We start from the raw sequence: 144,179 nt of genomic DNA, 5'->3' as shown, positions 1-144,179 counted from the left end.
TACCCACCTATTACAGAAATTATAAACTTATGATTTTAGTACATCTTTCGTAGTTAGAGATTTTTTTGTATATAACTAAGTCTATTATAATTATTTTAAACGTTATGAGTAGGCCTACATCATTCTTCATATGCATTTTAGGTGTATAAGTTAGTATTGTATGTAAATCAGGTACGAATATGCTAAATAGATTAGTCAAATAGGAAGATTATATTTTTGTCCAATCACATGGGAAATGATAAGTCTTGCAAACATTTAAAGCACAAATGATACGTCAATTAACACTAATAATAATATATTTACACTTATACTGTTTCCTCACAAGACGGTAACTACATACATCTTTTATATGTATTATACTGATGTAAGGGAAATATTAATTAAATTTAAATTATTTTAATTCACAGAATATATAATGTACATATAATCATGATCAATGGCTAACTAGTTTGACTGTTATTACACTTCACCTTGTTGGCAGAACTGGAGAACAGCTGTAAATTAACTAAAGTCATTTTTGTAATGAGCTGTTTCTTCAAATCTTTCTTAGTTGGCTGATTCCCTTAAAAATTGTACAAACTCGTGAAAATGTAAGTAGAAAACATTTTAAATATAAGAAAATTGATTTATGTGGTATTGTATTGTTAATAATCTTGTTTACCATGTTTTTACCTATGCTTATATATATTCTTTTGATTGTCTGTCAGTTAATAACTTTGTAAATGTCAAATATTAAATACTCAACTTTCATGTTACATTTGGATGAAAAAGCACATGTTCTGAGAATATTTTATAAATTGTAAAATCATTTAAATTAATTCTGTTTGCCTCAATTATGTGAAACTAGTATTACTTTAGTTTACCTGTTATTATTTCTTTTGAAATTGTTACAGACGAGTTCAAGCATTAGGCCTACTGTACTTGAAACAGTCATAGTCCGTAGGAACTGGGAATCACAGCCTATTTAAGACAGTCAAATCGTAGGAATTTTACCAAGTAAGACTGTTGCCATTTAATTACTGATATAGTAATATTAGATATAATTTATAAGGAAGATTATAAAGGATTTTCGTTTATTTAGAAGAATTAAATTATAATTTGTTATTACCATGCATTGGAGTAATTTGTGCAGCATCCTAACATCTGAGGGAAATCACCTAATGATAGGTTATCACAGCAAACCTCATCTTAGCTGTTAGCTTGGTGTTGAAGAATAATAAGTCCAAATTAAATCTAGCCTACCTACTCTCCGGTGATTGGCCATACAGGGGTACTGGGTAGCGTATAGAAGTGCGCAACTCTGCTAATTTATTATTAATTTCAACCCTTGCGCTTATTTAAAACCTAGACATTGTGGTGAACTTTGCTAACCTCAAGATAACTTTGCTAGCCTACAAGAAAATTTTAAGAAGTGACATAACTTCTGCCATAAAATTAGATTGTTTCAGCAAGTGATTCATATAAACTGCCAAAATTATTCTGTGTATGAATAGGTCTAGTAATTCCCGACAATGGAAAAATTCAATTTAAATTATTTAAGTAAAGATGAACTTAAGTATGAAATTTTAAGTAGAGGAGAAGATTCTACCTTTGACAACGTAGAAGCACTCAGGAAACAGCTCAGATCTATTTTACAGGTTCAACCAGATGTGAACAATCTTATTGGGAAATTAGCTTTAAGTACTGAATTTCAAACCGTAGAAATTAAGGTAGATCGATTTCAACTACTTATAGAACAGTGTGATACCCAACCAAGCAACCTGTACATAGCAAGAATGTCAGCTCTATGTACTCATCTGCACCTTAGAATAAGTAATATAAGCGCATGTATGTTAGGTCCAAACTGCTTCGGTAAGTTGGACAAATTGAAGGTCAATTTACAAGAACTGCAAAGCAAATTTGATGAAATCAAAAACCAAGTATCTTTACCTGAATTGAACCAATATGAAGAGGATTTAAATAAGTCAATCGTCGAGGAAGAAAACTTAGTTGAACAGTTAACTAGCCCGACAAAACCAAATAGGCCTAACCTAAATCATACTTCTACACCGGAAGGGACGAATCAAGAAACTACAATTAAACCTATAGAGCCTACTGAAACTAACCTAAATGAAAACCCTAACATGCAAAATAATATGTTAAATATGCCTACAAATCCTAATCACACGCAAATACACACCATGCCTATATACAAGTTACCTAACCCTGTTGAAGGTTATCTCAGTGAGATCACAGAATGCAATGGACTCGAATTGACCCCCTTGTTTTCATTTTTACGAAATGCAATAATAAGCAAAAATGAAGCTAACATCACTGATCAACATTTGTATGGCATCTGGCCCAATCACACAAAACGGCCCTTGAGCACAAAAATCGTGGAGTGTAAAACTGTTGGATTCACAATGAATAAGGTAGGCCTACTTGAATCAATCGTAGAAACCTATGTTCCTGTGACGTTAAAGGAAGAAGATGTACCAGATCAAAAGGAAAAAGAACTCGATTTACAAGTCAGCCTAACTGCCATCAATGCATCGACCAAAACATCCAACTTCAAATTGATGTTTGACCATGAGCCCAGCTGTGCGCTAACCAACCTGTGGGACAGTAAGAGTCTGATATGCAGCGACCTAACGATGGAAGAAATGAAGCAAAGCCTGAACCAAAGCATGAGAAATTCAAGAAACTGTGTGAAATTCGACAGACATTGGTGGAGATTATCGCCTAAGAGAGCAAAACATCCATTTAAGTTAAAGTCTCATGTACTTATTCGTACACATTACTTAAGCAATGAGGCCAAGAAGTTTCGTAAGAAAGGTTAAGTAAATGTTTAGTTCAATGCAACCCATGAGTGTAGGCCTAGTTTGTTTGTTATTTCAGGTCATAATTCAGGTCACGGGTCTTATCTTGAAACCAAAGTTTCAACTTGTAAATACATGAATGGAATGATGCCAGGGATGCAACTTTAGTTGAAAAGGAAAAGTTATGTTATTATTAAGATTGATGTATAATTAATTAAGATCGTAGGGACAGAAATTTTTGTTATTTTAATATTGTTAAGTTAGGCCTAGTGATTTGAAATGAAAATTTTATGGAGTTCGCTAATAAGTTATTGCACCATAGTATGAATGCGTGGAGTATATGTTTGTATAAATCCGTGAATGTTTGTGACACGAATGGTTTGTATGTTTGTATGATTTGAATGGTAAGTTACTTTTAGATTTAAGGAACACTTTAACTACACTAGACACTTTCACACACAAAATAAACACAAAACTATAAATTTAAAGTAAAACATCACACGACACACAAAACACAACACACTGCTAAGCTATTCAAAACTGAAATGGCGATTTCTTTTTAAAACAAATCACTTGATGCTATTTTCCAGGTTGGCCAACACAGAGTTTTTTATTTGAGATTTTGAATGTTGATAAAACAAATGAAAAATGAGTTCTATGATCTTAATGTTATACAATTTCTTAATTGTCAGGGTATATGACTTAAATGTATCTGTAAATAGTTTGTTAGGATAAGAAACATGAACATTTTGAATTATTTAAAAAGATGATTATTGATTATCAATAAAGATATTGCTTTGAATGTTGGTAGCACCGTAGCACGCATGTTGAAGGAATTGATTATCTTGTTTAGTGCTGCCGTCTAGTAGCCTCTGTTGGAACTATGTTGGATAATAATAATGTGTCTGTTCTGTATAGCTATCTCGCGGTGAATTTTGGTACTAAATACTCATCGCAAAGAACACCGCATAGTTATAGAAAAGTTCACAGATGGGAAATATATATATTTTTTTTTCATTTTGAGTTTGAATTGTGTAGAGATAAGTGAAAATTTTGTTGCGAAGATTAGTATGTTTATTTCTTTGATTTGTATAAAGAGATTTTAGTTGGATTTTAAAATAATTCAAATTTAAAAAGAGGTAGAGGGATATTTTATACTGATGTAAGGGAAATATTAATTAAATTTAAATTATTTTAATTCACAGAATATATAATGTACATATAATCATGATCAATGGCTAACTAGTTTGACTGTTATTACACTTCACCTTGTTGGCAGAACTGGAGAACAGCTGTAAATTAACTAAAGTCATTTTTGTAATGAGCTGTTTCTTCAAATCTTTCTTAGTTGGCTGATTCCCTTAAAAATTGTACAAACTCGTGAAAATGTAAGTAGAAAACATTTTAAATATAAGAAAATTGATTTATGTGGTATTGTATTGTTAATAATCTTGTTTACCATGTTTTTACCTATGCTTATATATATTCTTTTGATTGTCTGTCAGTTAATAACTTTGTAAATGTCAAATATTAAATACTCAACTTTCATGTTACATTTGGATGAAAAAGCACATGTTCTGAGAATATTTTATAAATTGTAAAATCATTTAAATTAATTCTGTTTGCCTCAATTATGTGAAACTAGTATTACTTTAGTTTACCTGTTATTATTTCTTTTGAAATTGTTACAGACGAGTTCAAGCATTAGGCCTACTGTACTTGAAACAGTCATAGTCCGTAGGAACTGGGAATCACAGCCTATTTAAGACAGTCAAATCGTAGGAATTTTACCAAGTAAGACTGTTGCCATTTAATTACTGATATAGTAATATTAGATATCATTTATAAGGAAGATTATAAAGGATTTTCGTTTATTTAGAAGAATTAAATTATAATTTGTTATTACCATGCATTGGAGTAATTTGTGCAGCATCCTAACATCTGAGGGAAATCACCTAATGATAGGTTATCACAGCAAACCTCATCTTAGCTGTTAGCTTGGTGTTGAAGAATAATAAGTCCAAATTAAATCTAGCCTACCTACTCTCCGGTGATTGGCCATACAGGGGTACTGGGTAGCGTATAGTATTTACTATCTAGTGAGTAAACAGTATAAGTGTTAATATTAAATATTATTATAAGTGTTATTTGACGTATATTTTGTGCTTAAGGTAAATTAATAACACGTATGATGCTGATTAAGAAGTTATTTTGTAAATATTGTAACTCGTACCTAAAAAAAGTACTGACAGAAATGTAGTACCTATTCCTTAATACGTAGTTTTCAGTTATGAGGTGGACACTTCATTTTGACTATTTTTATTTGCTAAAAAGGTTCTATGAAAGAATATGTAATATGCATGGTAAGCAATTAATTTTGCCAAGGCCAAGGATCAATGCAGGTTCAACATTTTATACAAAGGTGTAGGTCATAAAGGGTGGTAGGGAGTGAAATTGCATGCAAGGACACTGTTGAACGCTTAGAATAATATTAGCATACACAACCCATTAGTTAAGGGCAACCGCTAAACAATTTGATTTTACATTACTATAACAAACTTTCATACCAAATCACGTTTAGAAATCAGTTGACAAACTACCCTCTAAAAGGGTTTATACCCATTTCATGAATCTTAACGGTATGTTTGCCTTTCTTTCTACTCGAATTAAAAATTTTGTTATATTATTTATTTATTTCCAAAAATACAAATTTACAAAACACAAATTTAGCTATAAAAGCCATTTATGGCTTGTCTGCAGCAATTATTTTAATTTTTGTTATTTCACAGTGTTTTTTTATTCAATCAGTCTTTTGTTAGTCAATCAGTCTGTTGTTTCCCTTGTTTTTTCATTAAGTAAACTGTACCATGACACAGAATTCAATAATATACCAAACCAATCATAGAATTTATAGTAGTCAGATTTTAGCTATTATTGATAAGCAATTAAAAAAGTAATAGTAATAAACGGATTTAACAATTAATAAACTATTAAAAAAGTAACAATAATACACATTTGGATCAGTGAACAACAATGATAAAGTAAAATGAAACACAGTTCTTTTCAACTCAGATCTAGATATAAATCCTTTAACTTCATCTTTAAAACTTTACAGTAACATATATTCCTCCGCTGTACCGGTAAACTATTCAACAAGAATGGAACTAAATATTCCCTTGTTCTTTTAGAATATTTATTTGTTGTTCAAGGCACAATAAAGAAAATTTGCCTTGAGTTGTAACTATGTACATTAAGGTTTTTGAACTCATCTGAAAAATAATAAACTACAAGTATGTTCCTATATGAACTACAAACACAATCTATGTAATTGACATTATTATTATCATTAACTGAAGAATGGGAAAACAGTCTATGTGCGTATTTTAACCCAAATATGATTAAAGGGTGAGTAGAGAATTGAGTGCGATGCCTTATGTAGCTTTGTAACTGACTAAGACCAGCTGTTTCATTAGTCAGGAAATTCAAATGATTAATAACAGCTGGGAATTGAATAGAAAAAGGAACCCATAAATTACGGAAAATAGTCAAAAGACGGCAATTAAGTTGATGAACAATTGAACATTAATTTCGATTCTATAAAACATCTAATCATTAAATAACTTCTTGATCAGCATTGTACGTGTTATTAAATTTACGGAAAGTAAATAAAAGAAACGTCTTATAACACTTAAAACATATATTTACGCTTATACTGTTACTCACAAGACGGTAAATATACAAAAAAGGTGGTAAGTGGTGATCCACCTTTATATGTACAGCTTTACATACACCTTTATATGTATAGCTGTTTTGTAGATTCGCCTATTGGGTCTGATGATGATTGGAGTGTCCAATCGAAATCGATCACCACCACCTTTTTTGTATATTTACCGTCTTGTGAATTACAGTATAAGCGTAAATATATGTTTTAAGTGTTATAAGACGTTTCTTTTATTTACTTTCCGTATCTAATCATTTTATCGAATTTATTGACAGGTATTTTTTTTTAATACTTAGATGGCAATACTATTAATGCTTATAGTTGTAAATCTATATATCCTAGTTTGTTAGTGGTAAAGAAATTATTAATGTTTCATGTATTATGAATCCAATTTACTGAGAAATTGGATGAACTGTATTTACCAGTTGGGTCTCTTAAGCTTTTTCGTTTTATCATATTATTAGCGAAAACTTATATTTTGTTTGTATTACATATTAACTTGATTTTGATAAAATGTTATTCTATCTGTCACATTAGTATTTGTTCAACCCCTATTCTGGGATCCCTTATCAGTCTTACCACATGCTTTTTTGCCAATAAGAGATTACGCTAAGTTTTTTATAAATAAATTTGAATATACAAAGTTAACAGAATAGTAACGAACCATAAAAACTTTTTCAGCTGTACACTTCTACCATGTATGCATGTCGCAAGGACTATTTGGCCTATAACGGTTATGATATTTAATGTAATAAAATTATAATACAAACAAATGGAGGGAACGTAAAAATGGTTGCAAAAAATAAAGTCTTAAATCCCTTGACTTACTTTCTCCCAATAGTCGCGATTGGTAGTCGTTCTCTTAAGTCTCAGCAGACTGCAGCACAGTACACCGTGTATCAGGTGAGTTCTGTGTATCTTGTTTGGACAAATACTTGACGAAACGCTCGCTGGGTTGCAGCACCTGAATAGCAAATAACACCAAAACTAAAACATTATCTTTCTTGTTGTAATGCAACTATATTTTGCATTGCAAAATTTTAATAAATATAGTGCTGAACAATTTAATAGCTTGTTAAACTTGAAATTATTAATATCAGGATATTATCAAATTAAGATGACAAGAACCACTATCCTTCGTTTAGAGAATTACATAGAGTGTAGGACATAACACTTTCTATACTGAAACATATTTTATTTACCATTCGACTAAGCTCATACAAATCAGTACGACACATTTTCACTCTACCGCTCCTTTCACACTATACGTTTTCGCTCGTACGAGTGTTAATCGTGCGGGCAGACGGTCGTGGGTCTGTTGCTTTCACACTATACGATTTGTAATCGTACGAGTAATAAATCGAAAACCCCCACTCCACCAGTACAGAGTTCATTTCATTGATACTTCAGTGGAAAGTTTTGTGGAGTATGGATCGGGAGCAAATTATTGATGCGCTAATTATTTACAGACGCAGGAAAAGAAATAAACGCGGCCGTCTGCACTGGGTACATCCCATAAATGTAAAACGTGAGGAAGTGAGTGTGTTCAATACATTATTCAAAGATTTGAGGAACGATGAAGCCAAGTTTTTTTTAACTATTTTCGTATGTCGAAAGAATCGTTCGACGAATTGCAAAATCTGGATTCAATGCGAAGCACACTTCTTCCCAGGCTTTTCTTGTAGCAATTCTATCTTTGTAAACGTCCAATGTTTTGTCACATAAAACAAATTTTGATTCAACAAGTGAAATTAAAACTTCAGGGTCTATTGCATCCATTTGAACTATATTAAGACAACTGAAAATAATTACAACAACTGAATAATACTATACAGTGCGCACAGGTAATTAAACTCAATAACCAAACAATTAAACTAAAAAACGAAATAAAAACTATATAGCAAAAACGCTGCGAACTGCACTCGGGGAGGGCTCCCGCACGACTAACAACCGTGTAGTGTGAAAAGGGCCATATGGTCACATGGTCCACTAGCAGTAGACACGACTATTACTCGTGCGGGAGTCGGATACCAACCGTGTGCACCTACGGTCGCTACGCGGGTGAAAATCGTACACGGTTGGTTCTCGTATAATGTGAAAGGGGCTATAAGCTCAGTGCGGAAGAGAATAATTTGGTACGTAGCTATGTTGTATGAAATAGTAACGCATCCATAGTATATTCTAGAAAAAACGTATTGTTTACTACTTAGTTTGATAAAATCATTTCTTTTTTATTTAGGGAAGGTGTTTACATTATTCTTAGCCGACCTAGTACTGCGTATAAGTGGCATTCATTTATTTTGTATTGGCTCTATTACTACGACACATGAGCTCAATTAGTTCAGTTTTTTATGTGCTGAAACATGTAAAGTATTCACAAACATCCATACATTAAAATTTATAGTTTAAAAAAATTCAACAAGATAAATTAAAAAGTTTTTTCCTCTCCGTGTATGTGTCTATTTGGTCTAGGTGAACGAAAAATCTACTGAACCAACTGGGTTTAATTTACACCAGGGTAGGTAATAAACCCGGCTTACATAAACGCCACTTTTAGCGTTAAAAATTATCCAAGCCTTGTCTCATAGGATTCTTTAGTCTTTGAAGTAGTCTTTAAAATGTATAACCTAAAAAAACCGGCTATATATTGCATCTTTTGTTTACATACATACATACATACATGATACATGATCTCTCCGTCCGTAGTCCTTTGCCTTAAGGAATTGGACAGGTCAGGGTTAATACAAAGAATAACCAGCTTAATACTAATTTTTGTCACCGTCTAGGTAACTGTCTATGTCCTCTAAACTTAACTCTACTAGATATTTTTTTAATTCTGATTTGAATTTTGTTAAGCTCTGAATTTCAAGTAATTTTTTCGGTAGGGCCTGGTACAATTTCATTCCCATGTAATCTGGTTTGTGTTCAAATTTTGTGAGTTTATGTTGGACTGCATGTGTGCCCTTTGTTCGTGTGTTGTAAGTGTGATTTGTAAAAGTTGGTTTAATGTTCTGTGATTTTATATAGCAAACTGATTCATAGATATAAAGTGAAGGGACTGTGAGAAAGCCAAGTTCTTTATAAACATTTTTGCAGCTGGTCCGAGGCGGCATGCCCAAGATTGCTATTACTGCCATATTCTGCCAAACAAAGATCTGGTCAATATTCTTCTTAACAGCTCCCCATAGAATGATTGAATACAAAATGTGCTGTTCTATTAGGCCAAAATACACAAGTTTAGAGAGAGCCAGGTTTCCGAAGGTTCTTATTCTTCGAAGTACAAAGACCCCTCGAGCCATAGACCCCTCCAGTTTTTTTATTTGTGCATCCCAGCTCAATTTATCGTCCAATCTCACCCCCAAAAAGTCGGCAGTTTTTGAAATTTGAATTTGATCCTCTCCAATTAATAGGTTCGGAGTCCTATTATTTTTTAAATTTTGTCTTTTTGCAGTTTGGATACACATGTATCCTGTTTTTTGTGAATTTAATTTGAGTTTGTTTGAGGAAAAAAAGTCAGCCAAATCATTTGCTCTTTGATTAGATTCTGCCTCCAGGGCCGCGTCGTCAGTTCCCCTTACGAACAACGTTGTATCATCCGCAAAGAGGTAGACGCTGTCCTGCGGAACAGTATCTGTGATGTTGTTGATGTAGACCAAGAAAAGGAGAGGTCCAAGGACAGATCCCTGGGGGACGCCATTGGAGATCAATTTTTTTGTTGATGAAATTCTTTCAGTTTTTGAATTTGAGTTTTTTTGAATCTCAGTGACTTGGAATCGGTTGCTCATATAGGATGTGAGCCACTTCAGCGAAAGTCCTGAGATTCCAATTGATGCCAATTTTTCCAATAGAATCGCAGGTTCGACACAATCGAAGGCTTTGGAGAGATCAGCAAAACAACCAACTACCGTCTTTCCAGCCTCCATTGCGTCTATACTGCTGTTGATGAAATCAATGAGTGCCAATTTTGTTGATTTGTTGCGTCTAAAACCATATTGTCTGTCACACAATATGTTATTTTTTTCCAAGAAGTTGCTAAGTTGCTCCGAAACAACTTTCTCAATCAATTTTGAAACGACTGGTAGGAGAGAGATTGGGCGATAATTCCCCGGATCAGTTCTGTCTGACTTTTTAAAAATTGGTTTTATTTTTGCAATTTTGCAATTCTGAGGGAAAATTCCAGATGTCAGTGAAAAATTGACAATGTGGGTAAGAGGAACTGCCACTTCCTCCCTACAATATTTTAGGACATGCATTAGAGTGTTTAGATGGTAGCTTTGAGAACAAATCCAGAAGGTAAGCAGATGTAATCAAATGAAATTGTCCAAGTTCAGCAGTGCCATTCCTCCTAAAACCAGATAAGGCATGGGTTTCCTGATCCTTGTTAACAAGCTTCGAAACATTAACGAAATAGTCATTTAGGGTTTCACACACTTCTATAGGATTTTCTATTTTGTTACCGTCAATATTCAGTATAATATTATTACAGTCTGAATTTTCTTTTGGCCTAATGCTGTTTATAATCTTCCAAGAGTCTCTAGATTTATTTTTTTGAGCTGGATATGCAATCGTGTGCCCATTTTATTTTACTTTCCTGTATTTTGTGTTTATATTTATCTTTAAGCTTTAGGTATAATTCTTTGTCAGATATCATTCCTGTCAGCCTCCATACAGAGTATTGTTGGAACATTTTTTCCTTAGCAGCTATTATCTCATTGTTCATCCATTTGTTTTTTCCTTTGCAACTAAGATTAAGTTTTGTTTTTTTATTCGGGCAGCTGATATCAAAATAATATTTGAATGTTTCTATAAAGCTATCATATTTGGTATTAATATCAGGAGCATCATATACTGAGTTCCAGTCCTCTGACTGTAGCCTTATTTTAAGTTCATGAAGATTTTCATCAGTAATTATTCTTTTTTCTAAGGTTTTACTTTGGTTTGAGATACTATTTTGGTTTGAGATAATTTCAGGTAGGCCTATTTCTATTGAGATAGCACAGTAGTCTGAAATATGGGGTTCTTTTACTGCTGCTGATAATATTTCAAAGTTGGTTAAAAAATTGTCTATGCATGTGCTGGTTGTGTCTGTAATTCTAGTTGGTTCAAAAATATTTGGTTTCATATCAAAAGTGTTGTCATCCTTGATCAAGTCGATATTGAAATCTGAGCCTATTACTATATATTTATTCTTAATGTCCAGTTTAAGTAGATATTCATTTAATTTGCTAAAGTATTCATCAAGGTTGCTGCTGTATGGAGACCTGTACATGGAAGCTACTACAAACTGTTTATTTCTCACAGAAAAACTTATTTCAGCACACTCAAAAATTGTTTCTTTTGAAAAGGTTGTTCCTATGTCTGTGGACTTAAGGCTATCGAGTTTTATGGAATTTTTATTTTTGAAAATTGCTACACCACCCATATTTTTATACTCTCTGCCATAACCAGCAATAAATTCAAAGTTTTCTATTCTAAATTCTGATAGGCTATTTTGGTCTAGACCATGTTCATTAATAAGAAATAAATCTGGGTTTTCTGATTCTAAAAAATGTTCGATTTGTTCAATTTTATTTGTGATTCCCCTTACATTCAAATGAGTTATCTTAAAATTGTTTTTCTGTGTGAACCTTATTCTGTTCTTACGATCTAAGTGTTTTCTGTTTCGGTTGCCGGTTGCAAGTTTTTTGTTATGTTTTTAGAGGTTTCGATTGCCGATTGTGAGATTTTTTTAATTTCAGAAGTGTTGGCTGTCAATTGCAAGTCATTTGTGATTGGAGAGGTTTCAGTGGTAGATTGTAAGTTTTTTGTAGTTTCAGAAGGCTTAGGTAAATCAAGCTTCCTCATTAGAGTTTTTGATTTCAAATTCAAATCAATTGAAGTCAGGTAGGCTAGTATTATACTGCACATAGTTTCTTTCCCAAGCTTGTTTAGGTGCATTCCGCTTTTTGTGTAGCAATTGCGATCAATCATTGAGTTTAGGCTTAGGTAGGCTACCTTGTTCCTGACACAAAATTCTCTAATCAGGGTATTTTGTTTCTTTATATTTTCATTTGGGACAGTTTTTGATATCAAGGTGGGCGTTTCAACGAGGATCAGGTTTTTTGGTTGGATTAGAGTTTGTTCTATTTCAGCAAGCACCTGTTTTACATTATTAGTGGACTGAGCCGTTACATTGTTAGTTCCACCAACCACAACACAGGTGTCCTTCGGTGTCATATCCTTAAGCTCCTTTTTAGCTGTAACCAACACCGTGGCCATGGGTGCTCCGGGCAGCACGATAGCCTGAGCTTGACTACCGCACCCCCCCCTTTGCAGCCCATGTGTCTCAACTCTTCCCCACAGTGTCTCGCATGGCTGTCTCCAACAATTACTAACCGTGGCTTTTTTTGCCTACTAAGTTTAATAGGCTTCTTAACTAGGGCCATGGGTTTTTTAGGCCTAACACTAGTTGGAGACTTTTTGTTGTGTGCTCCTGCAGCCGTCTGCAACCCCTCCCCGCCCATCTCCGCCAACACCTCAAATGAATTTGGGGTAGTCAGAGAGGGACCAGGAGCAGCCACAGCCGGTTCCCTACATCCCTTCCTCCTACTCACCACATCCGACCAGCTATTTTCACTTGGTTTAGTATTCAGAAGATTTTCACTGAGCTCAATTAATTTAGTTTCTTTCAGATTTAGCTGTTCCTCAAGTTCCCTCTTTTCCTTCAAGAGTGACTCAGCCAAGTCACGAGCTTTCTCATACTCATTTTTTATTACCTCATAAGGAAGTGGATTGTTACCTTTCTTGTGTAACCTAATACAGACTGGACACACATAGGAATCTTTGCTAGAAATTAGCCTAAAAATAGATTTTTTCAAACGGCTACAAGCTATGTCAGAATGTACCCAAGCATCACAAATGTCGCAAGCTATGGAGCTACTTTTGTCATCTAAAATTATTTTGTTGCAGACTTTGCAGGAATCCTGCTTAGACTTGTTTGGAGTTGGTGTTTTAGGAGGTATTTTAGGTGTTTTAGAAGTTGGTGTTTTTGGAGAATTTAGTGATATCTTTCTTTGGGGTGTTGGCATTTTCCAAAGTTGTGTTTTTTGTGGTTTAGTTCAAATGTAAGTATGATTGCAGTCCTAGGGCTGCCAAGAGAGTACCAAAGGCCTTGAGGAAAAAAATTACTTAATCTAAGTTGTCTTACCTGTAGTTCAATCGGAAGTTAGTTAACAGATTATTCTTTGTTGTTATTTTGGTAGGTGAGTTAAAAGGTAATTTTAGTTGGTAAGCAGTGGATATTACAGCGTGATGAGAAAAACGGGATTTACGGCTTGACGAGGCTTCCTCCAAGATGGCGAGCGTTGCTTCCTCCTCGCTGCCAGCAGTCAATTCTTCATATTACGCTGTTATACTTGATTCCCAATTAGAACTTTTGTCATCATCACAATTAATTGCAGGCTTTTCAAATTTCCCGGAGACGAGGGTCGGAATCGGAGGGTCACTGTCACTATCATCAGCTTGGCTGACTGAGTGACTGGCCTCAGTGTTTATTCTCTATGTTTGGATCCGATACAGTTATTTCTACCACAAATCTGATTGGATCGAACCAAAGATGGTTCTGTAAACCTAAGGCAGTATGTATAATATTATAAAGTCTTGAAAACTCAATGGTAAGTATATTATGAAATAGGTCTAAAGGACTACTTTTTTATCGTCCTCCTACCTCTTTCCCCTTAGAGCACAGTTAAAACCATTATTTTAACATTGATCGATTTAACAAATTTATTTAGAACAAAAACTGTTAGATAGCCCTAAAACTATGCTTTACTTTTCAACTGAAATCTGGTTCAGTAGTAGTGAATGAAAATTAAACGCCTTTTTACAAAGTCAGCGGTGTTTCAAAACACTCAAACCACTCTTACAGCCTATAGAGAAGCTAATGTGTTTTCATTGCTTCCTCATCTTCAACTCCAACCCTTTTAAATCATTATCGTAACAAGGAAGAGGTCTCTAATTGCTCGGCTCTCTTTTGCTTCCGACTGTTGAAGAAATACTACTAAAACAAGAGCAATTTGTGCTTACACATTCTTGGGGTCTCAGAAAAGGATCCGCAATTTAAATGAAGTTTTTTTACCACTTATATTGGTACCTATATTATTATCGTAGAAATATTTTGTAGCCTATAAAATATTTGTTATGAAATAAATTAAATTTTTTTAAAGCAATACATTGGGTGTTTAATTGCATTATGGGCGTACACAAGTTTTGTCTTTTTACAGAAATCATTTTGATTATTGTGAAATTTTAGGGTCATTGGACGTTGGATTCTTCAATCAAGGTTATTGGAAGAATCGAAGCTATTACATTTTCATATGCTGGATATAGAAGGGAAATATTAAATTAATATAATTGAATATAATTCATAAATAAAGTATTCTACTTCTTCCAAAATCAAGAGAGAAAAAGAGTGTTTTTCTAATAAGTCTGAAATATTAACAAGATGACAAAAATAAAACTGTAATTAGTATGTTTTGATTCAATTTATAATGTCAATAAAAAGTAAGGGGTTTGGTATTTGTACCTAAAATTTTAATATTTTCTTCATCGAAGTCTTGAAGTCACACAGAAACTAGCACTGAATTTCACAAGAAGTGTTTGATCGAGTGAGTATTATTTATTTAATTACTATTAGAAATGGAAATACTACTTAAAGAACACTTTTACTTGGACCTGTCAAATAATAACAAAGTCAATATTTTTAAATTGACATGCATGTATTTTTCATTCTCTATGCTAACAATAATTATTATTATGTATTATTTGAATTATTGAAGTGAGAGCTTTAATTTAAGCCTCTCATTGACTAGGCACCTTATTTTTTATTCAAAATTAAAATGTAACGGTACATTTTACTGACATCACAGCTTTTATGTATTTAATTTTTGCCCTTATCAAGAGTAAAATTTATCAACTTTTGAAAACAAAACCTAGCATTAAACCTCTCAATAGTATCTTAATAAAAAAAAAAAATATTTTCAGTAATTTATCAGTCAGTGTACACACCGTGTCAACCACTTTGTGTAGGTAGGGCGAGGATATTTTGTAACTTCTAGTAATATACTGGTACATGAAACAGTAAAAAGGTATTCACAAACTAGTTTTAAAAAGTTTTTTTTATGTTTTCACAATTTTTCATGACAATACTACTTTTTCACTTGAGACTTGCAATATGTATACATTTTTGCAAGTTAATGTTTTTACATTGATATTACCACAGAATAAACAGTAGACACTTTATATTACTGCACTTTATGTTTACTCTTTATTTTGTGCTATCACTGCACCAATTATAACTGTTTCACACTTTTCTTGGTCAAGTGGAGTTGAGCATAATCGTATTTTTAACTTATACTCCTAAAATATGATTGAGCCACTAATGTGTTGTACTTTTGATTCATTTTTTGACAATCCTACAGCTGTTTTATTTCTACAAAGTCAATAGCCGTTTCAAGTACTGTATCTTCTTGTATCTTTGAAGGACCAATTCCACTAACGTGCTTTCTATACCCATACAGATCCAACTGTCTTTCAATCACTAAAAGGCAAATCCAAGTGTTGCTTACAACCCTCAACCCTTTCACACCGTTGACAATGCGACCTCAAAGACGTTTAAGTCAACCTCCTCCACTCACAAGCCCCATTACCCTCTCAAGCACGCAGTTAGCGCGTGTAGTGACAACAACTGCCAATTACACGCATTTTGATATCATCCGCGGTCAATTACTGCCCAAAGAGCGCGCTAAGCGGCCCAGGACCACGCTTTTGGAGGGAGTCCTCGCCTTTTTGGAGGGAGAGATCAATAAACGCACGCCTGCTCGCAACAACGCCCCGATGATACGAGCACGCACGCTGCGACAGGTGAGTCTGTTTTGATTGTTTCTGATAAGATTATTTAATTTTCGGGTATGTTGAGGTGTCACGAGGTGAGAAATATGGGTAGGGGTTAAGAATATATGGATTATTTTGGGTAGAGTGTTATTATGGTGTAGGTATTAAGGTAGGTTTGTTTAGGTTGTTGAAATGCTTATTCACTGGTTTAACGTTGTTACTGTTCAGTAATACTGTAGTCATGTACAGAAAAACGTCAATATACTGTTAATATGTGGGCTGTAATACAACTGAACCATGTAGACTTTGATTTTGTGTGTAGTAAGGATTTGCTATCAAAAGCAATTCTAATATGTGTATTTTGCAGTGAGTGATTTTATTATACTATTATTGAAATGCAAATATTTCCGTCCAAGCATTGAAATCTCTATCGGTTTGAAATTTGAAAACTCCTATTTATTTATCGTTTTGGATCATGCAGTATTTTAAACTGATAAAATAGCTCTAAATTTCACAACATGCTTTTTACAGAAAAATGAAGTATAATATGCATTTAAATAAACCGAATATTCAAAAATAATGTAATATCCACAAATTACTCGTGACATGACACTCTATTAGTTTGGAGATCATTTGTAGTTTAGAAAAATCTTAAATATATTATTAAAAAATTACTCTAATTTATCATTTATGTACGAGACTTTGATGTAAAATCGTTGGATAGAACCCCATTGAAGCGGAGAGAAATTGTTTATCAGCCATTGAATCTGAGAGGCAGGTAGCCATTAACGATTCAATATGGCGTCACAATCCAAGAGGGGAGCTTCTTTTATCTTTCCCTTTTAAATTTTACTTCATGTTGTATCTTTTAAGGTAAAATAATTCAAGCAATGGTCAAATAAAATAGGAAATACATGCACGTTTAAGAAGTACAAACCTATTTTTTACAATTTAATTGTTTTATGGTATGACAATTTTTTCAAAATAATCATTGTACATTTTTTTGTTAAATTTTTTAAATCAATTACAGTACTTGAAAGTAGTTCAATTGGATTTGATGAGAAAATGTACACAATCATACGTAATAAAAAGGTCGTATACATTCAAAATTACATTGTGATATTGTAGTAGGAAAAATTTATCAAATATCTTTGTAATTAACGTTTTAACCTTCCAGGAACAAGCTACTGCGATTTAAAAAAAATTATATTTTCAAATGGTTGTTAAGTAATACAATTCTCAATGAAACCATTTACAATTTATTAAAACATCTCGATTACTGAGCTATTTTACTCTACCATTGTAGTACCATAGATGACAAACCATATTTCTAGAAACAACATTTATTATTTTATTTATGCCTCATTAAACACCCAGCTACAATAATATAGACATAGACACCACCTCATTTTATTTTATTGCCCAACTGCATAGCCACTTTACAGTGAAAGTACATTTTAATTTAACAAGGAATTTACTGGAGTAAATAAATCGTACTAATGATTTCCACGAAGTGAATAATTTATAATTGCTTAAATAATAATTCCTTTAACAAATCAGTGCAAAGAAGTTTTAACCTAACAGCCAGTGATAATATCTCACACCTCTATTAAGTAGGACGAAAAGCAAACTACACGTATGGTATCACACTACAGTACATAAACCCTAACACCTTAGCCGTGAAGAAGCCTTGAAAATGCTTGCATGTGAGCGTGTGTGCGTGTATGCTTGTGTGCGTAAGGCCAAAGGTGTTCAACCATGACAGAAACACATGTCCGAAGCCCCAAAGCCACCCTAGAGAGGAAGGGGGGTTAAATACTCGCCCATTGTTCCCTCATAATTACTCCAAATCCGAAATCCAGTGTCTGACAAGTGCATGTATTAAACTCCACCCCCATAGCCCTGGGACAGAGGGGACATAAGAATGTTAATGTTTGCATTCGTTGTCTACAAGAGGGTGTGTGATGAGTCGAAATCGCTTTTAAAGGGGTTTTACTTTGTGTTAAAATGGTTTGTTTTCCCTATGTTGTGCGTGTTTTGAAGGTATTTAAACTGTTTTTGCAAAGGGTTGTTTTCACTTTTAGTTGGGTGTGTTTTGTGACTGTGATTAGTTTTTGAGTAGACGGATGACGATGGACTTCGATAATGACCGTAGGATGGTCGAAATTCACTTTTATTGTAAACTTTGTAATATATTGTAGTATTTCAAATTATGATATACTTAATTACTAAGTCTACTTAGTAATTAAGTATATCATAATTTGAAATACTCCATCGTCAAGAAAAGTCATCCGTCATCTACATGGATCGACAATTGTTGGAAGTATATTTTACTCACTCAACTTATTTTATAATCTACCATCATAGTACGGAAAGCTATGAGATTAAAATATAACTATAATATACTCTATAAGTGGCTCATTTACTTTCTTATAGTGTGAAACAGTGATTTAGCTAGCTCATTAAGATATTTAATCTAGTATACAGAATCTATGGTCATACAGTATCTAGCCTATTGTGATAGAAACGCAATATTAGTCTAAAACTTGGCTTTCACCAGATACGTTGAGGTCTAAAATATTGAAAAAGTGTCAACAGCAATATCACTTACCGTTGCCACCCGGGCAAGGTCACATGAAAGCTAGATATTCAATATTCTGTACCAGCTGGCGATGCTTCCCACCTGTCTTAGAATTCTGCATATTGCTTACAGGGTAGTATTAAAATTGTTCATTTATACCAAAAAGTAGGAATACATTAAGTGTTCACGTTTCTTCACATGTTTTAAAGTAATACAGTTTGTGATCCGGTAAATTATATACAATTTAGCTCAAACCGGAACGTATTACATGTGCTTAATACTTGCTAATACACCAACCCACAGTCATGTCTATACAGATAGGCTAGGACGTGTCACCCAATTACATAATACTAAGGCTTTTGCTATCAGTAAGTTAAACCGAATCGTAGTGATCCCAACTATATTTCAGTAAGTTAGTTGTATATCAGTAAGCTGGATTGCATTTCAGCAAGTTAAACCAAATTTCAGTAGGATTTATATGCATTCATTTCTTCTAGTGATTGGAACACCGAATACTTATAAAGGGTATATGTAAAAATATCACCACACACTTTTGACTTGAGGCTACATGATAATGACCTAGAGGTGCAAAGACATGTAACGCCGTAGTTCAACCTACCTGAAAAAACTTAATGAAAGATGACTTAGACGAAAATACCTGTAATTGAAACACCACCCACAAAATATTTTTGGAAATTTATATTTTAACACCTTTAATAACAATTTGCACTTTTCAGATATGAGCGGCATGGATCTGTTGCCGTTTTTGAACGTCACATGTACGGAATGTCAAGACCTGGGACCTCCTCCAAACTCAATTTTGGCCATCCCCCCACCACCACTTCCAGGGTTCCTCCTACGACCCCCTACCCCTGACAATCACACCCCCTCATGTGGCGCCCTCTGTGACTGGAACCCTGGACATGCAGAGTTTGTCGAACTGTTAGTCCCAGGTAAGAGGAACATGCATGGGATTTAGTAAATATTAGTTTTATGGATTTATGAAATGCTTAAGTAGTTTTGGGTTACATAACTTTGACGCATGCTCGTTAGTTAGTTGGTAATAACTTAGTTTTACGAAATGAGCTAACAAAGTCAAGTACTCGAATGGACAGTTCTTCAATTAGTATGTTTCACTGGAAGTACTAATGGAATGTATTCTTTTGAACGAATAAATGAATTTTTCAATGCTCTTCAATCCAATTTTGGAGTTTGTGCGATGCTCTACTATGAGAATGCTGGAAATTATATTTATCCCTTTCATCGTTGATACGATCGTTATGCCCTCGGTAGAAATATGATTGATTCCTGTAACTTATTTATTGTGTTCAGTAAAGATTGACATACATTCTAATGTTTAAATAAGTCTGTCGATGTCTCTAAAAAGTAATGTTGAAATGGTGGTTCTACTGTAAAGATCTCTAAGAAAGCAGGCAGTTTACTTTTCTACCAATAAGTAACTTGATCAGCTATTTTTTACAAAATAATTTTGGTTCCCTGTGATTAGCCTCATAATGAATTGAGAAAACGTTTAACTGGTCTTAATCATGATCCATTTATATTCTTACAAAAAAAAAGATAAACAGTTTTACACTATCCAACACAACTATGTTAAAAAATCTAGATTTATTAATAGTATTTGTACCGACAAAGCAACCTATCCAAGAGCTACCTTGCTAGTAACTGTCATTCTTGCATGTAATCTTGTCTTGTCTTAACTTGGTTTTAGAAATGTAGGCTATGCTTTAGACTCTAGCTGCATTTACTGTCCAAGAACTCCCTTCCGTCTTTACAATCTGTCTACTCTTCTGATTCTCACACCCCCACACTCTGTACATACACTACCGTCGCACCTGGCGCGGTAAGGTCCGCGTAGGATCTCCTGAGACTTTTTGTTGTTTCTAGAAGCTGCTGACTCCTCGGAGACCCATGAACCGCCCTCTGGCACCCAGCTTGGTGAGTCAGCATGCATAGAGGTGGGTTAGACTTGAGATTGTGACATAGTTGCAGTTTTGTTTCACTTTCATGATCAGCTGACTGCAACTATATCTAACCCACCTTTTTACTCAATACATCTTCTCGGTGAGTAAATGTGTGGCTGTCGGTGTAGTGCTGGACAAACTGGGAAGACAGACAATGTTAAAGCAAATAAAGAAATATTTATCATAATTTATTTCATTGATCCTGAAGAAGGCAGGCATCATAACTATATGGACTAGCTCTGAGGTCATTAAAAAGTAAATAAAGCCGTAGTTTAAGGAGCCTCTAGCAGAGTAACACTTTTAACTCCGTAACCTTTTATGCTACAAACAAACATCGCCTCAATATAAAATATTGTTTATTATTTAAGCTATAGATGATAGCGGTAATAAGAATTGGACATTTCCATATTTTAACTGTATAAAGTTTAAAAATCAATTTTTTTAAATTTGTAAAACCTCTTAGCACCTCACTTCTATCACCTGATCTTGTTGGTTAGCGAACTAAAAAAATCATTTATCCAGCTGTACACATATAACTATTTATCAAAATGGGACCAAAATTACTCAAATGTTCATGTTTACGGACACATATTTAGACAGATATAAAACATACAACATTAACGAATAGTGATTTCGTCTTTGCGGACATCAAAATGGAAAAGTCAATCGGTCCAGGGCCTATGGTAGTAGCTTCTTCCCTGGATGGAAATTTTCTAAAACACACTAAATTTTACAATAAGCTGTATTTTCAATTTTATTGGTTGTAAACTTGGTGTATTCGTGTCAAACTTGTTATTGATATTAGTGCACTATTTCAGAAACTGTCAGATATCATTAGTCAAAATTTTCAATATACAAAGAAGTAGACTTCTTATTTCTATATTAAACTTATACACAGATGTATAATAGTAGTTGAAACAAAGTTAAATTGAATCATCGATAAAGCGTTCTGATGTCAATTCTGTTGTTTCTCTAAAGTGTCACTCAGTTCAAATTAAAAATAATCCTGACTTACACCACAGGATCATTTTTGTCACTAAAGTATCGAGGACTAAGAAAGAAAATAGGATTCTTTCATTACCATTGAAATAAACGAAATTAACATTGCTCTTATGGAAAATCCAAGATAGCCGTTAGCTTCCATGAACTTTCTTGGAAAACAATTCAATACTACATAGAAAATTTATCTTATAGTGTACTAGATATTTAAATTATAATTATTTTGGCGTTCGAACAAATATTTGTCGATGATAAATACCTCTTCAGCAGCTGTTTGAAATCATCCCAGATGGCCGCTATTCTCCCAGGACTTTTAATGAACAGGAGCATGTATTGATAAATGATTCATCACATTATTAATTAAGATCGCTGAGTTCAATTGTTGAGATAGTGATAATTGACCCTAAAACCAAATATTTTAAATGTTAGATTAAGTAATGAAGCCGCATTGGACCATTATTGTTAGATAAATTAAAAATATAAATTGTCAGTCCCAGTTTGTTCTAGCAAGACTCGAGGCTGCAGCTTTGAAAAAAGTGTCTCTTCAAACTGCAAGGTACTTCTAATAGTTGTTCGATGTTTTGGAAAACCTAGTCCACATTTTAAATAAATACAATCTAAGCCATACAATACGATTTCGTGCTAACTAATTTAAATTTGTACTGAAAAACGTAAAAAAACATTACAATTTACCAAATTGGTGAGATGAATTGGACCATATAACTTGTATCTTAGATCAAACAAGAGAAAAATAAAACAGATAAGTAAAACCATACCCTGCGACTAAATTTAAATTGAAGAAACCCACCTATCAATTGTATAATATACAGGTACATTTAATTATATGTCATTAGTTTAATTAAACCTCAATATGAACTTTGAAAGTCACTAAATATAATTTTATAAATACATGATATTTCAATACAAATATTATTTTAAGATTTTTTGTTTTTTTTTTTTTGTTCTTATTTCCTTCCGTCTATTGGTTTCACCATTTAGCAGTAAAGCATGCCTTTTTGTTGTGTAGTTTAGTTACTTAGTGTGTTCAAATATACTTAACTTCTTTATTTTTGGACATAATTTTTGTGTTATTACAATACAAGTCTTAAATTCAACTGCAAAAAAAATATACATATATATATTTATATATGTATATATTATATAGATATAAAAAAAATATATGTAGTTTGGAAATAAACAATCAAATTCTAAAATTGTAAGTAGTTACAAACTGTGATTTCTGTTTTCGGAAGTTTATTTTTACAATTTATTTTTAGTTTTATGCACTGACTTTAAAATGTATGAGTAGCTAGTTTTGCTCGCCTATTAGTCATAGTTTACAACAGCTGACGATGTCTACCAGTTCGATCCCGAGAAATGTCAGTAGTGTCGATATTTCAAAACGAGACCAAGCTGTCCTATTTTATATATCGAATGACAAAAAGATGAACTATGCAAAGAAACAAATGCCATAAGTCAGTGAAAAAATGTTATCAGATACGTAATTTACTCCATGCCAGACTCAAGATCAATTCATGTTCAGATTAAATTGTAAACGAAAAGGACTTTCCTGCCTAGGCGAAGTGATAATACAAACAATTCTATATCTTTCCATGAGAAATATTTATGCTAGCCAAAAAAAGAATATAAGTATAAAATACATTATATCTTAACAAATGTTAAGTTTAATGAACATTTAAAAGATAATATAAACTTATATGCGAGTGTTATTTAATAGCTACAAAGAACAATAGGGTGTAAACAAGTTTAATGAAGAACATCAAAGGCTATAATTTCTTGGGTGGGATAGACTATCTAAATTGGAGCACACTAAACGTGTTTTTGTACTAGATTGCATTATATTTAACCTACTTTACAGTGACTAAAAATGAACTTTTCTTATCTTTATTATTTTTCTCCTTTATATCTAGTTGTTTTTAGTTAAAACACCAATATTATAGGGAAATATCAACATTAGCCCTTGTTTCTGTACTTTATTTTATGTTTTATCTGCTTTGTGACTTAGTTTAGAAACTCAATTTCAAATACCTTGACCTTGATCATGCCTGAACTCCTGAACTGCTGCTAAAAGTTCTTTGTTTCATACTTAAAGAAACGCCCAAGCTTCAACAATGGTCCACACCAACACCAACAACAACATTCGCAACAGCAAATAACTCCAACAACAATGACGAGACTAATAAAATTACCAAAACTATCTTCTTTTCTTTCACCAACGCATCGAATTCTACCACTCAATACCATTGTCAGGGCAGGCATCACTATATCAATTATCTTAGCCAATGTGTTTTGATTAGAACATAGTTGAACTAACCACTTAGAGACTTATTTTTGGAATAGTACAAGCATAATTGGATTTTCTCTTAATATATGCCATCAAAATAATCAATAGCCTCTGTAAAAGTTGCAGTAGGCCTAGTTTACAAAAACAATACTAACATACCTTGCAGTTTAGCCTGATTTACATGTTGGTATATTCAACACATAATACACCATATACAAAATACATTATACAACATAAACTACTACATAGTCGACAGTGGCCCAATTTGATGAATAACTTTTTATTATAAAACTGGTTGTATCTTGGGAACATGATTGTTGCAAATGGACTGTGTATAGATGATTTTTATATTAATTAATTCATCGGATGTTTTTGTTTACATTTGCAATTAGTGTTTTCTTTTTGATTGATTGTTATACTTGGTCTTGAATAGTTATGTCTGATTAAAATTGAAGTTCTTTTTGTACTATGTTTTTTTTGAGTTTATTTTAAAAGTATATCCCTTTTAGAAGAGTCGATCTCGCGTTTTAACAATGGGAATGAACAACCATTGGTTCCCAATGTGTATGTCCCATGTTTACCTCGTTCCATGTGTTGTTGAAGGTAAAACACAGCTTCTCTTTAGTATAATAATTATCTCTTAGCTACAGAACCATAATCATAGAGAAGGTATTTGGGACCCAGTGTTCAATCCTACGTCACCTGATTCAAACCAAAACAATTTGTTTCATCATAGAAGTAGTTGCTTTATAATTAAGATATTAGTTTTAAAAAATCTTACTACACCTAACACTCACCTGTCTTTTTTATATTGCGTTGTAAGACTATAGCATATAAACTGAAAATATTTTACAAACATATCTGGTCTGAAAAGAATGATCTCCTAAAGAACCACTACTTTGCCTTTACATACAAACATATCCTTGGTTGGTTCCATTTTAGATTGCAAAACAACTACAAGTACACAATTGGTTTAATACAGAGAATATTCAAATATCCCTCATAATTTTGTTTGTTTTGCTAAATGGTATTTTCTTTGTGTCATCTTTCAAATATGAAAATTCTGCTCGTTTAATCTTGTTGTTTTTTTTATATATCTTATTTGCCTCAGTTTCCTTATTATTTACTAACATATTTTTACATAATTATTGTGTAATGGTTGATATGACTATTACTGACTGATAATTTCATTAAACATATCATAGAATCGAGGGATAGTTTTTTTTTCAGTCAAGAAGTTATCCATACTCTTGTTATTCACCGAAGAAAAGTGGCAGTTTTCAATCATTGCTTTGCGGGACGAGAATCGTGCTTCACCTAAGGAACCACATTTTGACCGAAGAAAAGAGTCCCGTTTCATAGATATTGTTATTAAATATCTTTGTTTTATCACCATGTCACATTAAACATTTCTCCACAAGATATGCCTCTCAATCGAAATTTAGACTGGTTTATATGTAAATAAATTTCAGTAGAGTTTGAATATTTTTATTCCGTTAGGGGAGTAATAATTTTGCGTCTACGTAACGGTAACTAACAGTTTGTATATTGTAGACAACAATTTTTTGAACTAATTTAAAAAGGTAAACAACGTACAAAATTTACACTGTGTAAGTTAGTTAGCAGATGAATCAGTATGACGAAAAATAAAGTTCATCAAATGGACTGATGTATCTTTGACCCTAGCTCGTTTCTAACCTTAGCGACGTCCCGATTGACAATAACACAAACTTTGGGTCCTGTTGAATATTTTTACATTATATTTTACCGTTTTTCAACATTTCACTAAAAAAGTGTCAGCCATTCTACTATATCTCGAAGACGTATTTTATATCATGTGTTTAATAGCACATGAAAATGCTAATTAACAGGTTATTCTATGACATTACTGCATACTATAGCGAATAGCGATGGGTCTGATGGCCGTGGTCACTATGAAATCGATTGTGGCTGTAACATAATGTATTTATGTATTTCGCAACTTTTCCCCTTCATGACATCTTTGATATAAAATTGTGTTTATTTGACCTGCTCTCCACTACGTTTCTTACATTCTCCGTGTTCCCTTGTTCCAGGAGCCCCCACAGACGACACATGGTTCCTGGTCCTGGTGACGTCATGTGTAGGAGTCCTGGTGCTCAGCTTTCTCCTAACTTTGTTCCTTCTGAGGCTTAAACAGTGAGTAAATCCTAATTTATACTTATAATAGAAGTACTCATAGTAAGTACTCAAAAGAATGTCAATAATATATTCAAAAGGGAAAGACGTATTTTTTAGTAACATTGTGATATTGGTCACTCTTTTTACCAGTAAGACAAAAAAGGTGGATTCAATTGGGCTATAGTTATTTGTGCAACTAGTGAGAAAAGTGAGTAATTGACTCACTCGAGAGAAATCCTTACTCACGAGCCGTAGGCGAGTGAGGAATGGTTTCTCGAGTGAGGCAATTGTACTTTGAACTCGAGTTGCACATTATACTTTTCCTACAGTTACCATAAAACAAATAAATTGGTGAAGGAACATAACCTATTTTTACACAGAAGTGAACTTTTAATTTAACATTTAATGTGAAGTGACAAATACAACAGTACAACAGCTGACCAGCTGATTTACAGCCAGTGCTGCCAACGTATTTCCTGCGCATACGACCTTGTCTGCATGTTACGCGCTCACTATTTCGTGCCTTCACGTTGCAAATCTGGAGTGAGACAAAGTAATTAGAGTGAGACAAAGTAATTAGAGTGAGACAATGTTAACATTGTCTCACCGATGAGCGAATTGGCCACTTTGCTTTCTCAAATCAGCGAGAGAACATATACATTGTTAGGCAACTGTAGGAAAAAGTATTATTATGATTGAGATTTTTTACAATACTACTTACAATAAAAGATAAATTTATGCCACCCATCTTACCTTTCCTCGTTTTACTTTCATCGCCAGACTGTAGGTATAAGTATAAAATTAGGTTAAATCTCTATGATACATCTATCGCTTCATATCATGCTCCACTTTAAAGGGTTCGTCCAGCTCACTGAAGATCCTAATGCTATTATAAAATAAAATTACTTTCAAAGAAAGTTGTAGCTGAATATTGATACGTATTCTGAGTTCCCCTCTGCTTGACCTCTACCTTTAAATTAATAGCTCAACAGCTGATAAAGCAACATACATTAAATACCAAAAAGTTGTGGGGGGACCAGACCTCAAACCACCTGAATATTGTGAACGAAATATATACTCTACTCTAAATATTAATAATCTATAACGAATCAACAGTTTGGTGAGTATATTTTCTTTCGTTGATAGTGTTTCATTCGCTGGATTTCCAATACGTTTCATTATGTGCTCGTAATCAAACTAAATATTGCTTTGCTTTTTATTGTAAAATCTAACAGGCCTTAAACAATTATGTATCCTTATGATAAGAAATCAAACGGGAGACGATTAAGTCGCATTCTTAGAACGAGTTTATAACTTTTTAAGATTCATCTTTTTCTTCGTGATGTTCCAGTTCAGTAAGCTTATACTCGTCAGGGGGGGCACCCACTAGAAGACGAACAAAATTCATAAACATAAGCATATGTATGCACATCAACTTAAAAGCTTAAATTCCGCAAATTTGAGCTCAAAAGAACAACTGAGTAAAAAATTGTAGCTGTTCAAAGATTTAAAATAGCAGATATATTGAATCTTTAAACGGCTTCCATTATTGACTCCGTTGTCAATTTTTAGTCCAGTTTGCGGCAGTGTTTTTAGATCAACAATACCTTAAATTTGATGTACATATAAAATGCTTACCTGCTTATGCTGCTAAACTTACCTTTAAGATTTTCAACTTACTCCTATGGGCCCCATAGGTGACATCAGATCATAAAGTACAAAAAAAGTAGCTTACTATTACCAGTAATGACATGCGAAATTTAGATGTGATATCTCTTGTAGTTTTAAAGTCAGTTACAAGGTCGTCCTAAGACTTAATTTTCACCCTGTATGTACTGTATATTCTATACCACCTTGTAACCGCACTATAGTTATTTCAGAGACCGCAGCAGCAAAGTGTCCCTCTCACTAGACCCCGGTGTGAAGAGCTGTGAGGCCGTGTTGTACCCTGGAAGTGTCGGTGACTCCAGAGTTCTATGGACTACTCTGACTCCCCGGGGACCCGCCACCACCCTCGCTCCCACCCAAGGAACAACCACTCCCTCCAGGAGCTTCGACAACTCCGGCTACATCGACCCCGACGACTACCTCAGGCTACGGCCCAGAGTGTCGTCCCCCACTAGGATAGAACATCCGAACCTTCCACCTCTTAACCTCCACCGGGCCCTGCGTCGAGAGTCCTCGGACACCGCCCCCATCGTGTAATAGTTCCTGGAGTTCCCTGTTGTCGAAGGGAAATAGTATTTAGGGTAAAGGACACGATTTGTTAAAGAAAGGTACTGCGAGGAGTTTTTTTTTTTTCAAATAAGAAACTAGTTTTTTTATTTCCTTTTAATCCCTGGTCGCCAACAATTGTCTAGTAGGCCATTGTTAGTAGTACTCACCTTCAAATCTGAAGGTCGCTGGGTCGATTTCAAGTTACAGATCGATTCCGAACACACATGCCTTTATCTTTGGGCTATAGTGTATGATCAAAAAAGGCTAGACAATAACATTGCCAAAAGCATTAGCAAATAAGTCAACTTGGTTAACTTATAAGGATTATGTTTTTGAACGATTGTTCGTACGAATTTATTAATCGTTTTCTTTGGGAGTTCTATTGAGTTGTTGTATGTTGATTTGTTAAACTAACGTAAAATGTTTTGCAAAACATTAAAAATTAATAATTATCTAAAACATAAATTAAAGCTAAACTAGTTAACCGTTCTTAAAATGTCACCTTAATCAAAAACAGTTCCATGGCACATAGTTGTAGTTGAGAATGATTAAGTCAGATTCAGACTACGAAGTGTAAGAAAAGTTTAAGCTAAAACAATCAAAGAAAATTGCTATGTATATGCTGGAAGCTTAGAAAAGAAAATTGCTTCAGAATCGCAAAACAACGCGTTCAGCTCAGATACAAGTATGTGTAATACAGTTAGGCAAAAGATAAATGCTCAATATTAAACTGAAGATTAAGTTTAAATATATGGAAAATATCATCGATTAGGAAAATATTAGGAAAAGTTTAGATGCTCGTTTAACATCTTGCAGGGATTAACTTCTTGCAGTGACAGAGTTATTTTCAGCAATACTTTATACAAAATTAAGTTATCGATGCTTTCGCTACATATTTTCTATAATATGTAGCCTACATTTTTTGGATAGAAATGAGAATGTTTAACGAAGGATGGCTGGTGCTTGATTCATACTCGCTTGTTGTGAATTGTGTATATTTTTATGATCAATATTGTACCTAGATGTATGTACCTACAAAATCTAGTCATTGTAAACTCAAAATGTAGTTCTTTTTCAATAAACTTCATTGAAAAATTAAATTTCTGATTGGCTTTCCCTTGCTTTTATGAGTAATAAAGATAACACAATGTCCTATTTTACAACCAAAGATAATTGAAAAGGTATAAGCTTTGACTATTGGAAGTTAGTCGAAGTTTCACTAACAGTAAGTTACTAACATCATAACTTATCTTTACTTTAATTAAATAAAATTGTTTAAGTTTTACTATGCCAAAACAAGGCTGTAATTAAAGGAAAAGAAGCTTTTTATATCAGTTTTAAACAAAAGAAGTTTGTTTGTAAGTTCATAAACCTATTAATTAGAAGGGCCATAAACGATGTAAACTACAATATAATACATAGGCTATAAATAAAAATAGATCCCTTTTCAAATTCCATTACGTTTTAAGAGTTAAGGTTCGGATTGCATCATAAATAAATGATTAAACGTAGTGAGGATAATATTCCGCAAAAATATACCAATAAAATCTTCATATTCTTTGTTGTTATTATGATTTTGAACATAAAATGGAATCACAAAAGAATAACAATATAGCGCTGTTCACTGAAACACATTGTAACAAATAACAACTTATTCTAGAGCAAAATATTGCTACTATATCTTTGTGGACAGCTGCCAGCAGTAAATATATTTCATTTGAGTGTAATGTATTTATTTGATAAAGTGCTGCATGAGAATCTTATTATAATTTGGAAACATATTTCGGTTAATTTAAATAGTATATGTGGTATTGTGGTTTATCGTTCATGTACAGTACTAAATACATTACATGTACGATATATTTAATTTAATATGCGTCTATTAAAACCAATGACTGTAAATCCTTAGTAACGATTTACAGTCAACGATTGAGACTGCGTAAAAAAACTATTGAACTCAAAACATATCAACAATTACAATTAATTGTTGATATGTTTTGAGCTCGGTAGTTGTCAATTAGTGATTTAAAATAATAATTTTATCCGTACAATTCTTTGGCTAGCGTATTAAAAGTCTTAACTTAATTCTGTCTTTTAATCTCTGTGTTTGTGTGCACGTCTGTTAGTAACGCGTTAGTGCCCTTAATTCTCAGCCTTTCACGGAAAAGACTAGAGCATCATTTTTAATGGAAACTTCTATAAAATGCGCATTAGTGAGGAAGTATATAACTACTTTTAAGCAGCGTGGTAGTTAAATTTTACATCAAGGCTATGTCTCAAAGATCTGTTGAGCCTCTGTTTTAGTTAAATAATCGGATATCAAATATAGACTAAAATATATCCAAGTGATATCCATAGATTTGACATAACTTTTTTTGTCTTATAACCACCTATTAGATACCAGTATTATGTTTGATACGGTTGTGTATATTAGTTTGCCTGCACATCCATAATGCAAATTTGATGTACAAAAAATGTTGTCCTGAATTTAATTAGGTTGCAACTGGCTACAAGATCCCCGTACGTAGAACAGACACACTGCTAGTCTATGTCTATACTATTATTTTTTACACATCTAATGGTGTCTGCCATTACACACATTAATGGTGTCTGGTAATTGCACATGTAATGCCGTCTGCGCTACAATTTTACAAAAATATAGCTACTCGACCAAGGATCCGTTTAGGACTATTCACGTCCCTATACTGACCGAGGACTTTGCTTGGCTTTTAAAGTTTTGAATCGAGATCTTTAAAAGCAAATATTGATTTGTCCCCATGGCTGCAATGAGAACACTGACAATGTTTACATTTGTCCATGACATTTCAATGAAAACAAGCAGAACTATCAAATTAAATTCAAATCACAATTCCTCACATCTGGTGTAAAGTTTAAATAGAGATATGATATTCTGTAGAACCATGTTGCAGGTTTATTTATTCTTATATTTTAATATTTCATTGATTATTGATTATAGGAGAGGAGTAAGATTTTATAGCAGTTGTTTCATAGCTTCCTACCCTAAATATGCATTTTGATTATAGCTAATGTAAATGATTTTATTTGAAGATTTTTGTAGACAAAATAATAAAATTATATTTATTTTATAAGTATTCTTTTAATTATTTTGATATATTTTTGTTAAAAATTTGAATTATACCTAACATTTTTTTGGATCAGGGCACACACCTAAACAAAAAAAGCGTTTTTCAAAACAAAGAGATAATTGCATATTTTTGCAAATTTAAGCGATGATCAGACCATTAGCTTTTTTATAAATGTTTAAATAATAGTTTTAGATCTCAACCCCTAATCATGAAGCTTTCTAATCCAGAGTTAGTAGCTACCAATCTCTATCATTAACTTTAGATACTCCATAAAGGTTTCACATTATATTCTAATAATGAATAAAATGTTATGAGCATATACGGTCTTTACTTGTACGGTTATTTTCAATGAGCTTCCTCTTAACCTTGCTGTTGGCATAAACGTTGTTTACATTTCGTAAAATTTAGTAGCTTTAAGCTGATACAAAATATTTTAATAAAAACACATTTTTAAAATAATACCATGTTGGCGCCTTTGGTATCTATAAATATTAGGCTTGTTTAATGTGTAACTGTTTTTCATAACCCCCGGACGAAAGACTGGTACTTTGTAGTATATTTTAAGTATCTAACTATACCGAAGACGATTTAACTATTATTCTGTAATGAAGTAAAATTCCTTACACATACAACCATATAATGATAGTATAATATGATGAACTTAATGCATTAATCTATATTTGGTCTAAAAAGCTAAATGACAAAACAATTTATACTGACAATAACTTTTTACTCCCGAGTAATCAAACTAGGAGTATGTATTAGTCAAATTTAATATTGATAGCAAGAAATATTAAGATGCTTAGCTTAGATTGTATACACACTATATGATACTAGTCACTAAATTCCTATACAGTGAAAGACCGGTTGAGCGTAACGCAAAATGCGTACCAAAGTACGGCATAAGTCTCACAAGATAACTATTTGGAGTTTTTCTGTTTGGATATCAAGTTAATATAAGTAAAGAAATAGTTTATTTAAGTGTCACAAAACAATCTGTGTTTAAGATTGTAGGCCCCCTAATTCCTGGTTTTATAATTCAAATGATATTCCTAAATAAGTTGGACTGTTATGATACAAGAAACTGGGTAGACTTTCCATAACAGTATAATTGTCAGTATGATTCTACTGCGATTTCAAATTTGTAAATTTAAGCAGTATTCGAAGCCCATCACAAAGTTCATGTTGAGTAGAGGAAGCAGGATTTTACTTTCATAAAAAAGTTTAGTAAAAAGTAAGAACGTATAAATATTTACTATAGCTTGCATACAAAACATAGTCATATTTTTCAGTGATTATTATAAAAACTGACTTAATGAGAGCTTTTAAAAATTAAAATAACAAATGTAAACATTTTCCTTCAGACCCTTTTTAGACCAGTTAAATTAAACTAATTGGGTGAAATAATTCCCGGAGAGTTGGAATTTTTTTTAAACGTTCCTTTTGTTCATTAGATTGAAGAAAATAAAAAGTCCTGATGGGTGGGGGGTCGAGCTTGACTAAGGGAAGGGCTCTGAATATAATTTTTTTTAGTGTTTTGCTTACATATTGGAATCTGTAAGTCATATTGAAAAGTGTTAAATACAAAAGTTGCAGCTGACAAAATTCCCTACAAAAATGACTGTATGCATTTTTTTGTAGGACTTAACCATTTAAAGCTGGAGGTTAAAAAAATAACAGTAAATTAAAATGGTGTTTTATTTGCGTGGAAGATGAAACAGGCTCGAAAAGACAAAGTCTTATCATTGGCCTCAATGAGCAGCACTAGCAAAATTAATAGATAACGTGGTGCAATTTCAACGAGTTGCAATTTGAAAGAAAAACGACAAGGATCTAGAGGTACCTTCTGTGCTACGAGCTGCGCCTTTCCCCTTATAGCTCTGTTTGATGAATTGATAATTGATAATTAATTGATAATTGATGAAAGATATATGAGAAAGACATAAGTCTTCTTTATATGATTTTTCCATGTTCATTAGTTAACTCCAGACCTTAAGCTCTAAATTTATGTTATTGATGGTGGCTTTTTGTTACATTACGTTAAGTGGATCGTAGTCCTAACTTTCTTAAGTTGTAATCAGGGCACTTTCCTGTTAAAGGGAACATTCATTATTATCGATGATTTTTTTCTCGATATATCGATATTAACAAATTGAAACATATCAGCTGACAATTACGATAAATATTGTTCAGTATCAACAAACAATAATGAAATGAAACTGTTCTAAAAAAATAACCTAACATAACTAACCAAACTTGCTGTGTAACATTCCATGTTTTTTATCTTGCCTTTTCTGTTATCAAAAGGAATTTTTAAATAGTACAGCAAGTTTGGTTGGTTATGTTAGGTTAGCTTAGAACAGTTTCAATTCTTAATCCATATAATAGACTATTTTATCCTAAATAAGATCAGTTGTCAATATGTAATGGATCGGCAAACAAAAATATCGATATATCGAAAAAATCATCGATAATAATGAATGTTCCCTTTAACAGGAAAGTACCGTAATCAACCAATATATGACGTACATAAAGAAACACTATGTACACTGCTTTCTCATAAAATGATCTCTTAGGGTATAGAAGTCAGACGTTCTGAGGATGATGCTGATACAACAATTGTGCGTTGTGCAGTGAAAAAAGCAGCATTCAGTGGTCATGTTGCTATCGTTTTTACTTACTTACTCTTACTCTTACTCCTTTAGAGGATATAAATTTGCTGGTCTTGCTGATTGCATTAGCTTCACTTGAGCAAGAAATTATCTTCTTCGAACCAGAAAAAATGTAGCCTAAAGTTAAAGTTATTCCTACGTTGGATTACAGAAATTTGACGATGAATTGAATGAAACTTTGCATTTGCCAGAAGCATATTCTTCATTCACGGGTTTAGTGGGTGTGATACCTTCTCGTCCTTTTACAGAAAAGGCAAGTCATTAATTTTGAAAATAGTCTCGATACCATCACCAACGTATTTTACCAACTTCGGCCCAAAAGGAAGTCTCGATAGCCGGCGAGTGGATGATCCTAGTGATGTTCAAATCCCGAGCAAAATATCTGGGCAGACACCGATACATCGCATTCATCAAATCCATCACTAGGCTGAAGGCAGACCTCCCGTCTCTGCCACCAATGGAAGGCTCTGCCCAGCAGAATTCGTATAGAATATATTTGCAAGTGCAAGAATGACTGGGAGATAAACTACCACTAACTGATTCGGGTTGGACAACGGGCACCGAAGGACAACTACAACCCCTTACTACCCTAGATCCTTATACTCCGGCCGCCATCCTCACAATAATCTTTTGCAAAAGGTTGTGGAACACTTTGTGGGTGCCGTAAAGCGAGGATCCACTGCTCAACAATGTGTGGAACTGTAAGGGAGCGTGCACCAAAGGCCCTCTGGTAGACGACGATTCCTTGAATGTGGATGATACTGAAGAAACCCTGAATATCATAGTTTAAACGATATGACCCATGTTTGTAATCATTAAAATTATGTTTAGTAATATTAACTTTAAGAACGGAAATGCAAATAAAACAACGATTTTATTATACTGTTATTTTCTTTAACCTTTAGCATTAAACGGTTAAGTCCTACGAAAAAATACATACAGTCATTTTTGTAGGGAATTTTATCAGCTACATCTTTTGTACTTAACACTTTTCAATATGACTTTCAGATTCCGATATATAAGCGAAAAACTACAAAAAAACATTCAGAGCCCTTCCCTTAGTCAAGCTCGACCCCCACCCATCAGGACTTTTTATTTTATTAAATCCAATGAACAAAAGGAACGTTTAAACAAACTCCCAACTCTCCGGGATTTTTTTCAGCCCAATGGCAATTTTTTGTTTTATTTGACTGGGCTATTTTAATATATCTAGCAGCTTAAAATATCCCAAAAATATAAGGAAATTAACAAAGACCTTTTTTAAGTAGTTAGAAAAAGATAACGTTTACAAAACAACTGAAAATAACTATTATTCCAGAGACTTTTCCAAACTAACTGTTATAATATGGTGCAAATCTTCAAACTAGAAATTACCAAGAATGTTCATTCCTGCAATTACCGACAAAAACTAGTGCCTTTCCAACTCTAACAGTGATAATAAGCTTACCTTGCTATTGTTGATATTCTTTGTCTCAAGAATAACAACTCCTATATAAAACTAGTCCCAACCCATGATTTATATTTTTTTAGCTTTTAACAAACACACAACATTTAGTAATAATTTCACTTTAATGCATTACTTAAGATGATGCAATAAATAGATTGACTATAATCATAACTTTTTATTATTTACCCATTCAAAACATTCGCCTTTGGCAGCCCAGGTATAAAATATTTATTACAATTGTACCACCATATTTTGGACTGATTAAAGTTTTCCTTTGATACACACCAACTTGGTTGTAATGTCATACTGAAAAGGAAACGTATTAAAACCTTGTGATGCTCCCATAAAATATAACAATGTGTATTAAAAACTGAAAGATATATTAAAACTAAATCGTAGCACACTAGATAATCAGGCTCGTTGATTATGCTCTCTTTGAAAAAAAAAACTTGCTGAACTTTGTGTGCTTTTCTGGATTTATAAAATCAATTGATAAATAGAGAATATAATACACAAAATAATTATCAAAACCAAATATTGATTTTGAGATAAGGAATTGGATTACAAAATAATCTTCTCTAAAGTTTTGTTCAAACATGATTCATATACTTAATTATTGTCAATTTTGTATATTTTAAATTTAACATATACTCTTTACCATTATTTTGAATGGTATATTTATTTTTCAAAACAGTTCTGCAGCCTCTGGATTACTGTACAGCAACAAAAGCTTACTTGCGCAGTTATTTAAACCATTTTAGGTACATTATTGTTACTGATATAACATTATCATCAGTAAATTTATTTCAGGCACTATAATTACGACTTAAGTCCTCAATGGTAAAATCTTTTTCCCAAATTTTTATCACCCTATTACCTTCAAACTTAACTATCCAAAATATTTAATCATTTCACATGTATTTTTCCTAAGGAAAATACAGATAGTTTCCTTGGTATTTACGGTACTTTAATTGGCCTTGTGCCTGCATGTACAGTCGAGTCACTTCGACAAGTCTTGTGGGACCTATAGTGGTGAACACCAGACTGTACCGACCGTTCGGTCACTGTCAACGACAAGTAAATATTTAAACCTCTATTGAACGCTGGCCGTCTATTTTACCGGCCATTTTGGTTTATTTCCTACTTCGTTGCTTAAACCACACTCCTCTTGAATATAATTTTAAAGTTTTTATTTCCTAAACTACTTACATTTCTAGGTTAAAGCTTGTAGAAATACTATGTTTATTGCATTTACTGTACTTTTGGACAAAATGAGATTTGGTTGTCGTGTAACAGTCATATATTGTATATTGGACGTCGTGAGACAGCTCTAGAATTATATTTTGGACGTCATGACACTGACTAATATCATTGGATGTCGCGACACTTGGACGTCGTGCAATACATCTTCAATTAAGTCAATGGTTACACTTTTCTAACTTTTATTAGTGAATAGCCTGGTTTTCATAATATGGAAAGAATTACTTCAAAAGGCTATAAGCTTGTGTATTACTTAGCTTCTCGAAGGAGTGTTTTAGACTTTATCCGAAGACAAGTTATCTCCAGAACATTGTAGAATAAAGGGTTTTACAAGTAAAATTATGTCATTTGAATTACTATAAAATTCATGAAGATTTTCAACAGAAATAAATCAAATCTGCAGTGTATTTTAATTGTGGGTCACTTAAGTAATGTTTATTAATTCTAGGGAAAATAAACATTTCAGTAATCCTTACCTTTACTATGCTTTAATAATAATCCTAGAAACACGCAAAGTGAAACAAAAGCTGTTGATTGCGGCTACGTGTGTGGTTAAATTTATTAAACTTAAATAGATGCAAGTATTATGGTCATTAATTCCAATTGCAAATCAAGTTTAAATATAATGATTACCACTAGTAGTTTGTTGTAAAGGCTTTAAACAAAAACATTGACAACATACAAAAGTATAACTCTACAGATTGATACAGTTCGGCTTCTCCTAAAACAATTACTCCTGTAAATAACTGTACTTATTACTTGAAGTGTTATTTTTACCGTAGAGGAAAATTATCAAAGCTATACAAAGGTCATACATTTTATTACTGTAATAATTTACGTGAATTTATGTTTTTCCCGAATCAGGGGAGAAAACATCCAATATTAATTGGTATAATCACCGTATACCATTAAATGAGGTATAGTAACGTCTTTGGTGCGGAAAAAAACGGATTTCCCATCTACAAACATTTGAGGTGTGTGGTTTATTTTCCAACAGTTTAAACTCTTTAAATAAATAAAAATGCCTGTAACACTGAAAAAATGGATATGTCAATAAGTGTCCTACAAATAAAATGATAATAATAATCACTAACATAATTGTGGTTAAAATCCCACTAAAATGTATCTCGGTTATTATAGTTAAACCAAAATTAACATTAAAACTATGCACTTTTTTTGAACGCCCTCCTATCCCTCCGGACACAGTTGTCCCTGTTCTGGGGGTCACGATCAGTAGAACTAAGGTCACGGGGGATGCGGTATGAATGAGTCTTGTTACCTCGTGTTTGAGGGGGGGTTAGGGGATGAATTTTGGGGTGGGGGAGGGGGTTGCAGCACATTGCACCAAACCTCCCTTAGTCGCATATCTCCGTCTCTCTCCAGTCGTCATGTGCCTAGTGCTACGCTACCATCTACACGCCACTGCGATTGCATGACTACTCAGTTATGTGAGTATATATTTCATGTTTTAATAATAGATTAATATATTTTAAGTATTTTTAAAAAATATTATAAGTTTTCTACAAAATATTTTTTTGCACAATTTTCTGAGTAGTTGACCTGGTATTTAAAATATTTAAATTATTAAAAATATAATTTAATTTTTTCTCCCATGTAATTTATCAATGTTACATTTTCAATTTTGTTTAGTGTGTTTGTCAACTTTTGTTTTTTTAGAAATGCCATATTAATATTTTTACCTGTAATTTCCCTTTGATAGCATAGGATAATTAACTCATTTTTTAGATATTTTTTTACAAATGAAGTAAATCTTGTACATAATTATGTACTAGCTAAATTACTATTATGGTTATCATTTCAAATGTTCTTAAGTAATGTGTATCTGGTAAATAAAAAAATATATTAATGTTTAAAACTGTATGATTAACATTTTAGGACTCATCAAACATTTATGTAATTGTATTTATTCCTACACAATATTTAGGATACCTAAAACATTAAATTTTGATACGCATTAAAATTGGCAACATGTTCGAAATTGTAACCTTGATTAGTAAAACATGATTAAACCGTTTGTAATTCTATTCTTTTTTGTAAGTCTTTGTTTGTACTGGTAGACTTTCTGACAAAAAAAATATATTTTAATAGATACAAATTTAGCAATACAGCAAAAGAAAAAAAACAGGGAAAGAAATATTTCTAAATTGATTAGCCTTAACTATTGCTTGATATTCTTTTTAATATGAATTAAAATAAAAAGGACGTAAATGTAAAATTAAAAATATAACTACCATCATCCACTCTAAAATTACATTTAAAATTTCTGAATTCGGAAACTTTTAATAGGTATGTTTGTTAATTTTTATTACTTTCGATTAATTAATTTTAAGCTATGAAAACACTTGTTCATCATGAAACCTTTTTAATTATATAATTATTACGGGGTAAATGTTGTGTGGAATAAGCATTGATATGGGTAAATGATTTTCTGGAAGCATAAAAACCATACAAACATCTTTTAGAAATATGTAGTCGTATTTATGTGTGTAAAAGATTTTTTTTTATTCCTAATACATTAAAATATACATCACCATATATTGAGCTTCAGTAACCTCCGTTCTATCAGGAAACAGCTGGTATTATTGAATATATTCAAATTTGTAGACTTCATAATCAAGTGTTTTTATCTTGTGTCCGGCTTTTCTTTTTACAGTACTGAAAAAAATTACGGGAAACATCAATAAGCCTATTTATTTTTTTTTTCAATTCAACAATAAAATTGATTGAAACCTTACGTATATCTTATCAATAAATGATTTTTCCTTATATCGTTAAATCACTAAATAATTTAGGTTATAGTAAAAAGAGATTTTTTAAGAACCCATTTGAACCTATTTATAAATTATAAATAAATAAAATATAAATGATTTTTAATGGGTCCTTAAGAAATCTTTTCTTATTAAAACCTAAATTATTTTGCGAGTTAACGATATAAGAAAAAATTGATTAATTGATTGATTGGTATAGGTAAAAATTGATAAGAGATACGTAAGGTTTATATCGATAATATATTATGGAATTGAAGAAAACAAAAAATATCATAACATTATTGGACTAATAATAAGATTATCCATTTATATACTTAACCTGGCAATGAATGCTTTGTCATAAAACATGTATCGTTTCCAAAAATGTAGAATATTTCTTAAATTATTGAAAATAATTTTAATGTAAAATCATAAATAAATAAAACACTCTGAATTCCAGAGCATCATTTAGGTACATTCAGGTAATTAAAATAAACATTGATCATATATAATATATTTATTATTTTTGACACTAACGACTAAAATATTGCACAGCTAACTGTTAAATTAAACAGTTATGGACTTATTTAATGGACTTGGGAGTTCACAATAAGGGAAAGCTGAACTCCTCAAATCTATAAATTCAATACGTTGTCAATATATGGATTTCTACTTCAAGACATTTATTGACAGCTAATATATATTACACTGTAATTTATTAAGCTTTCGCAAGGACTTGAGAATCTTTTGTGTCTAATCCACTCGATCGAACTTTTCTAATATAGTAGCAGAAGGTGACATCTTATGAAGTCAATATAGAAGTTACGAAAGTAAGTTATTTGGTAACACATATAATGCAATTTAAAGTTTAAATGTAAAGTTTTATAAAAATCTAAATATTTTTTTGCTGAACTATTAATGTATTACAATTATGTAGGCATGATGTGAAAGCAACTGATCATATTTTAAACCTAAAGTTAATAAAAAATATTAGCGGGATAATTGAGATGTTTTTTATAGCTTTGTCATTAAGACCGGGGTTTCCTTTATAAAATGCTATTTGATAAAACCACAATAACCAATGACTGCAGATCCCAACGTTGAACAGTCAAAATTTTATGTTTGTCAGATGAACCTGATAGTTTCCAGTTCCTAGAGTTTGATATCTTCTTTTAGGCATTTATAGTTAAATCCACACCTATTGTGAAATACATCGTTGGGTCAATGGGAAAACACATAAAAATTTAATGGAAAGTTTTTACCACTGTCATAAATTTATGAGTACACAGACAAATATAATGGAAAATTGTATGTATCCTCTGAAATGATTTTTTGGATGAGAAAGGTAATACGTTTACCACCATTTGGTTTGAATGATAAAATACGTTATCCTCACGTACGTGTCTAGCTAAATATTGAAGGGTTGGTTTTCAATTTTACCGTATGAATAAATAGGAGGCACGTTGTTAAATAGATTGATTGAATTCAAGCCTATAATAAGTAACTACTGTTCTACCAAAAACATCTCATGAATTTAAATCTGTGTTAGAGAAATAAATTCTTAAGCATTCAAAAGTTATTTTGTTAAAAGTGTATCATGATCCTGAAAATTGTGATTAATATACAGTTATTCTGGTGGAACAGTGAAGTAAAAATTAACAATTTTTGAAACCAGACTTGTCAACCGTTTTTTACCAAAACAACCTCAAGAGTTTAACTACGCTTAGTAAAACAATCGTAAAAAATATTGCAAGTTTAACTAACCAATTACGAAGCACTGCTTTAGTTTTCCCAAAGGCGTATATAGAGTCCTTTCCTTAACAGCAAACTGCAGAACTACAATAGCTGATCTAAAAAAGCAAGAAAGTTAGTAAAATTAGAAATGATTTAAAGTAGTTAGAAATGAAGCGTATAATCATGTAATATTATTTCAGATAGCTTACAATAATAATAAAGGGAATACATTTACTTAGAAAAATATATCCGTTATAAAACTTATAAGAAGGAACACATTGTTGGAATGGCTGATTTTGTGGAATAAACAGAGATCGGGCGATACTTTAGATATCACAGCTGGCTTTTATAGCTTCTTTGGCAATATTTGTTTTATTTCATTTAGATATTTAGATATTTTATTAATTATTTAATATCCATTTAATTATAATAGTTATACTGCAGGCCATAATTTAAATGTTTATCAATCTTTTACTTAATTACCCTAAGCGTACGATATAATAATTGCAAATTGTGCACTATTTTCAATAAAAAATTCTTTCAAAATTTAAAACAATAACAAAAAGTATTTGATTTGTAAAATGTGTTATAACAAAAACATTTGATATTAGTTTTATAATGTGTTTACGTAATTTATGGCCCGGTGATTGAGTATTTTATATAGTGATGTAATTACAATACTCTTTATTACAAAAATGTTACTGTACTTAGTTTTCATCATACTCCAACTAAACCAGTATTATAATTATAATAGGTTATTTATACAATGAATTATAAAACTGGATCTTGGACTGTTATGATTTGTAATTTTAATGCTATTTTTATTATATTATTTTAAATCAAATGTTCTTAACGTGCTATAAAATTCGTGACACATGCGAGTTAAGATTAATAGCTTGAACATAATCAAGTCATTTAAATGCATGATTTTACAAATTCTTTCATAACTTAATATTACTCATATGAAACATGTTTCTGGAAAGTTAATTGAACTCAAAGTAAAAGTGTTATTAACGTTTTCCAAATAATTTTTGGCGTTAAACTTTATTACCTTACTGTAGTACTTTTACTTTATTGCAAAAAAGTGAATCCTCTGTTCATTTATTGAAATCTTTGCAAGAAAAACCGTTCAGGTTACTTTCAACCCCATGCCTAATTGTTAAATCCTTTAAACACAAAAACCTATAAAAACAGTTTTCGCACAAGGCTAGTTCAAAGAAATCGTTTCAATATGTATTCTACATTTTCAAAATTTCGCTGGTAGGTTTAGACTTTAATACTGAATTTTATAAAGCTCGGGAATACATCAAAATAAACAAATAAAAAGGACTTATGTTAAACAGATTGTTTAATAAATACTTAGTTATATTTCCTTTGAAAATATTCCCTGAAGTGTATATAAATACATTTCGTTGTATTGTTACTTAATTTTTCCATTAAAAATGGTTTGTGAAGAAGTACAAAAGAGTAGTGAACGGTTTAATCTAATCAAAGTTTTATAGACTGTTCAACAACGAATTGGAGCTTGTTTACCCGTGTACGTACTGAAGGAAAACCCATTTTTAAGATTACTTAAGATCCAGCTCCTTTATATTTATTTAATAGGGTTTACGTACAGTTCATTGGTTGTTTTAAATTTTTTGTTTTGAGTGTTTTGACACCATTATCAGTTTTCCATTTTTCTCTTTGGAAGCAGTTGAAACCCCTAGTCTTGTTAAAATCAAAAGACGATCTTTTGTTTGGTTAGATCATACATTTACGGTCCAATGACAACTAAATGGTATCTAAAGTTATTTAAGTTCTAAAGAGTTTATTTACATTATTATCGCCTTCATGAAATAGTTGAAGGCAAGTAAGGTATGGCCTAAACGCTACATACACAAGGTAGCTCAAGTATATTATACTTAAAATATTTGTCACTAAAACATAACGTGATCGAGCAAATATATACTTTGTTAAATGTATAGTCTAACTGAGAAAATTGGGATTTTTTAAGTTTCAGGTCTTTACTACAGGGGGCTTAACACAAAGAAAGTAAACTAAAAGATATTAAGTTATATCTATCTATACTATTATAAATAAGAGGTGGTGCCTGTCTGAATGTGTGTTTGTATGAGATAAACTCAACAACTACTGATCCGAATGGGCTCAAATTGGATAAAGATAAAGCTACAGCCCCGAGTATACATATAGAACTATTCCCGCTTCAATATTGACCTAGGGCTCTGTCCCACGGGCTTCCAAGGCTCTAAAAATGAGCGTTTAAATAGTAAATGTTGAATGGTCTCCATGGTAACAAAGAACAAAACCACAAAGTTTAAATGCAAGCAAGCAGAAATGTCAAATGGATTTTGATTTTACATTTCTATACAGCTGGTTCAAACATATAAAATACTGCATGAATATGAGAACAGAAAGGATGGATCATAAGATAAAAATATTAAAATTCTATAATCATTGCCGTATAAACTTAGACTCTTATCCTAAGTTTTATGAGAATTATTTTGAAATATATTTTTGTGTAAACGGTAATATAAACCTCTGCCACAGCAAACCTGCAGACTATGCAAATTTATATTTTCCTTATTATAATTTCACTAAAATTACACTACAGACAAGTTTGGAACTATTGTGAGATCATCTATCATTGATTTTGTATCCTATAACCTAAATACGTGTTCACAGTCTGAGTTAACAAAAACATACTATTATCAAGTTAAGTAATACATTTCAATTTAGTTTCTTAAAGGTTTATTGCGGACATTTTCTATCACGAATGTAAAAAACAATACACAACGTTTCGGGATCTTGAATCTGGGATCCGCAATAAACCTTGAACAACATTAACTCACCATCACCAACAATGAACTTCAAACAAATAATTAGTTTTTTAGTTAAATGGTACGCAGGAAACCACATTTAAGGCATTTTCAAAGAACCAACACTGTCTCTTTTGCATACTGACCCTGTTGCAAGGCACGGGTATAGCTGCTAGTTATGAATAAACAACATAATATAAATCTTTGAAGTGAAATGAGGAGGAATACTTGTTTTTTAAGCCTCTCAATATCTTAAACTACTTATGTATTGCACGTTTTTGTATTAAATTTAATACAACATTACGGATATAAATTTTATTAAAACTTATATTAACAGTACAGTTAGTTGGAGAATAAAGCGAATTAACTGCAAAGAATTATTAATCAAAGCAAATCCCTGCATAACATTATCTGCATCAGTCATACACATCACTCTACAATGAATATTACAAAGCTAAACTGTCCGTTTGCATGCAAATTCTACATTTGTCACAAATGAACATTTTATTCTTCCCTACTGTTTGTCAGAATTGTATATCAGTGTCATATTAGGGTTTTATTTAAATATTTTACTTTATTCAACTTTTTGCATACAAATTGTTTAATTACGTGACATACGGTGTTAAGTGTTGAATCAGATTTTAGTTTCATACTTTTGTTAAAACATCACATAGTAACAAATTGTTAGAAAACATTTTGAATACGAGCATTTTTTTATATTTTGTATTATTCTTGAAATTAATTGAAGAAAATATTTCTCTTGTTGTCAAAGTCTCAAATAAGATTCCCTAGATATCTTCAACATGTCTATACATACACTTCGGTATGTTGTTTAATACATAATCGTAAAAATAGATATGTATATACCGTATACGTATGTATATCATATTAAGTTATATACAGGGTGCACCACGTGAGGTGTCTCAAATTGATTACGAAAAAACTGCTTAACATACAAGTATGAAATAAAATTTTTTTCAACTAAATCAACCCCAAGTAATAACATACCTTTTTCCTGGAGGCTCAACAGTTAGTAGGACTAGCTGTCAGTGGACACGGTCATACCGATGATGACGGAGGGTGAGGACAATTGGACCTGTGTGTCACATTACATCCAGGGTATTCTCCGCGCCCAGAAGCTCGACCTTGACCGGGATGCGGTGTAGGCCATAAAGTATCTAAATGCAAAAATTGTGAGAGCCCTGAGGGCTTTGGTCACATGTTGGCCTGACTTGAATTAATGTGACAAACAATTCCAGGTCTGTGTCCAACAGAGTAGAGGGGGTTTTTAGTGAGTAGTCTGTTATAGATTCAGGAGTCTCACACTACAGGCTGGCTACCTGTGTGCGTAAAATCATTTTCCCTCCTCTCCCTAAAAAAAGGAATAACGTAAAAATATTACTAACTTTTTTCCGATACAGGGTGTGCCAAAAACTGAGGGTCACTAGTTCGAATCTCGGAATTTTCAAATGTAAACACATGTCATGTTATACACCATTTCAAAGATATTTATTAAACAAACATTTTGGCTAAAACAGAAATTAATTATCTTTTTCCGTTTCAAAATGGCAGCAGTTTTTTTTTTTTTATAAATAAATATTTTTTAATACTCTGTATTTCCTATATCAATGTACTTAACCCTTCTCCGGTTGAATTTCCTTACTTGTTACGAAATTAGCTTTGCTCTGATATGCTACAAGTAAAGGTTTTTTGAAATGATAAAATTTCACAAAAAATTATTTTTGAAAATTTGCAAATGCCCATTGTTCAAAATTTTCAAATAGAAACATATGTAAAAAGGCACATCATTTTATAGGTTTTGTAATTCTGAACAACTTTGTAATATACACTTACTTCATATCTATGCATTGCTATCACATATATTCTTGATCTACACATAAAACTATACAAGAAAAACATCGTCTGCATTTGCCACCCCAGGTGGTACCAATTAAGGTCATTTTTAGGTTTGGCTCATGGACTATTAAGCCGTTTTTCCGTAATCAATTTGAGACACCTCTCGTGGGACACCCTGTATAAAACGTTCTGAGTGTCGTGTACATAATTTTAACTCGTAATACTCTCATTAGTTACTTTATTATATTTCAGTTTGTTCTTGTTGAAGGAACGGTAAATGCTTACAAAGTCTACTACGCTTGGATTATAAATGCACTCTTATTAAAAAGTCAAATTAAATTGAATCAAATGATTTTTGGTTCTGAGACTAAGTATATACCAATTAATTGGTTTATACAAATGCATGTATACAATCAACACGTATCTAAACAGGAACCATTTTATGTAGTACAGTTATTGGACAGTTGCCCTGCAATACCTAGGTCGAACCGGTGGTGTAATGTTGTCTACATACACCAACCTAATGGTTTTGTCTGTATTATATTTAACGATTCCGATATATTAATTAATAACGATAAATTATTAAACTAAACGTATGAAGTATTGAGTTGATGTAAAATAATAATCTGTGTAAAATCCTGTATGTTTAGCTACGCAATTGTTTTTATGCATTCTTTTACGATTTAATGCGTAATAACTTCAATAGGCTACTCTTAGAACCTGTTGGTTCTCCCCTTTGAAAACGTAGGTCGAGTATATAGTTTAGGGTTTTAATTTAGGAAACCCAAAGATACTAACCTTCGTTAGTTAATTAATAATTTTTTTGGGGGGGGGAGAAAACAAAGAGAAATTTGGAACAAAATATATGTTTACTGTAACATAAATATATTCAATAGTCTAAATACTAATAGAACCTCCTATTCCACCTAATCACTTACATACAGCGCTTCATATGCATTTACATACAGTAATTGTAAATTAAAAATATACCCGCCGTTGGAAACCTGCAGACTAAGCGAATTTCCTTTTAAATATTATTAGATTTAACAAGTACTTAGGTTTGCTGCTACAGCCGCTACTGGGAAGAAGAATTATGTTTGATTAAATGATAATAGTTTATGAAGAAATAAACTTAGTTGTCGAATTTTTTCATCAAAATGCAACCCTTAACAAGCAAACTATAACTGTTTATTTATTCCCCATAAGACTGACATGCTGACATTAACATTAAATTTAATGTTTCTCCGGGATGATTAGGTGTGCAACAACGCTTTAATAAACTAATTTCTTTTAGCTCAACCAAATTGATTAGAAATAAATTGCATTTTTATTGGGGGGGGGGGGGTTGCATAGAGAACCCCGCTCCCATAGTCGGATCATGCTGGCTCGCGCACTTATTCCAATAAATGAGTGTTTACACGTTATTACTGAATTTCAGCAAAATCCTAAGTTTTTTACTCTGGTTATCGTATTAAAAACATACATTGTGTGAATTGGAAAGTTTTGTGTTTTTGGCCTCTGCGGAAATGAGGACATCAAAAAGATAAAGTAAATTTGTCTCAGGCATACCCCTTTGCTCTGTGGGCATACCACGAGACGGCAATAGCTTATTCCCTGACATGGTAAATACGGAAAAACATTTCGTATGATCTTTTCATGGAGAAATGTTGGTTCTCTATTACAGGAGTAGTGTTCATTTTTACTAAGGTGGGCCCAAATCACTTGGAAACTGGATTATTACTTTCTTAGTTAAAGTAATTACAGAAACACAAAACACAGCCAAGCTCACGAAATGGTTTTCTTTTCGGTTAACATTTTTATATCAACTAGCTCTGACTGGTTTTTTTACTAATCTTGTTACAGTTTAGGTACAGTTTTAGGTATCTAGTTCTAGGTCCAAAAGCACCGTGAGCGACTTCTTTTAAATTGTAATGATATTAAATTGCCTTGCTTAGCAAAAATATTTTCAATACAAAATCGTGATAAATTCTACAAGGAAATTATAGTTACACTAAAAACTACTTCGAAATAATATTTTTCACAACTCCAAAGGTAAAAAGTCATTAAAAAAAGAATATATGAAAGCCCAGTGATTTTGAGCTTAAAACACAGAATACTTGATTTCACGCGAATCCTAAAGGCTTATGTTAACATGCGCTGCACAGCTGAATTCCAAACATCCATCTCCTTAAAAGTACAAATCGCATTTTTAATATTTTAGAATAGTGTTAAAAAATTTTTATCTAGGATGCATTGTTAGGATTAAGTCAGAATTCATGTAAATTCTCTAATATTTCTTGTTTACACAAAAGTTCAAGCGAAATACATAACGAAGTTGATACTTCTTTATTGCCAAAATATGGTAATGCTAACTAATGTTGGCTTCCACTGCATAAAATTTCAACAACTCTTGCATTCGGAGGGAAATGCTTTGAATAAGCTTTATACATATTATTACCCCAAAAAATATAAGAAAGTTATTTTTAGGATTAAACTTTCTCAGAGTTCATTTTCCTACTGCTGGATATTGAAAATTTTAATAATAAAATAAACAGTTACCTTGTTCAATATCCTTTGGTGCTGTTTGATGACGACCGGTTTCGTGACGACAATCACATCATCGGGTCAATCCTCGTAGAACGATTCGTTAATACATAAAGTTTTTACGGAACACAAGACGAAAACACATTGTATTTACAAGATATTTACACACAGAAGCCATCGCGATGCGTGCACGCTTATGTCGAGCCGGCCGCGACTGGAGTTCCGTCGAAGGTCAAGGTGACGTCATCTGCAATCAGCTGATCGGTGGTTTCTGGTTTCCTTTCTCTGTCTAATTTGATGATAGTGTCAAACAACTCGTTCGCCTGACTATTGATTTTGTCATTTAAAATATGTTTTGTTTCTAATTTAAAGGCCTTATATATTTCAAAATTTTCGAGAGCTGTTGTTTTGGCTTTATTGTTGCATGTGTGAATTACTGTCAAATTTTCTTCGATCTTTGAATAGTTGTGGTTGCTACTGACTAGGTGTTCGGCGTAATTAGACTTTTGATTTGGGGTGTTTTTTGGTAAATGCTCTTTATATCGGGTTTTAAATGATCGCCTAGTTTGGCCGATGTAAAATTTGGGGCAATCTGTGCAGGTCATCTTGTAAATTCCAGTTGAGTTAAATTTATCTGTATTGGAAAGTCTATTGGATAGCAAACTATCTATTTTATTGGTGGTCCTGTATGCTACTTTGTAATCTCTTTTCTTCAATATGTTCGCGAACTTGTTACTTAGGTGGTTTCCGTAGGTGACTGTGACATATTTGTTGTGTCTATTTTTTGTGGTCAGGGGGTTTTTCTTCTTATTTAAAATTCGGTCAACTATTTTTGGGTTGTATCCATTATCGGCTGCGATGAACTTGATTATGTTTAATTCTCTCTGGTAGTTGTCAGGGCTCATTGGAATGCTATTGAGGCGGTGTACAAATGAATGGAATGCTGCCATTTTGTGCGGAATAGGATGGTGTGAAGTCGAGTGTATTACTTGACTTGATTGAGTGGGTTTGTGGTAAACGCTGTAGCTGATTTTGTTGTTATGGCGATATATGGTTAGATCTAGGTAGTTTAATTTCATGTCTTGTTCTATTTCATTTTTGAATTTAATTTTTGGGTGTTTATCGTTGAGATAATTTGTGAAGATGTCAATTTGCCTACCATTCCCCTTAAAAACACATATTGCGTCGTCTGCATATCTTTGGTAAAATATGATTTTGTCTTTGTACTTGGAATCCTCTGCCATGATGTGTTTGACTTCAAAATCGTTCAGAAATAACTCAGCTAATATGCTAGATAATGGCGAGCCCATTGCTAAACCTTCTTTTTGAATATAGTGTTTGCCATTAAATTCAAAATAGTTTTGTTTCACTATAATTTTGACTAAGTTGATTAGTTCGCATATTTGGTTTTCATTCAATGTGTTATGTTTAATTAACTGTTTTTCCAGAATTGTAATTGCTTCATCAGTGGGGATGTTTGTGTACATATTTTCCACGTCTAATGACATCAGATTGTGACTAGGTTGGGTTTGGATTTCGTTCAGTTTACTACATAACTCTATGCTATTTTTTAGGCTATAATTAGGGTTTAGATCTATGTTACCCCTAATTATTCTGTCTATTTTCTTGGCTATTCTATATGCTGGTGCTGACGTGTAATTTACAAGGGGTCTGATGGGAATGTTTGGCTTGTGAACTTTTGGTAAACCTTTGAATTTAGGTGCATAAGGGGCTGTAACTTTGAGTTGTCTTTTTATTTTGTCACAAAGTAGGTGTTTCGATCTGTTAATGTTCAAATTTATTTCTTTAAGAAATTTGGGGGTGGGGTCATTTTTCACTAATTCAATATTGTTTTCGTCTATGAACTGGTTTATTTTCTTATCGTAATCACTTTCATACATTATGACAGTCGTGTTTCCCTTGTCAGCTTTGGTTACTATTGCGTGGTTCTCAGTTATTTTTTCTTTAATATTTTTAGCTATTAGATGGTCTTGGTTTTTATGACGATTTACATTTTGTCTGATTTTGGGGACTATGTTTCTGGTTAATTTGTCATTTACTAAAACTCTAATGCACTATTTACACATTTACTATTTACTATTTACATATTTACTATTTGCACATTTACTAAAACAGCCCCTTATGCACCTAAATTCAAAGGTTTACCAAAAGTTCACAAGCCAAACATTCCCATCAGACCCCTTGTAAATTACACGTCAGCACCAGCATATAGAATAGCCAAGAAAATAGACAGAATAATTAGGGGTAACATAGATCTAAACCCTAATTATAGCCTAAAAAATAGCATAGAGTTATGTAGTAAACTGAACGAAATCCAAACCCAACCTAGTCACAACCTGATGTCATTAGACGTGGAAAATATGTACACAAACATCCCCACTGATGAAGCAATTACAATTCTGGAAAAACAGTTAATTAAACATAACACATTGAATGAAAACCAAATATGCGAACTAATCAACTTAGTCAAAATTATAGTGAAACAAAACTATTTTGAATTTAATGGCAAACACTATATTCAAAAAGAAGGTTTAGCAATGGGCTCGCCATTATCTAGCATATTAGCTGAGTTATTTCTGAACGATTTTGAAGTCAAACACATCATGGCAGAGGATTCCAAGTACAAAGACAAAATCATATTTTACCAAAGATATGCAGACGACGCAATATGTGTTTTTAAGGGGAATGGTAGGCAAATTGACATCTTCACAAATTATCTCAACGATAAACACCCAAAAATTAAATTCAAAAATGAAATAGAACAAGACATGAAATTAAACTACCTAGATCTAACCATATATCGCCATAACAACAAAATCAGCTACAGCGTTTACCACAAACCCACTCAATCAAGTCAAGTAATACACTCGACTTCACACCATCCTATTCCGCACAAAATGGCAGCATTCCATTCATTTGTACACCGCCTCAATAGCATTCCAATGAGCCCTGACAACTACCAGAGAGAATTAAACATAATCAAGTTCATCGCAGCCGATAATGGATACAACCCAAAAATAGTTGACCGAATTTTAAATAAGAAGAAAAACCCCCTGACCACAAAAAATAGACACAACAAATATGTCACAGTCACCTACGGAAACCACCTAAGTAACAAGTTCGCGAACATATTGAAGAAAAGAGATTACAAAGTAGCATACAGGACCACCAATAAAATAGATAGTTTGCTATCCAATAGACTTTCCAATACAGATAAATTTAACTCAACTGGAATTTACAAGATGACCTGCACAGATTGCCCCAAATTTTACATCGGCCAAACTAGGCGATCATTTAAAACCCGATATAAAGAGCATTTACCAAAAAACACCCCAAATCAAAAGTCTAATTACGCCGAACACCTAGTCAGTAGCAACCACAACTATTCAAAGATCGAAGAAAATTTGACAGTAATTCACACATGCAACAATAAAGCCAAAACAACAGCTCTCGAAAATTTTGAAATATATAAGGCCTTTAAATTAGAAACAAAACATATTTTAAATGACAAAATCAATAGTCAGGCGAACGAGTTGTTTGACACTATCATCAAATTAGACAGAGAAAGGAAACCAGAAACCACCGATCAGCTGATTGCAGATGACGTCACCTTGACCTTCGACGGAACTCCAGTCGCGGCCGGCTCGACATAAGCGTGCACGCATCGCGATGGCTTCTGTGTGTAAATATCTTGTAAATACAATGTGTTTTCGTCTTGTGTTCCGTAAAAACTTTATGTATTAACGAATCGTTCTACGAGGATTGACCCGATGATGTGATTGTCGTCACGAAACCGGTCGTCATCAAACAGCACCAAAGGATATTGAACAAGGTAACTGTTTATTTTATTATTAAACTTTCTAAAGCTTTTGTGCTAACAGCAATTAAGTTCTTTAAAACCAATATTTATATTTTTTTAGTACTCTTAAAACAGATAATTTGTAAACTGTTTTCACAATTTTAATGGTTTAACACTATTGTGAAGTTTAGTATTTGTTTTTCTTTCTCCCCTTATACATGTATATGGAGAAATTATTGCTTTCGTCACAATTGTTGGGTTTAAGTTTTGAGTGGATGGATCCGTTTCGGACCCCCTAAACCCAAAAAGTGGTTTTTGAAGTTATGATTGTCCGTGTGTGTGTGTGTGTGTGTGTGTGTGTGTGCATTATGAATGTGTAAAGAGCTTCAGACAACACCTGTAGTCACATTATGATTAAAATTAGTATGTAGGTACTAATCCATAGTATCTCAATTCATCTTTTAATTTTTTTGAAATTTTGATTCTTAATACTGTAGTAATTACCCAACAACAAGAAACATAAACTAACGAATGAATCCAATGTTTTCAAAAACAGCACGAACGATGTTTATATAAAGTTAGGATGTTTTAGTCCTTTAAATTCTGGTCAAAACTGTTCAACCCCAGTTCCTGTAAACATTATGGTTCAAAAGTTATTGTGACTTATGTTATTTTCCCATAAATTAAAAAAAAATCTGATTTTTTAAAATAAAACTTTTTTCTTAAAATTAGTATGTTATGATCCTCATAATCCTAAACAAAATAGTGCAACACCCCATTTATGTAAAAATGACGGTTCAAAAGCTATTGCAACTTTTGTGATTTTCTCTATAAATATCATGGTTACTCCCATCGCATACTCATGATCCGTTCATCATGATTAAGGTTGTAGACATGCATATGGGAGAAAGTTTGTGTCAGATTGCTGATACCGGTTATTTAGTTTTTCTACGTACAGCATTGATTACGTAATGATACTACTACGTAATGATTGACATTTTTACTACTAAACGTCCTTACTACTAGAGAGGTTGGGGAAAATATACCTAAAATCCTTCTTATTACTAATGTAATCTCGTCATCCAGGAGCACACTTATTGATGAATACTTAAAATTAATCCCAGCGGAAATATATTTTAAACAATATGTTTGGACCCTGGGTGTCTTGCCATTTGTATTATTCCACAAAACATTATAATATTATTGTAATTATTCACTCACATCGTTATAATCTATGTAGGCTACTCTAATTTTTGCATGGATTTAATTCAATGATGAATTTAAAAGGTTGAACACAACAGATGAATTATACGACCTGTGTGAAACGGTAGAGTCCGTAGTGTACCTAGTGATTCGCAAGTCTCTTTATGCATTTATACGTCTTTGTCTTACACAGAGATTAGGCATGTGTAAAGCCGCGTTCGTTGTTGATTCAGGTTTAAAACTTCTGACGTAAAAGCAAAAACAAATATTTTCTAGCTTTGTAAAAATAAATGACTGTATACTATGTGCATTTCCATTTGTCTAATCAGATATTTTCCTAAACTTGTCAGATTTTCTCCTCTTTTAAATAACAGTAGATTTTACAGGTACCTAGGTTTGCTGCTACAGGGAGGAGAAAGAGGATTTTGGTAATGATGTTAAACTGTATCCATGAACAAGCAAACTCCAACAGTTTACTTTTCCCCATGAAAATAAAGTTAGAATTTGATATGCACATTCCCCCCTCCCGTATTCCTACAATAACGCTTCAAAATAAAAATATTATTTGTTTTCATCCCTGCATGATGGATTCAATAAAAATTGGTTATCCTCATAAATAGGAACATAATATACATTATTGAAAGAATTCAAAACTCTTACGGCTGTACGAAGTTTTATAACGACAACAGACTTTCGTGTTCTGAAGCTTAGTGGAACATTTCTCGTTTGTTACTGTTTTTATTGTATCCACCTTTTCCGTGTAACTTCCTTCAACCTTCTTGTTCCCAGTTTAGAAAGACCCGAATTAATTAGGCCCAACGAGTACAGAATTTATATAAGTTTATTAAAACAAATTACATTTTTACCTTTTTCTAGCTTAACTGGCAAGTTGTGTCATACTTTTAGATAACGTATAGCATAAGATGTAGAAAAGTCACATACAAATTACATACATGATAACATTGTTAAAATAGCCATTCAAGTAGAAGTATAATGATGTAAATAAAATAACTGATATTCCAGGAATTTGAAAGTTAATCTAGTCTGAAAGAGATGATATTTAATTCTCATGCTTTAGTGGCCGGACGATGAGTGTATGGATATAACAAATCTCTCCTACTTCACAGACGTTAAATTCAATTCAACGAAAAAAATTTAATTTATTTTACAGCATAGTTATAATGGCATAAAACAAACTGTACTAAACGGTATGCATAGTAACTTACTCAATTTATAAGAAATATTAAATAAATACGATTCACTCATTCACTCGTCTACAATTATTTTATTAAATGTCCAACGCTATTTTCGTTTTGTTTTACAAATATTTTGTACATCATAACAAGTAAAAACATTAAGGATTTTAAAAGAAACTGATCTTCGGTATTTAATCGACCTCTTATCTATATGCCAGGCCATATTATTTACATATCGCTTTTCGGTTCCGTTTTTTTTCAAACATTTTACTTAATCTTTTCTTGATAAAACATATCTTTGAATTTATTTTGATGAATTGAGTAAAGTTGAATGAATACTATACATTAAACATCGATGATACTTAGGTTACATTATTAACGAATTCAACACAATTTGCCTTTACCTTCATTTTTATTTCAAATTAATACAAAATTACTATAAACCAAAAAGCACAATAAACAAAACCACCCAAACAGAAGGTATTTAAACTATTATTGATACCATAAGGTAGTTAACAGTAAAATAATGATACATTTCAAGTAATTGTTCAGATTTTACACATTTTAGGTTTTATTTATATTTTTGAAACAATTAACTAATAATAACACCACTCTTTAAAATTAAATCCAGATTGGTGAATTTAAAGTATTTTTTCCTCCCCATTAAGAAACATTATAAATGCTAATACCTAAGCAAACAATACTGTTCCATTATCCGTTACAAGTTATGGTTCATAACCAAGGCAGTGGAAGGATATTAATTAAACGTAGCAGTTGCAGGCACGTCTCCAATAAATCATCTTGCAATGTAATCTGTAGTAAGAACAATCTTCATAACGGTTACAGCTTCTTTGTCGCAGTTGTCAAACGGTATGTTGCAGCTGCTGTTAATTAAAGAAGCAGTTTCTGGAAAGTCTCTATTACATTACATTACAAGTTATCCTCTAGCAGAACTGTTACAACTTCCTTTTTGTACCAGATGTCACAAGTTCTGTTGTAACTTTTATCAATCAAATGTATCAGTTCCAGCTTAACTTCACATATAACAGTTTACCTTGCAGAGCTAATCAAGAACATTCATAGCTCTTATAGCTCATTTATTTGTAGCAATCATTACAGGTTGTGTTACAACAGTTATTAATTACGTGTAGCAGTTGGAGCTACATCCCCATGGAAAAACGCTTTTCGTAACTGTAAGGGTCACAATTTTTATGATACTAATAGATATAAATTAATCAGATTATTAATCAGTTACTTGATTATTTACTCTTGTTAATAACCAATTAAAGCATTTAAGTAGCATTTTTTATGAAGAGAGATATAAGTGTTGCCCCTAAAAATTAAGCACTAAACTTCTTTCAAATTAATTTCTTAAACATGACTGAAAAGAAAAGTTAAATATGAAGATTCTAGGATAATTAAGCTAAATAGATTTGCATTTTACGAATGTTCAGCAATAACATAAATAACTTCTCAATAACGGCTCAAAACATTTTTATTTTTGAAAATGGAAGAAAGATTAGTTTTGTAGAAATGCTATCAAGCGCACTCTATAACAACCAACGCACTAAATATTAGTAACGTATTAAGACGTATCTACGATGTTTTAATAAACACAATCTCACGTACAAATTCAAAGATGTATTTAATTTCTTAATAGGGACATTTGAGGTGTAAGATTGGGAAGACTAAGAAGAACCCGCTCTCCTAATGTCAAATTCTTGGCAGGAAATACATTGAATCGTTTAGGAACGAGAAGACCTAGTTTATTGTAGGGAATTCTACTGTTACAAATTTGATTTTTCTCATTTATTACGATTTGCGTAATTAAATTGACCAAGCCATGAATCCCTTGGACTCGTATTTTGACTTTTCTAAATTTGATCATTGAAAGGCTAAAATACAATCACCAGTTGTGTATATTTTGTCTAATTTTTGCGTATTTTAGTTTTATTTTCAAGGTTTACATGTATTATATATTTATAAAAATATATTACATAGTTTTAAGGTTTATTATCTTCAAGCATGTATCGTTAATCAGAAATTCGACAAAATAAGAAAATTACTTTCATAACGATTCATAAAGTCTTTAAGTAAAGTTAACCTAGTTGATAACATCGGCATAAAATTTAATATTTCTTATCATCCTGTTTAAACCTCGATAGTACTTCACCAGATGGATACAATTATAAAAGAGTAAAACGTTTTCAATTTCCTAGATAAATGCTCTACTGAAGAAAGAGAAAGATTTTTTTTAAGTTTTGACTTTAAATTTAAGATTTACAGAACCGATTGCCACGTTGGCTTAAAATACCTACTTTGTATGGTTGTAATTTCAATGAAAAGTATTATAAGAGGTTTTAAGTCAAAGCCTATTTCAATCAACCTTAATCACTCAAAATTAACCTTAGACTTGCATTGTTAATTTGTATTACTGTTAGTTATTAACGGTGTATTATTTTGTTTGTAAAATGCACAGTATTCTAAAAACTACATGTTCTATAGGCAAGTCTATAATGGATTACAAAGTAAACTATTAAATAATTTTCAATTATTTATAAAAGCTTTAAACATAAGTGCTAGTACCGTCAGACTCTTAAACACACTTATAAAGATATTCTTTGGCAAAATAAGGTCATAATAACTAATAGGTAAAATATCATTTTTACAGAAAATAAAATATACCATACAGTTAATGTAATTTTAATTTTAAGTACTTCAATTTGAGTTAGAATTAAGATTAAGTTTTCTGTTTAGGAATTATAAACATTAAAGGAAGGTGTCAATTCTTGGACCTTCATAGGCATGCTGAATATTTATCTCATCCATCTCACACCAAAGTACAATACACTAAATACTATGCTATATAGCAGCACGCCTGACCCGTATAGAAAATGTAAAAATAAGGTATATTTTGATCAGTCACACAGGTAATAATGTAAGTTTAAATCAAAACTGAATCCCCCATCTTGGCAGAGCAAAACCTTTATACACACGTAAAATACAATGAGTTTTCCGCTCGTTGAAATGTATGTTGGCAACTACTACTGTGATTATTCTTCCTGAGTTTTGCACTGCATGTAATCTTTGCTTCACGCAAAAAGCATAGAATGAATCTGAAGTGGTTGCAATAATGTATTGCAATATAAATTAGAACGCCAGATGTTACCTGAACAAGAACCAAGCTCAGTTACAGTCACAGTTTCAGTTACGCCTTTTTTTTTTTGGACCAGTTGTGTCGTCTGGTTGTTGTTTCTTGTAATGGTTTGTGAGGTCTTCTTATATAACAGTTACCTGTCTCTTATTTAAATGATACAGATATATTTCAATGATTACTTTATTTTGTGTGCCTGTTGATATCAATATTGTACTGTATGCAAAAGTACAATTTCGGATATGTCCACACGTGTATAATCAAATATAAAATATAAATCAAATGTTTTATTATATTAACAATAACAAATAGGTAAGTTTTATTTCACAGGAACTAAGGAATAGAGACAAGGAAAGTAAATATAAAATAGTGAGTCGGTGGCTCAGTCGGTAGCGTCGCGGACTTCGGGCCCAAGGCAGCGATGTCGTGGGTTCGGATCCTGGTCACTGCCGATAACATTTTATCAGTACAGTTCACCTTTGTACTGTACCGGCTCACTCCTTGCTTTGCTGTAAACGATCCTCGCACGGGCGCTTAGTCTATGTGGCCGGGCAAATGCAAGGTAAAAGAGGCCGCCAACCTCTTGAAAAAAAAAAAAAAAAAAATCATAAGGAAGTGAGTTTAATAATATAAACAGTAATAAATTTGCACATTACTTGCCTAACTATTTAGTTGGCTAACTGTTAACAATTGAATTATGTTGACCATTACTATTACTTGTTCTTGCATTGTTATATATTTACGCATTAATTCAATGCAGTAGCCAGTAGTTGATACATTTTTAATATTGCTGTTCTTGCCAATAAAAAGTGGGTTTTGCCAAAAAATAAGGCTGTAGAGGTATGTCTTTATGTTTATTATTATATTTCACACAGTAATCTGGGTTCAGCCCAAATTCCACGTCTCTATCTGAACCTGGACAAACCTATGATTTACAAAACTACACTATCTATTGCCTTGAATTATAGAACCATTAAGCAAACAATCAATTTCGTCCTACAACCCATCCCCACATACTAAGTGGTCTATGTTTACTTAGGCACAAGGGTCATGTATAGGAGTATCGACTAAGATGTGGACAATAAACAAGCTTGCTACCTCATCCACTTAAGGGGGGCCGAGGGGGCTGGTTGTTTAGGGGGGGGTGTAAATTCTTAACATGTAGCTGCCCAACCTGACCCTCTTTATGTATGCATTGGTACTGTAACTTACCCTTGTTTTCCTAGCAGTATAACCACAGACAATAAGGGCTTAAAAGTATAAAGGATGTTGTAAAGTATCGTTTTGCTTTCTTAATTATCATAGTTATGTGATGGTACTCAGATACTCCTACGTCAAGATTATGAGCATGTTTTTTTTCTTGCAATTTTATAGTGTAGAAAATATATAAATAGTCAATTTTTTATATAAAAAAAAACTTATTTTAATAGGTTTGTGAATAATAGGTACGTATTTTGAGATCAGGCCCAATAATGGAAGTTTATAGTTTGTCAAGCTTCTGAACATATAATTAATCGTTTAGGAACAGTTTTGTCAGAGCTGTAATCGTAATCAGAGATACACAACATGTTGATATTGTGTTGCCTACTGAGAAAATACATACATTGGAAACATGAATAGGCTTACTTGAGATTGGCTTGGCTAATTTTAGAATCAAATTATCCAGTATTATGGTACATATTATTTCATGGATTCATGTAAAGTATTAGGAAAAAATTTAAACTTTATTAACTTTGAACACCTCTTTGGCAAAACTAAAATTTTACTGTAATGTCAAAACCAGTATTAGCAGCAAATGGAGTAACATAAAGTGTTTTAATAGAAGTAACATTAGGTGCAAGCATTCCAACCGTGCCACCATAAAACAGTTAAAGCTTGAAAACAATAAACATCAAAATAAATTAGGAATACAAATGACTCACAAATAAGCCCAGTTACCAAATGAATTCACCCCGAAAAAGAATAAGACGAAACAGAATAAAAAATAGAATTTTAACAAGACATCAAATAACATAAGTAACAAAAGACAAGCTGGCATCGCTTGCGGAAGTTTCCTGGTTCGTTGTCAGCTTGAGAAATGATCCTTATTGTCATGGATGTTTCTTTGTCTGCCTCGACGAATCTAATAATACTCAAGTGACGCAATTCTCTGCACTTCTTCATTTTCATTTGTTAGTACACTGTTTACTAGAAAAAGGTGTTTGCTAACATGAATGTTAGAAATATATTAGAGATTTTTTTTATTATTTCAATCAGAAGTGTTAAGTGTTAAGTAACAGGTTTAGTGTTCTTTTTTCATACAACTAAATTAAGTAAAATAGTTTATTAACCGTCGTTTTATACGTCTTTATAATATCCTGCAAAACACAAAGGCCAGCGGGTTTGTTATGTTTGTTTGGATAAACATTTTACCTAACCAAGTCGGTCCTCCTAAGACGGACAATCGCAACCAAAATTAAGTTGGCCATACCAAGCCGGTATTTTATAGAGAACCCAGTGAATTGAAGCAGAGCAATTGAGTAAATGTCATTGTTGACTCTACTACTTGTTGTCTATTACCTTCGATCAACATTTAAGCTCATCTTGTTACTGACTTAGCTTGTACATATAAAATAGTTAAGGATTTTCTTTCCCAAATAAAATCCTCTGTTCTTGTGCTGAGTACAAACTGACCATTAGATGGAGGCTATTTCTACAATTATTTTAGCGCTATTTATTGTACATAAATGAACCAGCTGATCAGTCACTAACAAAGCTACACAAGACAATTCACATTCAATTTCACACCATTGTACACTCATATTTTGGATAAAATACGCATCCAGGTGGCGTCCCCATCTCAATAGATGATAATTGATAGCACATGATACTTCAGTACACTGATACAGTTTGACCTTGCAGGTGACAGAGGTCACTAGAGCCACGATGGAGTCGTGTCAGTCGCTGCTCCAATTCGCCAGGATCCTGCCCAGGGAGGACTACGCGCCAGAATATGCCTTCGAAGAATGCAGCCTTTGTCAAGCAATGCAACTCGAGCTCACTGGACCTCCCAAGCTCGCCCTCAGAGCTCGGGTGAGTTTTTTAAGTGAAAAGTGAAATAATGATTTTAAAGTCATATCAAATGTGCCAAAGTGAAATTAGGTTGTGCGACGTGGTCAAAGGTGATTTAGGTTTGGGAAAGACGTGGTGAGAAGTGAGGTTGAGTTAGGACACTTAATTAAATCGAGATTAGGTTTGGGTCCTTGATTAAATTGAGGTTACATTTAGAGTCGTGGTTAAATTGAGTCTTTAGTCGATCACCCGATTAAATTGAGGTTAGGAACAACATCTGATTAAATGGAGGGTAGATTAAGGTCACAGAGCAAAATTTAAGTTAAGTTTCGGAAGTAGTTTAGGTTAGGTTTAGACGTTAGGTAAACATTGAGGTAATCTTACAAAATAAATAGGCATGATCTAATGTTAAATAAATTATTTCTGGGCTTAAAATTTGCGCATCTCGTTATTTTAGCCACCAATGGCATTGTCTTGCCAACAAAAGGGATATTATCCGCTGCCAATATTAAATGTTTGCAATAGTTCGAATATAGCATTTATTTATTTATTTATTTATCATTTCAACGGCTGCCGCCAATACATAGATGATTGATAGAGATAATTTAAAGGAACTAACAAGATGCAATGTGATACAATTCAGAACAGTAACAAGCTACGAGAAAACAATAAATACAACAATAAATAAAAAACAACAATAAATAACAACCATACATTGTTAGAAGAACATGATTCTGATGTGGGACAGAGAAAATAATAGCTAAGCGAGAACATGAGACTGCTAGTCTCATAAAGTATATATTTTATGGTCTAAAGGAAAAATAAAATCACTTTGTTACTTTTAAATATTAAAGCCACTTTAGTGCAAAAGGTCCAATATACTATGCACAAATCGACTATGATTGAAAGCCTTTTTTAAACACTAATAAAATAACATCTAATCATACCAACTGTTTTTCAAAAGCCATTGTAAAAGGAGAGTCTGTAGTAGAGTTAGAGGAAAAAATGTCATTATTAAGAACATAACACTATAATCGCATGTAATCACCACAATGATGACATATTTTAGTTGTTAAAGTAGTTAGCCTACATCCTAGGAGCTAAAAACGTTTCATGGATGGCCTTTTAGCATTTTTTATGGTGAGAACTAGTGGAAACTGTGTTGTCTGTTCGTGCTAAGAAAACTTTATGCAAAATTAGGTTTTTACTTTGTATCGTAAAACCACTGACTGAAAATACTTGGTGGCGTACTACGAGGAAAATTCTAGAAACATAAACATCATATTTCATACTTCGTTTATACTGTATATTAAAAAGTGTTGAATTCATTTTTATTTCGCAAATATTAAAGAATTGAAGCAAATACGTAGTTGGCTAAGTAACTAAATATCTAATCTAAATCTTAATGTATCTAAATATCTCAATCGTTACTTCGAAAACTGTGAAAGTTTTAGCCTTTAAAATGTTTTCCTTATACACAGATTTTTTACGTCAAATATTTTGAGTGCAGAGTGGAGTTAATTACGATTCTCTAACACTGGCTCTTATCCAAGAAACGACAAAGACTTATTGTTTTATTCAAGGATCACTTAGCATTGCGGTGGGTAATGAGTCATTATACACATTATCGTTTCAGGAATATTCGTTGGTCGATTTTACTTGGATTGACAATCAAGATGGTGAAATAATCATTAACTTTGGAAAATACAAGTTTACTTATTCTATTGTAAAATCTAATATTTGCATGTTTTGATGTTTGTTTTACGTCTGATTGCGTATATATATTTTTAAGGCTAGAGGGTTGCGGCCTTTTAGGATAGGAAAAACCCATTTGTGTTTGGAGTAATTTGAACCTGGGGTCTAGGGAACCGAAACCTCGCGCTCTACATTATGTGACTACAATTAAAGTGACTACATTATGTGCGTTAGTTATGTGACTACTATAAATGTTAAGTTATAAGTTATGGTCTACCATATCTAGATCATCTAACACATGCCAGAAGACAACAAGTGGTTTATAATTAATTTGTTTTTGTTAGGACAGTACATATTATAGTTATTACAACACCCTGAAAATATAGAAAAGACAAGATCCAAAATAGTGAATGATACCGGATATAAGTATTCAAAACTCTTGGAATCTACATACCTATATAATGTATATATGCATATGATATTTCAAAATAATATATTTTCTCTTGAGCTTATACAGTTACTGATATGCAATGGGAGTATATTTTACCCATGGTGTGGTGTGATGCTTCCCAGCGTAAATTAAGGCACATTAACCTTAGCCTGAGTAGCTTGGTGGCAATAGTAATCGCCTTCAATATGAAGGTCTTTGGTTCGATTCCAAGCGGAATCATTTGTGGATCCAAATGCCTTTTGCAATTTGATAATCATCAAGAAAAGCGATTTAACAAAGTGTTGAAGTTGGATTGTAACAAGACTAGAGTTTTGACAGTTCCCTTAAGAAAAAAAACGAAAAGAAATGTCAGTGATGTTAAAAAAAATAATTAAACTTTTTGCACTTTAAAAGATTAAAGTATGATTTTACTATAAGCTTACTAATGCAAATAATACAGCAATAACATCTAGCTTAATTATCTTACTAAATAACATAATTCATTTAGATACAATATTCCTTACCTTTATCAAAGTGTTTTATGTCTGGAATCGAGGTGGTCTAGAAGTAGAGCACGAGGCTTCGGTCACATAGTCCCGAGTTTGAATCCCGCTAATTACCAATCATTCATATTCTTCATCATTCTTATTGTTATCTTTTCTAAGTTAGTCTTATGTGCCATTTTGTTGTATAAATTTTCTTAACTTAAACTTTAATGTTTATTTATTAAATTATGTATTTATTTATAGTTTTTCTTAGTTCTTTCAATGTCCAAGTCTTCGCATGTACACACTTATTCTTATTTTATTGCTTCTTGTTACTCTAGTTATTTTCAGTATTTATTCTCGACTATGTCCATTACATAGGCTATTTAGTCATAATGAGCTTCTTACAATGTTACTCAACTGTAAACATTTGTGAAATCCGTTGGCAATAAATAAATAAATAATGAATGTTTTATAAACAGCTAATTAATTATCCTTTGCATAATTTCCTACTGCCAAAATGGCCACTCGTTATGTTCAGGCTTTATCCCATGCTTTCTGTCTGCTCGCTTTAAATTTAAACGGTCCACAAAAACCAACCCTCATTTAGACTTAACGGATCATATGGCTCCAAGAATGACCTTCGTTCTACAGTATTACAGTGTTAGAGGGTTATTAGTGCGTTAGTACGGTACTTCTGCTTTGCTTAAAAAATTGACATGCCATGTTAAAGAATACGTCAACCTTATTGATTGGTTTTTGCAAGTTTTAACTAACGTAGTTTTTAGATTTCAGGGAACACAGCCATGTCTGGTTCTAATTAAATTTTTGGGTGATTAAAACGATATGATAGAGACCAGTGTATAGTTCAAAAACGCGTTTTATTTACGTAAGATTGTAATTTTATGAGAATTTAACTTATGAATTGTCACTGGACTGGTTAACACATGGTTTAATTTAACTCATAAAAACTTATTTACTTTTAACCGTTGAATATGTTTACTAGTTTACGATATTTTTCTCTACTAACCAGAAGTATGTTACCTATGTATTACTATTTACCTGCTTATCCGTTTCTTGTATCGTAACGTAGGCTTATTAATGACTAAATAACTGGTTAACACATGGTTTAATTTAACTCATAAAAACTTATTTACTTTTAACCGTTGAATATGTTTACTAGTTTACGATATTTTTCTCTACTAACCAGAAGTATGTTACCTATGTATTACTATTTACCTGCTTATCCGTTTCTTGTATCGTAACGTAGGCTTATTAATGACTAAATAACTGAATAATGAAGATGGTGTTTTTATTAAATTTTTTCGTCCACAATTATTATTTTTATGGCTTTTGTGTAATATTTTCTAGTAAAATTTCGTAATATCCTAAAAGGAGGATGTATGTAAGACTGAAGACTTTTTCACAGCTAAGGCAATTATTTTATTTCTATTTAAAAATCCATAAGCCTTGTTTTAATTTTTGGGCTTTAAATGAGTTTAGCATTTCTTAATGCGAGTTTACTGAGGTAATTGTTTTCACCAATCCATTGTTCTGCCCTAAAACAGTATATCATCAATATTTCACATATGGAAAAATTCCTCATGCTAAATTACTAGAAGATACATTTTGCAAGCATATGTATATCGTGCAACTGTCGTAATTGCATTACTCTATTGAACTGTACAAATGTAACATGTGCTGCTAATACATACTTTGATTGTGATTTAACGTAAACTAAGTCAACAGGATGCATCATTTCTATTTCAATCGGGAATAACACGTTAACATTAAACAAAACATAACAGAGAGGCTTTTCTCGACGATTTACTTTTTTACATCTGGTAAAGGCCAACATTAATTTTGAAGAAAACATGTATTTTCAAAAGACAGAACATTTTAAAGGTGAATTAAACGTGGGAAGCACGTTTACATTATACGTATAAATGGCGGTGTGGTTTTCCACACAGTTTAAACCTGCAATGATAGATACAATTAATCTCTCCATTCAGCTTACTTTAATTAAAGTAGTCCTCCCTTCTTTTCTACACTCTTAGTCCACCCATGTACCATTCTTGTGCTAAATTTTGCCATAAAAACACCAGCGTGTTGATTGGGATTTTGTTAATTTTCATAAAAAAAAAATTTTAAGCCAACCATTTTTTTAACTTTGATATCAAATTTCACGTTTAATAAGTAATAAGTAAGCCATTATGATATTACTGTATTTCTGAAATGACGTACATTCAAGCCAAAAGTACCCAAAAATAACTAAAACTTATTTAACAATTAAGTACATTCTCGAATTGGACTCGGAACTTTGGATATCACGCTACTGGACTTGAGGGCAATATCCGGTCACGTGATCTAGCAGTTCTGACCTCCGGTTCCGCAATGTCCATCAAACCGGAAATGCCATTACTTAGAACTATCTCTTTGGAATTGGACAGATATCAAACGCATACAGTACTTGTGATGTGAATAGTAGGGCTAGTAGTTATGAATAGTAAATCTAGTAGTAGGGATGTGAAATGTGTTTGATTTTTATTTCAAGACTTGGTAGTTAAGCTTTGCTCAGAGTAAACCATGCTGCCTCAAAAATTTGGAATCTCTAAACCATTCGCTTATTAACATAGATTATAAAGTTTTGGTAAAATATACTGTTTTGCACACGCATCTCATTGTAGCCATCAAATCCCTTGATAACCGTTCCCATATTGTGGCAGCGCTAAAAAATATGTATTTTGAACGTATGGCCATGGTTGGTTTGTCCTAGGGGCTTGTACGCGTGGTTGGTCACTGAAAGATGTGCTTGGTGTGTGGGTGTGTGTGTGTGTATGTGTGTGAGAGAGAGAGAGGGAGAGAGAAAGATTATTTTTGTACAGTTTAAAATTTAAGTTATTTTCTTTTGTTAAAGTTTCTGTATCCATGATTTAGATTTTGTTTTTGTTGTATATTAATGTAATTGTTAAAATATATGTGTTATATTTATGACAGGTTAAGTGTAAGAAAGGGCCATGTGGCCCTAACTTTTGCCTGTATAAATAAATAATATTTCATTTCATTTCATTGTAAAAAAAATCATAAACCTATATGTGTTGAATGACACTTAACTTTGTATTGTTAGCTTTCCAAAAAGGATTTCTAAAAATCCTCTCTGTCCGGTCTGTCTAAAGATTTAGGTTCTGTTGTATTACACGTATGAAAAATATATATTAATGTTGATACTTTTTTATTGGAAGAAATCTTGTCATTAAATGAATTGGAATATTTTTAAAGAGAAAAATATTAAAAAAGTAAGATTTCTCTCATGATTTTAATAGTTTTTAAATGTATTATTTTGTTGGGGAGTGTGTGCTTGGCAAAATCTATAGTCATAAAAATCAATAATTTTATTTATCACTTGAATAAATACCGTTTTACAGATATTTATGATTTCATATTGTGTTTAATTATGGAGCATGTACAAGACATGTTTAGGTCATCATTATTCAATGATTTAGGTCTACTGAAAATCTGTACTTTCATATGCTAGTAAACTTAACAAGGAATAATGAAACAGGCTGGTTAATGATATCATTACCCTTAAAGCATTAAACGAGATGCATCATTAACAGTGTAATCAAGATCCTAGAAGATAAAAAGTTTGTTTGCTACCAGCTAATTAAGACATGATTAATGTAAAGATGTTTATACCCAATTAAATGTAAGTGTCAGTAAAAGAGGAATAAGTACTTAATGATATGCAATCAATGAAAGAGTTAGGAGGGTGTAGTAAGAGTCCATAGTTTCAGACTGCGCCCACTGGGTAGGTAGGCCCTACGGTCTCGTAGTTTTTAATAATGAACTAAATTAATAATGTAAACAAGAGGTAAAATTTACTGTTTTCATTTTATTTTTAAAGAATAACAGAATTGTATGAATTGAGAGTTTTTCTTCAGAATTTTCTTATGTTGTCCATTTGTTTGAATCTATAATAAGACATTGGAAATATCAGAAAAAGCTATACTGTGTGTTCGATTTACTTTTCAAATCTACATGCACCAAAAGCAATGCCAATTAATTCTATGGAGCTTCTGGGGGTTTTTATTAATATTAATATGCTCTTAAACAGTAACAGAGCAAAGAATAGATTATTATCATAAAAAATCTTTGTGGGGTAGTTTTCATAAAGGTTTATGATATAAATATCTTTTAGATGGTTCAATTAATCGGTAATCGTTTCCTTTTCTTGATTAGTTGATTAGTTGGTGGTCTAAATTGTTGATTAATTAATTTATTGATTGAATAGTTGGTCGATTGATTAACTGGCTGTAGAAAGACAAAGACATTGTTTTGCATGAATATCCCATATTTCGGGACAATAAGTAAGGTAGTTAGACGTTTTTTGCTCAAACTAAAACTGTAGGTTTGCGTGTTACGACAGATCTATAACAGAAGGCTTCCTCAACTTGTATCGACCAAGTGACAACTCGTAAATACTATTACTAGTGAGGTACACAATATGTTGTTTAGGGTGTGTTGAACAACGGGTTTAACCGAATACGACTTTATCAGATAATTAGGAAACCATGTAAATCATTTGCATCGAGATAAAAAAATAACATTGAACTCATTCATCAAATAAAGTTTGAAAACATATGTTGCAAATAAAGAAACCAAATTAATTTCCTTAAAAATATAAATTAATTAGCCTAACTAAATTTAATAGAGAAATATCGTATCGGTTTTTGGTATGGCTTAAACACAAACAAACTAATTATTGAAATTTGGAAAAAATATGTGACAATAAAAAGCGAATACTATTTCTTTTATGTACTGTTAAGCTAATGTAAGCTAATCTGAAGAGTTTTTTTTCTGCACGTAAAGCCCCAAAGAATACGTTTTCCCTTGTGCCGCATAATCACACGTGGACTTGAGAAGCGATCTTTGGGGAAATCAGGATGAAATCCAAGACAGAAGTGGCTGTTACGGACCCTGCAAACCAATGGAAAGTGAATATAGGCTAAACAAAAGTATTTTTTATATTTTTTTCGAAAATACATTTAGAATTTTGTGATATTAAATTGATTGTCTCACTATGGGGTTTGAGTGTAAATATGTAGCCTAGTTTAGTAAGAAGGAAAAGACAACTTGTAATGACTTTACAAATTAGAAGACTCATTTGCAACAATGTCCGTGCTGTTCAAAGTATTATCGTAGATTTTTCCAAAGAGTAGGTTTGAGCAGTTGTAAATCACTTAAATGGTTATCAAACGCAACCAAAGTATCTACGATTGCCTTAATGTAATTTGTTTATTTTTTTGGGGAGTTTTTTTAGCCCAATAATCTGAATGTGCTGGATCGATCTGTAAAACATCAGTAGTTTTTTGATGGCAAGGGGGCTAGCCTAGCTAAAAACGCACGTTTATAGAAAACATTTTGCTGTGAATACACTTTTTGACCTAGGATTTTGAATTTTTCAGGGAATTTTAAGCACAAATTTGGGCATATAATCATGTAACATATTTTGAAAAATGTTGATGAGTTTGGGAGTTATGATAAAAAAAGTTAATTTTATATTTGTAAAAACCTAGGTAACCATTTTACACATTGTGTTTTTTTGTATTTAATTTACACAAATAAATATGGTATGGTTCTTTTTCTTATGCCTAGGGCTATAGCCTGAACTAAAAATATGTTAATATAATTGAAATTGGTTAATTGGCTTAACATTTTAGATTATAAAAAATATTTTATTTTATTTTTTGTTAAAATTTATATATTTTGTTACTTAAACCATACCTACTGTTATAATTCTAGTTCAGGTCATAGGTACTGATGGTATAAACATCCTGTAAAAATTTGGTGATGATATCTCAACTGGCTTAGAAGATATCATGTAAATAGTAAGAAAAAAACACTAGTTTCGGACACTTGCCCCAAGTCGCGGACAAGTATCGGATAATTAACAATGAAAAGGCATGTGCACTGATAAATGTTTTTGGTCATATATCTACTAAAACAATAGAATAATTCTGGTGCCAAACTGTTCAGAAAGAACTAAAAAAATAAAAAAATATATTTTTAAAAAATTGAAAAATTTGAAATTTTTTGCTGGGCTAGCCCCCTTGACTAGAACTAGCTCTCCTTGAGTTTTTTTGGGTGCAATTAGATACAAATAAACAGGAATTGACTCCCCTTCCATTTATATTTGGGTTGAAATATGTCTCGGTAGGATTCTAATCTTCTAGTTTTATCTTGTGTATATTTAGTTAGTTCAGTGTATCTGTCAATTCATAAGATACTTAAAGTTACCTTTGTGCCCTCATTTATCTTGTTTATACTATAGTAGTTGGAAAATGTGCACTAGATATAGATTAGCTCTATCAAACAAATAACCATAATATAAAATTTACATTAGGCCTACACTATAATATTTGACACTTTTATCTTCGGTTGAAAAATCTTTAATCCAACAATCGACACAGTAGAAACAGAAACACCTGGTCCTGGAATGATTTCAATTACCAACCCGCTGTGAAATAAAACATGAGCAGTAAACAGTTGCCAACAAGTTGTCTATTGTCCCTATTGGCTATTGGCAGCATTGCATCCGCTCTGGCAGTGCTGGTGGTTCTATTTCCGGTCATATCCACAGCATCTGAGGCGATTTGGCGCACAATCAGCTCCCTTTAAGCCTAAAACTGTCGAAGTCGGAGTCACTAAAAATAAAATAGAGCCGTCAGTTCTCATGCACAGGTCCACGGTTTATACCAGGTTTCAGGTGTGTATTCAGTTGAATATTCATTGAAAAAGTGTTTGCGAATATTCTTTGAATAGTGAAGTTAGTGTTTGTGAAAGGGCGGTGGTGAGTAGGCCTAATTTAAATAGGTTAGGTTAAATAGCAATTAAAATTAGCTTACCTTTATACTTGCAGATCTAGTTCATTGACGGATATATTTTCGTTGGAAACTGAAATGCTTCCTCTCTATGTTTACTAATGGTGTGAGGGAAGTGACGAAAGAGTGCGTAGGTTTGCCAAAAATATTTCCAGATGTTTAAAACACTGAACATCTTCGTATTCCGAGAGAAATAGTGCAGTCTTCAGTCTTCAAAGTCCGATTGCTTTTTCTGGACTGGGAATTTAATTAATATCTTTATTTATAGAAAATCTAATAAATATTCCTTTCTGACATCGCATTGTTACTCCTAGCCAAATAGATTATTGATTAATAGGAATTTTGTATGAGAGATTGTTTTATTTATTATACATTTAACCACTAGTAAATACATGATTGTTTAGCAAACATTTAACATTATCGTGAAAATTATCATGAAACAAAACTCGTAATCATACTTTGATTTATTAATCTTAATTGATATTATAACACTTTTTATCTCATTTAAACCAATTGTATTTGGTGTTGAACAAATGTTTAATTTGAAAAACAAATACTAACATTCATACATAAATGGAAGAGCGCATTCCATCTCCAAAGTAAATATTGATATAAAACTAAATAACATATCAAATCTAAATATAGAGATCGCCTTTTAATCGAAGGGTCGCCAGTGAGAACCTGGCATCATTGGCCTTTTAATAAATCAATGGTCTTGGCTACAGAAACAGCTGGTCTTATTCAGTAACAAAGCTACACAAGGCATCACTCCATTCTACATCTACAACCCATCCTTCTTTTTTATTCGTGTTATATACAACCAGTTGAGTCTACATCATGGTAATGTAATATTTTGTTATTGTTATATTTTGATGAAACACATATAATATAATTTAATTGTACACAAAACGAGCTTAGAATAATCACAGTAACGTAGCTGACATAAATAATTGGGAGACAGTTCAATTATTATCTCAGGCTTAGATAATCTAGGCTAGTCAGTTATTACATGTACCTACTCTAAATAATATTCTGTGCTCTCTGTAACCACATTTAAATAGCCTAAACTAAATGTCAAGTAACGTGTATAGACTACTAGTAAAATGTGCGGTTAAAGTACTTAGTTAAAATAGTAATTTCAGGACAGAGCATTTAATTTCTATCATGTTTAGGTAGACAATCATTATTACAGACTGAATCAGAAATTATTCAAATTTAATAATCTAAATATAACAAATACAAAATCATTTAATCAAAGCACAACCTTAAATGTTCGTAACCAGTATTTTCAATAATTGCAATGAAAAGAAAAGTAGTGTTGGATAATGGTGAATACTTGTATGAAATTTAAAATATTTGGTCCTAGTAAGGACTTATTACTTGTAAAAGACGACAATGTCTAATGACGCACTAAGAGCTGCTCTTGTAACTGTCCCATACAATCTATTGTGAGTTTTACAAGACCCTTCTTATAATGAACAAGCATTCTGTTAGCAAATGATTTAAACACACTGCTCGTAAAAGTTTACTTATTTCATTCACTAGCAACTGTAAAAGGCTAGTATTGACTCTCATGGGTTTTATTAAATAAGGCTTGTTATCAAGGCCGGCTTCTTATCGATGTTTTCAAAAAGATGCCAATAGGGGGCAAATACGAGAGGTGATTTGAAAATGAGACTAGTTATCAAGAGTGACTTGTCATTGAGGCTCTTCTCATCAAGACTCTACTGCATAACTGCAATATGGCCTGTTATTAAAAAACGTGTTATTAACACGTACGATGGAATCATTCAAACATTTTTTAGTCTTCCAAATAATTGGTTTACCAATTATTATATTTTCAAAACTATCTTTTACGTGACTTAACCCAAACAAAACATATGGCTGTACCTACTTAGTTTCTTTGCTAGTTTTGAAAGCATTTCCTGATATATAAATCACTAATAAGAGTAATCACTAATAAAAAACTCTAATAAATTAAGTCAGTAACAAAAGACTTAATTTTATATCTTCTCAGTCACTTATACCATAGTTTATAATCTTTTTATTTTGTAATACCGTTATTAATCCTAAAAATTCCAATATAGTAAACAATTATGCTGTCGGTTATGACATGAAATGCATCGATTTATATACTGCATTTATTCAAACAAAAATTTATAAGTACATAGATCAATAGCATTACATTTTCATTGTTTTAAAACGGTTCATAGATAAATTACAAACGAATACAAGTATTTTGAATTTATATTTTGGCATAAGACTCTTAAGTTCAATAGAAACTAGGCATACATTTTTTTATTTCGATCAGTTACAAGCTTATGCTAATTTTAAATCGTGTTTTATTTAATGTTAAATTTTTAGTGACAATTTTTTTGTAGGTTGTGTTGTTGTGTTTTACGGACATAATTAACTTTTACGTTTGCCTTACAATCCAACTAAAACATTAACTTAATGTCAGTAAATTGAATTACAATAAACAAAAGTTTGAACTATTTATAAAACCTCTAGTATTATATTAATGTGTAGCTACTTTTTAAATAGACTCCAAAACACATAACATATTTTTAGATAACACCACATGATTTTTCCGTACATTGAGCATTAATCAGCAGTTATCAGATGTTGGGAAATTTAAGACTACAGTACATTCTTCTGCGTGTTCTATTAATAAACTACCATATTCCTCAGAAAAGTTTTTATAATTAAGTACTTTCGGGAAATTATACTTGCGTCAGAAGCGTAAAATGGTCCTTCAAACTTAATTTTTTTTTTGTTTTGCTTGCACAGCGAGATTTTGTACAAACACAGCTAAAGTTAAAAGGGTTAAAATTAAATGGGTTACATGATAAATTAGCCTCTGGAACAATTTTTTTTTTGCATTGATTTTTTATATAAAAAAATAAATGTTAGATTAAAATATTACAGTTTTTGATCCGTATGATGATCCAAGGTTAGTAGTTGTTAATTTAGTATCACTAAGTTAAAATACATTGCGTTTATTCATCAAATTTACGAATAATATAAAGTGAAAACATATAATTAATGTTGCTTTAACTTACTAAACTCAATATTTACAGAAATATCGTTTATGACTATATTTATCTGAATTGCACTAAGACAATTCAATTCAATTCAGGGCTTATATAGTCCTATTCCACATCTTTATAGAGTAGAAATGTTATTAGTATAGGCCTACACAAACAGGAGTGCTATAGCGATTAAGCTTATTAGCAGTAATAGGCTCAATTAATTAAGCCAAGTGTAACAATGCAAGCCATTTTGATGATTACCATGTGCTATTACATTTGAATGGCTATTGACTTTGTAAACTGACATAAATGTCTGTGTCATCTAAAGGGACATTAAGCAGCAGGATTTCTCAAAGTAGTTGTATCGTCCTATTATAGAGAAGTCTACTGTTAAAGTTATAGTTTTCTACGTCTCTCATGCTGTGATAGTTGATGGAAATAGTTATTTGTGCAACTAGTGAGCAAAGTGAACTCTTTGCACTCGAGTTGCACATTATATTTTTCCTACAGTTACCATAAAACAAATAAATTGGTAAAGAAACGTAACATATTTTTACACAGAAGTGAACTTTTAATATGACATTTAATGATACAACAGTACAACAGCTGACCAGCTGATTTACAGCCAGTGCTGCCAACGTATTTTGCGCGCATACGACCTTGTCTGCATGTTACGCGCTCAATATGTCGTGCCTTCACGTTGCAAATCTGGAGACAAAGCAATTAGAGTGAGACAATGTTAACATTGTCTCACTGATGAGCGAATTGGCCGCTTTGCTTTCTCAAATCATATAGAGAACATGTACATTGTTAGGTACCTGTAGGAAAACGATAGTTTTATTTGTTACACATTTTGTTTAGTATATTTCCACCAACTAAAGGTCTAAAAATCACTAGTCATAACCTCTTAGAAGAGGTTATCTTTTTGTTTATAACCACTCATTGCCACCTAAATACAGTATAATCAGCTGATTGGTGCCCGGTAAAACTCAATGCAGTAGATATATATAGTCAATGGTAGTACGCAATGAAACCCCATTTGAATAAACTGGCGGCAAACAGCTGTTTTCTGGACTAAATCCTTGCGTGGGAAGTTCGTCAAAATAATTTAGTGTGGCGTAATAATTACACGCAATTTTAATAAAATTATTGTATAATTTCAATTTAAAATACTCGAACAATACAACAATTAATGGAAAATTTTAAGCTTGTTAGCCTGTGAAGACTACGAAAGATTCTGTCAATGACTTGGATTGTTCACGTTAGTTCATCTATGGTTAAAACTCCTCGTCGTCCTTTTAACTAGTTTTGATTAAATTACCACCATATTACATCTACCTACGGATTTAAATTGGTTTATGTACTACTTAAATTGGAATACAAACATATCGAGTATGAACAAACATGAGCAATAATAGGGCTGCACAGATAAAGAAATAAAAGACCCAATTGCACCATCCTACATAATGCAACAGCGTGGAATTATGTTGATTGTCTTTTTGTGGCGATTACACTAGGTTTTTCTGAAACTGGGTCATGTCAATCTAAAGGATTTGTAGGATTTTTTGTCATTGGATTTGTATAATAGAAGATTACCATACAAATATTGTAATCTGGAAAAGATTTTAATGTATTAATTGAATTAATTAGTACACGCTATGGACAGATACACTAATAAACTACACAATTTAATAATTATTTGTTTACTGCATAGAAACACGACCCATTGGGGATTCCAGGTTTAATTGGTCTTCGTTTATTATTCCATAATAATCTCTTGGATAACATAAACACGATATTATTTTCAAATCGGTAACTGTTACTGTTGTTGACGCCAGTTTTTTTTTTCTCTTTTTTTTAAAACAATATGAAGTTTAATGAGAGCTTGAAAGGGATCTATTTTATTTTAATATTAAATTTCATACTGAAATCCTTGTATAGCATGTAGTATATTACCGGTTAAATAATTGGCATTTAAAGACAGAAAATGGATTTGAATAACATTAAACTTTGTTTGAGACTGGTCTTAGTTCAAGTTAATCGTTATTTAGAAAACACGAGGTAAGTAACTAAGTTACCCTTGACTAAGAAGGGTAGTAGACATCCTATTACCGTTTAAGAGCTGTAGTAAGTGTGAAAATAAAATTGAAGCTAGTCATTAAGCTGTTTTCAGTCACTATTTTTTTTTTTTTTAACTAAGTCAAACAAAAGGATAAATTATTGTAAGCTTCTCTGTTATGTCACATCAAATATCAAAGTATCGAATACTATAAGAGAAACTAAAGTTTTTGTTACTTTGGTAGACTCCGTGACTGGCCGATTCGACTATTAAATTAGCTATAGCTGGTCCGCCTACTCTATGGTACAACAGTCAACTGTGTTATCAGTGTATGTCTTTAACCTTTATAAATGTTGCATCAAATGTGTTGAATCAACCTTTATTTGTATGATTTTGCGGATTAGTTAGCTTTATTCTATGGGAAAAGAGGTTTTGTATTCTGATAATCATTTTGGACTTTTCCACTAAACTTTGAAATAGCCTTAAAATGTATGACATTGCTAAAACTATTTACAATGGTAAAAAATATATATTTGACAAAGAAATCTAACGTAAACTTAGTGCCTTTGTGTTATGTGTTTGTAAATTAAATTCGAGGCAAAAACATTTAAAAATTAAAAATGCAAATCTCGTTTTAAAGTTTTTTTATGTAAACCCTCATTAATTTTCTAGATTAGAAAGAATGAAGTAAAATTGAAAACACACCAAAGGCAAGGAGAGCGTAACAGTTGGCTAAACTGAGCTATTTCCATCCACAAGGTGTGCCAACCAAGCCAAAAGTTGGCATTCATTAAATGACCGAGTAATATACGAAAGCAGTATCGAATAGTTTGTGCATTACATTAACCAACAAAGTGTTAATATGTTTATAGACTAAACTAAGTTAATTTTCAATGAATTTTCTATGATCCATCTATTAGGTTCCCAAACACATCTGTTTACTTTTTTATGGATCTACAAATATCATAAAACTATCGAAATTTTCCATAGTAATTTATTCCAAAAACTCTTAAGTTAAATTGAAAAAAACTGTTTAAATTAAAATATATAATAATAGTAGCTTAGTATGTGATTAATGTATTGGCCAAATCTATATAATATATTTTATACTTTGCTGCCTTAGACGTTTCTTAACAAACATAATTTTGTTTTATATTTATTAGTAAAATCCTGGATGAACGATCCAAATAAATTTAAAAGAATTGACACTTTACTATCTGAAATCTTCTAAATATTTTAGGTTGTTTCTGTTACTATTTTATCTATTCGTTGGAATTCGGGATGTCCGAATATTTCCTGTAAAAGAGTAAAACATAATTTATTGTGTTGTTGTATGATTATTTATAAGAACTGCGATAAAGCGTCATTCTTAGTAAAAAAAACCATTTAAAGAATAACACAAAAATAATATATTTTGTAACACAATCTTATTACCCGTAGAGCCGGAAGAAGACTTGGACACAGACCAGAAACGCCCCCAACTGACGCATTCAGTTTTGAAGCTATTTTTGAATATAATAAGTTATGTTTAGCTTAAATTAAAAGTGGTAGCATAGAAGTTATATTGTTGTACTCAATACAACTACTCGTTGGATTTAAAATTATTAGTCAAATAGTGTGTCATGGATGCATCTTACTTTGTAAATTACTCTAACACCCATGCTGTAAATAAATAACAAATGATCTCATACCGATATCACATTTTTGTGTCCTGACATAAAATAAAAAAGTGAGTTTAATTTTTATTGTATAGGCCTATTTGTGTAAAATAAATTTAGAGTTTTTCAAACGAAAGTATAACGATTCCTCCTACCCAGACTGCTTGTCAGTTAAACTTGACATACAACCACAACAATGAGTCACAAGAGGGGGGGGAGGGGTGCGTGAAGCGTGCCTCAACCTAGAGAATGTTGGGGGAGTTGATATTGTCTCTGAAAATAAACCGAGAGGAGGGCCAACTTTCTAAATTAGTGTCCCGCGGTAGTGCGTCTGTAGCCGTCGCGATGTTACTGTAGCTCAAACATGAACATTCTCTTCAGGAAGAACTTCCAGTCGGAGCACAGCAAGCAGCAATGGGGGAAACCGAGGGGTCGGGGAAAACCCGGGGGGAAAGGACGAACGGGGGATTACGCGTTGATGGATGACCATTACGCGTATCGCACCCACATATTTCTAAGTCCATCTAACCTTCCGCAGGAGTACGAGGACGACCCTCCGCACGGGCTGTCACAAAAGAGGCCGTCAGTGACGTTGATGAAGTGGGCGACGGGGGGGACCAAGAGGAAACCATCCGGGGGGAAGGGAGACTTTCCCCTCAACCAGGACACCCCTAGCAGACAGGTGAGTGAAGTGGGAATAGTTGTGGTAGAATTTGTATAAATGCTAGTTGGGGCTGACAAGTGGCTCAAGAGAATTGGCATGGAGTAGATTTGGCTCATTGTAGAGTGTTTGACAGTAAATTTTAATGGCGGTGTTGACGATTGGTAAAATGTTTTTTTGGTTATCTGTAAAATAATGGCATTGAAGTAGAGGAGTTTATCTGTAGGACAGTTTACCGACAGAAATTACACTTTGTATGAGAGTATACTGTAGTATTAGAGTCATTACATTTCATGTATAGTTTAAGATATGGTGATTGTATTCCATAATATACTCGACCCTGAAATGAAAAATTGAAAGACAATATACATATATTGTCACATTGTTCGTGCAAATACATCTTGACAGTAAAATTATCAATGTAAATAAGCAAAGAAACAGTAGCTTAAATAGATAATAAATTTATAATTAATTTTAAGCTGGTATATTTTCAATAGAATACTGTAATGGTACAAGTTTACGTGGAATAAACTTGAGTATACAATCCCCCATTATATTTCATCGTTAACGTTTAAATAGTAACGATACAAAGGACAGTACATTAAATGTACGGTAAGAATACAAGTTTGTTGTTAACCGTTGACAACAGTGTTGAATAATAACAGTAGAAATATCCTTAAAAACATTTGGCTCTAATGACAATATTGTATTTGAAAGTTACTGAAGCAGTAAATAGTGGTACAGTAATCAGTTTTGTTAAGGTGTAAGTTGACAATGATAGTTATAATAACATTCTGTGTAATTGTAGGATAATACAATGTATAAACTTATATTACGGAAAGTAAATAAAAGAAACGTCTTATAACACTTAAAACATATATTTACGCTTATACTGTTACTCACAAGACGGTAAATATACAAAAACGATGGTAAGTGGTGATCGATTTCGATTGGACACTCCAATCATCATCAGACCCAATAGGCGAATGACAAGAATCTTGAATGGCGTCCCTACTTCAAGAGTGTGTAAGTAGGGACGCCATTCAAGATTCTTGTCATTCGCCTATTGGGTCTGATGATGATTGGAGTGTCCAATCGAAATCGATCACCACTTACCATCGTTTTTGTATATTTACCGTCTTGTGAGTAACAGTATAAGCGTAAATATATGTTTTAAGTGTTATAAGACGTTTCTTTTATTTACTTTCCGTAAATTTAATAACACGTACAATGCTGATCAAGAAGTTATAAACTTATATTGTATATATAATTTATTATGGAAAAGAGGCAATGACCGCAGTAAAAAGAGGCATAATTTTATTGGACTTGTATTTAACTAATAAGTTCGGTACACTTTTAAACTAAAAAAATATGGCTAATTCACTGTTGTAAAGGTTTTGAATCAGTATGTTAGTACAGTAATTGAATTGGAATTTTGGCTAAACAATATTTATCACTATATAGCATTACTAAATTATATTACTCCATATTAAAACCAACCCTTAAAATTATTACCCTAAAAATTAATTTATTTAGTTAAAATTTATTAAAATTTATTTATTTATTTAAGCTTATTAATTTATTAACTACAATTATATAGCTCTTATTAGGTGGTTAGTTCATTTAGGTCAAAAATCTATCTTTATAGCATAAATTGATATAGAAACATCTAGGGTATTTTTTAACATGGATAAGTAAAATGTGGAACACATTTTTGCTAAACCCTTTAGTTAGGTTCTAATCAAATTAAGTCTAAAGTTTCGCGCATTAAATGGCATCACACATCACACTAAAATAATAAATAGATATACTCTAGATTATTATTCGCATTAGTAATCTAAAGATCAACAGATTTAAAGGCAGGCGTAAAAATAATACTCTTCCAACGATAGGTCTATACAGCTTTCACAAAAAAAAACATTCTAGTTCGTTTCCTGACAATGGTTTCTTACTGCAATAGTCAACTCTGCTTGGAAAAGTTAAATAAATTGGCAATCTATTTTGGAATACAGCCAGCTACTGTAATTTTTTTTACAGAAAAGTAAATTAGATAAATAAAACACTTTTTCGAAATGATTAGTTTATAACGAAGAATCACTATTGCAATACAAGATCAAACATTTATGAAAGAATATCATATTAGGGATATGATTTGGTAATAGCCCACATCAAAGGAAATGCATTTCTTCTAGAGAGCTTTTATACTTTATGACCACTGAACCGAATGTGATGCATTCATTGTTATAGCTCCAACTTGGGGACCTAATGTGTTCTTGAGCTTTATCTAATTTTATTAATCTAGTCTTATTTTTGCTGCAACTTTTATGTGTTTGATATTTCGTTGACTACTTTGTTCCTTTAATAACTGTCATATCCATACTACATTAATAAATTCTAAATTCAATTTAGATTTTTATCGCATTCGTATGGGTTTCTAATCTCATGTTGTAGTTTTGAAATTGTCTAATTTCGATCGCTTGATCATAATTTTGCTGCAATCTTTAGATATTTTGTAGTTTATTGTTCAAAAACAACAAACTATCAAACTTTATATGATTTGGTATTTGCCCACCTTAAACTGTAGCTTTCTTTCACTTATTTGATTAAATAAGCATATTGTGTGGATCTAAACTAATACGATTCAATTATTTCAATTATTGCTGACAAAAACCTATCGCTTTATTTTGGAGGACTATTTAAAATAATCCCAGTTTAATGTTAACGTTTCAACAGCAGTTTTGCTGTTTTATCCAACTATTTTTGTAAGTATTTAACTAGTTCTATAGCTTTTATTTAACTACTCTACGAAATTGTATCTTTCAAACCAAAATATTGATAGGCTTTCACGGTCACAGCAGATGACTTTTGTTTCATCCTTTCAACGATGCGGTCGTCAACCGAAGTGATTTGACCAAATAAATATAGAAGTTTTCATTAGTTATTATTTCTACCAACATAAATTCTTTGGCATTGATTTATTTCTGTTCTCAATTTAAACAACTGTAAGTGAAATATAATTTCCCAGTCAGTGACTACAGATTTAAAAGTCCGCTCTGTCAATGAATGAAATACAGAAACCAGCGATTTAATAGTGAATGAGACTGGAATGCTATAAGCGGAAATCTAGCAGAAGAAGCGATTATAGATGGTTAAATCTCCCGCCCTCTGCAAGACTGCTTCCAACTATTCTTACAAGTTGCATTGTTGTGGCAGGCGATGGTCCGTGGTATCCAGCGATCACGTGACCAACATAAGACCGCAAGACCAGTTCATATTGGTCTTATGTGATCACTGATTGTACCCTCCACTAGCGGGTTGCATCATTGAAATTAAAGGAGCAAAATACTGATGATTTATTCTTCTTTAAAATTGAAGTATGACACAATTAACAGTATAATATGGTTTCCTTTTATTTAAACTGTAATAATAATTAATTGTCAAAGTCGAAGGAAAATGTATGAGTGGTAAATTACTATCAATTAACACTTGTCGTATGTTTATTATTAGTTTAGTTGAACCAGCTGTTAAGATTCTTTAATTCCATTTAAATATGAGTACTCATAAGGTTAACATGGGAAACTCCAGAGCCACTGGGGCGGAGCCCTTTTGACGGATCTGCACCAAACTTCACACAAACCATCCTTGAATAATGCTTAATAATGCCTGAAAGTTTCATTACAATCTGTCGAGCGGTTTCGGAGTCCATAAAGGACAAACATACAAATATACAAACATACAAACATACAAACATACATTGGATTTTATATACAGGGTGTCCCGGAACTCTCTACCAATATTTTAGAGCATTGCTCCTGGGTAAGAAACGTACCTAAATATCATATTTAAATTGTCCGGAAGTCCTTAGTTACTCACACAGCCGCCATTTTGTTTTTTCTGTTATTAATTTTTTTCTAAAGAATGGTTAAACTTACGAAATTGAAACTTTGCAAAAACATTTATGACAACTAGACAAAGCTACCAAAATATTATGACGATTTTTACAATTCATAAAACAAAATGGCGGCCATTTAAAATTTTGTTTCTTAAATAACTTGAAAACCGTTGATTTTACAACAATTTTACAAGAGTAACCTTTTCAAGGCAATTTTAATACAAATCGATTGACACCTTAGTATTTAAGATTGGACGAGTATTAACTGAGATATGGCAATTTTAGTGATACGTGACCTCTGAAACCTTAGAGCGCATGATGTTAGTTGGAGCGCATGCTGAAAGCGGTCACGTATCACTAAAATCGCCATATCTCAGTTAATACTCCTCCAATCTTAAAAACTAAGGTGTTAATCGATTTGTATTAAAATTGCCTTGTAAAAGTTACTTTTGTAAAATATTTGTAAAATCAACGGTTTTCGAGTTATTTAAAAAACAAAATTTTAAATGGCCGCCATTTTGTTTTATGAATTGGAAAAATCGTCATAATTTTTTGGTAGCTTTGTCTAGTTGTCATAAATGTTTTTGCAAAGTTTCAATTTCGTAAGTTTAACCATTCTTTAGAAAAAAAATAATAACTGAAAAAAACAAAATGGCGGCTGTGTGAGTAACTAAGGACTTCCGGACAATTTAAATATGATATTTAGGTATGTTTTTTACCCAGGAGCAATGCCCTAAAATATTGGTAGAGAGTTCTTGGGACACCCTGTATATAGATTTACTTTAGGAAGTAAATAAAAAAAAACTTAAATTGAGTAAGAAAAAACGTTAAACATCGCCGACAATTTAAGCGAACCTTTAGAACCTTTACTTCTTTGTTTGTTTAAATTAATTAGTGGTTGTTAAATGTCCACTGTATCTAAATATTATTTAATACTATTTAAAAGTGTGTTTAAGAAGTTTTACTTGACCAAGATGATAGTTGGTTTCAGTGTGATCTCTTAGCCTAGTAAGAAGTTCTGACACTTTTGTAATTAGGTTTTGACAAGTTTCATATACACTGCCTCTTGAATAATAAACGTTGGCTCGTACCCAAAATCAGAATTTCTGACAAAACTAGGTTCTCAAACTTTCTAATAATATAATGTATTAAACATTTTCTGGAATGAAATGTCTCCACCTTTGCACATTATAGTTTCTTATAGTTATAAAATTAAATAGAGATGCAAAATATAAAGATAAATTATCTACATTTGCTGGGGCAAATAAGGTGGAATTTGATACGTAAAATCAATCTTTCTGAAAAGTTTATAATGTTTGTGAGTTTCTACGATTTTATTTTCTGCATGGATTTATAAATACCCCTAAAAGCAAACATTGCCACAAACAACGTCCCGTTTTCCTCTAACCAAGCCAATAATAATATCACAAAGTGTACACCTACATGATTTCAAGTTTAATTGTATATCTTATTTTGGATACAAAAAGAAACAACTCTTGGAGCAGATCCAAGTCTCTGACACTGTCAAGACCGCTGAAATCCTGTTCAAACTAGAATTTGTACAATTCAAAATTAAATTTTGTATTTTTCAAAGACTCGTATGAATTATTAAGATGAGTATTTTGAACATGAAAATTTTACTAAATTTTAGTGTTCCTATGTTCAGCAAATTAATAAGTATGGGTTTTTATTAAAATAAAAATATATTATCTAGTTTATATATTTAATTTACTTGAAGCTCTAAAATGTATTAAATATACAGAAAACTAGACGGATTAGGATATATTTGAGTTTAATAACTCATACATAACTAATAACTACTAATACAGTCAGATCTAATATATTAAACACACATTTACATTTTACATTAACACATCATTTAATTTACATACATAAAACAAGATTTGATACATACATATATTTTATTACATACACATGGTACATGTTTTATTCACTTTATAGTTTGAAGAGAATTTTATTTCATTCGTAAGCAGCTCATCTACAAAATAATAAAAAATAAAAACTGCAGATATCGAAAACACCTACGAGAATTTATTAAAGTATGCCTACAACCAGTTTTTTCAAGATTGAAATTTACCGTTTTATTTTATGGGGTATGTTATTTACATAAGCCTAAGTTACAAATACTTTTGATCCGTAATTTTTACAGAAATGGGAGTTGTACCTTTTTGTTTTAAATTTAAAGGACCCAAAAGTCAATGATATAGCATACTAGATTTGTATCAAAATCGTTCCATTTTAATTATTCGGGCCATTTTCAAGAAAATAATTTTTTTATGTTATTTTATGAAAATCGCAATTAAAAATCAATATTTAAAAAAAACTGCTTAGATGATATACTATGGATTTGTAGCTACATACAGAAATTCATCAACATCGGACTACAGAATGATGTGGTCTGTAGTAGCTCTGAACACAACCACACATACATACACAATCACACAGACAGACAGACATAACTTCGAAACCCACTTTTTTGGGTATAGAATATAGAGACACCCAAAAAGAATATGTCCAGTCAAAACTCAATATCGAAAATTTTGACGAAAACAATACTTTCTCCATAGGGGAGAAAATAAAAATGAACTTAAATCGTTGTAAAAACCAACTTAACTAATGTTTATTTTAAATTTTAAATAAATCAACTGATCTATAAATAATTGTTTAGTAGCCTGGTTCCTGCCAAGTACTAAGGTATTGTCTCTATGGCCATTATAGATTGATAGGTCGCATTCTGCCAAGGTGTGGTCTGGTCTCATCAGGACCTTATCTGTAAGTGGTAGATATTGTGGTGGAAACCCGACCTAAAATAAATGGTAAATGATTCTTTTGGAGGTCGAAAGGATGGACTGATTGCTTGTGAGTTGCTCCTCAAATAAGGCTCTCGATCAACAAACATGTTTTACATAATTATTGGATTTTTTCGTTCCAAATCCAAGAAAACACATTATTGAAATAGGCATACATAAACAACTAAACATAAACAATGAATCCATAGGAGTAAAAAATGTAAAGAAACGTAAAAAGAATTAGATGGATGCACGATAACACTGTTGCTTCTTCTCACCCTTGGGGACTTTAAACCTCTCTTTGACGGATTACTCTCTTGATGCTTCAATCGCTCCCGTGGCTCAACAAAGTTTGGCTCGTGAGCTATCATCGTTTGTTTCAATGCGGACAGTTTTACTGCCAAACTTTTGTAACTGAGGTTTCACCTGGAAATATATTTCAGAAGCTTAGACTTTGAGGAAATCATTACTCTACATAAAAGTTATTTTTCGACGGGTAAGTTTGTAATTTAACTCCATGTGTGATGCTGAAGTAGGTCAAAGTTTTAAAAAGTTGTAAAACTTCTTTGTTGCTCAACTGAGCATTGGATTATAAAAATGTGCACTCTGTAATGTTTGAGATTAAAATTATTGCTATTGTAATACATTTTGGTTTTCGTTTGGGGGTTTCCCACGTAAACACAGATTTTGCATGCCTTTGTAGGACTAGTTTTTCGTATCATCTAACCTATCTTTTATTCTATCCATTTATCCATACGAGTAATGTCCAGTGGTCGAAACTCGACCAAAAATATGTAATGTACTCACTTATGTTAATGTTTCACCCCACACTGTAAATAAAACATATGATTGGAGTTTCTCCCATTTGTTTTGATTTTCTGTTTATATTTCGTTGTTATTTCGTCACCAGCATGGCAACGCATAAGATCCATGTAATTTTTTTAAAATTTTTAAACTCATTTTTTGCGCTTATATTTGAGCCTATTTAAATTTATAAAGGGATTCTGCACACCTACAGGAAAATAGCTTTCTAACGGTATGCGTAGATTTTCCCTACGATGCACTCGAGCTGAGAAAAAAGGTTTTAAAGAAACATGCTTGCCTATTAATATATAGATAGATAGATTACGTAATTCAGTAAATGATGTCTCTGTAGTAACGCCCTCTTTTCTATTTCCATTCTACGCAACAGATTTTTACGATTGATGTGTCATGCTAGCTTATGATCTAGTGGAGGAAAAAATTACTACTAATAAAGTTTTGATTCGCTTTAGGACTTGATTCGCACCCTTAACGTTTGATATATTTGTCTTTCAAAGATCTAGTGATGCTGAAGTGTCTTTGTATCTGTTTAAAAGTGAATTGTAATTTGACATATGATCCTTTTAAGTTGAATAGGGCTATTTAACCTCAGTCATATTGAAATCAATTGACAAACAGCTTATGAAAAAGGGTTTTAAATAGGCTAAGTGTTTGAAAATTCAAACCTGATTAAGGCGGGTAAATCACATTGTATTGTATAGATATAAAATCAAGAAATTTAATTTATCATAAATTAGTAGTACAGTGGGACCTTGACAACAAGACCCTCGATAACAAGTCACCCTTTTTACCAAGTGTCATTTTCTAATCCCCTTGAATTTTATTTCAGACCTAATCTCATGTTATTGCAAACCTCGAAAAGAAGTCGACCTTGATAACAAGTCTTTTTTAATAATACCCATGAGAGTCTTGTTATCAAGGTTCTACTGTAATTGATGTTTTATTCGCCTGATAACCGTCTTAAACATACATAATCCTTGAAAAGTAAATGGATATCGCATTATTTATTCGTTATATCTCGGCAACAAGTTCTGGACCCTATTAGTATGCGCAAAGATCCCCTCATATAAACTGTATTTTTTTTTTTTTTTGTAATTCAGATTTTGATTTGGTGTTTTCAAGCTCATGAAAATTTATTTTTTTAAACCCATCATCCGGTCAAGAAAAGTTATTCTTCTATGGTTGGCAGGATGGCTGGATGTGTGTGTTTTTAATCAAAAGCATGTTTTGAAAAATGTAACCGTTGTGTCACAAGATGAAGGGGAAACACATTTAATAGAATATGCTATCATGTGCAAAGGTTTGAAAAACAAACAAGTAGAGGAAAATATTTTGAAAATCAGTTCCATTATGTATCTATATGACGTTTAACCCACCTGATAGTATGTATATTTTGTAACAATCAAAAACTTGGCCATGTTGCAGGTGAGCTTCAACAACGGAGGTGCACGGCCAGGAGTGTACAACAATCCCACCAGTCCCATCACGCTACAGTCTGTCCCACGGGCCGAGCCCATCACCTTGGCCACGCTGGACCGGGACTGCTTCATCATCCCTGTGGCCAGCATAGACAGGTTCCTACCTGCCGGAGTACCTGTGAGTACTGAGTAGTGAAGGCTGGGATATCTTGACTATTATTTGAAATGACATATTCATTCAACTCAACCACAGACCAATTTTTGTCATAGACTCAACCATAGTTTGTCAAGATAGACTTAGGGATATGACAGTCTCTCCCACTAGTTAAGAATAATCTTTTAGGGTTGGTATGGTAGTCTCTAAATCTTGAGGGATGCAACGCTCATGCTGTGGTCTGGCGTTTGTTTTCTCAGTTCTCACCATGAGCACAGAAAACGTACTACTATACCCAGAATGCCAACCGCATGGTAAAAAGCATTAAGCGGTTTAGCATGGCAACGCTGGTGGCGCTGCCTACGGATTGACAGGCAAAGCTCTCTCAAACAGCTTAATGCTTTTTACCATGCGGTTGGCATTCTGGGTTATAGTAGTACGTTTTCTGTGCCATGAGCTCTTTCTGGAGACAGAATCTCTTGTTCTGGTTGGATTGGTTTTGGAACTCCAGCTGGATTCCTATGCATATATCTGGTTGTCTTGGAATCCTATTGGAACATCAAACAACTGCGTTGGTCGGAATTTTCCAGTTTTGGTATCAGCATTGGACGTAGTTGATTTATATGCCTCTTCAGGAACCTATCAGGTGTGTCGATAACTATGAGATCGCCATTTTCTAAACTTCGTCTTTATTTGAAACTGTCATGTGTGTTTATTATTGATAAACAGTGGAACCTGTACCCTCTCCCCCACTTTTAGTTAACGTGCAGGTGAAGACTGGGTAGTTTAAAGTTGAGGTGTTTAAGGAAATATGGCATTCAGTCTTTTGAAAATTTCTTTATCCAGCAATCTGAATTCTTTTGATTTCAGAAATTTTATGCTCTGATTTGTGTAGCCATTCAATTTGTTCAGTTTGATTCCTCTAGTGCTCTTATCCATTTACGTACCAAGAGTGGTTTGTGTCTTGTCAGAACAATGTGGAGTTCCTCTTTGAAGTATCTTCCACGGTGGAAGGAAAAAACATAGGTGTGCTATTCCCACATATTCTGACGTCAATCGGATTGCAAACAAAAGATCACCTGATTGTAATTGTCAAATTAGTATGTATTTGTTTTGATTTGAGTGTTATTGTTTTTATAATAATATAAACAATAACAACCAAATCAAAACAAATACATATACTAATTTGACAGTTACAATCAGGTGATCTTTTGTTTGCAATCCGAGTGACGTCAGAATATGTGGGAATAGCACACCTATGTTTTTTCCTTCCACCATGATCTTCCACAGTAAGAAACATTTATTTACTCTTTCCCTTCAGGTTTGGTAATATTACATGTGTAAGTTCTGAAAGCAATGTTAGTTGATTCCATTAGAATGTCCAACTTGGGTTGGGTGTGTGACAACGTCACATTATCATGCCTATTGCCATGGTAAAACCAGAAATAATAAAAGGGTAGGCCTAAACATAAACATTTCCTATATACTGCCCATTATAAATTAGTGTAACAGCTATTTTGGTTGGACGAGAAAGCGGTGATGCCAATTTTGTCTCAGTGCGGCCTTGTTTAGAGCAAGCTATGAAACTATGTATTATAATAACTATGTATATTATAATAACTAAAAATTTAACTCCTTTGAATGATTTCTAATGAGTGTCAAAAATGTAAAATGTAAACATAAAAACAATATCTGTCATAACCATTACTTGAAATTGAAATTACATATTAATCAAACCATATGTTGTCAATATAGAATTGGGGATATGACAACAATCAATCATGTGTAGATAATTTATGAAAACTTAAGATTTCCCTGTGCATTTGTTGATGTTCATCAGTCGTTTGTGCATACAGAGGGTGTTCTTATGCAACTAAATCACAAGTACCATATATATTATTCACTATTTACAGGCAAAAAAACTTATTTAAAATGGCTTCCCAGAATCCTCCATTTTTAAATTAATTTTTTTGTACTGTAGGATTTTTTTACAAAATTCTCTCATTGGCTTAAACTAAGCTACTTTAAGCATCAGCAGAGTTTTTACCCACCAACTTTCCTTCAGCTTCCCCTACCAACTGCCAAGCCGAGTCAGCTGAGCGTGCTAGAGGTTGACGACCCCAAGTTGTGCGTGCTGATTCACCTGATGACCCAGATGGAGCCTATAGAGCCAATCCTGGAGTCTCCTCTGACACGACCCTTGGCCAAGCAGAAGACAGCTGCCTGCGACCTCCTCACAGAGGTGGGCTCTGCCAAGACAGCCATGGAAGGGATGTTACTGTCAAATCTCGAGAGGAACGGTGAGTCAAGGTGTAGAAGAAGAGAGCCAAGTGCTGAATTAGCTTGTGTAGAATCCCTGACTTACTGAAGAAGACATCAGTTTTTTTGTTAGTTTTGATCACTGAGGTGTTGTTGATGCCATAAAGGATCCTGTAGCATACAATAAGTCGACCTATAAAAAGGTTGGCGAATTCCACAGAAATCATTAATCATTAACACAGAAAGATTAATTTTTATCACCACTTTCTATCGATGGCTTAATTCAACCATAGACAAAAAAAATTTAATTTTTTTTGTCTATGATTCAACAGAGGGTTCTTTTTTATTCTCAACCTTGAGACAACTTAAATAGGGAGGGAATGCTTAGTACTCTCAATAGTCAAAGGTAGATTGAAGTGAGATATGCCTATTGAAACTATTTTAGTGATTCATGCGAGCTTTTACTCCATGGCCATGGCCATTTATTAAAGCTCAGTGACAACGAACAAGGGTCCAATACCAAGTTATAGATCCTTTTTGTTTGGATTGAAACAAAAACTTTAGAATTCTCTTCTGCAAATACTAAAACAGCTCAGGTACTAATAAAACTCTATATGACTTTTTACAGAGTTTTACACCAGCATCCCACTGATTACTAGTACAACTTTATCACACTTTATACATTAACAGCTTAGCTACCCTTTACCCAGCTCTAGTGGTATGTTAAATTTATGAGATTATCTGATTCATTCTGAGTGGAGGAATGAGACTATGCGTTTTCTTAAATGTGTTGAATTAAAAGCAGATGGTCCCATGTGATATATTTAATTCAATTTCTAATAGGTATTTTCCATCGATCTCTATTATTTAATAGAGATCGATGGTATTTTCAAATTGCATTGCAGACACAATGATGTTACAAATAGTGTGCATTCCATATAATATTAAATCACTTTTTCAACACAAATTTTAAACTAACATTCAGGAAGTATAGTAGAAGCGAGATAACAAGACCCTGATAACAACTCACCCATGATAACAAGGGTCATTTTCAAATCCCATTGAAATTATTTTACCCCTAATCATGTGTTATTGCAATCTCGATAAGAAGTCAACCTTGATAACCAATCTTATTTTTAATCCCTGTGAGAGTATTGTTATCAAGGCTCTACTGTATTCTCTATTTCCACATGATTTTAATGACACATTTATTCTACAGCTGAGTTTCCCTTCATCGCTTACTATCTGATCAACAAGAACCAAACAGATCCGAGGGAGTTCTTCTACAACTGCCGAGCGACCTCTCTAAAGAAGTTTGACCCTCAGTGCACCAGGTACACCGCAGCCCACACCTTCGATCTCTTCAATGAGGTAAACATATAGCCTCTTGAGCATATACACACTTTGAGAAAACTAGATAGTAACAAGTGGATCCTACTCTCAGTTGCTTGTGCACAAGCGACATGTAGTATGCTTCTTATTTTTTTCATTACAATTGATAGTATCACTTACATGAGTATTTTTCTGCCTTTTGCCATAGATCCCTATAATAAGACTTGCAACACATCATAACAACAACAGCAACTAATTTGCCATTCTATTTGTCACTTCCTAATATCAAAATTGTAAAGACAATATTTTTAACTCCTTGTCCCTTTGTCTTGCAGGTAGCTACGATCGCAAGACCTCCGCTAGAGACAGGCACAAAGAGACCAAACAGTGAGGCCACAGGTTACATAATCTCAGTGTACAAAGTGTTTGAAGGAGATGACAGCGAGAAGTTTGAGAAGAATTGGCTATACTGGACTGGTCAGTATTAGCTTCAACCTTCAACCCTTACAGTAACAATAACACAGCACAACACACAACCATATACAATCATGTAAATTTTACCATTTCTTATTTAATCGTCACATGAACATAAATGTTAGCTTGGACAACTGGTGTGTGGCGCATAGCCCATATTTCATCTATACAACCAACCAACACTGAAAGAATATGTAACAATATTTTCTGCAACAGTATAACATATAAACAAACTTTCAGCAAGATAAGGAGTCTAAGCTGGTAGATATGATCAAATATCTTATCTCCTCAACCATATCTCACCTTTTCCTATCTCTATTTTCTTTAGCTTCTGACTATCCAGAATCTCTCATTTAGTGCAAACTTTTAAGGAATATTGAAAGTGCTTGCATCAAGCCTCTAGTACGTATGTTTGCAAAGCGTTTTATTATAACCAGGGTTTAGTTTAGTTTGAGTACAGTGAACCTCTGATTCTTGAACCTACACCCCAAAGAAAACTTTTGAAGTTAATGTGTTAATGTGTCTACACTTCCATTCATCTCCAGAAGTGGGAGGGTTCTAAAAATGTTCATTTCAAACCTTACCTTGCTTCTAAGACTGCTCTCCTGGTAAACAATCATAAATCTTTAACTTCTTTATAACTACTATACGCTTCCCATATTAATTGTTCCAGGTGCCCGTATGATCTACCGGTACCTCCCCAAGTCTGTGGGGCTTCGAAGGATAACTCTGCACAAGTCACAGTCCAATGGTGACAAGTTGTACATGCTGATGGTGGAATGTTCCAACTTCCTACAGGACCTGACTGCAGCAGCCGTGCTGATACCAGCCTTGCGAGCCCGGCTCTGCGGCTACACGGGTCTTTACAGAACCACCGCAGTCTTCTGATGTGATATCGAGCATTGTGTTCTTATTGTTAATGTTACTCGTATATTTTAAGGTATTTATAAGTACTGACTGTTTCAATTTGTGAGTTCCAATAGAAACCGTGGGGCGTCCAATACAAATTGTGAGGTGCAATACAAACTATGAGGTCCAAATAAGTTACAAATTATGTATTTCAACACAAATTACGAGTCCAACTTTGCACTGGGTGTTTGGGTGGTTTTCTATGCCACTGGTATTTTTAGGGTCTGGTATGGGAGCAAACTAAGCCCTGGTCCTGAAATTGTTACCATATAACGTCATTCTTTTGTTTTGTTAGATAGCACTATCAAATAAAAAGATGCCCAATGAATAATATGACATCTGTCCAGAATCAATATCATTTTGCTGCTCATAAGTCTTTAAATAACTTTTTTTTTATATGTTTTTTTTTACTTTTTGAAAATAAATCTGTTGACGTAAACCAAAAACAAATGCAATAGAAATAACACATTTTGTATTCTAAAGAAATTTAGAATGTCAATAAAACCTCATCAAACCTTTCCCATGCTGTCAACTAGCTGTGTCTTTACAAACACGTAGAGACTTATAGGTTACACTCATAAATTATTGTTATTGTTTCAATATCTATTTAGCATACTTTCTACATAAAACGGGAACAAACAGCTTTTCTTAAAGCAGAGAGTGAATTTATCCCTACAAAGCAAATGAACCACATGCAGAGCAAAATTGTGACTCCTCTTCCCACAAAATAGGATTGGATCACATTTTGAAACAGTTTATAAGATTAATTTTATTATAATGTGAGATCTGGTAGAACAGTTTTATATTTATTACTATGTAATAAATTATAAATCGAGGTATGTTACCATATATCTATAATTTGTTTTGTACATTTTTGTTTCATAAAGCTAAATGAAGTCACTTTAAATGATTCTGATAAAATATGTATAACACAATTTTTTCTGTAAGGGTTTAACATCAAAGTGATGCATTTATAGAAGAATAAGGGGTTGGTTAAACTAATTTTGCAATGTAATATTTGAATATTTACTGGAAAATATACAGCTAGACCACTGGGCAGTTCAACCACAATGAACTGTGAGAAACCTGGCATAGTGATGTTGTGGGTTTGTGTCTCAGTGTCCCTACTACTGTTGTACTACATATACCGGCCACTTACTCCTTGCTTTGCTTTTCGTATTAGAAAAGACTACTAACCTAAATGAACCGCATATATGTCTCTGGATCTCACATAAAGGCTCAATTTTTACCACTTTACCACTTTTATTTCCAATTTCGTTACCATTATCAGCCATTGTACTTGGTAAAATAGTTTCTTAAGTTAATTTTAATTAAATATTTTTTACTTGTTAATATTTAAAACAAAAAGGTAATGAGCTCAAGAGCATCTCAACATCACCAGTATTCAGATTAACTTTTTAGCCCTAAATTAAAATTTGTTGATTCGCTTTAACTCGGCCTTAGATTATTAGAGAGTGGGTTTTAAATTTGCAATAGCCCTAGCTTAATCTTGAATAGCTTACAAAAATTTTGGAAATTTCTAATAGTTTTTGAATATTTAAATATCCTAGATAGACAATACTAGATGAATAGGCAAATTGGAGTATGTTCAATACTTGCTTCATTCATTAATTAGTAGTTTAAAACTACATAATGGTAAATAGCTCTTGCTATGCACAACTTATCAAGGATTTTTATTATATATTTTAATAGGCAGGCATGTTTCTTTAAAACCTTTTTTCTCAGCTCGTTTGCATTGCAAAGAAAATCTAGGCACACTGTTAGAAAGATATTTTACTGTTGTAGATGTGTAAAATCCCTTTATAAATTAAAAAAAGGCTCAAAAACAACCACAAAAAATCAAATTGAAATTTAATAAAAAATTAACATATGGGCCATATGGGTTGCCATATGGTGACGAAATAACAATGAAATATAAACATTAAATCAAAACAAATTGAAGAAATTCCAATCACATGTTTTGTTTGGAGAAGACAGTACATTACATATTTTTGGTTGAGTTTTCAACCGTTGGACAGCCTCTAGTTTAAATTAATTCTAATTATTATTTCCAGTGATGTTTAGTTAAAAAATGTCATGGAATGTAAACAAAAATAATGTATCTGGTCCCCTTAAAAATAGATTCACTGTTATATCCTGTAAACTAAGTATTATCATACAAATATTCTTTTTTCATGTAGCTTTCATGTCTAGTGATGGCGGCTTATTTACCAGTAGTGAATTTTATTTTTCAAAATAAAGTAATATTTTTATTTCATTCCATAGCTACAAAACCATGCAAGTTTACAAACTATTTAAATATATTGTACTACGCAAATTTTAATTAAAATAGTGACCTGTAGATTGTAACAATATTACTCTTATATTTACCTTCATCATTTTATGACTCATAATTATTAGCCACTATTTTCATTTTACAATTAATCAGAACATGTGTTATGATGTTCCAGTGTACAGTACAAATAAAATGTTTACTGATCACATTGTAAAAATGTTTAGGTAAAACAGAAATTATATTTCTTCCAGTGACAAAATCTCCTTGAATAATGTTCAGTTATGTGTAATAATAGTCAGAATATGTTCCATAATGTTTGTTTATCCCATACAGACAGACACCCCCCCCCCCCCACATATTACAGATTTTTTTTCAGTAACATCCCCTTTTCAGCTGTCCTACTGAACAATTTTTTATGATTGAGGTGTCATTAAAAAGCTTAATTAAGATCTAACGAGGGACGAAAGAATGGCTGGTAACTAAAAAGGTAATTTCCTTTAGTGCTTTGCCCTCTTCGCCCTCTAGCATTTGATTATTCATTTTAGCGTTATAAGAAAATTACTACGCACTTGCATAAGAATGGATTTTTTATTATTAATCTGATCTGATTTGTTTTATTAATTGTATTGTAACTATCATACTCATTGACAATTGAATATAAGCTACATATCATTCTAGCTAAATACAATCATTACTATACTGTTTGTCAACCGACCACTGCATCTTACATCGCTACCATGAAATTGGCTTCCACAACTAACTGCTTAAGTGCATATTTTAGACTTTATAAGCATAAATGACATTTTATAGTGATTTTAATAAATATATTTACAGATTTTTTAGACTTTGTTATTTTTTTTTAGTTTGGGTTCACCAAAGTTCCTAAACCTATGATAATTTATCATACGTCCCATCTGAATCAAGGTTTCCAACTTTCTAATTCTCCCACATAGTGATCTGGTTTGGGAAATACTTCTTCAATCTTAGTTCTTCAACTAGCGCAATGAATTTGGGCCGTTCCCCAAGTAGTAGAAAAACAAGAAACAAATTGTTTTATATAAGTTTTAAACTTATTTTAAAACTGTTATCAATGTAAGTATAGTTGACAATGGTTTCATTTTAATACAGATCAAAAATTGTTTCCAACTATATTGCAACAACTTTAAAATTGACTTTACAGCAATTTAAAAATTGTTTTCACATAGGACCAACCATCCCATAGGGATATCCCACATAAAACACAAAATTAATAATAAAGATTTAGTATGAAAAGCATATGTATCAGTTAAGTATTTTGTTAAATAGTTCATAAAAAAATTTTGATAAAAAAACCAGAAAAAATATCTTCCACCACGGGTCTTGAACTTGAGATCATCAGTTAATTTTCTTTTAACCTTACCTCTGAGCTATCTGTAATTGTTGATATATCATGTTTTCAATCGGTTAGAGGAGCCACAGCTGCAATGGTGAATACTTGAAATATTTTTAGCGAATTTCCCTATAGGGAAGTAACTATTGGTAGGTCTAATGGTAAGACCTAGGGGAGCGAGCTGGTCTAGTGGTTAGAGCGCAGGACTCCGGTTCCAGGGTCCCGGGTTCAAATCCCGCCAAATCACCAATGGATTTTATCAAAGTGATAATGCCGTAACCCCTAGGTCTAGCCTAAAGTAATGTGAAAAACAATTCCGGGCTCGTGCCTAGCGTCCTAACACAAAAAAAATTGTAAGACCTAGGCCCGATTTACTTTTCATTTTGATGTCCCCATTAGAGGCCATAAAAACTATTTGTTCAAATTTTTATATATATATGTGTATATATATTATATACTAGCTGTACCCCGTTTAACTTCTTAATTTTCAAGATGAGCTTGTTCGCATGGCTCAATCACGTCCTGATTAAAGTTCATTTGCTACACTTACTCACCATTAGGTTGGAGCTCGTTCGCTACGCTAACTCGCCTCCAGGTTGAAGTTCGTTCGCTACGCTCACTCACCTTTTGGTTACAAAAGCTGTTGTCATAAATGTAAAAAAAATATAGTGCTGTAGAATTACTAGTAACTTGCAATTTTATATTAAACTAGCTGTTGTACCCGTGCTTTGCAACGGGAAGAGGACAAAAATAGAAACATTTTAATCTTTACATCTATTGCATATAGTTACACATCTGCCAACGCTTTTAGAAACAAAATTCAACTATTATAGCCTTAATAGAAACGTTTAAGTTATGACTTTTAAATCTCGTAAATAGTGGATACCACCATTTTGGTTTTGATTAATTTTAAATCTTGTGTAGGCTAATATGAGAAAAACTGACCAAATCTTCGAATAAAACTTTTACATACACAATTTACATCCATCTCCCTTAATTACATATCTTTTAATTTATTATTGACTTTTTAAATTTCAATTTTGAAGTTGCAAAAATACTAATTATTAAATTTAAATGAACATTTTTTTTTAATTCCACTCTTCTTTATATTGAACTAGCTGGCCCGACAGACGTCGTCCTGTCCTTATGTGGTTTTACGTCAAATGCTCGTTCATTTTCAAGATGAGCTCGTTCGCATCGCTCAATCACGTCCGGTGGACGTGTTTGCTACGCTTACTCACCTTTAGGTTGGTCGCGACATTATTTAGTCATTGGATCACGGAACGTCGCAACAATATGGGTTGTCCACGTCCACGGATATTAAAACAGAAACTGTGTGGATCAAAAGCATTAAAGAATTACGTAAATGGATGGGGTTGCCGGAATTTTATCCCCCCTGGAATTTTATCCCCTGGGCAAAGCTGACGTCACTATGACGTAGTAACCTGAGCGCTCAAAAGTTTGTTTGCGGGCGGAATTTTACCCCGCGGATTTGGAAGTCTAATGAAATAGACAGAGAGGGTGATTAATTATATTTGAAGATGTAAGGGCTGGATTTTTACCCCCGGAATATTACCCACCGGATTTTAACCCCCTACCCATGTAGCACAGATGGTTGGGCCAACGTTGGCCAACTGTGGGACAGTTGGTCGATGGTTGGTTGGAGCTTCCACAACCAACCAACCGTTGTCCAACTGTATATCTCGTAGTTGGGCCAACCAATATTTACAACTGTGGACCAACATCGGTTCATTGTTAATGAAATACATTAATATGCATTGTTGGGTATCATACATCAAGCCAACCGTTGTCCAACCGTTTTTCACTCCGTTGGACCAACAAAAGATACTTTTGTTGGACCAACGATGGTCCATAGTTGAGTTTACACGACTTTCATTCTCTGGGTCTAGCTTTCACAACATAATTATAATAAAATATCTGGTTTTACAATACCTTTATCAGTTCCAAAAGTTTTCAAAAGTTTTTGGAACTGATAAAGGTATTGTAAAACCAGATATTTTATATATTACAGTTCCGGGGCTACAACAATGAATTTTAATAATTATAATAATGCAAATATTTTTTAAATTAATATTCTTTAACTTATTTGCAACAATTTAAGGGGAAAGAGTAATTAATCATATAACAGTCAATTATAATAGCATTAATAATCTAACGGTAATTAATTAATCTATATTCAAATACCAGTATCCTCTCTAACTCCAGAAAAAAAAAAACTACTTATGATGCCTTAACAGATTAACAGAATCATATTATACTGTGTAGTATCAAAAATGTTTGAAGTATTGCGACCATTGCAACTGTCGGCTACTCTTTCACCACTTGAAAACTCTCTGTATCAACAATCACAGATAGCTCAGTGGTAAGGTAAGAGGCTCATAAGTCGAAGGACCCGGGTTCGAAACCCGTCTGGGCCAAAAAATTTTGTTCCAGCTTTTTTTCAAAATTTGTTTTTATGAACTATTTAATCAATTTACTCAACTAATAATTATGCTTTTCGTACTAAATCTTTATTATTTTGTGTGAAATAATTTTGGTTGGGCCATTGTTGGACAAAGGTTGGCTGGAAAACAGTTTAAAGAGGTGACATTTCTACCGTTGGCCAACTGTGTGGCTCCACAATTTACCAACGTTGGCCCAACCATCTATGCTACATGGGTAGCCAGATATATAAATTATTAAAAAAGATTGATTTTCCTATTTCTGTTTTTGTTTAATTGTAAACATTTGATTATTAAGTAGCCTATCTTTATTTATTTATTTTGTAATCTCAACTAAGTAAAAAGAATTTACCGTTTAATTTTGATGTTCGGGATTTGTGTTTGGGGCCAACTGTTGGTTAATAATTATGTATAATAAACTGAGTAGCTCATTCAAATGATAATTGGATGAACACTTCTTCGTAAAGAAACAATAAGGTATATTTTGTTATTGTTACAATACAAACGAAAAACATTGTTATACCACGGTTATATGATAAATCGTTCAAGAAATCTTCGAATCAATTACTATTCATTCAGGTGTTTGTTTATATGGTATATTAAACAACAGTTGGCTTCAAAAATCAAATCCTTATAACTTACTCAAATCTCAAATTTAAAATTAAAATGTTACAAATATTAATCATATTATGGTTGTTTTCGATATACACCGTGTCCCAAAAAAAAAACTGAACACTTTTAAATTGTTATATAATACGTCCAGGCATATCTAGTCTACTTTGAAGGTGATCATATGATAACTGAGCTCATGAAGTTTTGTTCAATATCAATTGTAACTATCAGCTGATTCATTGTTGTCGCTTGAAACTTGAAATTTAAAAAACATTGCCCTGTCATTAAGCAGGCACCATCATGAACGCACGAGAGAAAGCAATGCGTTGAGTGGTACATTCAAAGTAAGTCAGATATTGCAGTGCATAGAACATTTAGAAGACGCTATCGACGTCCTCCATCACGGAACAGCATTCGAGCCTGGTATGACAAATTTATGTTACCTGGAAGCTTGCAACATTTAAAAGGTAAAGGCAGGCCGAAAATCCAAAATAAATTGATTGAAAACGTGCAACAATTATTTCTTCACGACCCTCGAAAGTCTATTCGCTGTGCAGCATGTGAGTTAAATTTCAAATGTCAAAATTATAAGTTTATAAGACAGAAGTTTCCGATGTCCGAGAATTGAGGCAAAGAATAAATGCAGCAAAATTACTGACGAAATGCGCCATAGAGTGTGGGCTGAATTGGACAGCCGTATTGACTATCTTTCTGCCAACAATGGCAACCATGTTTAAAATCACTAACACATATGATATATCAAACAAAACTTAGGAATATTTGTGTCAGTTAAAATGTAATTATAGGTTATCGTGTGATTGTTAATAAACTTGTTATATAAGTAAACTAGCTGTAACCTGCGGACTTTGCCCCGTTTAACTTCTTAATTTTCAAGATGATCTCGTTCGCATGGCTCAATCACGTCCTGGTTGAAGCTCGTTCGCTACGCTCACTCACCTTTAGGTTGGAGCTCGTTCGCTACGCTCACTCACCTTTAGGTTGGAGCTCGTTCGCTGCGCTCACTTGCCTTCAGGTTAGCTCGTTCACTACGCTCACTTGCCTTCAGGTTAGCTCGTTCGCTACGCTAACTCGCCTCCAGGTTGAAGGCCGTTCGCTACGCTCACTCACCTTTTGTTTGCAAATTAGCTGTTGTCATAAATGTAAAAGAAATAATAGTGCTGCGCCCTGTTGGTAATCCTTGTAACTTAAATGCTATTGAACATCATAGAACAGAACCAACTTGTTTAATTGAAACAGCTGTTAAGATTCATTAATTCCATTTCTCATAAGGTTAACATGGGAAACTCCAGAGCCACTGGGGCGGAGCCGATTGGACGGATCACGAAATTGATGGTGTATAAACCTATACCATGAAATTCTACACGTATGTACCAAGTTTCGTGGCAATCGGTTCAGCGGTGTCTGAGTTTATCACTGCCAAACAAATATATATATATATATATATATATATATATATATATATATATATATACAAACATCCTCTTTTATACTTATAGATAAAATTGTTCATTTTTTTTGGGACACGGTGTATTTACTATGTATTTTTCTAGTATTCGTGATGGATACCAAACACTACTGTAGCACGGCCGCCTTTATTAACTCCAGGCCGCGGCCTTCGAAGTGGCAACGTCGCAAGTGGTGTTGTAACAGCTGTTTTGTTTGGAAGCAGCTAATGGTATTATTTGTGTATTTACGAAAGATTGGTTACTGGACTATGACAATTAATATTGACTCCGCTTAAAATGTACAGATATAGAATTTTAATTCGTATTGTTTCGGTTTTCAATTCTGTATGTTTTATTTCAATATTTTAATAAATTTAATTTATAAATTTAGCGACCGTAGGTGTTAAAGGCGGCCGTGCCATAGTTGTAGACTGTGTGGTTCCACTAAAGGTGGCCGTGGTGGTTCCCGGTCCGGTTCGGTGCCTAGTCCGGTCCATCCGTGGTGTTTGGTGTTTTGTGTTGTGATGTTGAGTGAGTGGAGTGGAGGGAGAGATGAGGTTGAGTCGGTTGAATTGAGTGAGACTGTGAGTGTGAGAGTGAGAGAGTGCTTCTATGGCGGACGCGGTGTTGTCATGTCAATTCCTTCATTGATTTCTCTCGTGATAAAACAATATTCTGATGATCATTGTTAGGATTGTTTTTTTGCCAAGTGATTGATTCTACATGTTTATAGACTGACTTTCTTGTGACTGGTATGAATAGTATTATTAGATTATTATTATTATTTTATTTCTTAGGCTTCAATGTTTAGCGTTTGTTGCTTGTAGACCTAGGGCTTGCAGAGTACAAACAATATGCCGTCTCAGCATTTTCTTGGAATGCCGGAAATATTAGTCATACTGTCATTAAGTTACTTATTGATCTAAAATACTTTACATGTAGGGCCTATCAGTTTGACAGTACCTTATTGGCAACAACTAACTTACCTAGAACTTAATGTAGCCTATTTAAATATTTGAACCAACTTAGCCTAAGTTAGCCTATTTCACTCTAGAAGGATAGGAATTTGCCCAACTGCTTCTAAAAATTACTGGGTATTATTTTAGTATAAGTAGCCTAGGTGCCTCCAAACGAATTTTTAATTTTTATATCTTTATAGTTTTTTACCTCCTAGATCCAGGCAACTTAGCCTACTTTATAGCCTAGGCACATTTAACGTGGTTTATCATCAGAAAGTTAGGTGGGGAAAGGGTAATTTAATGTGTAATGGGTAATTTAACGGGAAATAATGGGGGTAATTATTCTGTACAGGTGCCTCCAAACGATTTTTTAATTTTGATATCTTACTTTATAGTTTTTTACCTCCTGAATCCAAATATACCATTAATTTTCACCGCTGATGAATATTTCTCAAGATATCGCCGTAAAAACATACTTAACATTACAATAAACAAAGTAGGATGGATGACATTTACAAGTGGAATGTACTAGGCCTATGGGTTAAGTAAACCAACCAGCTGATTGTTTTCAATCATAGTCAAGCAAATGGAAGTGACAACTTTAATTAGCTAACTCTGATTCTGCAATATGAAAATCACCTGATTAAGTTAATTGGTGTGAACCTGGCAATAACTCAAGCCATAAGTAGTGCGCGCGCCCGAAAAAATCTATTGCTGGCCGATCTATTATTGAGCCGCGTAACATGAAACTGATAATGTCATCAGATAGAGGAGACTTTAACGGACACGACAGTATCAATATCATGTACCTGGGGGATAAGAAAGGGGGGGTAAAGTCAGCCAGAAGTAGTGCGCGTGCCCGAAAAAATCTATTGCTGGCCGAATTGCGGCAAAATACGGCCGCGTAACATAATACCGATGATGTCACCAGATAGAGGACACTTTAACGGTCACGACAGTATCAATATCATGTACCTGGGGGATAAGGAAGGGGGGTAAAGTCAGCAATAAGTAGAGGGCGCGCCCGAAAAATCTACTGCTGGCCGATTTGTGGCAAAATACGGCCGCGTAACATAATACCGATGATGTCACCAGATAGAGGACACTTTAACGGACACGACAGTATCAATATCATGTACCTGGCGGATAAGAAAGAGGGGGTAAAATCAACAATAAGTAGTGCGCGCGCACTCAAAAATCTATTGCTGGCCGAATTGCGGCAAAATACGGCCGCGTAACATAATACCGATGATGTCACCAGATAGAGGACACTTTAAAGGACACGTCAGTATGAATATCATGTACCTGGGGGATAAGAAAGGGGGGGTAAAGTTAGCAATAAGTAGTGGGCTTGCCCGATAAAATCTATTGCCGGCCGTTTTGCGGCAAAATACGACCGCGTAACATGAAACCGATAATGTCACCAGATAGAGGACACTTTAACGGACACTACAGTATAAATATCATGTACCTGGGGGATAAGAAAGGGGGGGTAAAGTCAGCCATAAGTAGTGCACGCGCCCTCAAAAAATCTATTGCTGGACATTTTACGAAAGTATACGGCCGCGTATCATAATACCGATTATGTCACCAGATAGAGGACACTTTAACGGACACGACAGTATCAATATCATGTACCTGGGGGATATGAAAGGGGGGGTAAAGTCAGCTATAAGTAGTGCGGGCGCCCGAAAATAACTACTGCTGGCCGATTTGCGGCAAAATACGGCCGCGTATCATAATACCGATTATGTCACCAGATAGAGGACACTCTAACGGACACGACAGTATCAATATCATGTACCTGGGGGATAAGAAAGGGTGGGTAAAGTCAGCCATAAGTAGTGCGCGCGCCCTCAAAAATCTATTGCTTGCCGATTTGCGGCAAAATACGGCCGCGTATCATAATACCGACTATGTCACCAGATAGAGGACACTCTAACGGACACGACAGTATCAATATCATGTACCTGGGGGATAAGAAAGGGTGGGTAAAGTCAGCCAAAACTAGTGCGTGCGCCCTCAAAAATCTATTGCTGGCCGATTTGCGGCAAAATACGGCCGCGTATCATAATACCGATTATGTCACCAGATAGAGGATTCAAAGCCGTGACAACTGACAACTTACGACTAGACTGGTTGACGATCCTTTTGTATCACCAACTTTTACCATAAAGTATTAGGCCTATAATCCTATTATGCGCAGCCACTCAAGTCGTGCAGATTTTTTCGGGCGCGCGCACTACTTATTGCTGATTTTACCCCCTCTTTCTTATCCGTTAGGTACATGATATTGATACTGTCGTGTCCGTTAAAGTGTCCTCTATCTGGTGACATCATCGGTATTATGTTACGCGGCCGTATTTTGCCGCAATTCGGCCAGCAATAGATTTTTTAGGGCGCACGCACTACTTATTGCTGATTTTACCCCCTCTTTCTTATCTGTTAGGTACATGATATTGATACTGTCGTGTCCGTTAAAGTGTCCTCTATCTGGTGACATCATCGGTATTATGATACGCGGCCGTATTTTGCCGCAATTCAGCCAGCAATAGATTTTTTAGGGCGCGCACACTACTTATTGCTGATTTTACCCCCTCTTTCTTATCCGCCAGGTACATGATATTGATACTGTCGTGTCCGTTAAAGTGTCCTCTATCTGGTGACATCATCGGTATTATGATACGCGGCCGTATTTTGCCGCAAATCGGCCAGCAATAGATTTTTGAGAGCGTGCGCTCTACTTATTGCCGACTTTACCCCCTCTTTCTTATCCGCCAGGTACATGATATTGATACTATCGTGTCCGTTAAAGTGTCCTCTATCTGGTGATATCATCGGTATTATGATACGCGGCCGTATTTGGCTGCCAATCGGTCATTAATAGATTTTTGAGGGCGCGCGCACTACTTATTGCTGATTTTACCCCCTCTTTCTTATCCGACAGGTACATGATATTGATACTGTCGTGTCCGTTAAATTGTTCTCTATCTGGTGACATCATCGGTATTATGTTACGCGTCTGTATTTTGCCGCAATTCGGCCAGCAATAGATTTTTTAGGGCGCGCGCACTACTTATTGCTGATTTTACCCCCTCTTTCTTATCCGCCAGGTACATGATATTGATACTGTCGTGTCCGTTAAAGTGTCCTCTATCTGGTGACATCATCGGTATTATGATACGCGGCCGTATTTTGCCGCAAATCGGCCAGCAATAGATTTTTGAGGGCGCGCCTCTACTTATTGCTGACTTAACCCCCTTTTTCTTATCCGCCAGGTACATGATATTGATACTATTGTGTCCGTTAAAGTGTCCTCTATCTGGTGATATCATCGGTATTATGATACGCGGCCGTATTTGGCTGCAAATCGGTCATTAATAGATTTTTGAGGGCGCGCGCACTACTTATTGCTGATTTTACCCCCTCTTTCTTATCCGCCAGGTACATGATATTGATACTGTCGTGTCCGTTAAATTGTCCTCTATCTGGTGACATTATCGGTTTCATGTTACGCGGTCGTATTTTGCCGCAAAACGGCCGGCAATAGATTTTTTCGGGCAAGCCCACTACTTATTGCTGGCTTTACCCCCTCTTTCTTATCCGCCAGGTACATGATATTGATACTGTCGTGTCCGTTAAAGTGTCCTCTATCTGGTGACATTATCGGTTTCATGTTAGGCGGTCGTATTTTGCCGCAAAACGGCCGGCAATAGATTTTTTAGGGCAAGCCCACTACTTATTGCTGACTTTACCCCCTCTTTCTTATCCGCCAGGTACATGATATTGATACTGTCGTGTCCGTTAAAGTGTCCTCTATCTGGTGACATCATCAGTATTATGTTACGCGGCCGTATTTTGCCGCAAATCGGCCAGCAATAGATTTTTCGGGCGCGCGCACTACTTATGGCTGGAGTTATTGCCAGGTTCACACAAGTATTAAGTTACACTTTTCACTTTCTAAGACCAATAAGTTAATAATGTATTATTGTTACCAGTATTTTATCCTTATTAATGATTTATTGATTTATATTTCGCCGTTTAGAAATTACATACTAAAATGGTGCTATTCTAACATAACCTAACCCAACCAAACCTCTAGAATGTGTAAGCAAACTCCTTTTGATGTCAGAAAAGGCATGTCAGGGTGATAGGTCGTGCTTTATGTGAATTGGTGACTGCATTAAGTCCTTTGAAGGTAGGTTAGATTAGGTAAGTTAAAGTTTAGGTTATAATGTATCGAGTTGTTAGTTTATGTCGCCTGCAGACTGTTTTTCTAAAATTAAAATCCTGAGAAAAACACTTCAAATTACTATTTCAAAAATGCTTGCATTATCTAAGGGATTATCTTTAGTCAACGATGTTGTTCTTCTCATCAACCATGTTACTCTCTTCACTTAACTTAATCTGAACTTGTGATGGCGACGGCGTAGCAGACAGAATAGCACTTAGCTAGCACTACGCAACACATATGAGTAGGTACGAATGAGTATTTTGTTTTGTATTTTATTTGTAGTGAAGTAAAATGTCGTCAATAGGCAAATTGCCGACGACAGAATCAGCTGTAAGTAGGCTTAAGGCTTAGTTAACCTACAGTTCATTCCACTTGTAAATGTCATCCACCCTATCTTGTTTATAGTAATGTTAGGTATGTTTTTACGGCGATATCTTGAGAAATATTCATCAGCGGTGAAAATTAATGGTATATTTGGATTCAGGAGGTAAACAACTATAAAGTAAGATATCAAAATTAAAAAATCGTTTGAAGGCACCTGTACGGAATAAATACCATAATGGGTAATTAGTCGGGAGAATTACCGTATGGGAAATTTGTTTGGCAGTACCAACCTATTCATTGGTTGTTGTAGCACTGTCATGTTGCTTGTTAGGTTAGGTTAGGTTAGGATAGGATAGGATAGGATAGGATAGGTTAGGTTAAGTTAGGTTTGGTTAGGTTAGGTTTGGTTAGGTTAGGTTAGGTTAAGTTAGGTTAGGTTAGGTTAGGATATGTTAGGCTAAGTTAGGCTAGGTTTGGTTAAGTTAGGTTAGGATAGGTTAGGTTAGGTTACTTTATGCTTAGTATCATCCCTTTTACCTCAAGTAGAGAAAATACCTTTAGTACTTTGGCGGGTAGAGCTCTGCAGCTGCTCTGAAGAAGGCGTGGACTCTGTCCTTTTCAGGGTATGCTTTCTTAAAGAGAAACTCCGCCAAATACCCGTCAAAGTGTTCGGTTTTTACGCCGTACTTTGGAATCCTTGCTCTTGCTTCTCTCCAACCACGCTCAACTGAATTTGTGTGGGCGCCAGTAGTCGGGTCAACAAAGTTTCTCGAGTGATTGACCGTGAGGTGGTTGAAGTGGTACTGCGAGAGGGTAGCATACGCTCGCCAGCTGTCAGTGACTATTGTCGTTCCGGGTAAAACCCACCGTCGAATTAGCCTGATCAAGGTGCGGGCAGTTCTGTCTTTAACAGGCACCAAAAAACACTTGTTTGATCCCCGCTGCTGGCCTCCTAAAACCCACTGCCCTTTAAGGATACGTCCTCTATTGTATTTTCTTTTACCAAAAAGTGCCTCATCAATTTCTACCACGCAACCCGGGCCACCCAACTGAGTACTTATTCTCGAGACGTGGTACATGTACACTTCTCTCACAAAACTGTACCAATCTACAACAGTGTGGTGTTGGACTCCTAAGTTTCTGACCAAAAATGGTTGTCTAGGCGGATCGAAAAATAAAAAGTGTACAATCAATTGGAAAAATGATAATGGTTTTAAATGTGTTTTAGCAAAAAAACTTCCAACTCTGCCGGACCCCTTCCAGCCGCAAGGGGCTTTCTTTTGCTTTCTTAAGGAAACTCTTGTCTGGCAATAAAAACTAAAATTTTGATCAATGTGCACTATGTTTTTGCACTTTGGACACTGAATAGCTTCTTTAATTAATCCATGATAAAAAAAAAACGAGCTATATCACTATGCTGGAAACCCCAAAAGTCAAAATACTTCCACTCACAACCCGCACAAATTTCGTTCATTAAAAAAAGAAAATAATTTAGACTTTAAAAACTGACCAAGACACAATTAATTTCATTCAGGAAATTAAACTGTTTAATTAAAACATAAACAATTATAATAAAACAATGACCAGCTGATCAGCTGGTATTTTAACACAGACAAAAGTTGGAGCAGAAATCGGATCCGAAAAATTCCTGCATATTCGTGATCTGCTTAACATTCCGGTTAATTTGAGTACCCACATGACGTGTTTTGATAAAAAAAAAATTTTGGTCGTTTTTCCGCGTTATGGTTGTTTTCCGCGGAAAAAGAACGTCATTTTCGGAATCAGCGTTAAATTTCGAGTAGAATGAAAAAAAATATTCAAAAATCGCATGCAAACCCTAAAATGCATATTTACCGATATATCAAATTAAACAATAGAATAATCAATATTACTCATTCGGTTGTTTGTGCCAACAGATATGGAGTGTAAGTTAGGCCTACCCCTGATGCAGTGGCGTAGATACGGGGGGGGGGGGGGGGGGGATCAGGGGGATATATCCCCCCCCTTCAACCTATAATGGGTAAAAAAATTGTAATAACATTTAAAAAATAATGTTTTAACGTATGCAATGAAATAGTGAATCTTTTTAATTTTATTTCTATATTGTATTAAGCTTGTTTTTCGTAAGTATACTTTCAATATCAGTAAACCGTAAATAAACTGCAATGCCAGTGAAAGTAGTATGGCTTTTGCGCCGAAACAGAGTACAGACACAAGTCACGGAAGGTCAACAGCCTATCCGCCCCTCCCCCTTCCGCCACCACTTCACCTTTCTTTTACACCTACCTGAAATTAATCGTTTTAACGTGAGCAACAAAATAGTTAATCAAATGCCATGCCAATTGTACTAAGCTTGTTTGTTTTTTGTACGTATACTTTCATTATCGATGAATAAATGGAAACAGATAAACTACATGCCGGTAGCAGTGGTGGGGTGGGATATTTGCGCGCCAAACAGACGTGAGTCACCGGACGTTCCGCGTTCAACCGCCCATCGACGACACCCTCCTCCTCTACCCCGTCACCCACACTACGCTTGATCTGTCGTCTGGTGTTAATTATTGTGCCAGTGTGTTTTTATGATTTTCGTATTCCTTGGTGTCTCATGAGTGTTCTGAGTGTCTGTAAAGTAAACTGATCGGGTTTTTCGCCCCGAAAAGAAATATTTGAAGACGTTAGCTGGTGTGGCAATGGAACAACGAAGTTAAGTGATTTTATTACTCGCCTTTGAAATAATTTTTTTTAAATAGGCCAAGTCACGTTATAGTATACTAGCTGTACCCTCGGGCTTTGCCCCGTTTAACTTCATAAGTATTCGCATGGCTCAATCACGTCCTGGTTGAAGTTCGTTCGCTACGCTCACTCACCTTTAGGTTGGAGCTCGTTCGCTGCGCTCACTTGCCTTCAGGTTAGCTCGTTCGCTACGCTAACTCGCCTCCAGGTTGAAGTTCGTTCGCTACGCTCACTCACCTTTTGGTTGCAAATTAGCTGTTGTCATAAATTTAATAAAAATGATAGTGCTGCACCCTGTTGGTAATCCTTGTAACTTTAATGCTATTGAACATCATAGAATAGAACTAACTTGTTTAATTGAAACAGCTGTTAAGATTCATTAATTCATTTTAAATATGAAAAATCATAAGGTTAACATGGGAAACTCCAGAGCCACTGGGGCGGAGCCCGAGAGTCCGATCAGAATAAAAACTACTTAGTTTTTCTATTTAATGCATAAAGAATCAGTATACCAAAATTCAGCCTCCTAGGTAAATGGGAAGTGGGAGAATTAGTGATGAGTGAGTCAGTGAGGGCTTTGCCTTTTATATATTTAGATTACGTTACTAGTCCTGAAAATAAGTGTTTACCGGACGAGTGTGGTCGTTCCCGTGCGAGACAAGGTCGAGTACGGGATTACCATACGAGTCCGGTACACACATTTTGGACGAGTTACATACAATAGTTTACGCCATACTACTAAATCTTTACAAATCTTTATATATGACCACCAACTAAAGGACTAAAAATCACTAGTCGTAATCTCTAAGAGAGGTAATCATTTTGTTTATAAACACTCATTGCCACGCAAATAAGTTACAGTATAATCAGCTGATTGGTCACCGGTAAAACTCATTACAGTACAGTAGTTAGTACGCAATGAAACCCCATTTGATTAAGCTGGTGGCAAACAGCTGTTTTCTGGACTAAATCCTTGCGTGGGAAGTTCGTCAAAATAGTGTTGTGTGGTGTAAACATATTAATCAAAATATTCAGTGTTAAAGGATAGAGAAACATAACGTTAAATGTTATCATATAACGAAAAGCCTAGCCTAAGTACTTTAAAAATAAATGTAATAAAAAACTAGTCCACCTGCAATTAAAGCAAAAAGTTGCAACAAAATTGCATAAAATTCTATTAAGTATTAACACCAGATTTCACTTCCTAAACGCTTAAAAATGGTGTTTAGGGAAGCTATTTTTCTCAAATTTTCCCCGGACCCCCCTTCCTTGCTGGGGGGTATTCCAGTAGTATATTTAATACCCCCCATGACAAGAGGCTATCTACGCCACTGCCCTGATGGATATTTCTCAAGATGTTGCCGTAAAAATATAGGTAGCCTACACCATTACCTTACCATAAACAAGGTAGGATGGATGACAGTTAACTTACAAGTGGAATGAACTGTTGGTTAACTAAACTTAAGCCCACAGCTGACTGTTTTCAACCAAACGACAAGCAACTGGAAGAAACAACTTTTGAACTTTATTAACTCACTCTGATTCTGTCATCGGCAATAGGCCTAGTGACGTAATTTTACTTCACTACAACTAGAACACAAATCAAAATAGGCCTAACTTAACTTACTCATACCGGTAACTTAACTTACTCATACTTAAGTTAACTGTGCTGCGAAGTGCTAGTCTGCTACGCCGTCAAAAGTCAGGTTAAGTTTAAGTGAAGAGAGTAACTTAACATGGTTGATGAGAAGAATAACAAATCGATAATTAAACATAAGTTAATAGGCCTAATTACATAATTGACTACATTTCATTGAAACATTTCATGCGATTCTGTAGTCAATAATGTTTTCTATGAAAGGAATTTTGTCACATTAACTTATATGGAGTTATAGATGGACTGGTGGACTAATCACATGTAAGGAGACGTAGGAATTGGCTAACTCTGGAACTCCCCAACTCGTACGTGTGTCGGAACTGGCTAACCGTCCCAGTCAGGAATTGACTAGGCCCTAACTCTGGAACCCGCTAACTTGATTTTGTCCCGCGGCGGAAGTCGCCTAACCTAACCTAACCCGGCCGTACCCACTGCACGGAGCGTTGCTAACCTTGTACGACGAATCAATCGTACACATATACGTAGAAGTATTAAAAAATGCCAGTGTCGATAAAGATACATTAATTTTTATTGTTATGTTATCGATTGCACTTTCAACAGCACTTTAAAAAACAATGAAAAATCATTAAAAAGTGTTTTTTTTTTATTTAACTGTGCAACATCCAATTAAATGTTTACGATTTCGATCTTAAATACTTATAAATGCACGTATTATTATGAAAATAACATAATATGAAACATATTGAAAATCCAGTAGTAGGCCCTACCAATTAAACAACTATGAAATTAAGCTAAAATACACGTGAGTTCTTAAACACGGATGATAAATTTAATGAATAAATTAATGTCGTAATAAACCAAAACCATTAATTAATACAGTCATTGACCATCGTGACTTTCATAACTAACTCATAAATTTGAAATTAAATGCTCGTCGTTGAAATATGACAACTTACGTGTAAAAATATGACATACAATTCATTACAATTCATAGAATAGCTCTAAATCTAGGCCTAATAGTTAAAACCAAAGCATTTTTTTTTTCATTCTTTGCATGGTGAGTTTCAGGCTGCATTATGTAGGCCTAATGTATGTATTTCCTTTCTATTATGATGTTGAAGGAATTGTTTTATTCAAATCTTAAATGTATATTTTATAATGTAGCCTACCTACTAGAAATTGACGTTTTCCAATGACTTGTGATTGTACCTAAGTTTTAAAGGAAATAAATCGATCTTATGTCTTATTGTAAACCTAGGCCTACTAGTAAAAGCTAGTACAGTAGGCCTAAGTTAGCTTAATTCGAAAATTTGTTGAATTTTTGAATGATAATGTTATATGTTTTAATAACAGTACTTTTTAAGATTGTAAATGTAAACCCAACTAGTAAATAATAGGAGAAGATAAATATAATATTCTTTTATATTAAAACGTGACAGGGTTATTTTATTTCACGATTCTTAATCAAAGACTTGACGGATTTTCCTGATTTTAGTGTTGAAAGAAATATAAATTTAAATGAAAGGTAATGTCGAAGTCATTAGCTTATTTTAGGGTTTCAGTTTTTTAGATGTCAAGTTTTCATCTTTTTGATATATCTAGAAGCCAATGTTCTCATTTGAAGTATGTTTCAATGTAATTTGGTTTAACTAAGTAAACCAAGTAATTTGGTTTATCCTTAGTTTTTTTTATCTGTACAACGTACAACTAAAATTAATAATTAATATTTACTTTGGCTAACATAAATTAAATATCTATTTTGATTGAATAAATTTTGATCAATATAAAAAAAATATATTGAAATAGTATTTCATCTGATAATATAAGTTATGGTAGGTTATCTCCGGAACTCTACCCCATAATGTTAATAGCCTAGATGCTTTGCTGTCTTGATTTACTAAAGCAGGTGTAGGTTTAATGGCCTAAGAGGTTCTTGGAAGCTAGGGGCCATCTTGGGTAGTTTCAAACAGCTGCTGAAATAAAAAAAAAAGTTTTTTTGGCAAAATGGCGGAGCAGTCCGTCAGACCTATGATAGTACTTAAGGGTTAGTAAATGACACTCTCAAGACATTTATGTTTATTTTGAAAATGTTTATTTTCACAAGTAAAAAACTTAACAAATACCGTAATGAGTTAAGTGATTGTTAAGATTTTAAGTTTAAATATTTTCTTTCAGGTTACTATTTGTTGGACACAATAGAGCACCGTGCTAGATATGGCTACTCCTCAAGGAAAAACCAGAGGTAAGTTAAATAGTTTTGAAATAACTTTTAACCTAACTATTATATATAGGATCTGTCTTCAAAATATGCTCTTACTTTTAAAACAAGGTACTTTTTATTAATCCAAATTAACTAAAAAACTCTTAATCTTTTACCCAAAAATAAAGATGGATACCTTAGCGTAAAAAAAATTGTAGCCTAACACAAAATAAAAATACTTGCAGCATTCAAAGTTGAAACACAATATAGGATAGTATTCCACATCCTACCAAAGATATTGAAGATCTACATAACTTTGCCTTTTAGACCTCATAAAAAATATTCATTTAACAAGAAAACTGTAGCGTAATAGTTTATGTATGGAAGGTAATTTATTTACTGTATTGTTGTAGGCTTACATATTTGTTAACCGATTATTTAAGTTGTTTTAGTTCTCCATTATTTAAAAATATTCATTGTAGGCCGTTTACGCCTTAGTTTTTACCGTAGATTTAGTCACCTAATGGGCCTACATAGCTTAAAAACTTGCAAGATGCAGGAAAATCAGTCATAAAGTTACATAGCCTACTAAATAAGCCTAAGTTATTTGGATTTAGTGTGTCTAGTCTCTTAAGTCAGTTGTGTGATTTTTCATTACATGTGCACCTAAGTATTAAAACCTATTTTAATAAAGAAGCCTATTCTAGGCATAAACGGTCTATTGTTAAATTAATTACTTAAGAATGTAGAAACAATGTCTAAGAAAAGTATCTTTTAACAAAACTACTGTTAGTGCTAGAAATGTAAATAGTATAATTTAGGCTATGATTCATTCACCTTATAAGTTAACATTAGGCCTATATCTGTTTCTTAGAGTTTTTTGAAGTCTTTTTCTCCAAGATTTATCTCTTTTACTGTCCATTATCTTTCTTTCCTCCTCTGTCCTTATGTTTCTAAAAATTACTTCAGCATAACTTAAAAAAAAAATTCCTGGAAAATTGCTAAGCTAAACAATGATTTTGTAGGAGGCAGCTTGAATAATCTGCCTAACGGCTGGAGGAGGGAAGAAATTAAAAGGAAAAATGGTACCAGCAAGGGGAAAATTGATGTATATATCATATCACCTTCTGGAAAATCATTTAGATCGAAAAAAGAGCTGGCTCAATATTGTGCGGAGAACAATTTATCTTTAGATATTGAGGGGTTCTTTTTAAAAAAGAAATGCCCTCAGAATTCTGCAGGTAAGAATGAAAGGAACAATTTTCTTGAACATTTTACTAAATGCAGAAAATACAACTGATATTTGAACTAACCTACTTTCACATAACTGTGCCTCTTAAACTAATAATTATGATTGGTTAGTGATCAAGTTGTATTAAAATTATTTTAAAAATCTATCAACTACAGTAGAACCTCGCTAATCCATCACCTACGGGACTGGGAGCATGGAACAGCAAAAAGGTTTGGATTATCAGAGGAACGAGTTTATTGACATCAGACAACATGGCGGCAACTAGAGTTCTGTTGTTCGTTCTGTTAGTTGTCATTGTTGTTGTGTTGTCAAATGAACACAGCTTGTCTTCTGTTATTGCTAGGCTACTCGTTGTGAAATGCAAAGGCAAGCTATTTTGGATTATAAAACGAATGTAAGATAATACTTGGAATTATTTATATTAGCTGACTTCAGAGTATTCCAAATAAACTACGATGTGCCACTCTTTACCACCTTCAATGTAAGTTGAGCTTAGCATCATAATTAACCTCAATTTTCAGAATCAGTATTGAGTACAATGAAGCGAAGTATCGAGTATCGGCGATTCTTTGATACCACTGGTTTCTTTGATTCTGATTGCACTGGTATCGAGAATCAGAATCAGCCCATCCCTATTTAAAATCACAACGTTTTCAAACTTTTACTCAAACAAACAAATTGCCAAACATTGTAGGCCTATAGCAAAATAAAGAACAGAACAATAGAAAGTGTAGTAAGCTACTGCTTGCCATAGGCTACTGCTACGCTAAATCAGGACTGACGAATGATGATAAAAACATTAGATAACAAAAATAACATTAGAAAACATCGCTTATTCTTTCTTTTTGTTCTTCTATTCTTTTTTGAGGTCTTCTTCATCCACCCATTCAACAAGTTAACATCGTTACTAATCACCTAATCACAGGCTACTGAAATGGTCATGGTTACCAAATAGCCAATCACAAAATGTTGTGGACATAGCATTAGCAAAGGCACAGCTGACAGATGTGTAGCTCTAAGGAGTAGACGATTGTCAGTGCAAACACATACCCTTGACCTTGAAGCTTTGTTCAACATTTTTGCTTTTGCTCCCATTTTGTTTTGTCAAATGAACTGCGATAAAAAAATATAATAATGTGTGAGCCTGCTGCATATAAATAATGGGCAGAAATAGTTAAATAAACAATGAATTTCAACACATAAGACTAAAGAAACACATTTTATAAAACTTTCTAGGTATTTTTCTTGGACCATGAGGTTATTATGATAGCGGAAGCCTATTGTGTTGGTGGCATGGTCGTACCAAGCGTGGAGTCAGACCATCCGAGGTCGGATTAGCGAGGTTCTACTGTAATGTAGTTTTGCGATATAAAGCCTATGTTATGTTGAACATCCAAACATTAGGCTAATTCATTGTGTTGATGACTTTGACAACCTTATAAACTCCTAAGTGTGTCATAAAATCCCAACTCAATTATTTGTTACTAAAAAATTTTTATGAAACATATCTGAACCTTGCTTTACGTTAACTGATATGTACCTAATTAAAGACTGTAAATTTGGTCAAGGAAACTTTCCCTATAGCAGTGATTTTGTCTGAGGATTGCAAACTCGGTGCTCAAACATTCTAAAGAAAAGGAAACCTACAGCTTCAAATCTGAATTAAAAAGGAAAAGATCTGTGTTTTCAGTGTTTTGCAGTAGGTACCTGAGGGGTTAAAGAGCTCACATTCAAACCCAAATGTTATTGGTTCGATCCTAATACAGGTCAGCTCTAGACTCAGTTTCCATCGGGCTATCAAACAATTAATTATGCTCTCTAGCTACAGGTTGATGTACGATATTAGAATATCAATAGCAAATAGTTCTCAAAAACCTAACTGACAGAAAGGCATTAAAATAAAAAACTACTAAAACCATAGCGGTGTTAATTTCTGCATCAAGATTACTGACACTGCAAGAAAGCACAACATAGAATAAAAATGAGCGGCAGCAGAGTGCTTTACACCAACAAATAAAAATGAGCGGCAGCAGAGTGCTTTTACACCAACAAATAAAATTGAGCAGAAGCAAAAATACTTTACCAATCAATCACAACGAATAAAATTGAGCGACATCAAGGATGCTTTAAGTTTACTCATCTAATATAACAACCTGACCTCCTCAAGGGTTTTGTTTACACAACTGCATTTCTCAACTAATCTGACCCACAAGCAAAACCTTTTGAGACAAGTCGTCATTTACATATGCCTACTTTTGTGCTCAATGGAATGAACAAGATCTCCCAGATGTAGCCATGGTAAATTAATGGAAATGTGATCGGATCCATATTTTCTTGAACATAATGTTTGGATGTCGAATTGGGGGGGGGGGGGGGTTCGCAAGGGAACCCTTTCATTAGACTACGATCCACGAGAGTCTGCAGTTGAGGAAGGAGCCAATTAGGACTGAGCGTTGTTACTAAATCTAATAATACCAGCTGATTTGAAAATATTGTTTAGTAGATTTTAATTAGTGTCGAAAATTAGTGAACGGGTGATGTTTTAACAGCGCACTAGTCCAGTCTTGGTATTGGCTGCCGCCAACTGCAGACCCTCCTGGACCTAAGTGTAGACAACTAATTTAATTATATAAAAAGAGTTGGGTCTACTAGACAACCCTGCTTATCACTTTCCAAAGAAATTCACCAGAAGACCATCCCAGATAGTTTTTTATACAATAAGAAAAGTTGGATTGAACAGTTTACCATAACATAAAAAATACTTGTAACACCTAATGATCCAGCTTGCAGCTATAACTCTGTGACATGTCCTGACACTGGTAGCCAAAAAAGCACTACATCAAACTTTGTTTTGGATACAAAGTTGAGGAAATGAGGGAAACTAGTTGAAAAATAAGCAGCTGACTGTGTTTTACCTGAACAAATAGAATCATTTAACAGATAAGTTATTGACAATTGGAATTTATGATAGAATCGAGTGAAATTTGCAAAACCACTCCACATCTACTAGTCTACCAGTTTACTTTTAATTTAGCCTTGAATTTCTTCAAAACAAAGGAGGAGAATTCTAATTTATAATCCATCAACATTAAAAGTATAGTTTATTTTATGGACCTAGGCTATACATTTTTAAGCATTTGTTGGTAAACTTTGCTCCGCTTTATAATATGTTTTCAGCTTATAATAGAATATCAAACCATTAAGAATAAGAATATTTATTGACATTGACCAAGTAGTTACATAGGAATTGAATAGACTTTGTTATGTTACATTAAAATTAAAATAAATATAATATTAACAGATTTATGTATAGGCTAACAGAGATTCAAGATTTCCAAATGTACAATTTACTAATTACAAATCTATTTTGATTTCAAACCTCAATTTCAATTTTGTGGTCCATGAATTCTTCTTCCTAGGTACAATGGATTTGCTACGAGCCAATTATACATTTTGGATTTAAAAGAATGAAGAGAAAGTTTGGCTGCCTGAAGCACGATATAAACAACTCGTGGATTGCTGGCTCAGTGTTGGCCGCGCGGTATAGCATCCCCCACCATCTATTGACAGAAGCCGACGCAGCCCATACACTTACAATATAATAATACACACATTTTTAGTTGCTGCTCAGTTGAAATATATAGGGATATATTGCTAATGCATGTCAAACTCTTAACATTTAAACCTTGTTAAACAAATGTAGTCGGGCTTAAATAGTTCAAACGTGTTATTTTCTGCAAGAAAAGAAACAGACATAAAGTTTAGAATATTAAAAAGAGTTTGACATTTTTTGGCTTGCATCAGCAATATTTGATAATGGTGAGTGTATGGGCAGCGTCTGCTACTGCCAGTAGATGGTGGGGGGAGCTAGACCAAAAACAGCGCCCGCAGTGCTACTGAGAGCGCAATCCAGTAGTTCTTTACATAGTTGGCCTGAAGAGGCTTAGGCAGCTTATTACAAAACTCCACACAGTTTAATTTGAAAGAATTTCCTGTAATGACCAGTCTGTGATGAGGTATGTGAAGAGATAGCATTAACTAATTATTCTCCTTTATCATAGTGATTGACCATGGTAGGCTAATTAGTTTCATACATTTACTTACCATATTAGGTTATCAAATTACTTTTGTTGTAGGGAGACCTCCAAAGAACAAAGCATGTACTTGGTGTGCAGAGAGTAGACAAGCATTGAAGTACATCTTACCTACACAGCATGGGAAAAAGGAATTTTGCTCTGAAACTTGTCTTTCCGAGTTTCGCAAAGCATACAATAAGGTACCTTATGGTTGTAACCTGCCTTTTGTTGCCTTTTAACTAGGTACGGACAGGAGTGTAATTTTATTTTGTAACAGGATTTTTTATTTAATTTGATTTTTTAATTGTTATGCATCTAAATAAGAAATAGAACAGAAACGACTGTTCTCATTGGAAAGATTTCAGACCAGTGATCGCATGTCTAAACACAATGCTCTCCTAAATTTAACTCAAATACTGTATACAGTATGTAATTAAACGGTCCGTTTTAACAAGTTTTTGGAGATGTCGTTTCAACCGGAAAAGCCGTTATCCGGACTGGCCTTGGTCCCGAGGAGTCCGGATTGGAGGAAGTCTACTGTAGGTCAGTTTTAGTTTTACCAGGATCAAGCTGGCAAGTTTTTAGATTTGGGGTAGCCTGTACTGAGAGCTTGTAGCTAGAGTTGTAATGTTATAAGAAATGGTTTACTTTAGACCAGTCAGGATTGAACAGCCAAACAATCTATCAAAGGAAGTCTGCAGCACTAGCTGTCTACTCGTAAAATTTTTCTCATCAACCACAGTGCTAATAAAATGTTTGTGTGTAGGGAGTCTGTAACCAGTGTGACAATGCTATACAAGGCTCTCCTGTGGGGTTCGATTTGAACAGCCAGAAGCTCCACCACAGGATGTCTAAAGGGCTATATTCAACTCAAATAGAACTGGCGGTTAAATAATACCAGCTGGCCTATTTGAAAACATGACCTTGAACCGCCAGTTCTATATGCTTTGGCTGTAGCTGTTTACAAATAACATTTTTCTGAGCAAATTTGAACAACCACAGTGTTAATAGAGTATTTGTGTTTGTGTGCAGGGAGCCTGTAGTCAATGTGACAATGTTATACGAGGCACTCCAGTGAGGTTCGAACAGCCAGATGCTCCACCAAAGGACTTCTGCAGCACTACCTGCCTCCACAAACACCAGCGGGAAGCTTTGGGAGAGTTAAATGGAGGTATATGATCTTAAACCTATGACAGACAGATTAATGAATCACCATAAACACTGCCACCCTGGTTACAATTTATAAATATTACCAGTGCTGAATGCAGAATATCTCAATGAACAATTTATTTTTTTATTTTTGTTATGTATACAAATATTGTAAAACCTCATGAATAAAATAATACCCCCGCCACAGCAAACCTGCAGACTAAGCGAATTTCAACTCGTATGATTACATTTTTACTAAAATATTTCCATAAATAAGACATTTATTCCCAATTTAAATAACATTAGATTTAACGAGTGCTTAGGTTTGCTGCTACGGGGAAGGTAAAAAGTGTTTTTTGACGATACGTCAATAATATAAGATGAAATGAATAAATTTGCCAAATTTTATCAACATATATCCATAAACAAGTCAACTACAACCGTTTTAACTTTCTCCATAAGAATAACATCCGGGAATTTTAAATTACACTATTTTTGAATTTTCTCCGTGACCGTTAGCTCTGACTATGCCTTTAGGCATGCAATAGTGCTTCAATCCCTAAATTAGGCTATTTCTTTTTTTAAGCTCTACAAAACGGGTTAAAAAGAAATTGCAAATTTTTTTGTTTTTAAGGTAAAAAAATGGGAGAAACCCATTTTTACCCCCATAAACCCCCGTTCCCATGGCCCGATTATGCTGGTTCGCGAACTCGTTCGAATAAACGTAGGTTTATACGTTTGTACCAAATTTCATCAAAATTGGATCATTTTTGCTCGAGTTATCGTGCTAACGGACACATAAATATATATGAATTTGAATGAATAGTGTTTTTGGCCTCTAGGGACCTCAAAACAAAAAATTAAATCGGTCCCGGGTCCAGGTCTTACCATGAGTACTATGGTAATAGCTTATTCCCTATATGGGAAATTCGCTAAAAATTAACCTAACATAAAAATCTTCTTAGAAAGTTAAATAAACTGCACAGTGAATTCAGAATAAACCAAATTGTTCCAATTAACTGTAATCTCAAGTGAGCAAAACATTATCTACCATAATTTAAACTTTTTTCTCAGCTTATAGCAGAAAACAAGTGTAAAAGCAAGTTGTTTCTTACAGGTTCATCTTCCCCCACCACCAGCCCCATATTGCAGCCAACACCAGTCCCAACCACCTTCATATTCAACTGGGAGTCTTATCTTAAGGAGACCAACAGTTCAGCTGCCCCTACAGAATACTTTAAACAGGTAAAACACTTGTGACTATGAACAAAGTTTGTTTGAGTTTATTTCAGTTGAAAATTGTGAAACAACTGATTTTTCTAAAGAGCATGTCAAATTTTAATACAATGCAGTTGACTTGTATCATATTTTTATGTGATGATAAAAGATAAAAAAAATATTATGAACAAGTAGAAAATGTATGAAGTGTGAAAGAAATTTTTGGTTACCTAACTGTCTGTACCAATGCCACAACCGATAATAGAATTGACGTATAATGTAATTTAATATTATTTATAGTAAAAAATTGTAGAATACCATTTTTAATATGGATTGTAAAACTATAATAGTTAACTCTTGGCAATCAGATCGAAATAATCCAATTTGAAAATACCTGAACCTGAATCTCTTGTTATTCGATTTGATCTTAATCAAGGCATATATTTCTATCAAACTATCTTACCCAAATATGATCCAAAATGAAATAAAAGTCTGCTCTCCTTTACTTATTAGTTGTTTTTTTTTACATATGGGTTTCATTTTTATATTATTTTTATTAATCAGAAATTTGTTGTAATCCAACATAAGTTTCTTTTAGGGTTATTTTACTTCTTTAAAATTCACAAAGCTTGTTGATGTGTTGAAAAATGAAATGGAGGTTTTAAAAATGCTTTTAGCATCCATTACGACCATAAACACATCTAATTCTCTCTCACTATTGTTTTTAACCATTATTTTGAGGAGGTTTTCTCAACTACCAATATTTATCACCAAATCAGGAAATAGTAGGCTAATTTTGAATCTTGAATAAACGTCCACTATTGATTTTTCATTAACTAAATTTCAATTTTTTTCAGCACATGCATCCCCCTGTGAATGAGTTCAAGATCGGTATGAAGGTGGAAGCTCTGGACCCAAGGAACTTAACTTCCACCTGCATCGCCACTGTGGTAGGAGTGTTGGGTCCTAGATTGCGGCTCCGTCTCGATGGAAGTGACAATAAAAATGATTTTTGGCGACTCGTCGACTCTAATGAAATTCACCCCATTGGAACCTGCGAGAAAAAAGGAGGAATGTTGCAGCCTCCTTTAGGTAAATGTAAAGAAATTTTTTGATATAAGGTTTTTATCAGTGCTGTAGAGCTGAAGGTTATTGACAGTAAATTCGGTCTCTTCAACTACATTTCATCTTAAGCTGCATTTTAGTTGAACACAGGTCAAATTGATGACAAGCGGCATGAAAAGGTTTTTTTTAAGTTTTCCCTAATGCTTGTCTCAATGTTCAGTTCTTACAGTCCAAACTTTGAAGAATTTTCTGGACTCTACTGATAATCCAAACCCCCATGTCTGAAAGTCTGCCTAATCCAAAGGCATTTAGATCTCTTCAAGGAAGAGCCACCTCCAGCCGTTCTCTGAACTGCAGCTTCTTCGGCAGCAGTTGGACAATGCTGATGAGGAGGAATCCAACCTCCTGAAAGAAATAAAAGGCCTCTTCAGGAAATTGGAGGGAACCTTGAAAGTCCAGACCAATGTCAATCATTCAATGAAAGATGGCTTCCAAAGTCAAAAGAGTGTGTTTTCCAAGTCCTCGAATGAGGGGCTTGAAGAGACTGGGTGCTTAAATTATTACCAACTGTTACTCTAATGGATGCAATAACAAAGTTTCCTTCTTGGTTTAGGATTCCGCATGAATGCATCATCGTGGCCCATGTTTCTGCTGAAGACACTGAATGGAGCAGAGATGGCGCCTTCGAAGATCTTCAAGGAGGAACCGCCGACTCCTAAATCTAACATGTTCCAAGTGGGAATGAAGCTTGAGGCTGTCGATAAGAAAAACCCACAACTCATATGTGCAGCTACTGTCGGTGAGTGTGATAATGGTTGTGTCCAAGTATCTTTAAAACCCCGAAATCTTTATCAAATTTTACTCAGGTTGAGGTTGAGATAACATGTGTGGTTAAAAATCAATGGCAAGTTAATTTAATCAGACATATTTTCATAAAACAGATTGCAAGTTAACACTGGCACTTTTATAATTGGCTGAGGCTTTTTAAATACAGTGTCATTATCTATTCAGGCTATGTTCTAGATGAGGGGAGTTATCTACTCAAAATTCAAAAATTTTCTACCCCTCTTACAATTTCTTATAATAAGTGGCTTAACTTAGTGTATGTAGCTGTCTCTGTGTAACTAGTCTCAGTGTAACAAAATTACGTAATTTTGAAGGTGCTGAAAAAGGGGATATGATTCATGTGACATTTGATGGCTGGAGGGGAGCTTTTGACTATTGGTGTCGTTATGACTCGCGAGACATCTTCCCTGTGGGTTGGTGTGCCAAGAGTGGACACCCCTTACAACCTCCGGGACAGAAGAGTGAGTATACACTGTCGAACAATAATAGGTTAAGACAGAACTTTAGAGTAGTCAATGTATTTTACAAATGACAAGGTTATGGCAAATTTTCACCATGGTCTTCCTAGAGGAAATCGAAAACATTTTCTGTAGTCACATTGAAAGCGTGAATGTCTTCCCTAGTCCTTAAACATCTTCATCGTTTCCTGCGATCACAGGGTACCCGTGAATATCACTCACAATCGTGGGTGAACTTTTGATTGAACATTTTGAAGAACATTTCTGTGATTATGAAAATAAAAGCTTGTCTCAACTCAGTAGCTTCACGGACGGCGACGCATAAATCCGCCTAAGTCTTTGGCGATAGAGGACCATAAATGGTTTATTTAATGGTTTTTATGTTCCGGACGGGAAGGGGATAGATACCAAGGCGCCACATTGTCTCCATGGCGCTGCATTCTCCATGGCTGCGCTCTCTCCCGCGCCTCCCCCTCTCACGTGCACCACCCACCTCTCCTACGCTCCCCCCTCGATGTTTTGCGCTCTACACTACATTGTCTTTATTTATTGTTTGCATATTGTTCTTTATTTATTGCCTAACGTTGTCATGATCATATCTTCAAAGACGGGTGGCGGATATATCCGCATAGTTAAAAACAAGTAAAAATTTATTTTGACAGTATGAAGTGTTCCATTGTGTTTATTTTATGTATACTTGTATAACAAAACACAAATAAAGAAAATTTATTTTTTTCCTATAATTTTTTCCTATTCTGTCACCATTTCGCCCATCCGGGAAGGGTTAAAGTATTAAAGTTCAATATTTACTTAACCGTAACTGTGCTGATGTTAACTGTTTGAGAAATGTACTGTAAATCCCTGTTTGGGGGTTTGCTGATTTGGGTCTTTATTCTGGTTTTCCATGTTACAGTTGCTACAGGAGCCAGTAGGTTCAAGACCAGAGTGTGCAGTATACCTCCTACTACAGGGGCTCTTGATGGTTCACCTCCACCTCAGCCGTTTCCTAGTGAGACAGTGTCCTCCACGACCAACAAGAACCCTGCTACTGGTACGTGCTACTGGTGGCCAACATTTCAAATGTCTCAGGGGTTGAGAATTGTAATCCTTTGGGATTGAAGGGAATATTTTTCAGTGTCTTAACCACTCTGATAGTCAGCAACTCAAAAAATTTCCAAAGTTTTCCTTGTTTTGAGAGCCAGTTGTACTGAATAACATGGACACACTCAGAATGCTCAGAAGCCTAGAAGCACTGGTAAAAAACATGATATTAAATAAAATATTGTTTGTCTGCTTAGTAGTGATATCTAGTGAAAAATTTTGAAATTAAACCTATTCCAAGCTAATTGGAAAAAGCTTCTTAAATGGCTGAGCTGGTTCACTGAGTGTGTGTCCCTGACAGCTGAATTTGAACTAATTCTGATATGTTTGTACATAAAAACATGGGTAATTTAAGTTTACTGAGTGCAAAGGGTTAAGATTGGAAGAACTCACTAATCACAGTGCTGTCCAGTTTTTTCTTTATATTGTTCCTCGTGTTTTTTACACCTGGTTTAACTTCTGAGGTAAAGAAATTCACCTAATGAAATAATCTTCAATTCTATGTTCAAAATGTTCAAAATTTGTAGGATTATTGACAGAAATACACAAAAACTAATAAAACCGCCTCCAATTAGGTGTCGTTATAACAACTTACAAAATTTAAGAAGTACTAGACTGATCAATTTCAAATGAACGTTGTTGATTTATCAACACGTTTCACTGCGCATGATGAGTAATCTCGTCACTAGTGCTTTCCAGTGGCGCGCGACGAGTATACTCGTCAAAGGGCCGTTTACAAACTATTTTTCCAATGCGAGGTTAGCCACTGCCGTTGGACCTTGTTTTGCTTGCCGCATATTGTTCCAGTGTTATATTTCAATCTGGTATAATTTGTTTTCAGATCCAACTATTTTATTGGTGGTAGGGACCATTACAAATTTATTCTAGTGTAGGGTTTAGGCTTGAATCTAATGACATGCAATAGAATAACGATAATGATACTGTAGATACTGTAGCATTGTGGAAGGGACCTAACCTCAAAATTGTGCTAAACTGTTTGTTGCAGTTTTTTTTATGGATGTATCCGGGTACTTCAACCCTGGATTTTTCCCCCATTTGGCAATGCTGAGCTAGCAGTATTGTTTAGTGCTGCTATATGTTGTTTTCTTGTAAAACTAAGTTCACAACAACTGGGACGCAGTATATGCCTCTCATTTGGATGAAACTAATTTAAATGTTCTCGCGCACTCATCCACACAGCACATTTTATCTGTTTGCGCCAATCTGGTTGAGACGTAGGAATTGGCTAACTCAGGAACTCGCTAACTCGGTCGTGTGTCGGAACTGGCTAACTCTGGAACTGGCTAACCGTCTCAGTCAGGAATTGGCTAACTCCGGAACCCGCTAACTCGATTTTGTCTCGCGGCGGAATTCGCTAACTCTGGAAGTCGCTAACCCGGACGCGCGCACTGCACGGGGCGTTGCCAACCTTGTACGACAAAATAATCGTACACTGCCGTATTTCAAAATGTCAGTGTCAATAAAGATAGAGTAAATGTTATTGTTTTTTGTTATCAATTCCACTTTTGACAGATAACTAGCCCAAAGTAATTCAAAGATAATTAAAAAATCATGAAAAAGTGTTTTTTTTTTTATTAAACTGTACAATGGCCAGTTAAATGTTTATGATTTCGTTCTTAAATATAAATGCCATCAGTATTAAAGAAAATAATAGAATATGAAAAATATTAAAAATTCAGTTGAATTGGTACTAAATAATTAAACCTCTACGAAACTAAGCTAAAATACACGCAAGTTCTTAAACACGGAAAACAGATTTAATCGTAATGTCGTAATAAACCAGAGCCATTCATTAATACAGTCATCAACCATCGTAACTTTTATAACTAATTCATAGATTTTAAATTAAATGTTCGTCGTTGAACCGTCCAACTTACGTGTACAAATATGATGACATAGACTAAGTTTTTATCTAGGACTAATAGTTTGAACCAAGGCATTGTAGGCCTACTAGTAAATAGTTGCCTAATTCTAAAATGTGTTGAATTTTTTAGCAATAATGTTACATGTTTTAAAACCGTTTTTAAATTTACACCTAAGTACCACTAGTAAAAAATAGGAGAAGATATAATATTCATATAATAAAACGTGACAGGGTTATTTTAATTCACGATTCTTAATAAACGAATTGACGGATTTTCCTGATTTGAGTGTTGGGTTTCCTTTATATTGCTTTCACAATCGATATAAACTATACCAAGCCGCTCGGTTCACCGTTACCCAGTACTGAGCTACACAATAGACAATAGCTTTGTTTTTGGATAAGATCAAGTAATTTTAGCTATGGTCACCATTCATAAGAATTGTAACAAACAAGAACGCCTGGGTCCATTTAGAACCAGCCTGTAGAAAAACTCCAGACTTTTAAAAAGTAGGCCTACGGAAAGACGTAAAATTAATATTAATTCAACAAAATTAAGAGGATGACCACCGTACACATTCCACACGTTCCTTTCTACACTAATAGCCTACGATAAAAGAAATTTACAAGTTGTATTTATGCATAGACTAACTTTTAATGCAATCCATGAATACATTAGGCCTACCACTTTATAATGTATTGATAAATATTTATTTAAATTCAATAGCTCTATTTAAAAATACATTACCACTACAATGTAATTCTTTAATGACGTTTAATGTGTAAATTTTATATTATGATTCAAGGTTACAAGCACAGTATAGAAAATACGAACTCAATAATTTTATTTGCAGAAGTTCACAAATGGTATTTATTCGAATAAAAGAAACAAATGGCGGACACCGAAAATAGATATTTCATAACATGTAGATCCAAATTAAATGTGCATTTTTATCTTTTTGCATACCAATAAGCTACTATTTAAGTAAGAAACCCACATATAAATCATACTCCCTTATATACCCTTAGTACATTTCTCATCCTTGTGGATCAGCTGAAGACAGTTTTATTGTTAGTTCTGTCCGGTGCACTGTCTTTAGAGGTCGTGTTTTGTTTACAACTGTTTCTTGTTTTCAGTAATTTAAAACCTCGTTTAACCAAATAAAACGTTCTAATCACAACTAATAACACGTCCCCTAGTTATATAACCAAACAGTAAAGAGCAAATCATGAAGTTAACTATAAAATAATAGAAACACAATTTTGTCGACACTAGCGATCAGTGTCACCGGACATGAACTAGACACGAAAAACGAGCTTCGAAGTTTACAATGGGATGTAAAGTTTACTTGTGTTGGCTAGTCTATGGTAAGACTATAATACATTTTCCACAATAATAATCATAAGAATAATGTTAAACATACTTCTAAATATATTTATTTGATCGACTACGTTGCTCATACTCCTAATTAATCGTAGGATACGACATTATGGTACCGATACGATATAGGTACTACACTTTCGGCAACACTGGCCAAAAATATTCGTGCTTGGCTCCCATTGGACGGCCCGCGAGGCTTCTGATTGGGAGTTAGCGAGTTCCGCCGAGGGGCCGAGTTAGCGACTTCCGTACGAGGACGGAATTCGCTAACCTGGCTCTAGAGCGGGTTAGCGGGTTCCGGAGTTAGCCAATTCCGAAACCGAACAAGTTAGCGAGTTCCTCTCATCGACCAAATTTGAAGATAGGGCGTTTAACATGGGGTTAGCGAGTTCCAGAGTTAGCCAATTCCGCGGACCCATCTGGTTGCAGCCATTGAACATTAATAGCAGTCATAAAACCCCAAAGGAATAAACTCATAGAATAACCAGAGTAAGATATTATTTGAAAACAAAGGACCAGGATAGAAACTAAGGATGAAATATATTTGAAGGATTCTCATTTTAACTCCATTTGACAGCGACACTGCATGTAAACCGCCAGTGTTCGTGTGGACCATACCTAGACCCTAGCAAGGTCACTCAGCTGCCAACACAGTTTGGTCCTGACCTCGTCTCCCATGTGGTGCGGGAGAGTGTTCAGAGTTTGGTGAATTGTGCCTTTGACCAAAAACAGATCTTCGGCATGCTGCGCCAAGGAGACAGTCAAGTGGAGATAACAGGTCAGTTAATAACTCAGTAGATTTAAATTTGTTGATTTTTTGTTTCAATGGTTGAAGTGTAGTTTTTTTTAGTTTTTAAAAAAATAAAATAAATTACCATTCAATAGATAAATAAATATGCTTAATTCATGGTCTTGCTGTATTAAAAGCAAATAATCACATTTAAAATTAAAATCGAAAAACTGTAGCTCAAAATCTTGTTGGATTAGAAGCACATACAGATTGGTTTTCAAAATACCTTTTTAAGTTTTCTTCTCAATTTAAATTTTTTTATTAAAAAATAAATTCAAAATATACACAACTGTTCATAACTTTAACAAAAGTTCATTTCCTTACTCATATAATCAACAGTTCTCTTATTTTACAGCTTCATTTGAAGGCAAGACAGTGACAGTGAGGCTCCCAGTGATAAACAAGCAGGATGAACTTACTAGCTTCCTAGAGATCCTGTTTGAGGAACTCCTGTGTTGTGAGCAGCTCTACTCTTGTCAATCCAGGAGCTCACCTTGTGTCAAGTGTGCCAACAACAATGTTGTCAAGAGAGGTGAGTGTGTATTGTTAGTTTCTATAGATCTTAGTTGAGGAACTCATGTGTTGTGAGCAGCTCTACTCTTGTCAATCCAACAGCTCACCTTGTGACAAGTGTGCCAACAACAATGTTGTCAAGAGAGGTAAATGTGTACTGTTAGTTTCTATAGATCTTAGTTGAGGAACTCATGTGTTGTGAGCAGCTCTACTCTTGTCAATCCAACAGCTCACCTTGTGTCAAGTGTGCCAACAACAATGTTGTCAAGAGAGGTAAATGTGTACTGTTAGTTTCTATAGATCTTAGTTGAGGAACTCATGTGTTGTGAGCAGCTCTACTCTTGTCAATCCAACAGCTCACCTTGTGACATGTGTGCCAACAACAACGTTGTCAAGAGAGGTGAGTGTGTATTGTTAGTTTCTATAGATCTTAGTTGAGGAACTCATGTGTTGTGAGCAGCTCTACTCTTGTCAATCCAACAGCTCACCTTGTGTCAAGTGTGCCAACAACAACGTTGTCAAGAGAGGTGAGTGTGTATTGTTAGTTTCTATAGATCTTAGTTGAGGAACTCATGTGTTGTGAGCAGCTCTACTCTTGTCAATCCAGGAGCTCACCTTGTGTCAAGTGTGCCAACAACAATGTTGTCAAGAGAGGTAAATGTGTACTGTTAGTTTCTATAGATCTTAGTTGAGGAACTCATGTGTTGTGAGCAGCTCTACTCTTGTCAATCCAACAGCTCACCTTGTGACATGTGTGCCAACAACAATGTTGTCAAGAGAGGTAAATGTGTACTGTTAGTTTCTATAGATCTTAGTTGAGGAACTCATGTGTTGTGAGCAGCTCTACTCTTGTCAATCCAACAGCTCACCGTGTGACATGTGTGCCAACAACAATGTTGTCAAGAGAGGTAAATGTGTACTGTTAGTTTCTATAGATCTTAGTTGAGGAACTCATGTGTTGTGAGCAGCTCTACTTTTGTCAATCCAACAGCTCACCTTGTGACATGTGTGCCAAACAACAATGTTGTCAAGAGAGGTAAATGTGTACTGTTAGTTTCTATAGATCTTAGTTGAGGAACTCATTTGTTGTGAGCAGCTCTACTATTGTCAATCCAACAGCTCACCTTGTGTCAAGTGTGCCAACAACAATGTTGTCAATAGAGGTAAATGTGTACTGTTAGTTTCTATAGATCTTAGTTGAGGAACTTATGTGTTGTAAGCAGCTCTACTCTTGTCAATCCAACAGCTCACCTTGTGTCAAGTGTGCCAACAACAACGTTGTCAAGAGAGGTGAGTGTGTATTGTTAGTTTCTATAGATCTTAGTTGAGGAACTCATGTGTTGTGAGCAGCTCTACTCTTGTCAATCCAACAGCTCACCTTGTGTCAAGTGTGCCAACAACAACGTTGTCAAGAGAGGTGAGTGTGTATTGTTAGTTTCTATAGATCTTAGTTGAGGAACTTATGTGTTGTGAGCAGCTCTACTCTTGTCAATCCAGGAGCTCACCTTGTGACAAGTGTGCCAACAACAATGTTGTCAAGAGAGGTAAATGTGTACTGTTAGTTTCTATAGGTCTTAGTTGAGGAACTCATGTGTTGTGAGCAGCTCTACTCTTGTCAATCCTTGTGTCAAGTGTGCCAACAACATTGTCGTCAAGAGAGATGAGTTTTACGTTTTTTTTTTATCCTTGATACTTATTTAATTAATCTTACGTGATTCATTTTTCCCAAAAACACAACTTGGATGTTTGTATATTTAGTTATGCTGAACGTTTCTATACTTGTTTCTACTCTCCTCAGAGTCCGTTGAGGGTGTGAGAGAGAATGGTGCGACCAAACGTCGATGCTCAGCTGAGAGCTCATCAGACAGTCTGGGAGTTGCAGGAGTTCCTATGCCCAGTGCCTCAAAGCTACCCCGCAAGCCTGTTGGTAAGACTATTATTTTATTAACTATCTTATTTTTTATCGTGGCCATATATGGTAGTAAAATTTTACTAAGTTATGCGCCTTAACGCAACCACCTTACTGACATTGGCCTCTTTAAGTAATGGTAATCCTACAATGTAGATGTAACATAATTAATGAGTAATTTGCTCAGTTGTAGTGTACGTACAACTGTGTTTAGTACGTAGTGTGTGTTTGTGTGGGTTTCTTAAATGGCAAGAGTTAACTAATATTTTGATGTAATAAAAGTTGTAATTTACACAAAAAATATTGAGTGATTACTTGTGTTGCAGAACAAGAAGTGGCCACCTCTACCACACAATCTGAAGGTCCTCCCAAGCTACCAGCAGACCCCAGTGAGTGGACCGTAGAGGATGTCATCTCACACATCTCCCACACAGACCCTGCGTTGTCTGTACATGCTGACCTCTTCAGGAGACATGTATGTGTTGTTTACGTAGTATATATCTAATACTTGATCGACTAAGTAGATTAGTCTTTAGTACTTTTTTCTAAGCAATGCAATTTATGATATTATGGATAGAAAATGGGGGAAAAGTAGGGATGAACAGGACCTCAGGGTGGCCAGGTACCTCAATCTGATTCGAACTGAAATCTTACCATCCGCACACCTCTACTCGATGATGATACCAATGTCCCACAACCAGTGGTATCGAGAATCAACACATCTTTGCCGGAAAGCGTCTTGTTTATTTTTTTCCAATCTTTTTTCAACCCTACTGAGTAATCAGTTGATCTGATAGAGCATCACTTTGAATAAATTGTCTGCTAAACACACGTCACCGTGCAGACGATTCATTAGTTAAGACACCACAACAACGTAATTTAACTTGCAATTTAGTAGTTGAGTAGTTCGTATACAGCTTTCATATAATTTGTTCTACTTTAGAAAATGTAAATAAAAAATTACAAAAAAAAAAAACACCTTAATAACTTATAAAGAAGACAAAATGTTTTGTATGTCGAGTAGAGGCTTCTTGGTGGTTCTCTGGGCCAGGGGCTCTCCGCGATTTTCAACCTGAGGACCTGGTCAGTCTAGGCCTGATTCTGTATCCGGTTCCTACATCTTTGTTGAATACTGTTGGTGAATGAGTAGGTTGATTTTAAATCCCATCAGATGATGACACAAGTTAGAACAGAATCTTTCAGTTGCTCTGCTAATGCCTGTGTCTATTTGATTGTCTCAGGAGATTGACGGCAAAGCCCTGCTGCTCCTCAACTCTGACATGATGATGAAGTACATGAACCTCAAGCTGGGGCCGGCCCTCAAGATCTGCAACTTGGTCAGCAAGATCAAACACAGCGGCCGCCGCCACTACCTCCTGTGATACGTATAATTGGTGCCACACTCTCAGGTATGTTTTTGACTACTCTACGACCTTTAACTGGCCAATAAATGAGCAGCATGCCAAAAAATAAAAATTATCCATGCAAAATATCTAACCCTACGTAATATCCCCTTTTCTCACAAACAAATTGTTTTCTTTCTCTTGTTAACAAGCCAACTTGTGTAAAATAGTTTTTGGATATAGAGTTTTGATACCCCGGAAGGTGTTTATTTGTCCTCATAACTGCTTTTAAACCTTCTGTTTGTGTTTTCTGCATAGATTCTCTAACATTGCCGGTAACAATAGTCAATCCTCAACATAGCATTGGTATTATGCCTTTAGCGACTTCATATTTCCTATTTCTTGCGTATCCAGGAGGTCCTTCTTCCATCTGGAATTCTCTTCTGTACTTGTTTAATCATAGCCTCATCTCCTTTTCTCCTCTCCATTTTGAGGATCTAGACATCTGATGGGTATGCTTCTATCTTGGTTGTTCTTTTTTTAGCTTCATCTCCCCTCCTTGTTTCAAGACCACATTTTAAACATTCACTTTTAATCATGTCTAGTGCTTAAAAACTGATTCCATACAGTAGTTAACTATTATATTCTGTTTGTTGCAGGGCTGACTTGTACCTGACTCAGTGGTCCCTGACCATTGGCTGTTGACTACTTTAGTCAACAGTGTGCTGCCGGTGTATATAGCTGTCTACAAAGTATATTATTTGCCTTTCACTCTCGCTGACTCAGCCCCACATGTATTCACATGTATTCATATTTATTTGTTATAGTATAGTTTGTTTTTCTTTCTTTGAGTTTATTGATACAATATTATTTTTGTTGTGAGTTGGTGGGTATGAGGACTCTGTTACTTTTGAAGTGTTGAAATATTGTTTTCCTAATCAAGGTTTGGTATTTAACTGAATTGACATCCATTTGATGGGTGGAATGGTCATTTTTTTTTAAGTAATCATGCCCACTTTCTTAATGTTTGATGATCTTAGGGATTAATATTTCTTTATAGTACAGTAAGATAGTATACATATGTTTTTTATTCCTAGTTATTATGATGTTTTCTAAAATATTCATCCCTAGTTGGTAATACTTTTTTTCATTAAAGTCTTAGGACAAAAACACCTTGTAAAAAAATACATTATATGTACATTATAAATTGAAGGTAAACAGTTTAAATTAATGTTCATCAAGAGTATATTTTCGGGTTTTTCGGCACCTTATATTTTAGGATTTAAGTATTTTCTATGCATTAGTTAGTTATTTATTAATCATTTTAACTTCAGGATTGCTTATATATAATTAATTGATAATGTAAGGTCTTACCTTACAATCCTATTATTGTATTGTACTAAACAATATTAATTTTGGTCCGAACTTTAGTCGGAGTCTAAGTAGACCAAATATTTATAGTAGAATCCACCAGCTTTAAAAACATGAATGGGTTTTGTAGATTAAATAGTATATTCACATTTAACACATTACAAATTACTGTCGTCACGAATATGATACAAAGATTATGGGCAAAAACCATGATAATACTCATCGGGTGCGTTCTTTGGTCTACTTAGACTCCGACTGAAGATGGACCTTTGGGTCCAAAACTAATATCGGATAGTACAATACAATAATAGGATTACTAAGGTAAGACCACATTACCAATTAGTTATTTATTCATAAACATTTAATTTTTTTTTTAACTATGTAATATGAAAATTTTATGTTTAAATGGAGATGATTAGCGAGGATTTTCACCATGAAATGTTTCTAATCTATTAAAAGTTGTTCTGTCTTATCAATGATATTTTGGCTGGCTAAGCCAATTTTTTGTCAGTTTGTTCTTTATAGTTAGTTAGTTTTGTTATAGTATTTGACCATTTACTATGTTTTTTGTAATCCATCAGCTGTAACTATTCAAAATTAGTTGGCTAATATGAAAACCAAGTACCACAAAATCAATGGTGTTTAGTAAATTGGGTTATTATTACTTGCATCGCTGGTTTAACTCCTTTGTTCCTAAATGTAGTAAATTATGTCATTGGAAATGTACCGGATTGGTATGGCAAGTCTGTGATTGATTTAGATTAGGTTTTTTAAAGACTGAAATTTCTTACAAATTCACTTAAAAATACAGCTTTGACATATTCATTAATTGTTACAGTTTAATATTTGTGTTTAGTATTTAGGTTTAACAATGGCAAAATGAATGTGTTTTATTTAATTGTTAAAATTACCTCTTCTATATTCAAGCAGATATTCTGTAAATTGAAAGGGCAAACAATTTCTGACCTAGAAAGTATTTTTGTTGTAAGAATCTAACGATGTAATATCTTATTTGTAATTTGTAGTCTAGGTCATGTTTCTTATATTACCTAAATTATCCTAATACACATTTTAGTTTTGTTTAGTTTGGGTGTAATTGTTGTATTTAGTTTACAAACTGAATAAATTCTCAAGATGCATACAAACGTAAAGGTGAAATTGTCTACTCAAAATCGTGAAAAGATAGATTTAAAGAGATATTTAAAGTAAGATAAATCTCGAAATATTTTTAAGTGTTATTAAGTTTGTATCAATTTTGTTACTTGACTGGCTGGGTAGCTGAGTGGTGACAGTGCTCGCCTAGCAATCAAAAGTTTGATGGTTCAATCCTCAGAAGTCGGTAGCTCTTTGATTTTTGGAGAGTGGAAACTGGAACAACTGTCACTGATCATTAAGCTTTAAATAAATGGCCATGACTGATGAAATAGCTGATCTTAGTCAGTAACAAAGCCACACAGATCATATTACACCATTCTACACTCATCCTTCTTTCAAATTTAAAATATGCACATATTATCTCCATATCAATGATTGATAGTTTAGTTGATAATTTTAATCTTTATTCTAAAAATTGCTACAACTTGTAACATGAGAATGGAAGCTTTAGGTCTATCAATAGTGAAAGATATTATCTATCAAATGATAATCTAAAATACAATCCAGATTTGTGTCAAACTGATAATACAATGTTTAAGAATGTTACACATATTTATAATAGTATTTATCTTAACATGTGGGTATTTGTAATTCAATGAATAAACATAATCCATGCACAATATCGCACTAGTGATAAAATTATGTAAAATGTACACCAGTTTTGTCACCAATAGTAGACTTAGTATTATTGGCAGGCCATAAAAACATGCTAGCTCATTGCAATGTGATATAAAGTTGTTTTCATTGTTTGATTTGTTTCAAAACATTGTTTTGTTGTTTGATGTGCCAAGTGCTGTTCGACACCTATTATTATTTCATCACAAGTTGTTTAAGGTCCACAGACTTTAGTATCAAGGATTTGTGTCTTATAGCCGAGCAATATTTTTACGCATTTTGTGACAGAAAGTACCGAACCAATCGTACTATTTTTGTATATGAAAATGTATTATGGTTTATCAATCGTATGAGTAGTAAGACATACCAAATGTTGTAAAATTGTGTTACATAGTAAATATGTACAGGAAATGAAATATACATAGTTATTCTGCAATAGTTGTGCCTTTTAATTTATTCCTACGAATTCCAAGGTAAACTTGATTTTTTATGGAATGTAACTTTTTTCTAGTGGGGTTAAGCGATTAAGATCTAGAAAAATGAAGCTAAAAATACTAACTCTGATGATATTTATTCTGAATTAGAGTTAAGCACTGTTTTAATTAAGTTATAGGAAAAATTCAAGAATGTCACTAATAGGCCTAATGAAAATGTGTCTATAGGCCAGGGGCCTCCAACCAATTTGAAAGTTTCTTTAGCGAAGCACGGGTTTTCCGCTAGTACGTGTATATATATACAGGGTGTCCCGGAACTCTCTACCTGTATATATACTATACATATATATATATGAATTTGAAGGGAGGGTGTTTTTGGCCTCTGGGGACTCTAAACAAAAAAGTAAATCGGTCCCGGGTCTAGGTCTTACCATGAGACCTATGGTAATTGCTTATTCCCTATATGGGAAATTCGCTAAAATATAAAAAGTTTGATTTGTCAGTTAAATTTTATAAAATTAAATTTAAAGTATTTTTATAAGCATTAATGTTGGTTGATAGTAGAAAAGGGCAAAACAATACTCTAAACATGTCATTCAAGTATGCGGTTGATAGGTATGCGGCTTGTGGGTTTCTCAAAAGTTTGTGATCCTTATAGCTTTATATAGATGCAGCTTATTTTTATCAGATACTATCTTTAATTCTCTTCATGTGTTTGTAGAGAACAATCTAGATCATAATGTTAAATTGGTTGTTTTCCAACCTGTGCCACATCACGATTCAAATAATAACAAGAGAGCTAAAACATTAATATTTCAGCTATCTCAAAAACTATTCAGATTTTCAGGATAAATGGAAGGGAGGATATTCAAAATGTAAATGGATGGTTGAGAGGAGCTCATTATGGATTCAACTCTAATCTTTTATCCCCGCTCTCCAGATAACGAGGTGTATCCAGGAATAAAACGGTTTACACCTTAAAACAGAGTTGGGAACACCACTTAGTTCTCTTTAATGGTTTCAGCGCTGATGAAGAATCACCATAAATTTGCTATTCTGCAATCCATTACTTTTACCAACTTGAATGTATGAGTAAATTTATTTCATCACCGAGGTCTAAAGTGGCTTTTTTTCAATACTATCTATAGTTTTACCTACGACCGACCGTATTTTAAATTAGCTGTTTCAATTCAGTTCTTAGAATTGAAAATATTCACTTTAACATCATTTTTACTTACTTAACAGTATTTTTTTTTCACTTAACTACACGGTAAAGGACCAATGAGTTTCAAATGTTGAGAGAAAAGAAGTAAAATTAATTGTAATGCTTTGAACTTCAACTAATCAGCTGTTCTGGCCAATTTAATTGTTAACGAGTGGTGCAATTAGTGTTTGGTACAATGATTCACTATCAGTGGCAATCAGAGGTTATAAACAAAAACATAACCTGTCTTAGAGGTTATGAGTTGTGATTGTGAGTAATTAAAACATTGTCATAGGTAAAGCAGTGTACACAACTCGTGTAAATAGTCTTAACAACACTCGTAAAAGTTTTTAAGACACACACCAAGGCTCGTACCTTAAATTTCTACTCGTTAACATTATTGTTAGAACTCGTGTGAAATAAAGAACTTTTACAAAATATTATCTAATAAAGAACTGATTTAATTCTGATACATAACAAATATTTTATATTTCTCTTTAACTAAATTGTTATGTTCTTGATCACTTTTAAAATTCTTAACACAACTCTTCTCAATTGTTTAAATAAATTAAAATAAACCATCTGTTAATTAAAAACAAAGCCTAATAAATAATTATATTGGATGTTGTTCATTATTGAATTTGTACTATATAAAATATAACTCGATTTCCAACATCCTCCCCACCTTGGAATTTTGTTTTACACTATCAAAATTTCAAACAAAACTATTTACATATTTTTTTTTTTTAAGTTCACAAATCCATTTTCCTCGGGAATTTTGATCTTTTTCCCTCTTCTTGTTTCTGTAGAGGTTGAGGAAGAGGAATTATCTTGTGTTTCAACATATACGAGCATTGCAAGATACCTTTTCTTAAATCTTGATCTCTTCGATGTTTTCATCATTCTCTCAAGTTGTTTCCACATACTTTCCCACCATGGGGTGCTTGGAGGATCAAACTTCCAGGATATTTGATTGATCTCTAATTTATCTTTCATGGTTTTCTGATCCAACTGCTTCCTGTATTTCATTACACAATATGGAATTAAATTTACCAAATTTGGACCTGGAGCAAAACATTTGTTTAATGGATTACCTCTTCTGTTCTTTGTAGACCCATAAAACACTGGACGTATTTTAGTAGTTAAGCTACTCTCTTTTATGACTGGGTGATGCGGCAGGTAATGTACCTTTGTTGACTCTGCTGATTCTGGAACATTTTCTATAATCCCTTCTTCTAACCATTCTTTGAAGACTTTATCATAGTCGTTGAATTTGTTAAGGGTATTTAATCTTCTAGTTGATGACATCAAACGTCTCTCTGCAATTTCATGATTGTCTAGAAGTTCAGGATGACCCTCCAACCACGGCAAACATACTTCGTACCTATTCTCAACATTCACTCTTACATTTTCTTTGAAATGTTGAAATAATTCTGCATCAATGGAGTCTCTCTGCTTCACCTCAATAGGGTCCTTGATTCCGACTGTCTCCAAGCTCCATAGATCTTTAATTTCAGATTTAGACTGGCAAAATAGAGTTAGCAGAGACATTTTACGACTTCCTATGCATGGCTGCTTCCCCATCACGGTCCACCCAAGGTACGTTTCGATAGCGACTAGTTTGTCATCGATCTTCTGCATAGTTCCTGTGTACAAATCCACTAGTACATCTGCACCAAGTAAAATTTTAACATCTGGTACATTTTCACCCACATCAGTTAAAATAATGTTCTTTTCTTTTAAGATGTCAAAGTACTCTTCACTCTTAAGCCTAGGAACATGGTTGCAAATTGTTTCTTGATCTGTCACAGGAATAGCGCTAGATCTTGAAAGAGTTATTTACATTCTGAAGAGTCACTAGGTAGTTTTTATGAGATTTTTGTTTTATATTTACACCACCAAACAAGCTATGATTTATGACTTCACTACCTGTTTCTTGTAGACCTAATTTAGTGACACAGTCCTTAGTAATGTAGGACCTCTGTGAACCTGGATCTAAAAGTACTCTTTCCAAATACTCTTTACCTTTCTCGTCTGTAACCTTAACTAATAGAGTTTGTAATAGAGTTTCTCCTGTACCATTTCCAAAATTACTGAGAACCTCTGACTTAGGCTTAGTAGTCCAGTCAATGAATGATCCAAAAGTAGGTGTAGAGTGCGTGAGCAGGTAACTAAGCGATTCCTTCAGAAACTTGTTCAGGGGGCTTAGGGTGTTAACATACCAAAAGTCCTGACTCCTAGGTGGTGAGCCAGGGGGTGGAGAGGGGAAAAAGGGGGGGGAAAAGGTACGCATTTTGGGTTTTTTGATTATATCTCGAAAACTATCAACTTTTTGTATACTATAGTAAATTATAAAATTGAAGAAGATTAAATTTTCTACAAGAAAAGTATATAATGTGTTTATTTTGGTTCAACAGATTACGAGTTATAACTTATTTAATTGATATCTTATTAAAATACTCCTTCCATAAGAAATACATGTAAATTAGTATGCGAAATGAGGCGAATCCTATCCGCCCAAAGGAAATATAACTGATATTCTGGAAATATTGAAAAAATTTCCAGTAATTTGACACTTTAATCATGAAATTTTGTCAAAAATTAAAGCGAGGGAGAGCGTTTAAAAATGGGATGATTTAAGGTTTTTTTTATATTTCCAATAAAAAAACACCAAAACTCAAAATTTTGTTACCTCGCCCTCGCCTTAATTTTGGATCAATTTCAATGATTAAAGTGTCAAATTACTGGAAATTTTGTCAAGATTTCCAGAATATCATTTATATTTCCTTTGGGCGGATAGGATTCGCCCCATTTCGCATACTAATTTACATGTATTTCTTATGGAAGAAGATTTTAATAAGATATCAATTAAATAAGTTATAACTCGTAATCTGTTGAACCAAAATAAACACATTATATACTTTTCTTGTAGAAAATTTAATCTTCTTCAATTTTATAATTTACTATAGTATACAAAAAGTTGATAGTTTTCGAGATATAATAAAAAAACCCAAAATGCGTACCTTTCTCCCCCCCTTTTTCCCCTCTCCACCCCCTGGCTCACCACCTAGGAGTCAGGACTTTTGGTATGTTAACACCCTAAGCCCCCTGAACAAGTTTCTGAAGGAATCGCTTAGTTACCTGCTCACGCACTCTACACCTCATTCCTTGACTGGACTATAGTTATACTCTGCTGCAGTAAGTCTGGTTTGTCAACATCAATTTTAGAGTGAGGTCTACTTTCATATAAGTCCCTACACATGATCCCATAATGCCTTTTACCACAGAAGAGACATTTGACAAACACCTTGCACTTTTTTGCTGTGTGACCTTGCTTCAAGCACACAAAGCAGCAATTTTTCTTTTTCAGATGCTCCTTTCTTCCATCTAAAGTTAATTTTTGAAAATAGGAACAATCTTGAGCATTGTGCCCTCCTTTAGAACAATAAGTGCAGTTACTCACCAACCTTCTAGGACCCTCTGTACCAGTTGTCAATAGAGCTGTTACCGTAGGTTCACTCTGATGAGGTTCATGTACCGTTGACATTTTCCTGGGGCTGCTGCATATGCTGTTGTCTCCTGGAGTGGCAGATTTAAAACTCGAACGAGCAAGAGCCAGCCTCTCTTCACTCTCCACCTCAGCCTTTAGAAAATCAAGAAGTTCTTGTAAAAAATTACTTGATTTATCATCTGACAATGCAGAAGTCGAGAGTGTGTGTGGTAACTTACTTGAACGATGCCGCTCCCAGGCTCGTAATATTTCTTCGGGCAAAGCAGATTCTACAAGAGGATACAGCATTGAAGCAAACTTGTCTGAAGTGACTCCTAAAGTTTCAAGTGCCCTTAACTGTGTTTCTAGTTTGTCATACAGTCGGCACAGTTTGGTATTAGGACTTAGTGTTACTTGTTGGAGCACTAAACTGAGCAGTTCCCTCACATATACTTCTATTAAAAAGTCATCCCTACCAAATATCTTGCTTTTAATTGTTCTAGGGCCTTTACATAATTAGTTCCAGATGGGGGAAAACTTTCTACTAATTCCCTAGGGGATGATCCTGGTTTTAAAGATTGGATGAGGTATTGGAACTTATCCTCAGGTTCTAGATCAGGATCCTCGTGGACCTTTTTAAACTGCCCCCAAAACCCTATCCAATTTTTGACATCTCCATCAAACTGGTTTAATTGTAATTTAGGTAGACTTAACCCCTTCTTAGATACTAATTTAAGACTGTGAACGGTATCCCCGACTTCACTTCTTGACTGTTGGCTTAGGCCAACCTGAATAATGAAATGGTCATACTTAGCTCTCATTGAAGATAACATGTCTCTGTAAGATTCTGTAGTATCAAACTCAGCTTCTAAGTCCTCTTCCGTTGTTGCAGGATCTTCAAACAAGGCTTCCTCGATGTCTTCATCTAGCTTAAAAAGCCTATCAGCTTTATCTTGCAACTTGTTTAGATTACTTTTAATTGCTGCTTCATCTTTAATATCCTCTGCCAGTAATTTATCCATTTCATTACTACACTTTGTAAAAGTCCTTCTTAGTTGAGTCCTTTTTGTCTTTAATGATTTCAGCTTATCCATTGTAAAGTAAAATATAAGTTTAGTCCTAAATCTGAATTTTAACTATAAAAATGTCCTGTCACGGTCGCCACTATGTTAGAACTCGTGTGAAATAAAGAACTTTTACAAAATATTATCTAATAAAGAACTGATTTAATTCTGATACATAACAAATATTTTATAACATTTCTCTTTAACTAAATTGTTATGTTCTTGATAACTTTCAAAATTCTTATAACACAACTCTTCTCAATTGTTTAAATAAATTAAAATAAACCATCTGTTAATTAAAAACAAAGCCTAATAAATAATTATATTGGATGTTGTTCATTATTGAATTTGTACTATATAAAATATAACTCGATTTCCAACAATTATTATCTTTGCCAAATCAGTGAGTAAACTATTATAACGTTATTGGTTGGAATTAAGCAAGAGTCGTAAGGACATTTGAAAAACGTATTCATGTAATGAAATACCTGTGTGCTAAAAAATCTCATAATGCACTAGTATTTAATTTAAAAGGTCTACAAAATATAAATTTTGTAAATAAAAAGGAGCTAGTTGAAAATAGAAAAGAATAATTTATGAAAATGTGGAGCGGAAAAGGAAAAAATGGTAAGAAACATAATAGGTAGAAAAAGAAAGCAAGTGAGAAACAAAACTAACACACATGCTAAAATGATAAATGTGCTCGTAAAAAAATGAAAAAATTTAATTTTGGGTAAAATGTTATAAAAATAAAATTTTAAGTATTTTTTCAGCGTTACTGTATTTAAATGTTGGTTTATAGGAAAGAACACAACAATAGTCCAAACATGTTACCACATCTCTATTAGATTTGTGGTTGTTATAATTACGGTATATTAAAATTTAGGAGCATGATAGGGTACTATTGACTATATGGTGAACACAGATTGGTGTTTTTTAGATTGGACTAACGATAAATAAAAATAAAAAAATCATTAACAACACATTCTTGCTGACGTACTGTACAAAATTTCAATCAGCTGTTTTACTAAGGTATTCTTTATTCAAATTCTAATCATGTTGAAGTATAAGAACAACCTGTCTTTAGTAAATACAGTAAATAGTTTAAAACAAATATATTCCAGATGCATCATGTTTATATTCAAATTCTTAAAGCTTTTCATCTGTGCTATAGAGTACTGTACCAAAAGTTATATTTCCAGCAAAAATCATCTCCTCTGTATAACTCTTTCTTATTTTGTTCAAGATCTTCACCTTACAAAGGAAAGAGATGCTTTTATCGGTCGCCAAGGAAACGCTCAGTAAAGGCCACTATGTCTCAGTGCTTTACAAAGCTCTTGAGGAATTTTGTTGCAAGTTGCAAGGTGAATTCAACTAACTATATGTTGCAGATGTCAAAGGCAAAAAGTTGAAGTTATTCTGCTAAACTATTTTTTTTCTCTTTTAAATGAAGTTGTGTAACGTTTGGGAAAGTTCTTCAAGCATTTATACCATTTAACATGATAAAGATATAAATTAGTTTTGATAAAAACAAAGATTTAAGTAGGCTATGGTTTACCTCCATAGGTTTACCCGTATAAATCATAAATTACATTGTTTTATCCTGTAGTGAGCTTCCTCTAAACATGTCAATCCATCAAAATGCAAGAATTCAATAGCTAATTTTACCATGAATGAAGAGTGTTCTAATTTAACCTTTTGCTTTATTGGCAAGTAGTCTACTCCAAAAATGAATTAAAAAGTAAAGCATACTTCAATCAGCTATAACTTTCAATCAGATATATTTTGATAAACGTTTATCCCAAAAAGAGTTAATGGACCATTTATTAAAAGATCATATCCCATGCTGTATAGGTCTACATTAATTCTTATGTCATTGTACCTTAGATCATTCAGCTAAAACCCAGAAAGCAAACAATCTGTTAGTATATTGTTCTTGTAAACTAACTCGCATTGAAAACAGCGTTGATTCCGTTCTAACGAGCACACTTTTACAAAAATTACAGTTTATCTATATTCTTGATGAAAACATTGCATTGATATAATGTGTGCTTCATGCATACATATGGGCACATAATGTGAGTGTTGTTTTAAGCAAGGAGAATAAATCAGTGTGCTGTGATAAAAAAAATTGATTGGTCCATGACCAATAAAAAAATATTCCAAACAATCCCAATTAGCTAATACGGATTAGAGATACAATCCAAATAAGGATTTGACAAAAACCAACAATTCTTTGTTTACAAATCCACAGTAAACAAAAATCTGAATTAACTAACAGTTGGTTTTCATTCAATGGATTATCTGTTTATTCGTTGAATATGTAGACACAGAGCTTTGAAATCTGCATTCTGTATGCTTATGACACACCAACATTGTAAAAACAGAGACTGGTTATGTTGAATATTGTTTTTGATCTTATTTGTCATTCCGACTTTGCGGTTTTTTTGTTGTTGAAATATTTGAAATTGACAACACATTTTACCATTTCAAACGTTCTGCCAAATATGCGGTGATTTCACTGGGTGGGAGAGTATTATATTAATTAGTTTTTAAAATTAAATTACAACTCAAATTTAAGAATTCACACACTCTGTGATTTAACTTATCAAATAACAAATTATAAGTTTGTAAAAAGTACTATTATATTTATGTGTTGGTAGTTTATGAATGAATTTGAACTCGATACTGATACTTTAAACCAACAATAGCCACTAATTTCTCAGGATAGAACCGCAACCTTCTGATGAATTGAACTATATAACTATTCTCAAACTTAGCCACTATACATCCATCTTTTACTTACTTTTGGCTTATAATTGTAGTAGGATTTATTAATTTAATTTCATACACCCAAAGTAATTTACCATTATATTTCATGCTTCATTGTGAAGAAAGCGTAAAATTGTCTGAAACCGTAAAAATGTTTTGATTAAAATATTTTCTATGTTTTTGAAATTTTCTATAGTAAAACTGTAGTTTGCTGTAATTTATTGTATAGAAGGTTGGAATTCTTTTAATAAAAATTAAGGTAGGTAGTTTGATAACAAGTGAGTTACATACAATGTAACTTTTTTCTCATGGCACAAAATAATTCCTAAATGTTTTGTGGACCTTACTCAAACTGTTTCAACTCAACATTTGAGTGTTATCCAAACTGAACAAACCAATTAAACCCGTTTCAAACAACAAGAAACATTCAAGTGGTAGACAGAAAACTTCAATTCAATTCAATTGAAGTTTTATTGTCTTCTGTAATCACTTTTCAAAAGGAATGTTGGTTCATTTCAATTGTCAATGCTAAAAACAATGTACTTAACTTTAAGCTACAGTTAAAATAGGCAATATGATAAA

At 33.6% G+C, this 144,179-nt stretch overlaps 3 protein-coding genes across 7 annotated transcripts; all 3 read left to right on the top strand.

The window, feature by feature from the left end:
• The first annotated feature begins 16,308 nt into the window (after nucleotides 1–16,308).
• On the top strand, nucleotides 16,309–29,733 carry LOC128992396 (uncharacterized). Of its 3 annotated transcripts, none has more exons than XM_054415955.1 (5): nucleotides 16,309–16,419; nucleotides 19,708–19,923; nucleotides 20,876–20,926; nucleotides 26,332–26,434; nucleotides 28,297–29,733. In XM_054415955.1, exons 2-5 carry the CDS (start codon nucleotides 19,710–19,712, stop codon nucleotides 28,619–28,621), a joined length of 693 nt encoding a protein of 230 aa, XP_054271930.1. In that variant the 5' UTR covers nucleotides 16,309–16,419; nucleotides 19,708–19,709; the 3' UTR covers nucleotides 28,622–29,733. The 3 variants fall into 3 exon arrangements, with proteins under 3 accessions (XP_054271930.1, XP_054271929.1, XP_054271931.1); XM_054415954.1 differs by having other exon boundaries at nucleotides 28,288–29,733; XM_054415956.1 differs by lacking the exon at nucleotides 20,876–20,926 and having other exon boundaries at nucleotides 28,288–29,733.
• Nucleotides 29,734–38,500: 8,767 nt separating this feature from the next.
• LOC128992315 (uncharacterized) lies at nucleotides 38,501–95,370 on the top strand. Of its 3 annotated transcripts, XM_054415820.1 has the most exons (8): nucleotides 38,501–38,567; nucleotides 61,116–61,286; nucleotides 78,044–78,187; nucleotides 87,116–87,286; nucleotides 89,328–89,562; nucleotides 90,741–90,892; nucleotides 91,189–91,330; nucleotides 92,001–95,370. In XM_054415820.1, exons 2-8 carry the CDS (start codon nucleotides 61,140–61,142, stop codon nucleotides 92,213–92,215), a joined length of 1,206 nt encoding a protein of 401 aa, XP_054271795.1. In that variant the 5' UTR covers nucleotides 38,501–38,567; nucleotides 61,116–61,139; the 3' UTR covers nucleotides 92,216–95,370. The 3 variants fall into 3 exon arrangements, with proteins under 3 accessions (XP_054271795.1, XP_054271796.1, XP_054271794.1); XM_054415821.1 differs by lacking the exons at nucleotides 38,501–38,567; nucleotides 61,116–61,286 and adding an exon at nucleotides 71,486–71,596; XM_054415819.1 differs by lacking the exons at nucleotides 38,501–38,567; nucleotides 61,116–61,286 and having other exon boundaries at nucleotides 77,845–78,187.
• A 5,674-nt stretch (nucleotides 95,371–101,044) lies between these two features.
• LOC128992931 (polycomb protein Scm) lies at nucleotides 101,045–135,071 on the top strand. The gene is made up of 18 exons (XM_054416676.1): nucleotides 101,045–101,193; nucleotides 112,485–112,551; nucleotides 113,535–113,750; nucleotides 117,898–118,037; nucleotides 118,870–119,008; nucleotides 120,104–120,231; nucleotides 121,062–121,296; nucleotides 121,883–122,068; nucleotides 122,430–122,576; nucleotides 123,487–123,624; nucleotides 127,515–127,715; nucleotides 128,083–128,259; nucleotides 128,724–128,767; nucleotides 129,558–129,657; nucleotides 130,039–130,167; nucleotides 130,476–130,624; nucleotides 131,391–131,558; nucleotides 132,152–135,071. The coding sequence occupies exons 2-17, from the start codon at nucleotides 112,524–112,526 to the stop codon at nucleotides 131,529–131,531; spliced, it is 2,298 nt and encodes a 765-aa protein (XP_054272651.1). The 5' UTR covers nucleotides 101,045–101,193; nucleotides 112,485–112,523; the 3' UTR covers nucleotides 131,532–131,558; nucleotides 132,152–135,071.
• Nucleotides 135,072–144,179: the final 9,108 nt, after the last annotated feature.

Source organism: Macrosteles quadrilineatus, unplaced genomic scaffold (genome assembly GCF_028750875.1).
Source record: "Macrosteles quadrilineatus isolate MER2022 unplaced genomic scaffold, UCM_ALF_1.0 Scaffold_4__1_contigs__length_99947679, whole genome shotgun sequence".
NCBI lineage: Eukaryota > Metazoa > Arthropoda > Insecta > Hemiptera > Cicadellidae > Macrosteles > Macrosteles quadrilineatus.
This window is presented reverse-complemented; position numbering and strand designations above follow the sequence as displayed.

What these genes read in the sequence shown, in the direction of transcription:
- LOC128992931 (XM_054416676.1), top strand. Translation starts at nt 112,524, where the DNA reads ATGGCTACTCCTCAAGGAAAAACCAGAG. An exon ending in TCCTCAAGGAAAAACCAGAG is followed by an intron (nt 112,552 to 113,534) that starts GTAAGTTAAATA and finishes ATGATTTTGTAG; the next exon opens with GAGGCAGCTTGAATAATCTG. An exon ending in ATGCCCTCAGAATTCTGCAG is followed by an intron (nt 113,751 to 117,897) that starts GTAAGAATGAAA and finishes CTTTTGTTGTAG; the next exon opens with GGAGACCTCCAAAGAACAAA.
- LOC128992315 (XM_054415819.1), top strand. Translation starts at nt 77,870, where the DNA reads ATGAACATTCTCTTCAGGAAGAACTTCCAGTCGGAGCACAGCAAGCAG. An exon ending in AGGACACCCCTAGCAGACAG is followed by an intron (nt 78,188 to 87,115) that starts GTGAGTGAAGTG and finishes GCCATGTTGCAG; the next exon opens with GTGAGCTTCAACAACGGAGG. An exon ending in GTCAAATCTCGAGAGGAACG is followed by an intron (nt 89,563 to 90,740) that starts GTGAGTCAAGGT and finishes TTTATTCTACAG; the next exon opens with CTGAGTTTCCCTTCATCGCT.
- LOC128992396 (XM_054415954.1), top strand. Translation starts at nt 19,710, where the DNA reads ATGAGCGGCATGGATCTGTTGCCGTTTTTGAACGTCACATGTACGGAA. An exon ending in TGTCGAACTGTTAGTCCCAG is followed by an intron (nt 19,924 to 20,875) that starts GTAAGAGGAACA and finishes TGTTGTTTCTAG; the next exon opens with AAGCTGCTGACTCCTCGGAG. An exon ending in GCCCTCTGGCACCCAGCTTG is followed by an intron (nt 20,927 to 26,331) that starts GTGAGTCAGCAT and finishes CCCTTGTTCCAG; the next exon opens with GAGCCCCCACAGACGACACA.